Below are 141349 nucleotides of genomic sequence, written 5' to 3' on the forward strand. Positions count from 1 at the left end.
TACTATAAAGACACATGCACACATGTGTTTACTGTGGCACTATCCACAATAGCAAAGACTTGGAACCAGCCCAAATGTCCATCAGTGATAGACTGGATTAAGAAAATGTGGCACATATACACCATAGATTACTATGCAGCCATAAAAAAGGATGAGTTCATGTCCTTTGCAGGGACATGGATGAAGCTGGGAAACCATCATTCTCAGCAAAATAACACAAGAACAGAAAACCAAACACCGCATGTTCTCACTCATAGGTAGGAGTTGAACAGTAAGAACACATGGACACAGGGTGGGGTACATCACACACCAGGGCCTGTCCAGTGGTAGGGGGCAGGGGGAAGAATAGCATTAGGGGAAATAGCTAATGTAAATGATGAGTTGATGGGTGTAGCAAACCAATATGGCACATGTATACGTATGTAACAAACCTGTAAGTTGTGCACATGCACCCTAGAACTTAAAGTATAATAATAAAATATATATATATACATATCTTTTACTTCCCCCACAGTCAGTCTTGCCTAAGGTTTGTGTAGTTTTTCTCTTCAAATAACTGATTTTTAGTATTGTTAAGCCTAAGTTTTGTTTATTTTCATAATTCATTACTTAATTATTTCCTCCTTTCTGTGTTTACACAGGGCTTCTACATAAATATCAGTAGCAACTTTATTTGTAGCAGACAAAATGTGGAAACAATTCAAACACCCATCAACAAGTGAATGAACAACATATTATGGTATCACAATTTGTCATTGAAATACTACACATGTAAAAAAACTCTATTAATATACCCAACAATATAGCCATAACTCAAAAACATTATGCTATTTGCTAAGTGAAAATAAAGCTTTTATTGTATGATCCTATTCATATGAAATTTCAGAAAAGACAAACTAATCAAGAGTGACAAAAACACATCAATGATTTTCTGAAGCTGAGATGAGGATGGGGTCATTATTTAGTGGCAAAGGGTAAGAGAGTGATGAAAATATTCCATATCTGATGTATTAGTCTGTTTTCACACTACTGATAAAGACATACCTGAGACTGGGTAATTTACAAGGAAAAAGAGGCTTAATGGACTCACAGTTCCACAGGTGGGGAGGCCTAACAATCATGACACAAGGTGAAAGGCACATCTTACATGGTTGCAGACAAGAGAGAATAACAGAGCTTGTGCAGGGAAACTCCCCTTTATAAAACCATCAGACCTGGTGAGACTTATTCACTATCATGAGAATAGCACAGGAAAGACCTGCCCCCATGATTCAATTACCTCCCACCAGGTCCCTCCCATGACACAGGGGAATTGTGGGAGCTTCGATTCAAGGTGAGATTTGGGTGGGGACACAGCCAAACCATATCATCTGGGTTGTGGTGGTAGTTCCATAGGTACATACATTTTCAAAACTCATCAAACTGTACACTTAAAACTAGCGTATTTTATTATGTGTGAATTAAACCTTTATAAGCTTATTTTTAAAAACTATAATGAGATGCCTTTTCTAGCCCACTTGAATGGTTAATAGTAAAAAGACTGACAATACAAATGTTGAGAATGTGGAGCAGCATTCTCATACACTGCTGATGAGAGTGTAAAATGGTACATTCACTTTGGAAAACTCATTGGTGATTTCTAGTAAAGATAAATGCTTGCCTTTCTTCTTATCTAGAAGTATGAATCTAAGAGAAATGTAAACATATTTACAAAAAGACTTTTCCAAAAATGTCCATAGCTGCTCTTTCTCCCAGTAGTCAAAAATGGAAGACAACTCAAATGTTCATCAACAAATAAAAGAAGATAAATAAATTGTGGTGTATCATACCATAAAATAATATGCATCATTGAAACAATAATGAATTACTTGTACACACAAGCACATGGATGAATCTGTATATAATTCTATACCTGTGTGAATCTGCATTGGCAGTGTATAACTGGTCACATCTTTAGCAACTTTGAATACAAGCTCTCCATTTCTACCATCCTTCTTGGGTTTTGGTATTCATTGTCTTGTGAGTCCATTTTTTGTCTGGCTTGTAAAGTCATCCCGGAGTTTCCTCTTGTTTGGAAATCCCCATTTCCTATCCCCCAACCAGCTGGAAAAGTTTGGATACCATGATAATAACGTACATATAAATTGACTTAGGTGACGTCTGAGCCAGATATCAACAAGAAAATCCTTTCATCTCTTAGCCTTTGATGTATTCTTCCTTGACTTTATCTCTTGTCACCTTTTCTCACCTAGGAGGCTGAAAATAGTGAGTCACCCAAGCCAAGGGGATCAAAAAGTCTCCTCTACCTGCTTGTCAGAAGTAGCCCTGTCTGAAGCTGAGCAATCAGCCCAGCTCACCAAGTATTTGAGAGAAAAACTGGAATAGTACATACAACGTGTTTGCCTGGAGTTTTTCTCTGTATAGTTACATGTGATAGTCCAAGTGGCTAACCTTCAGAGATCCTGGGAGCTGGCAAAAGATCATCACAGTTGAACAAACAGCTGTCCTAGTCTCATGTTCATTATTACAATACAAACACTATGAGGACAAAAATGCCATGCCCCAAGCCCCTTAGAGTTGTCCGGCTCTCTTCCAAAGCACATTTTTTCTCTTGTCTACCGCAGAAGGCATTGGATTAGGCAATCTCTTGCCCATTCAAAAGCCCTATACTGACCCTTCTGAAGAGGATCAATGAACAAACCAGCATTAGACTACTCTTTATTTCAGGCTACATCAGAATGAGGCATCCATTGATAAATGGTTATGACCAATAGAAAGACTTGGAGAATCAATTAGTTGTCCAATTGATTATAATTTTCTTTGCACAAAATATGGATTCAATTTCTGGTATTGAAGACCAACTCAGTAGAAAGAAGCCTGAGAGGGTTATGTCAGATTTCCCTTTATTAGATCCTTTGCTCTCCACAGAAGCTTCAGATACATGCTGGAGAAAACCTTCAGTAAGCCATGAAGAGCCTTTGAACATCCATCCCTCCTGGTTGCAATATTCTGAGCAGATAAGACAGACAATTAACTTGGTACAGAGATACAGTTAGGGGCAGTAAGCCCGGCATGATTTTAGGCTCTTGGTGAAGGAGAAGGTAAAACAACTCAGCTTATACAAGACAGACAGCATGTTACAAGAACACACATAATCCCACTCACTACCCCATTGGGTATAGTCTTGTTCAGTCCTACATTTCCAGAAGGGAACAGCTCTGCTGTTTATACCTGTGGGAGGCATACTGAGGCCTAGTCTACCACAGGTATTAGATCTATATGTAGTTAGCAGGAAAGTGTCCATAAATTTGCAAATCCTTCAGGAATTCACCCTATGTTTACACCTAGAATTTAGAGCTGAGTTCAAAGCTGATGGATATAAGTTTAGCCCAAATTCAGCCGAACCTGAGATTACGGATCCTGCCATGATTTAAGGGTAAGAAAAAGAGAAGAGCAAAGATCAAGAGAACAAGACTGAGTTCAAGGAGTTCTGGAGCAACCTATCAAATTAACAGTATTTACTTAGCCCTGTGTGGCTCCACCCAATGCTTTGCGTTAAAGGATTCTTAAGTGTGAGACATGGACCCTGGACCACAGAAGGGACAAGACATGCACCCATGAGAAGATCAAGAAATCATGCTAGGCGGTGCATAATTCAGGACCAAGTTGTGTGTGATTGCTGGTGAATACATTAACAACAAATCAGCAAAGGGAGAGAGTCTGTGGCCTTCCTCCAGAGATCAGGGAAGCTTTAAAGGAGGGAGTGAGACTTAAGAAGCATTCTTAAAAAGGATTTGGATTAGCTGAGGAGAAGAAATGGAGAGAGGGAGACATTCTTGCTGTGGTTGGAAAAGGAACAAAAGCTTGGGAGGGAAGAGTGAGTGCAAAACGTTCATGTGACAAGAAGGAAGTAGAGAAAGGGTGAGACAAGGTTCATAAGATAAGAGCCAAACCATGGAGGGTCTTGTAAGCTGATGAGTTTGTTTGATTTAATGTGTTAAGAAATGCAACACTGTATTAATAAGTCTATCCATTCAGCTACTGACAGTGCAGGATCAGGTGAGGCAGGTAAGGTAAACAAAGTACTTGCCTCCAGTGCAAAATTTAAGGGAGCACCATAAAACTCAATAATCGAGATAAACAGTGTTTTAATGCAGCATTTAAAAGATAAAATTCATGTAGAAAATTCATAATTAATAAAACATCAAGATTGTAAAGAAAGACAGCATCAGTAACAGTGGCAAGCTAAGCCATATTAAAGCCTGAGAAAAAAGGAAAGCTAAGTAATACTAACTTTGTCCTCTTTTTGGAAACTCAAAACACATATTAGTATATTAGGGGCTTTGAAAAGTACTGCAAAAAGTTCTATTCAACTCTTTTCAGTGCTACATATCCCAAATGCATGTAACTGCACGTTTTTGCAAGGAAAATCTTTAGAATATTTTTCAGGACAAGCTAATATATTTTACTATTTTTTGACTGATAAAGAAACCAAGGCGTTGAGAGTCAGCAAGATCTTTCTAATTAGGAATAAATGAATGAATAATGTTGTGAGTGTATCCATTCTTTTCTTGTATGATTAAGTGTGGTATAAGGAATAGCTTTTAACCTTTAATTATTTTTTACAAACGTTAGGTAACTATAATTACAAATTAATCGAGAACTGTCTGAGAATATGATTGCATAAATTGTAAGGAATTGTGTTAAATCTGTGCTGACTTCAGGGTAAAAACAATACCCTTCACTATATGGGAAATAAGCATCTAAAAAACTGACCTTGCTGCCAACAGGAGTCATAAGATCTAGACAAAATACAAAAACAACTACACAAGACTCTGGAGACTGAACAAAAGCAGGCAGTTTTTGGAGGAGAGCTAAAGCCTGCAGCAAGGAACACCATGGAACACAATGAGTTTTCACTTTATGTGGCTTTCCTCTGAAGGTAATAACAAGAAGATGAATCAATAAGAAGCATAGAATCTGAACAACAGGAAAAAAGAACAGAGCCTCACTGATCTATGGAACAACTTCAAAAGATCTAGCATAGTGGAAATGTAGTCAGTAAAGGAAAGGAGAAAAATAATAGGACAGTAAACATATTTCAAGAAATCATAGCCAAAAATTTCCAAAATCTGGTTAATGACTTAAATTTACTGATTAAACTAGTTCCATGAATCTCAAACAGGATAAACTTGAAAAGAATCATGCCTAGGCACATCATAGTCAAACAGCTGAAAACCAGAGATAAAGAGAAAATTATGAAATCACCCCAAGAAAATGACCCACTATATTCAACAGTATTTGAATAATGATGGCTTCTCATCAGAAACCAAGGAAGCATACAGTAAAACAATAACTTTAAAGCATTGGTAGAAAAAAAAAAAAAAACCCTATTAACTAAGAATTTCATATTCTGCAAAAATGTCTTTTAAGAATGAAGCTGATATAAAGATATTTTCAAATAATGAAAAACTAAGGGTATTCATTGCCACCAGACTTGTACCACAAGAAATGTTATACTGAGTTTTTTAGGCTGAAGGGAAATGATACCGCAGGAAAATTCAGAAAAGAATAAACATAAGGATACTTATAAAAGACTATTTCTTCTCTCAATTTATTTATAATACAGATGACTGTTTAGAAACAAACTTTTAGCATTGCCTTATAGAATTTACAATGTATGCATATGTAATACATATAGTAACCATAATATAGAGCATGGTAGAGGCATAAATGAATAGACCTAAATAATTACAAGGATTATATATTTTCTATAAAGTGGTATAAAACTAACTTTAAATTACTAACTCTAAATTAACTCACACTATGAAAAAGCTAACCATAGTACATGAACTAGAAAGATTACACCAAGAAATATTCCTAAAAATCTAATATAGAACATTAAAATTGAATTCTAAAATACATACAAGTAATGCAAAAGAAAGAAGAAAGAGAACAGCAAGGGAAAAAATGGGTAAAGAGAACAACCAAATCAATAATACATTGGTAGGACTAAATCCAATCATGTCAGTAATTTCATTAAACGCTTCAGGCCAAAGATTATCAGAATGGATTATTTTAAAGGCAAGATTAAATTTATGTTGTCTATAAGAAACATGTTTTAAATATGAAGACATAGACTAAATATAAAGATGGACAGTAAATAGAAGAAAAAAGAAATACCATGTAAATAGCTTAAGAAGACTGAAATTGATATATTAAAATCAGATAAAACAGACTCTCAGATGAAGAGTAAAAAATACAGTATTATCAAAGATAAAGAGAGTGCTTCATAATGATAGCATTATCTATTGGGGCCTTTTTAGCTCAATTAACTGGTAAGCTTTAATAATCAAAAATGTGTATACATGTAAAAGTAGAAACTCGAAATACAAGAAGTGAAAATTGATACAACTAAGGCAAAAATAGACAATAGAAAAATTATAGTAGGAAAATGTAATACTCCTCTCTCAGGAATTGATAGAACAACTAGACAAAAGAAATCAACAAAATGTGATATCTCATTGTACTTTTGATTTGCAATTTCCTGGTGATTAGTGGTGGTGAGTATCTGTTCAGATATTTTTTGGCCACTTTTATGTCTTCTTTGGAAAAATGTTTATTTAAGTCCTCTGTGCATTATTTAATGGGGTTATTTGTTCTTTTGCTATTGAGGTATATGAGTTCCTTATATATTTTGGATATTAACTCCTTATTGGATACATAGCTTGTTAATATTTTCTTCCATTATATAAGTTGCCTTTTCATTTTGTCAAGTCCAAAAAATCATTTCTGTGACAGAAACAGAAAAACAATAGAGAAAAATCAATGAAACAAAAAGTTGGTCTTAGAAGAGATCAATAAAATTGATGACCCTGTAGCAAGACTGACCAAGGGAGAAAAAAGAAAACACAAAGACATTAAAAGAAAAATAAGAAGATATAACAGACAATTCTATGTCCAAAAATTTGATAATTTACATAATTAGTTCAATGTCTTGAAAGATATTAACTACCAGAACTCGCTGAAGAAGAAATAAATAACTCAGATAATACTACATTTATTTTAAATTGGATTTGCAATTAAAAACCTTCCAACAAAGAAAACTACAGGCCTAGATTATTTCACTGGTGAATTCTACAAAACATTCAAGGAAGAAATAATACTAATTGTATACCGTCTCTTCAAGAAAACAAGAGAGAGACAACTTCTTAACTAATTTTATGTGGTCAGCTTTACCTTAAAACTCAAACTAGACAAAGACATTACTAGAAAACAAAACTATAGACCAATATCCCTCATGAACATAAATGCAAAAATCCTCAATAAAATATTAGGAAATCAAATCCAGCAATAACTACATATGATAATATATCATAACCAATGGGGGTTTATACCAGGTTTGGTTTAACATCCAAAAATCAGTCAATGTAAGTCACGATATTAACAGACTAAAGAAGAAAAACCATATGATTATGTTAATAGATACCAAAAAAAATTTGGTAAAATTCAACATCTATTTATGATTTTTAAAAAACCTTTCAGGAATCTAAAAAAATAAAGAAACTTCCATACTGATAAGTGGCACAACAAACAAACAACTATAGCTATTAATGTTGTAAAGCTAAGTACTTTTCTCCTAAGCTTAGAAACAAGGTAATGATGCCCCCTATCACCACTCCTATTCAGTATTTTACAAAAACTCCAGCCAATGTAGTAAGATTATTTTAAAAGATGATTGAAAATAGACCATGCCTGGCCAAGCATAGCATCTTAATACTTACCTATATTAGATGGCCGAATAGGAACAGCTCCAGTCTCCGACTCCCAGTGCGAGTGACACAGAAGACAGGTGATTTCTGCATTTTCAACTGAGGTACTGGGTTCATCTCACTAGGGAGTGCCCGACAATCGGTGCTGGTCAGCTGCTGCAGCCCGACCAGCGAGAGCTGAAGCAAGGCGAGGCATCGCCTCACCTGGGAAGCACAAGGGGAAAGGGAATCCCTTTTCCTAGCCAGGGGAACTGAGACACACAACACCTGGAAAATCGGGTAACTCCCACCCCAATACTGTGCTTTAAGCAAACAGGCACACCAGGAGATCATATCCCACACCTGGCCGGGAGGGTCCCACGCCCACGGAGCCTCCCTCATTGCTAGCACAGCAGTCTCCAATCTACCGGCAAGGCAGCAGCGAGGCTGGGGGAGGGGCGCCCGCCATTGCTGAGGCTTAAGTAGGTAAACAAAGCCGCTGGGAAGCTCCAACTGGGTGGAGCTCACAGCAGCTCAAGGAAACCTGCCTGTCTCTGTAGACTCCACCTCTGGGGACAGGGCACAGTTTGCGTCTCTGCAGACGCAAACGACTCTGTCTGACAGCTTTGAAGAGAGCAGTGGATCTCCCAACACGGAGGTTGAGATCTGAGAAGGGACAGACTGCCTGCTCAAGTGGGTCCCTGACCCCTGAGTAGCCTAACTGGGAGACATCCCCCACTAGGGGCAGTCTGACACCCCACACCTCACAGGGTGGAGTACACCCCTGAGAGGAAGCCTCCAAAGCAAGAATCAGACAGGTACACTCCCTGTTCAGCAATATTCTATCTTCTGCAGCCTCTGCTGCTGACACCCAGGCAAACAGGGTCTGGAGTGGACCTCAAGCAATCTCCAACAGACCTGCAGCTGAGGGTCCTGACTGTTAGAAGGAAAACTATCAAACAGGAAGGACACCTACACCAAAACCCCATCAGTACGTCACCATCATCATCAAAGACCAGAGGCAGATAAAACCACAAAGATGGGGAAAAAGCAGGGCAGAAAAGCTGGAAATTCAAAAAATAAGAGCGCATCTCCCCCGGCAAAGGAGCGCAGCTCATCGCCAGCAACAGATCAAAGCTTGATGGAGAATGACTTTGACGAGATGAGAGAAGAAGGCTTCAGTCCATCAAACTTCTCAGAGCTAAAGGAGGAATTACGTACCCAGCGCAAAGAAACTAAAAATCTTGAAAAAAAAGTGGAAGAATTGATGGCTAGAGTAATTAATGCAGAGAAGGTCATAAACGAAATGAAAGAGATGAAAACCATGACACGAGAAATACATGACAAATGCACAAGCTTCAGTAACCGACTCGATCAACTGGAAGAAAGAGTATCAGCGATTGAGGATCAAATGAACGAAATGAAGTGAGAAGAGAAACCAAAAGAAAAAAGAAGAAAAAGAAATGAACAAAGACTGCAAGAAGTATGGGATTACGTAAAAAGACCAAATCTACGTCTGATTGGGGTACCTGAAAGTGAGGGGGAAAATGGAACCAAGTTGGAAAACACTCTTCAGGATATCATCCAGGAGAACTTCCCCAACCTAGTAGGGCAGGCCAACATTCAAATCCAGGAAATACAGAGAACGCCACAAAGATACTCCTCGAGAAGAGCAACTCCAAGACACATAATTGCCAGATTCACCAAAGTTGAAATGAAGGAAAAAATCTTAAGGGCAGCCAGAGAGAAAGGTCGGGTTACCCACAAAGGGAAGCCCATCAGACTAACAGCAGATCTCTCGGCAGAAACTCTACAAGCCAGAAGAGAGTGGGGGCCAATATTCAACATTCTTAAAGAAAAGAATTTTAAACCCAGAATTTCATATCCAGCCAAACTAAGTTTCATAAGTGAAGGAGAAATAAAATCCTTTACAGATAAGCAAATGCTTAGAGATTTTGTCACCACCAGGCCTGCCTTACAAGAGACCCTGAAGGAAGCACTAAACATGGAAAGGAACAACTGGTACCAGCCATTGCAAAAACATGCCAAAATGTAAAGACCATCTATGCTAGGAAGAAACTGCATCAACTAACGAGCAAAATAACCAGTTAATATCATAATGGCAGGATCAAGTTCACACATAACAATATTAACCTTAAATGTAAATGGACTAAATGGTCCAATTAAAAGACACAGACTGGCAAACTGGATAAAGAGTCAAGACCCATCAGTCTGCTATATTCAGGAGACCCATCTCACATGCAGAGACATACGTAGGCTCAAAATAAAGGGATGGAGGAAGATCTACCAAGCAAATGGAGAACAAAAAAAAGCAGGAGTTGCAATACTAGTCTCTGATAAAACAGACTTTAAACCATCAAAGATCAAAAGAGACAAAGAAGGCCATTACATAATGGTAAAGGGATCAATTCAACAGGAAGAGCTAACTATCCTAAATATATATGCACCCATTACAGGAGCACCCAGATTCATAAAGCAAGTCCTTAGAGACTTACAAAGAGACTTAGACTCCCATACAATAATAATGGGAGACTTCAACACTCCACTGTCAACATTAGACAGATCAACGAGACAGAAAGTTAACAAGGATATCCAGGAATTGAACTCATCTCTGCAGCAAGCAGACCTAATAGTCATCTATAGAACTCTCCACCCCAAATCAACAGAATATACATTCTTCTCAGCACCACATCGCACTTATTCCAAAATTGACCACATAATTGGAAGTAAAGCACTCCTCAGCAAATGTAAAAGAACAGAAATTATAACAAACTGTCTCTCAGACCACAGTGCAATCAAACTAGAACTCAGGACTAAGAAACTCAATCAAAACCGCTCAACTACATGGAAACTGAACAACCTGCTCCTGAATGACTACTGGGTACACAACGAAATGAAGGCAGAAATAAAGATGTTCTTGGAAACCAATGAGAACAAAGATACAACATACCAGAATCTCTGGGACACATTTAAAGCAGTGTGTAGAGGGAAATTTATAGCACTAAATGCCCACAAGAGAAAGCTGGAAAGATCTAAAAATGACACTCTAACATCACAATTAAAAGAACTAGAGAAGCAAGAGCAAACACATTCAAAAGCTAGCAGAAGGCAAGAAATAACTAAGATCAGAGCAGAACTGAAGGAGATAGAGACACAAAAAACCCTCCAAAAAATCAATGAATCCAGGAGTTGGTTTTTTGAAAAGATCAACAAAATTGACAGACTGCTAGCAAGACTAATAAAGAAGAAAAGAGAGAAGAATCAAATAGACGCAATAAAAACTGATAAAGGGGATATCACCACCGACCCCACAGAAATACAAACTACCATCAGAGAATACTATAAACACCTCTACGCAAATAAACTGGAAAATCTAGAAGAAATGGATAATTTCCTGGACACTTACACTCTTCCAAGACTAAACCAAGAAGAAGTTGAATCCCTGAATAGACCAATAGCAGGCTCTGAAATTGAGGCAATAATTAATAGCCTACCAACCAAAAAAAGTCCAGGACCAGATGGATTCACAGCTGAATTCTACCAGAGGTACAAGGAGGAGCTGGTACCATTCCTTCTGAAACTATTCCAATCAATAGAAAAAGAGGGAATCCTCCCTAACTCATTTTATGAGACCAACATCATCCTGATACCAAAGCCTGGCAGAGACACAACAAAATAAGAGAATTTTAGACCAATATCCCTGATGAACATCGATGCAAAAATCCTCAATAAAATACTGGCAAACTGGATTCAGCAGCACATCAAAAAGCTTCTCCACCATGATCAAGTGGGCTTCATCCCTGGGATGTAAGGCTGGTTCAACATTCGCAAATCAATAAACATAATCCAGCATATAAACAGAACCAAAGACAAGAACCACATGATTATCTCAATAGATGCAGAAAAGGCTTTTGACAAAATTCAACAGCCCTTCATGCTAAAAACGCTCAATAAATTCGGTATTGATGGAACGTACCTCAAAATAATAAGAGCTATTTATGACAAACCCACAGCCAATATCATACTGAATGGGCAAAAACTGGAAAAATTCCCTTTGAAAACTGGCACAAGACAGGGATGCCCTCTCTCACCACTCCTATTCAACATAGTGTTGGAAGTTCTGGCTAGGGCAATCAGGCAAGAGAAAGAAATCAAGGGTATTCAGTTAGGAAAAGAAGAAGTCAAATTGTCCCTCTTTGCAGATGACTTGATTGTATATTTAGAAAACCCCATTGTCTCAGCCCAAAATCTCCTTAAGCTGATAAGCAACTTCAGTAAAGTCTCAGGATACAAAATTAATGTGCAAAAATCACAAGCATTCTTATACACCAGTAACAGACAAACAGAGAGCCAAATCAGGAATGAACTTCCATTCACAATTGCTTCAAAGAGAATAAAATACCTAGGAATCCAACTTACAAGGGATGTGAAGGACCTCTTCAAGGAGAACTACAAACTGCTGCTCAGTGAAATAAAAGAGGACACAAACAAATGGAAGAACATACCATGCTCATGGATAGAAAGAATCAATATTGTGAAAATGGCCATACTGCCCAAGGTTATTTATAGATTCAATGCCATCCCCATCAAGCTACCAATGAGTTTCTTCACAGAATTGGAAAAAACTGCTTTAAAGTTCATATGGAACCAAAAAAGAGCCCGCATCTCCAAGACAATCCTAAGTCAAAAGAACAAAGCTGGAGGCATCACGCTACCTGACTTCAAACTATACTACAAGGCTACAGTAACCAAAACAGCATGGTACTGGTACCAAAACAGAGATATAGACCAATGGAACAGAACAGAGTCCTCAGAAATAATACCACACATCTACAGCCATCTGATCTTTGACAAACCTGAGAGAAACAAGAAATGGGGAAAGGAGTCCCTATTGAATAAATGGTGCTGGGAAAATTGGCTAGCCATAAGTAGAAAGCTGAAACTGGATCCTTTCCTTACTCCTTATACGAAAATTAATTCAAGATGGATTAGAGACTTAAATGTTAGACCTAATACCATAAAAACCCTAGAGGAAAATCTAGGTAGTACCATTCAGGACATAGGCATGGGCAAAGACTTCATGTCTAAAACACCAAAAGCAACAGCAGCAAAAGCCAAAATTGACAAATGGGACCTAATTAAACTAAAGAGCTTCTGCACAGCAAAAGAAACTACCATCAGAGTGAACAGGCAACCTACAGAATGGGAGAAAATTTTTGCAATCTACTCATCTGACAAAGGGCTCATATCCAGAACCTACAAAGAACTCAAACAAATTTACAAGAAAAAAACAAACAACCCCATCAAAAAGTGGGCAAAGGATATGAACAGACATTTCTCAAAAGAAGACATTCATACAGCCAACAGACACATGAAAAAATGCTCGTCATCACTGGCCATCAGAGAAATGCAAATCAAAACCACAATGAGATACCATCTCACACCAGTTAGAATGGCGATCATTAAAAAGTCAGGAAACAACAGGTGCTGGAGAGGATGTGGAGAAATAGGAACACTTTTACACTGTTGGTGGGATTGTAAACTAGTTCAACCATTATGGAAAACAGTATGGCGATTCCTCAAGGATCTAGAACTAGATGTACCATATGACCCAGCCATCCCATTACTGGGTATATACCCAAAGGATTATAAATCATGCTGCTATAAAGACACATGCACATGTATGTTTATTGCAGCACTATTCACAATAGCAAAGACTTGGAATCAACCCAAATGTCCATCAGTGACAGACTGGATTAAGAAAATGTGGCACATATACACCATGGAATACTATGCAGCCATAAAAAAGGATGAGTTTGTGTCCTTTGTAGGGACATGGATGCAGCTGGAAACCATCATTCTTAGCAAACTATCACAAGAACAGAAAACCAAACACCGCATGTTCTCACTCATAGGTGGGAACTGAACAATGAGATCACTTGGACTTGGGGAGGGGAACATCACACACCGAGGCCTATCATGGGGAGGGGGGAGGGGGGAGGGATTGCCTTGGGAGTTATACCTGATGTAAATGACGAGTTGATGGGTGCTGACGAGTTGATGGGTGCAGCACAGCAACATGGCACAAGTATACATATGTAACAAACCTGTACGTTATGTACATGTACCCTAGAACTTAAAGTATAATAATAATAAAAAATAAATAAATTTTTAAAAAATTAAAAAATAAAATAATAATAATTTAAAAAAAGATGATTGAAAATAAATAAAACTCCCTCTGAAAACATTATTTTTCCTCTAAAACATTCCAAAAATCTATTTTTAAAAAGTTCATAGAACTAATAAGTGAGTTTGTAGGAGTTGCAGGATACACAATCAAGGTACAAAACTCAATTGCATTTCTATTGGCTAGCACAGAATTCCAAAATATAGAGGTCAAAATTTACAAAACAGTGCCGCTTACAATAACATTCAAAAAATGAACTAGTTAGGTGTCAATCCTACAAAATATGTATAGAATCTGTATGCAGACAACTACAACACATTGATTAAAAAAAGAAAGATCTAAATAAATGGAGAGACATACAGTGTTCATGGAAGATTTAATCTTGATAAGATGTCACTTCTCCCCAGACTGAGCAATAGTTATAATGCAATATGAATCAAAATCTCAAAGGTCTATTTCATAGATAATAATGAGCTGAATCTAAAACTTACATGGAAAGACATAGGAACTAATACTGCCAGAACAGTCTTGAAAAAGAAAAAGTTGAATCACCCACACTACTTAATATCAAAACTCATAAGTTTAAAGTTATCAATATATTGTGCTATTGGTAAAAATATACACATATAGACCAGTCATATAAAATAAAAAATGCAGAAATAGATTCTACAAATATAGTCAACAGGTTTTTGGCAAATGTGCAAAAGCAAATCAATACAGGGGAGTTCCTCTTTTCAACAGATGATGCTGAAGCAATTGGATAGTCATCAGCAAAAATACAAGAACAAAAAGTTAACCTCAATCTGTATCTTACATCTTACACAAAAATTAACTCAAAATGCACCATAGAATAAAGTTTAAAAGTGTATCTATAAAGCATATAAAAGAAAACAAATAAGAAAATCTTTATAACCTTGGGTTAAACAGAGTTATTTAGCGATAGCACCAGAAGTATGATCCATAAAAGAAATAAATTAATAAATTAGACTCCATTTAAATTAAAATTTTTTACCTGTTAAAAACACTCTTACATGAATGAAAAGACAAGGCACAGGCTGGTAGAAAATATTTTCAGTAGATACATTTGACTGAACATTTGTATTCAAAATATGTAAATAGCTCTCAAAACTCAGCAGTAGGTTGAGCTCAGTGGCTCAGGCCCTTAATCTCAGCAGTTTGGGAGGCTGAGATGGGAGGATCTCTTGAGCCCAGTTTAAGACCAGCCTGAGCAACATAGTGAGACCCTTGTCTCTAAAAAAATGTTTAAAATTAGCCAGATGTGGTGGTGAACACCTGTAGTCCCAGCTACTCAAGAATGGGAGGATTTCTTGAGCCCAGGAGACTGAGGTTGCAGTGATCCATGATTGTGCCACTGCACTCCAGCCTGGGTGACAGAGTGAGACCCCGTCAAAACAAGCAAACACAAAATTTCAACAATAAGAAAACAACACAATTTTTTTTAAATGACGAAAGATCTAGACACTTCACTAATTAAGAAATATAGATGGCAGGGCCGGGCGCGGTGGCTCAAGCCTGTAATCCCAGCACTTTGGGAGGCCGAGGCGGGTGGATCACGAGGTCAGGAGATCGAGACTATCCTGGCTAACATGGTGAAACCCCGTCTCTACTAAAAATACAAAAAACTAGCCGGGCGTGGTGGCGGGCGCCTGTAGTCTTAGCTACTTGGGAGGCTGAGGCGGGAGAATGGCGTGAACCCGGGAGGCGGAGCTTGCAGTGAGCCGAGATCACGCCACTGCACTCCAGCCTGGGAGCACAGCGAGACTCCGTCTCAAAAAAAAAAAAAAAAAAAAAGAAATATAGATGGCAAATAAGCATATGAGAAGATGCCCAACATCATTACTCATTAAGGAAATGCAAATTTAAAACAAAAAATTACTGCTACATACCTATAAGAGTTGCTAAAGAAAACAGCAATATCAAGTGCTTGCGAATATGCAGGACAATGAGAACTCTCATACATTGTTGACTGAAATGGAAAATTATGCAGCTACTTTGGAAAAACATGTTGGTAGTTTCTTAGAAATATATGCATACTGTAATACAGCAATCTCACCGCTATGTATTTACCCAAGAAATTTATTTATTTATCCATGAAATGAATGTTTGCATAAAAACCTATAAACAAATATTTGTACAAGCTTTATTTATAATTGTGAAAATCTAGAAGCAACTCAAATATCCATCAGCATGTGGAAGAATAAATGAAATGTGGTATACTTTGGGATATTAAAAGTGATAGTACTTCGAAAAACAGGGAATAAACTACTGACACATTCAATTACATGAATTAATCTTAGAATTTTTATGGCGAGTGAAGGAATTCACATATAATAGAGTGCATTCTTAAGATTCCATTTAGGTAAAATGCAAACTAATACAAGAGGAAGTTGAAAAGTTTGTGAACACAACTGAATGAAAAGATAAAATAGAAAATATGAACTTTATTTCTCAACATAAGTTCCATCAAAGTCATGACACATTTGTATGTGATGGTATCAGACATTTAGTTCACCCTAAAGAACTGAAAGTCCTGGGAATTTAAACAATGTCAATGCTGTGTTTTGCTTTGTTTTAACACTGTTAGCTAAAGAAAAATGCGTATCCTTTACAGACTTTTAGATTAGGAAACAAAAAGAAGTCAGGAGCCAAATCAGAACTGTAAGCCTAACAATTCCGCATCAAAACTCTTGCAAAATTGTCCTTGTTGGATGAGAAGAATGAGCAGAAGCATTGTCGTGGTGAAGGACTCTCTGGTGAAGCTTTCCTGGGTGTTCCTCTGCCAAAGCTTTGGCTAACTGTCTCAAAACATTTTCATAATGAGCAGATGTTATCATTCTTTGACCCTCCAGAAAGTCAGCAAGAAAAATGTCTTGAGCATCCCCCAAAAAAACCATTGCCATGACCTTTGCTCTTGACTGGTCCAATTTTATTTTGACTGGACCATTTCCACCTGTTGGCTGCCATAATTTTGCTTTTCCTTTGTCTTTAGGATCATACTGGTAAAGCCATGTTTTATCTCCTGTTATAATTCTTCAAAGAAATGCTTCAGGATCTTGATCACATTGTTTAAAATGCCCATTGAAAGCTCTGCTCTTGGCTCCAGCTTATGTGGGCATCTTTCAGTCGGAATATGTAAGCTGAACCAATTGAGATGTCTATGGTGTTGGCTATTGTTCATGTTGTTAATCACTTGTTCTCTTCAATTAGAGTGGAAAAAGATTATTTTTTCCCAGACAAATTGATGTTGTAGTCTGTCACTGCAGGCTTCATCTTCAACATCATCTTGTCCCTTCTTAAAATGAGTTATCCATTTATAACTGTGGATTTCTTTGGGGCATTGCCTCCTTAAACATTTTGTGAAGCATCAGTGATTTCACCCTTCTTCCACCCAAGCTTCAGCATCAAATGGATGTTTGTTCTTGCTTCAATTTTAGCAGAATTCATGTTGCTGTGATAAGGGGTCTTTCAAATCAATGTCTTTCTTATTCTTCTTGGTGCCTCAAACTAGATCCTGTTCAGGTATGTTATAACTAGCTAGTACAAGTTTATTTTGGCGCAAAAAAATATTTTAAATCCATCACAGGTTTTCCATAATATGCATTTTCTATGAATTCTTTGAAGACTCCGCATATGTACCGAAGAAAAGAAAATCAGTGGTTGTCTATAACCATGGGTGAAGGGAAGAATGGACTGTGCTATGAAGAAGTTTTTGAGGGTAAGGAAATCTTCTGTATCTTGATTGTAGTGGTTGTGACATGGGTGTATACAACTGTCAAATTCATTGTATTGTATACTTGAAATAGATGCAGTTTATTGTAAATAAATAATTTCTTATCAAGTAGATTAAATAAAGATATTTCTACTATCATTTTTCTCTCTTATGACGTTTTTCTTTCTCCTAAAAGTGAATGAAACAGAAAATTTTTTCTGTCTAATGAAGTGATTTGCATAAGGAAGTCATTGATATATGACCCTTCTAGAGTTTCTGACCAGCTATTATAGTTTCATCTTTTTTCCCTCACCTGCTCCCTTGAATGTGAATAAAGTGTTTGAGCACTGACCCCACTTCTGTGGGCACTGTCCATCCCCCTACCCCAAAGAGCCAGCTCTCCACAAAGATGCTTCCTTGTGTTGCCAAGGTGATATGTTCACCACACTTGACTCCTAGAAGAGCTGTGGCCCAGAATTTGGAAGTTAGTGCTCCAGGAGATACAGTTTTCCTTTGATTTGAACTAAACTTCTTGAGTCCTGCATTTTTTTACTGACTCATATTCAGATGTTACTTGGCTCTGCCTCGGAGCTTAATGCAACTGAATTATTGATGCCTCAGAAAATTCTACACAGACCTGGATAGATTCCCATAAACCACATGAACCTACAGGCCAGGTTGGCCCAGGCAAACTGGCAAACCAGGAATTTTATATTCAATGCCTGGCATTTAGAGTTACAAATCTAGAAGCAGCCTTAGAGAGCCCAAGTCAAAACTCGGGCCTCTGTTCAACCTGAGCTTCCCCAGCAAGTCATCCTCCAGGCTCTCTGGAACACTCCAGTGATGAGAAGTTCACAATCAAGTGTGTTGTCTTCTTTGCAGTTAATTAAATATCTCTCCTCTGAAGTTTACTCCTTGTTACCTTCCTGGCCTCCCCAGTCTCTGGGGCACCCAGAGTTCAAACCTCAATCCCACTTGCTCATGTTCCCATCTGTGCACCTAAGCAGTCCCTACTACCAGAGGGCACCCCAAGTACCACTCAGCCCCTTCCCTCTGCAGGCTTCTCCCCTGCTTCTGTTTCCTCACCTTGTTCTCTGCCCTGGGACAAGGGATCAACCAAACCATTTAATCCTTGCCAAGACACATTTAGTTTAGAGCAATTTCAGGTCACCTGGTGCTTTAACTTACGTAAAAGTGGCTGTCTCCTAAAAAGAGTGCCAGGGTAGGAATTTTTGACCTCACCGGTGGCCAAAAAGGAAGACATTTGTGTCATAGGACTCTTTTAGACTTCTTTGAATCAAACTGCAAGGAGAGGTAGAAAGTTAGCCTTTTACAAGATATAAGCCAATGACCCTGTCCTCAGTGTTTAATGTGCCTAAGAAGCATCTGGCTTCTTAATTAAGATTCATGGACAATCCCTTCTGTATTAGTCTGTTCTCACACTGCTATAAAGAACTACCTGAGACTAGGTAATTTATGAGGAAAAGAGGTTTAATTGACTCACAGTTCCACAGGCTTAACAGGGAGCATGCCCAGAAAGCCTCAGGAAACTTACAATTATAGTGGAAGGTGAAAGGGAAGCAAGCACGTCTTACCATGGTGAAGCAAGAGAAAGAGTGAAGGGGGACATGCCACATGCCTTCAAACAAACAGATCTCATGAGAACTCACTCATTGTCATGAGAACAGCAAGGGGGAAATCCATCCCCATGATTCAATCACCTCCCATCAGGCCCATTTCCCGATGTGTGGGGATTACAATTCGACATGAGATTTGGTTGGGGACATAGAGCCAAACCATATCACCCTCTATGGGAGTTCCTCAAGAAAATGACACTGGTAATGAGAATTTTTGTCACAAGATTGTTTCCTAATGTAGTGGAATTATGTGTAGACTTTAAGTATAAAGCTGAAAATGCAACATAATCATAGGACAAGTTGAATTGAGGCACCAGAATGAGAGCTGAAATGTGGAATTGTGTGTGTGTGTGTGTGTGTGTGTGTGTGTGTGTGTGTGTGTTTAAAGGGTTAGTGTTTTACTTATGACTAAGCAGCCCAGCCTGAAGGCCTGGCCACACTTGACAAGTGGCCAACCTATCCTAAAAAGGAGCCAAATGACCGTCTGTCCAGGACTGCCTGAGGCATCAGAACATGCACCTCATCCAGTGGCCACTGCCAATCTTCCACCACACCTGCCAGGACCTGCTTGGACACTCTGCTCTATGCTTGGTTGGATGAGACCAGGCCCAGCCCCCTTGGAGACCCATACGATGATGCAAACACCACTACCTTCTCTGTCATGAACAGGAGTCACGTATTAATTACCTGGAATGTCAAGATCTATCCAGCCTTTAAAAACCCATTCAGCTTGACATTCTTTCTTTTATTCCTCGCAGGTCTCAGGATGATGGGAAGCAGCATTAAAGCTTGCACATGTTTTAGCCATGTTTAGGAGTCCTTTTCTCTCCAAGTACCCCCTTATTTAGAGAAAGCAAAATTTGCTTCTAGCTCTTCCCATAGTGTAAATATTTACTAAGCTCTCATTTTATGCCAGGCACCCATGCAAATACTGATGACACATGAGAGAACGAAGCGCACCAGTCCTTCCTCTCAGGGGGCTTATAGTCCAGTGGGGAAAGACAGAGAACGAACACATATACTAGGAACTATCTTGTGTGTTAGACGGTGGCAAGTGCTTTGAAAACCATTATAGGGATAAGGCAGAAAGTGTACCAAGGGTAGGAGCAGGGCTCTATGTTGAACAGGATGGGCAGGAAAGACCTTTCTTACAAGGTGGTATTTGAGCAGACACCAGAAGGAAGTGAGAGGTGAGCCACGGGAGTTTCTAAAAGAAGAGCATTCCAGGCAGAGGAGTGAGCATGTGCAAAGATCCTGGGGCTGTGGGGGTTTTCAGGATCTTCCAGGAAGTCAGCATGGTACTGGACAGTGGGCCACATGGAGAGCAACAGGAGATAAAGTCAGAGAGGTAATGGGGCCCAGGTTCTGTAGAGCTTTGTAGGCCACTGCGAAGACTTACTTTTTGGTCTGGGTGAGATGGGAGCCCAAATACTGTTTTCAAGGTGATGCGAAAAGGTTTACAAGTACTTGTAAAAGTGTCACTCTGACTGCTTGCTGTATTGAGAATACACTCTGGGGAAGCAAGTATGGAAGTGGGGAGATCAGTTGAGAAACTTTTATGACAATTCTGAGAGATAGTGGTGGCTCTGAAAAGGTGGGATAAAGTGTGGTGAGAACCTGACTAAATGTCAAAGTAGATCAGACAGAATAGGGGCACCCTGGCAATTCTGATGAAGGGGTCCAGAAACCATACTTTGAAAAGCACGACTGTAGGGCAACTGTTGGAGGGAAAGTTCATGGCTCTAGGTGCTCTGCTAGACTGTCTGGTGTTGAGGACTGAGCCTCCTCTGTGTTGTCACAGTCCTGAGCCTCCCAAGTTTGTGCATCAGTCTCATAGAGCACAGAAACAAAAGTAGTAACCCAGGAATCAGGCTCACAGCTCCAGCCCCTCTCTGCCCTGTGGCTGGACCCCTTTGAGCCACAACTGAAACAATGGGTATAAAAGTCCAGCCTTCATCCTGGAAGGTTTAATGTAAGTACCACTTCGAATGATGTATATGAGTGGTCTTAGATAAGGTCTGGACCTCGAATTAGTCCCATTAGCTGTGTGTGGTATTTCACCATAAATTCATTAATGTGAACCTTGAAGACCTTCCATTTTTATGCAAATATTCCTTCAGTGAAATGCACATATCCCCTGGACACAATCAGACCTTGTGCTGTCAACAGCTAACACAGTTTGGAGATTTTTTAACAGATCTTCTGGCATCATACCAGAAAGTAGGCCGGGAGGGACCACCGGGCTGCGCTCCGGTGCACACACGCGCCGAACGGGGCAACACCACGTGGGGAGAGGAAGGGCTTCCCCCACGACGCCGACAACGCCCGAGACACACCAGAAAGTATGATGCCAGAAGAAAGAGGATAATCATTTGTTCACATTAGATTTCACCCACTTCACAGTTTTCCAGATGAGGACTAACTCTCTTTCTCTTTATGCATTTCCTTAAGAAAACTCTCTCAATTTCTTTCTCTCTCTCTCTCTCTCTCCCCCCCCTCCCCTTTTTCCCCCACCCCTCCCTTATGGGACTCTAATTACACATATTTTTTTCTCTTTTTGTTTCAGTTCGGATAAATCTATTATCTATCTTCAAGTTTACTGATTTTTTACTGTATCCAGGCTGCCAAGCCCATTAATTCTTTATTTCTTGATATTGTGGGGAAATTTGTCAGCATTTCCCTTGGAATTTGTTTAGTTTTTATCTTTCTGCTGACATTCTTCATCTGCTCATGCATGTTGCCCACATTTTCCTCTAGATCCTTCTATATATTAATCATAATTAGTTTAATGTCCCCATCTGATAGTTCTAATATCTGGACCACTTCTTTGTCTCATTCTGTTGACTGCTTTATCTCTTCACAGTGGATTATCTCTTTTTGTTTTTTGCCTTGTTTTATGTATGTGTATGTGTGTTCATACTTTTTATTCAATGTCAAACATAAAGGAACAGTAGAGACCGAGGTAAATAGTATTTATACCCAGAATTAAGCTTGCCTTTTCTACCAGATCATAAGTTGGGAGTTGGGGGAACAGGCTAGATTTGGGGTTTGTTTTACTGAATTAACTTGTAACGCACCACACTCTTCAGATTCTTTCTACGATGAGCTGCTGCTGCCTTGTGCTTACTAGGAGGCCTGGAGGGCCAGAGGGGCCATTCCTTGTTTCTTGTCTACTCTCAGCTCTCAGCATGCCTGTGCCACATGGGTGGTTCTCTCTGTGTGCTCCCCAGCAGTAGAGACCAACTCACCCCAGTTTGCGGGGACCTTTTCCAGTTTAAGCATGGAAAGTCCTGTGTCCCAGGAAACCCCTCAGTCCAGGACAGAACAGGATGCTTGGTCAACTGAGTATCTGAGGCTCCCAGGGATTCTAAACACTCATGCTAGGCCCCACTCAACTATTGACAATTTGTCAAAATTTCCCTTCTTTTCTTCTTTGCTCTTGCTCATTATTGGGTGTGAGGTGTGTGCTGGACTTAGTATAGTTCCTAGTTTCTAGGTGCCCCTACTCCAGCCTCAGTCTTAGGTGAGTCCTAAGGGGCCAGGCCACTATGGTGGGAAATTCTCAGCATTCCTGCACCATATCCCACACTCTGCAGCCAAATGCTGGACTGTGGAGGAGACTTAGTCAGGAGGGACCCCTAGTGATGCAGACCTCTTCTTTGTAGCTCTACAGGCTTCTGTCCTGATTGGGTTTCCTGTCCTTTCCTTGAGGACAGACAGCTTCTGCGTCTACCCCACCATCAGCATCAGAGCATCAGTGTAACATTGCCTGAGACTGGAGCCATTTCCTGATGGCCTGCTAATGCTTGCTACTTGGCACAAGGCTCCTGGTGGGAGTTGGTGGATTTGCGGCCTGCTCCCCACCCACCCCCTTAGAGGAAACAGTTTTTGCTTCTACTCCTCTCTCAGTGACAATATAGCAGGAGATGGGGCAGTTTCCTGAATGCCCTCTTTTCTGCTTCTTTTATGCTTTATCCCCTCCCCTAGAGTCAGTGGACCTTTCCCTGGGTCTTAGAGAAGGAGGATTTCCTATCCCTCTCCCAGAGGCTTGCAGCTTTTGCTTTCTGTAACAGAAAGGCCTGGAAGAGGGTGGGTGATATAGTTTGGCTGTGTCCCCACCCAAATCTCAACTTGAATTGTATCTTTCAGAATTCCCACGTGTTGTGGGAGGGACATAATTGAATCACAGGGGCCAGTCTTTCCCGTGCTATTCTCATGATAATGAATAATTCTCATTTTTCTCTTGCCACTGCCATGTAAGAAATGCCTTTCACCTCCCACCATGATTCTGAGGCCTCCCCAGCCATGTATAACTGTAAGTCTAATTAAACCTCATTTTGTTCCCAGTTTCAGGTATGTCTTTATCAGCAGCATGAAAACAAACTAATACAGTAAATTGGTAGCAGTAGAGTGGAGCGTTGCTGAAAAGGTACCCAAAAATGTGGAAGTGACTTTGGAACTGGGTAACAGGCAGAGGTTGGAACAGTTTGGAGGGCTCAGAAGAAGACAGGAAAATGTGGGAAAGTTTGGAACCTCCTAGAAACTTGTTGAATGGCTTTGCCCAAAATGCTGATTGCAATATGGACAATAATGTCCAGGCTGGGGTGGTCTCAGATGGAGATGAGGAACTCGTTGGGAACTGGACTAAAGGTGACTCTTGTTATGTTTTAGCAAAGAGACTGGAGGCATTTTGCCCCTGCCCTGGAGATTTGTGGAACTTTGAACTTGAGAGGTGACTTGGGTATTATTAAAGGCATTCAGTTTTACAAAGGAAGCAAAGCATAAAAGTTTAGAAAATTTGTAGCCTGACAATGTGATAGAAAAGAAAAACCCATTTTCTGGGGAGATATTCAAGCCAGCTGCAGAAATTTTCATAAATAGCAAGGAGCCTAACGTTAATCTCCAAGAAAGACCATGGGGAAAATGTCTCCAGGCCATGTCACAGACCTTCATGACAGCTCCTCCCATCAGAGGCCTGGAAGCCCAGGAGGAAAAAGTGGCTTCATGGGCTGGGCCCAGGGTCCCCATACTGTGTGCAGCCTAGGGACTTGGTGCCCTATGTTCCAGTCGCTCCAGCCATGGCTGAAAGGCGCCAATGTACAGCTCAGGATGTGGCTTCAGAGGGTAAAAACTCCCAGCCTTGGCAGCTTCCATGTGATGTTGAGCCTGCAGCTGCACAGAAGCTAAGAACTGAGGTTTGGGAAGCTCTGCATAGGTTTCAGAAGATGTATGGAAACACCTGGATGCCCAGGCAAGTTTGCTGCAGGGGTGGGGCCCTCATGGAGAACGTCTGATAGGGCAGTGTGGAAGGGAAATGTGGGGTCAAAGCCCCACACAAAACCCCTAATGGGGCACTGCCTAGTGGAGCTGTGAGAAGAGGGCCACTGTTCTCCAGACCCCAGGATGGTAGATCCACCAACAGCTTGCACCATGTGCCTGGAAAAGCCACAGACACTCAACACCAGCTCGTGAAGGCAGCTGGGAGGAAGGCTGTATCCTGCAAAGCCACAGGGGTGGAGCTGCCCAAGACCATGGGAACCCACCTCTTGCATCATCGTTACCTGGATGCGAGACCTGGAGTCAATGAAGATCATTTTGGAGCTTTAAAATTTGACTGACATGCTGGATTCTGGACTTGCATGGGCCCTGTAACCCCTTTGTTTTGGCCAATTTCTCCCAGTTGGAATGGCTGTATTTACCCAATACCTGTACCCACACTGTATCTAGGAAGTAACTAGCTTTCTTCTGATTTTACAGGCACATAGGTAGAAGGGACTTGCTTTGTCTCAGATGAGTCTTTGGACTGTGGACTTTGGGTTAATGCTGAAATGAATTAACACTTTAGGGGACTGTTGGGAAGGTATGATTGGTTTTGAAATGTGAGGACATGAGATTTGGAGGGGCCAGGGGTAGAATGATATGGTTTGGCTGTGTCCCCACCTAAATCTCAACTCGAATTGTATCTCCCAGAATTCCCACATGTTGTGGGAGGGACCCAGGGGCAGGTAATTGAATCACGGGGGTTGATCTTTCCCATGCTATTCTCGTGATAGTGAATAAGTCTCACGAGACCTGATGGGTTTATCAGGGGTTTCCGCTTTTGCTTTTTCCTCATTTTTCTCTTGCCGCAGCCATGATTCTGAGGCCTCCTCAGCCATGTGGAACTGTAAGTTCAATTAAACCTCTTTTTATTCCCAGTTTCAGGTATGTCTTTATCAGCAGCGTGAAAACGAACTAATACAGTGGGCTTTTGTGACTATGCACCACCAAAGAAGGACCCTCTCGGGTCTCCTACCCTGTCCCCAATCCACCTCATAAGCTCCAGGTGGAGGTCTGGGTAAAAGACCCCACAAAAGACCCAGCAAAAGACCCAGCCAGCAGACTAAGGTGGCCAGGTCATCCTGGTTTGCCTAGGACTTTCCAGTTTGAGCACAGAAAGTCGTGTTTCCCGGGAAACTCCTCATCCTGGGGCAGATCTGGATGCTTGGTCAGCCAGGTGTCTGAGTCTCCCAGGGATTCTAAACTCACGCTAGGTTCCACTCAGCTATCGAGAATTCATTGAAATTTCTGTTGTTTTCTTCCTTCCCACTCTTACGGCCATTACCCTCTTCCTTCCATACTCTGCTGAAAGTCAAACCATTTGTGTGTTTCCTTTGAAATTCAGTTCTTCTGGTTGCTCTCCTATCTCGGTTCATTAAAGGGCTCAAAAGTTATAATTTTATAGACTATGTGGCTTTTTCTCATTTTTAGAGTAGGGATGGTTATCTGGTGGCTTTCTATATCCTAAGTGGAAAAAAAAAAACTCCTCATCCCCTTTGCTTCTAAAGAATTGAGCTGCGGCATTAGAATGTTGCCCTTGTGGAAAGACATTATAAGAAGCTGCACAAAGTGACCCCTGCATTTAGTGTAAAGATGCTCTCATGAACGTAGTTCCCCACATCACACAGCGTAGAAATGTATCATGAGTCTTAGTACCAGTAATAGTTGTGTTTCCCTGGTCGAGTTGTTTTCCTTTTATGAATGTTGTGGATTTAGCAACTAGTAATTTCCTTCTGTACTTTGAAGACTCAGGACCCAATTTATGTTTAGATTTAGCCACGGTACATGATCTTTCGGACAGCATTTTTGCATTTTAACTTTATCTCTGGCTTTATTTTATTTTATTACTCCTATTTTTACTTCCCCTCACTTATGTATCTGTTGAGAGCTTATCCTGTTATAAACCACCAGAAAGGATTATTTTAATGAAATAGTATCTGAAAGGCAACTTGTAACAAATGAGGGCATTAATGAATTGACAAAATTTAATTGATTTTACGGTAATGCTTTCTAGTCAACACTGTAAAAATGCATCTCTAGAAGGAAGGATCCTTTGGGGGAGTGCATCTGGAGTAAAGGAAAACAAAGGCCTTGAAAAGGGGAACCCTGGCCGTTGCTTATTCCTCTGGATGCTCCCATCTCCCCATTGGCCTCAGCCGACTTGGATGCTGCCACACACTCTAAGAGCAATTACTTCACCTCCTTCTCACAATGTCACTGCCACGCAGAACTAAAACTATCTTTACGAGGTGAGCAGACAGAAATACAATTATTTATGGTGAAGCACAGCCATATGGCTTGTGTTTTTTAAAAGTCAGCTTCTTCTCTTATGAAATGGAGCTCTAACAAGTGTTTATTCTCTCTCTCAGAGGGACGTCTTTTCCTGGGAGGATAAAGAAGGGATCAGGCTTGTGCAGCCTGGACACAGGAAAGGTAGGAAGCCCACTCTGTCAGTGGGAGGCCCCTCTCTCCCAAGGGCCTTCCAATGCCAACCCTCCCTTGGACCCTCCCTCATTACTCCCCTCCTTCCTCCACTTTCTCTGTTGTCCTCCTCCTCCCAGCCAGCTTGCCATGTCGGAAGGGATATTGGCTATCCCTCCAATAAAGAATCTAGATTGTGACTGCATTGAGCGAAATCAAACCCTCAACCCAAAAAAGACAAGACTAAAGAAACTAACACAGCTTGGTGCATACTTTAACCTTCTCCAATTATTTATTTTATTCATCCAAATCTCAAGCCAAGGTTGATGGGGAGAAATGAGGCACAATGCAAATAACACAGAACTTTTTAAGATCACAACTCCATGGACTTACACAAAGAATGAACAAATCTCTTACTTAGAAATTAAATCCACTCAATGGCTTATTAAATCACCCAAGAATTCACATTGCCACCTGGCTCGATGCCTCTTTCTTTCATCACAGGATAGTGTAGATGCTATAAAATAATCAGCACCCTTCTCTAGAAAGATTCACTTTACATTTGCCGTTACCCTCCTTGTTTTCCCTGGGTGGACCTCAGCTCACAGCTTATGAGAGAACCAAAAGGCCAAGCGGGAAAGGAAATGAATCTTCATGAATCTATTCCTTCATGTGCCAAGAGCTTGCTCCCCTGCTTCTTAGTGAGATTGCCATGAGGTAACCACAAAAATTCAAGAGAGCTATTATCAAACTTCAGGGTTGTAAAACCACGGATTTATTTATTTGTTCCTGAAAGGGTCTAAGCTGCCTAAATAGCTGTTTAATTGCGTATTTCTCATTAGAGCTCCATTTTCCTTTTAGAATACAGTGGACCCAGTGTTGTTCTTTATGAAAGTAAGCATTAGGGATAAAGGGGTTTATGACCTGAAACCTTTTTCCATGCTGAACACACATGTTGTCTTGACTACACCAATGAAGGAAAACTCTCTATTCTGTCAAATAGGTTTAGGAAAGGGCAGAGCCTGATGCTCCCACAGAGCGAGGGAAGCCTCACACACACAGGCATGGGACAATAGGTGTACAAACTGAATTGTGCAATAGCACTTAAGCTCTGGCTATTTTTCTCCTGCATGAGCTCTGCAGAAATCCAGATGGCAGCCCTAAAGGCTGTGCCTTAAGCAGAAAAAAACATACTTCTGACCCTCAAAGGGACAAAATGAGATGGCTGCTCTGACCAGCTGTGTACCAGCTGTGAGGAGGCCTTTGAACTCTGTGGGTCTCAATGTCACTACCTATCATATGAAGTGGTCGGAATAGCTGATGTCTGAGGTCTGCTTCAGCTCTTTAAGTCTAAATTCTGAAAAACAAGCAAAACCCAACATTTTCTTCAAGGTTGGCAGGAAAACGCCTCTTCCGTGAAAGCTTCAGCAAGACCAAGAGACAGTATCTTGTGAGCTAGGACACTGTTAGATTATTTTAGCCAAAAAACACTCCACGGAAACCTCAATTAACTATGATTTTGTTGCACTCTATTTTTAAAAGTGGGAAGAAATATGTTTAGAGATGAGCACAGATTCAGACCTTTACTGTATTTAATCCACATATATATCCTAGCCCTAAACAATGACAAACTGTCATTGAACACAACAGCCCTAGAACACTGAGAATACCTGAATTATCAAGGGAAGGTTTCAGCTTTCATAGAGTTCACGCTACCCTGCCCTATATTCAGATGAAGAAGTTCCACAATCATGCTAACTTGAAATGTCCACCATCAGGCGACAGGACTGGGGTCCCCCCAGTATGTTAATTACCTAATTAAGTCAAGGTTGGGCTAAATACTATTTTAGAAAGCGCCCTCTTGTGGCAAAAAATGAAATTGCCCAATGGCAGTTTTGTCCTGAGACTGAGTACTGCCATTTATTGTACACTTATTTCATCTCAAGGATCGGCCTGGATGTTTTACGTGGGTAGTAAAATAAAGGACTTAAACAAGGTGGTTTTCAATGTCATGGAGAGAACTGGAAGTCTTTTGTGTCTCAGAGCTCAAGCTACACCTGAAGATTTATTTCACCAAGTGTATTCATTCTCCCTGTGTATTCCTCAGCACCAAGAGTGGCGTCTATCCTCAGGACATTTTCCCGCACGTTTATTGTACTTCCTTGTAGTTCTGAATTGTGGCTGAGAGGCTCTATAAGTCATACTTCTTTATTTCCAGCACACAGCCCCTAATTTCATGAAGAGAGAAGAGAAGAAAGGAAACGACACTACAGACAGGGTGAATGGGAACGGGGGAAGGAGGGACAGAGAAGCACACCTCAATATCTTGTGAAAATCTCCAGAAGTCCCAGGATATTTTAATTCAAACAAAATTACTTAACATCCATGATTTTTAAGGTATTTAATGAACAACAAGAACATTTATTTATATGATTGCAATCTGTATTTTTCAGTAATCAACATCATCCTCAGACCTTCCAAGTTTCCTCTGTGACTTATATAGTGAGTTTCTGTACTTAATACCACTGGTGCTCATTTCTCAAAACAGTTTGCTAAATATTGACAATGCATTCCACAAACACAGGCCTGAGAAGACAAATATTTCCATATATTCCAATTACAAGCGTTCGGCCCCTTCCTTAGAGAGTCCATATCTCAGCACCCATGCCGGGGTGACCGCTTCACAAGAGTTTGCAAACTCAAATGCTTACTAGCTACGTAGTTCCAGTTCTGGTGTGGAAATGTGGGCTCTGAATGCTCAGATCCTCCAGCTTTTTAAATGAAATTAGAATGCCAGAGTTTTATGAAGGAATCTCCTAATTTTTACGTTTTTGAAACTTTGTAAAAAACAAAAAAAGTCTGAGGCAAACAAAACAGGTTTTCTGCCCAGATGTGCCCTTCTGTCTGCAACTTTCAGCCTCTGCCTGCAGCTCATGTGAGGGAGGCATTCAAGCTGCTCCTAGGAGACACCTTCTTGAACAGGTTCTGAGAACTACAATGAAGAAGTTCTAGGAAAGGAAAGTTGCTTGGGGCTTCTGCTGTACTTCACATCATTGTGGACATCTGGTGGAGGCAAGCAGCATGTAACCTCATCATTAATTCTCTTTGTTTTACACTTACTTTTTTTTTCTTTGGATATTGCCACCAGTTTCCAAGAACATGAAAGTTTGCAATGTCTATTGTAAAACTGTTCTCTATCCTCTTAGTAGCCATCCAGGATCATGCTGTTCTCTACTCTCCCAGCAGCCATCCAGGGTCATGCCTTTTTCTTTGTGGTTATTAAAACCTGGCCTTCAAGAATAGCCATACCAGTTTTCCGGGGATTGTGAAATCTTCTGGAAAACAGAGGCACTCATCAACTAAGACACTGCATACATTTGAAATGAGGTCAATGCATCAGTATCTTTTCAGCACTATGAGGAGAGGGCTCCTGTATTCAAGGTCTATCTAATAATTTCTCATCTTTCCTAATTAACCAAGGAAAAGGAAGACGTGACTGGGGTTTTCATTTGGGAGTGGGTTTGCTCTGGGTCTGTGTGGCTTCAGAGTTTAAATCTCTGCTACTCTGTATGTGAACAAAATGTATACCTTTAATAAGGTCTATAAGCACTGCCTTCAAGCCAAAAAATTCTTGATTACAGAGTTGTCCTACATTGACAGGGAGTGGGTATGAAGCCATGTGTACTTGGATTGCCCAGTGAAAGAAATAGGAGAAGTTTGTACTTTCTCAGAGCAATACCTAAGAAGCAACCGTTGCCATTTGGAAAAGTGGCTTTTTGAAGCTTCAATTGGAGATCAGGATAGGGGTCCCTGGAAGGGTAGGAGTAAACTCTAAGCAGGCACCACTCAGAATCCCCAGGCCAGCTGGCAGAACGCCAGGAGACCTACTATTATATATGCACATACATATATATATATGGAGGACTATTATATCATGGAAATTACAGTTTCAGCAGCTTGACAGTTTTCATCAGCGTTGTGGGAGCTTTGCTCCTTTTTAATTTGGTTTCTTTAAAAGATGAATGGAATAAGGGCTTTCCGAGATTTGGGGTAGTCCTCAAACATCTTGAGGTAGAACCTAAAAGACAAGAAAGGAATCATTGTACATATAATGGGGCAGTGGCTGACAGCTGAGGTTTGCTGTTAACAAATCTTTGTTACAAGTCAACCTACAGTTATCTCGAGTCTGACTATTTCGATAGTCATTTATGATTCTTATTTCTCCTTCCCACAGCCTATTTCTTGTAAATGTTGAAGCTTCTTTTGCTGGGAAATGAAAAGTAATAGGCAGAGGGTAGTGGTGATGGCTGTGCAACATTTTGAATGTACCTAATGCCACTGAATTTTACACTTAAAAATGGCTAAAGTGGTAAAATTTTTGTTATGTATATTCTACCAGAAAAAAAAAAAAAAATGTATCCGGAAGGAAGTACTTGTTTGGATTCAGCTGGGAAATACAGGGAACCAAAGACTATGGGCAAAGAGAACCAGCAATGTTCCCAGGAAAATGTCCTTTCATAAGGCCTGGGAATGCTAGCAAAATATCACCATGTATCATGAGTTGAATTCTGTCTTGTCCAAAGATATGTTAAAGTCCTAACTCCCAGTATCTGAAAGGGTAATTTTTTTTTTTTCTGGAACTAGGACCATTGCAGATAAAATTAATTAAGATGAGGTCATACTGGAGTAGGGTATGCCCTTAATCCAATATGACTGTGTCCTAAAAAGAAGAGGAGAAAAGACAAAGAGACAGAGACAGAGACACACAGGAGAGAAGGCCATGTGAAGACGGAGGCAGAGATCAGTGATGTAGCTATAAGCCACAGAACACCAAGTGTTGTCGGCCACCATTAGAAGCTAAAAAGAGGCAAGGAAGAATTCTTCCCTAGAGCCATCTTGGGGGCATGGCCCTGCCTACACCTCGATTTCAAACTTCTAGCCTCCAGAACTATGAAAGGACAAATCTGTGTTGTTTTAAGCCTCCCAGTTTGTGGTCATGTGTTGCAGCAGCCACAGGAGACAAATGCATCTTATAAGAATCCTTTCTCCTTAAGTTGCCAGGCTGTCCTCCTAACTAGTTGACACTGGCAGTCCTCAAGGCATAATCAAGATGATACACTCTGTTAAAGTACCTTAGTTTGAACTAGGGGGCAAATAATAAGTTACAAAAGGTGGCTAGTTTTCGGTACTGTGATTTGAGAAGGCTGGTGGGCTGCCTCCGCCAGTGCTGCCTCTGCTGTGAGTGCCTGGCTTTGTTTTATAGGAGCCTTCACAAAGTCCTGTTAGCCTATTAAAAACTATGCCTTCTGGCCCTTCTCTAGGAGGTATGACATCACAGAATGAGGCCTCAGTTTGGGTTTTATTGTTGCAGCAGCTGGAAACATCTGGTGGAATTATAGCCCCTCTCCTAACCAAGCACGGTAGAGTCCACGTTTCCCAGGGCCCTCCAAGTGCTGGGTGATGCCTTCTCTTCTCCCCTGCTTGCTCTGCCTCTGGTGGGCAGCAGACCCAGCCTGAAATGGTAAGAACTGTTATGACTCTCTTATGGGCTAGGAACCCTCTGCCACCTTTCCTCACAGAGTCTAGGAGGTGGTAGGAATAGGTCATGAGCTGTTGCTTCATTTCAGAACGTTGTCCTCGAACAATTCTACTCAGAAAAAAAGGAACTCATTCTTAGTTAAATCTTCAAAACTAGGCATTGAGTCATAATCCCAGGGTCCTGCTTCCAAGACCATTCATTCCCTGTTTGAGTATCCATAGTCTCCAGTAATTATAGGCTTTCTCTTTCCACAAAAGCCATTTTAGGGAAAGGCTCTGAAATTTACACTTGGTAATTTAAAGCCTGTTAACAACCTAATATATTACCTTTCACTTCCAGCCATACTTTTAGTTAATTCTTTTGTCCCCACTCCACCCTAGGTTAGTGAAGCTTTAGGCCAGACCTTCAGAGGGAGGGTTCCGAAACACCTGCAATTCCTGGCATTTCCCAGCAGATGGGGCAGTCCTAAGATTGCCCCATACATGCGATTTCTTGTCCTACCTTCCTCGGAAGCCAGGGTTGGCCTTGGTTATGATTTATAGAGGGTGGGTGTCAGGGAAGGAAGGCAGTACCAAAATAAACCCTGGCATTGCAGAGATTCCAGGGGAAATAATCCTTCTGGAGTTCCAGGGCTCTGTGATTACCTGAACTGTTAGCACCAAATCTTGTAGCTAAAAATAGCAGCCACATAGTCACCAAGATAGTACTTTTTCCCTGTGGCTCTCTAGCCTGCTGTGCCTCAGAACATCTGTGGAGGCCAGGCGCGGTGGCTTATGCCTGTAATCCCAGCACTTTGGGAGGCCGAGGCGGGCAGATCACTTGAGGTCAGGAGTTCAAGGCCAGCCTGGCCAACATGGTGAAACCCTGTCTCTACTAAAAACACAAAAAGTTAGCTGGGCATGGTGGTGGGCCTGTAGTCTCGGCTATTTGGGAGGCTGAGGTGGGAGAATCGCTTGAACCTGGGAGGTGGAGGCTGCAGTGAGGCAAGATCGCCCCATTGCACTTCAGCCTGGGAACAGAGTGAGACTCTGACTCAAAAATAAATAAATAAATAAATAAATAAATAACTATCTGTGGAGCTTTGGAAAGTGCTGGCCATGGTCCTACCTATGGCACACATTTCCAGAAATGTGGTGGGAGGGGATGAAATTGAAGCATGGAAATGGAAGCAGCTTCTTCTGCTTCTTGAGGCTTTTTCTAACCATCTCCAGGTAAGCCTGCCTGGTGGGCACAGAGCCTGGGTCAGCTAACTCATGTGGGTGCAAGGCACTTCTCGCTGGACAGCCTTCTTCAACAAGACAGGCACAGGACCTTCCCGGCCATCATCTCAGTTTACATGGACTTATGTTTGTTCTTAAAGAAAATTTTATTACTGCTACTCTCATCCAGCTAACTTCCAACTTCAATACAAGCCCAGTAAGTCAGAATATGCTAACCCAGATTATTGTATCAACCTTCCCTTAAAAAGATAAATATCTTCGGTTTCTAAATCTTCCTCTGCGGGTTAAAAGCCTGTTTGGAGAAGAAGAAAGCTACATGAATGCTGCCGCTTTTATTGAAAAGTTTACCTATGGTGGTGAAAAGCTCGCAGCCCAAGGAAACAAACTGAGAAAAATGCAAATGCAAGTGCTGGGAGGGACCAAGTGGCCAGCGCATAGCCGATCCATTCAATGATCTCACCAAGGAAATTGGCTCCAGAAACATACGTAAACAAGCCACCTGCATGCAGAAGAATCAGAAGGTCAATCATTGCAACTGAATCACTGTGACATTAAACTCATCTGTGTTGTTCCAAAATACACAAAGGCAGCAAGAACAAATGTGGGGCTGGAGACTCCCTCCATAGTCGTAGGAGTCTGGTGGAATCCTCTTGGGGAGAAGGGGAAACAAAGCAACAACTGCCGGTTGCCTGGAGAACATTCTGGAGTCACGAAGAGTGGCCTCAACTGCTTAACAGGCTCTCTCCAAATCTCTAACAACTGCTGGACCACTAGCTTTGGGTAGGACAAGGGAGAGGTGTAGGAGGTCTGGCTTTTGTTTCGTTCTATTAAGGAAGGTTTTGGGGCCACTTCTTACCTCCCCATTCCTTTCCTGGACACCCACACTTTCACATTCACAGTCGCAAAATGTGAAACTGCACACTACATTAAAATGATAAAAATCTGAACTTACGGGAGAAGGAATTTAGATTCTCTTATGGGATTTGCCCCTCCCCACCCTTCTGCAAAGCACTCTCCTCTGTTCATGTTTAAAGTAGAGAGTAGGAGCTGCAGGTATTTGTCCTGCTGGAGGCTGGTGAAGTCGGCTTCTTGAGTTTAAATGCTTCATTTTCTATCCAACCAGGTATTTCTTCTCTCAGGACTGTATCTAGAAATCCGCATATTTCTAATGATATTAAATATATCCACACTCAAATTTTATTACCCACATTAAACTGGGGATGTTCAAACCAAAACAATTTTGTTCTTTCTATAGTTATATAAAAATATTTTGTGTTTAAATCATTCTCTATTATAATTCAAAAGTTGGAAACTAATCTTGGCAACTGGTTTTTAAGCGCTTTCTCTGTTCTTCTTTATTTATCTAGTTATGGAGTGAATGTTTTTAAAATCAAAGCCCCTTAGAGTTGAATCTTTCTTGAAGATGAGATTGCATCAGTGGTTCCCAACCTGTGATTCTCTAGGACCTGGGAGGAACCAGAGATCTAATGCAAAGGGCCTATAAATTGTCTATGAATACAGTAAATGGCACATCCGAACCTACTAAATTATTTTTGTTTGATGTAGATACTGTTAGGATATTAACAACATTCAAATTCATTTGAATATGTTACTGAATTCATAGTAACTTTGACACCAATGACTATTAATGTGCACTAACATCATGTCATAATTGAGGAAATTTTTTGATGTAAATAAAGGGTTGTATTTACATCAAAAAGGGTAGAAGCCAAGGACTTACACAAATACCCATCTAAATCTATTGAAGGATGACTTGGACTGATTCACTCCCATCTGCATATATTTGTCCTTCTCATACCCTGGTTTCTTTGGAACAGTTCGGATTACAAACATGCTCACCTTTATCTCCAAAAATGCACTTGTGCTTGTAAGATCTCCCATCCTAAGTTTTTATTAAGTAAATATAGTTCTCTACACCTTTAAAAGTATATACAAGTGGCAGGAAATACACAAGTTCTAGCCTTAACTGCTCACAAGATAAGTCTAGATCAATTAGAGGGGACACATTTATTGGCCAAGCATTCAGCATCATTTGCAAACCTAGAAAGGATCAGTCCTCTGTACATGACAATCTTACCTGCCCTCTGTACATGACAATCTTACCTACTGCAATGAGGTTGTAGGTAGCTGATTCCAACCCTACTCAAAGCTCCCACTCTCTCCCACTTCCAGGTATTGTGGCCTCGCACCTTACTGAGGGCCCTGGTAGCTCTCTTGAGCTTCTGGGTTCAGGTCAGAAATGCAGACGTACTGTGATGGGACTGGGTATGCAGGGGAAGTCAAGAGCAAGCTGAGAAGTATTGTATCATCTGTGCCCTCACCGTCCCCTCTCCATCTGCTACCATCGCATCATCCCCGGAGCAGGCTCAAGGGAAGAGTGAGAGTCTGGGGGCAGGGGAGACATTACCTTGTGGAATCCTGTAGGTGATTTCTCCAGGCTTCCTGAGCTGGCGCAATATATAGTCACTATGGATGTTGACTCCCATTCCCAAAATAAATAAGAAGACACCTTGACAAAGAAGAGAGAAAGGAGAAATGTTTTAAAAAATGTGTCCAGATTTTGGTGCCTTTTTCACAAGCAAAGCTAAAATGAAAGGAAGGGCATTTAATTCCTAAAAATGAAGGGAAGGGCATTTAATTTCTAAATCTAAGAATGGTCCTAAGATACGGCAGCAAGTGGGGAGGGCAATGAGTCCTGGTCCTGAATGGGGAGCACTGGGTGGGCTGTTTCCTAGACTCAGGCTGAAAGTGCACAGTGGCACCACCGATGGAGACAGGTCGGAAAAGAGAGGACAGCAGGAGGCAGCACCATTGTCCAGTATTTAAATACATAAACAAATAAACGAACGGATCATAATAGTAAGCCTTTAGCTCATTCACAAAGAGTCAAATCGAGGTTGCATATCTCAACAGCCAATTCCAGCCCCTTTTCTTTTGCCATCTCCCACTATAGAGGCTGAATTGAGAAAGGTGGTCACACGAGCCAGTTCCACCAATAAGATGTAAAGTGAAGTCTTGGTGGGGGGACTTCCTTGGAAATCGTTTGCTTTTCTGATAAAAGGTGCAGGCAAGACCGGTGCCCCTACTTCCTCCTTCTTCCTGTCTTGATTGCCAGATGTAATGCCTTGAGCTACAGTCAACATCTTGCAACCATGAAGTGACTAACAAGAGGACCACAGGTAAACATGCTAAGAATAGGGGAGACAGAAAGTGCCTGAGTTATTAATGGTGTCGGTAAGCAACCACAGGAATGCAGAAGCCACCTACTTCGACACTTGTTGTTATGTAAGAACTATGAATTCTGAATTCTTCCAGTCACTATTATTTGGTTTTCTGAGCGCATTCCTGACTGAAACACCCACTCTCATAAAAATAATGTGAGCTAATTTGGAGGCATGGCCACTAACAAACTGACTTCCACCACTACCAGTTCACACACACACCCCCACACATACATATTCTGACATTAAAAGTAGCATACTACACACACTGTTCACATCTTTATTTGTTTTACTCAGCCACATATCCCAGAGGTGTCTCCACGTACACTATCCACTGGTACAGAAAGGGCCCTGTTCTGAGGTGAGGAGAGCCAGGATCGGGGATGCTAGTTCCTGCATCCCAAAGGGTATTACTATAGCCCAGAAACACTTACCGTCCCACATAAAGGCCCAACCCAACCTCTCAGCAAAGCACATTAGTGCTTTTCAAAATACGTCAGGCAAAAAGCAAGAATAGTTTAGTTAAAACAATCAGGTCTGTTCTCACCTTATCTGATACAATATAAAACAAGGATTTTCCACCTTGTCTAGTCAAACGATCATTGGCCTGGAAGAAAGGGTATCTGGGGAGGGATGGCAGGGGAGTGGGGAAGGAAGGGGGTTAGCACACACAGCAGTGTCTTCAACTATTTTAGATAGGGTGGTCAGGGAAAGTCCCTTTGAGGAGGTGCAAATTGGTGGTGAACTAAATAAAGTGAGGAATCAACCCCCATGAATACATGGGGGCAAAGCCTTCTAGGCCAAGCTTGTCCAGCCTGCAGCCCAGGACAGTTTTGGATGTGGCCCAACACAAATTCGTACACTTTCTTAAAACATTATGAAATTTCTTTTTAGCTCATCAGCTATCATTGGTGTTAGTGTATTATATGTGTAGCCCGAGGCAATTCTTCTTATTCCAATGTATCCCAGGGAAGCCAAAAGACTGGACACCCCTGCACTAGGCAGAGGGAACAGTCCTACACAAAAACACTGGGGCCGGACAAGCTTGACAGCTTGTGGCAAAGCAGGAAGGCCACTGGCACTGGAGCACAGAAAAGGAGGTGCAGCGAGCCTGGAAAAGAGGTTGGGAAATTGGAAACACCAAGAACATTTAGAATTTAAAGGCAGTGGGAAAGAATTTGTATTTTGAGAGTAAAGGAAATCTACTGGAGAGTTTTGCAATGGGAAACGGCATGATATGTGTTTAAACAATCTCTCTGGCTACCATATAGAGAAAAGACCAGGGTAGGGGTGAGGGAGGGGAAGATGGGATCATTAGCAGGTTATTGCAGTAGGGAGAGGCCATGGCGACGTAGACTGTGGGAAGGGTTGTTAACTGGGGAGTAGGTGAGAAGTGGCTAGATTCACTTACCCAAGCAAAACCGTATGTCTGTGTACCACCCATCAGGGTATTCAGCACAGTAAATCAGATAGTAGCTTTGAAGGAATCCATTTCCAGCGCAGAAGGCAATGCCTCTGAAAATGAGTACAGCTGGATAAGGCCTCCCTCGATTGAGCAGTGAGTACACAAATGTCCTGGGACACATGGGGAGGAAAGGTTAGGATTCACTGTTAAAAAAGAACATGGTCTCATCCCCACCTCTTTCTTAAGCTCACACCAGAAGGTACAAAGACCAGACTGCCATTTAGCCTTAACCCAATACAAATTATCTTCTCCAGGAGGATGTGTATCACAGGCCAAAATAATTCCATACCTGAAAAGTACAACCACTAAGAAATAATCAACAACACAGAATACATAAATAATTTGCATAATAAATAATGAATAACATGTACCATGTTGGTACATGTACCATCTTGTACATGTACCATGTACATAATTCCACAAAGTGAAATTACCATGACAAAATAACAATTTTAAATAAGCACAATAAATATCCTTAAAGAAATGTTTCCTTCAAAGCAGAAAAAAATACTCACTTGAAAAAGAACTAAATAAAAACAATTTGTCAAAAATTATAAAGCCTATTAGTGATAGAGTAAGAGCAAGATCTAGGTCTTCTGATAATCCCAGTTTTCTTTTTAATTAATTCCTTTCTAATTACTCCAGAATTGGCATTTTTAAAAAGAGGTACTGTCACTGTATGCGAATGAGTGACAGATTCAAAAAAGAGAATCCATAGTTAAGTAAGTTTGGGACCTATAACATCAGACAAGACCTAATATTTACTCATTGTGGGATTTCTTCAAGCCACGGCATGCTAAGGACATGATGACTCTCTGAGAAGGAACCCCTAGTTTGGCACATTCATCACAGAGCTGGAGCTCCACTCCAGAAAACACTTTCCTAAGCAGGGCAGATAATCCTATGTAGACAACTGGGTCCTGAAGCTTTGAAAACTGATATTTGATTCTGTAAATTTTATATTCATTTTTCTTTCTCTGTCTCTTACACACACACACTCACATATGCACGCACACACACATGCACAAATGCACACGCACACGCTCATGCTAGACAACCACACACATCTCCAGAGCATTCATCTGATCTTTTGCAGACAAGAAAGACCAGACAAGATCTGCAGATTCCACAGATAATCACAGTTGTATTTTGGATAGAAACACCTATCCTTCAAAGTCTGGGAGGTTTGTCTTAGGTCTCCTTCTCAAAAACAGGAAGTCTAAGAAATGCCCTGGGCTTCATGTCAGGGACGTGGGTCACCATTTTTTTGTACCTAGATCATATGTGAGCGTTGCCTCCTAAAATTGTTGTGAGGATGAAATTATCTAATTTGATGCTTCCTATGAAGAAGCATATTTTAAACTATGGAGTGACTGGCAAAAGTATGCAGACAGGTGTTGCACTATGTGTGAGTCAATTTATTTATTTTATTTTTTTTTGAGATAGAGTGTCATTCTGTTGCCCAGGCTGGAGTGCAGTGGGGTGATCTCGGCTCACTGCAACCTCCACCTCCAGGGTTCAAGCAATTCTCCTGTCTCAACCTCCCAAGCAGCTGGGACTACAGGCGCCCGCCACCACGCCCAGCTAATTTTTGTATTTTTAGTAGAGACAGAGTTTCACCATATTGGCCAGGCTGGTGTGGAACTCTTGACCTTGTGATCCACCTGCTTTGGCCTCCCAAAACAGTGGGATTACAAGCATGAGCCGCCGTGCCCAGCTGAGCCAAATTTTATAAACATAAAACATCAAGGTTGTATTGAAGACCTGCACTTTCCCCCTTGGCAACAGCAATTTCACATCTTTCCTCTTGGCTTGAACATCGACAATTCTGTTGGAACAGGGAGGCTGCTCAGGTGTTCCCAGAATGCTGAAACTCCTCACCTCTACCATCTGCTCTCCTGGCCAGTTAATGGACTATGAGGATCTTTAAGTGTTTGTATTAAAAAGTTGAAGGGGAAAGAAAGGTTAGCTTCCTGTGCTGTCTCCCTAGAAACTAAATGCTATCTGCTGTCTCCCTCTCCCCTTCACACCTGGACTCAGGTCTACTATGTCATCTGCAGAATGCCTCCCACCCCACCCAATCACAACAGTGCCTGCAATTCATGTCTTTCAGTAAATAATTACCTTCTCTGTTTCTCACCTCCTTCAAAACACAAATACACACAACAAGGCAAAGGAAAATGAGTCTCTAATACCAGAGTGTGCATAAGTGAATTAGATTAATGAGCTTTTCTTCCTTCCCCAGAGGGAAAAAGAACAGAGTGAAGATGTAGTGGGAGAGCGAGTGCTCCGTGGTTAACAAGGTCAGGCTTGAAGGACTTCACTATTTCATAACTCTGTGATCTTGTACAAACTCCTTCATCTGTAAACTAAGGTTAATTATTAACCTCATTGGATTATAAGGCTGGACTCATTGGACTACTATTTTATGAGAATCCTTGGATTCCTATAAAAATTAAATAAGATGATGCAGGAAAAAGTAACTGATACAGGATTGTTGCTATTTGTTTCTCCTTGCATTCACACTCCATGAGAGCTTTGGGAGCCTGAAGGTGACTTCTTAGAAGAAAAGGATCCTGAAAGGCTACAGAAAGGTATTAAAAAAAAAAAAGTTGTATTTTTGTAATACTTGTAGTAGAAGTATGTATTAATCAGGGCAGGCTCACTACTGTAACAAAAAAACTACGAAGTATCAAAAGATCAACATAATAAAAGTTCATTTCTTGCTCATGCCACAGTAAGATCCTATTCAAGTTTCTGCTCCACAGCCATTCAGGACCCAGGCCCTTCCAAGGAATCTACCGCATCTATCCAGCAGGCAAAGGAAGAGAGAGGACAAGGAGGATTGTGTAGAAGGTTTTCTTAATGACCATGCTTCAGGCTGGAAGTGGCATAAATTCCACCCTCATTCTTTTGGCCCCACCCAACTGCAAGGGAGGCTGGGAAATGTAGCTGATTGGGTTTCCCAGCAGCAAAAAGAAGGAGGTTTGGTGAACACAGGGTACAGACAGAAGGCTTTGGAGAGCTAGAAGTCCCGGAGAACAAATAAAGTTCATCTAATCTGAATAACTTTGCTATTGGAAAGCTGGAAGTAGTTCAAAGCTTGTTGCACTGTAGAAAAAGACAAAGACAATGACGAGAAGCGGGAGAGAGTCTATTAGCCCAAGAGACTGGCAGTTGGTGCTGTAGAGTTGTAGATGAGTTTCCCCTTCAGATCCCATGCTCCACCTATGACTGAGACTCAGTTTCCCTGGTTTGGGACCACATCACTTTAATTACCTCCTACACCTCTAATGTAAATTTTCATTCTTTTATGGTTTGTTCTTATAGAGAGACTGATAAGTACTCTGTAAATATAAAGTTTTCTATCATCGCTAAGTAAATATTCATTTGGGGGGATTCATTGGAAAGGGTTAACTGAAATTGCAAATCCAAATTAAACCAAAGAAAAAAGCTTTAAAATTACACATCTTGCATAGACCAACTCATATTTAACTAAGTCTTCTTCAAATATAAATGCTATTGCTAAGATTATCAAGCCAATTGAAGACTTTTCACTATATGAAATTTTAGACTCATTGTCAATCAAAATAAATTCAAACTCTATATATAAATACAAAGTTTCCATGTATATATTTAATTATTCTGTATAGTAATTACTCCTTTCTTGACCCTGTAACCTTGTTCATCTACTACTCCATTTTCCTGCTTTCCTTTATAGCAACTCCAGAGAGCTGCCTATGCTTGCCATCTCTGTCTTCTCCTCCACTTCTTTCCTCCTTCCCCCTCCTTCCATGGAAACAAATCATGGTGAGTCCACCAGAGACGATCACATTCCCAAACCCAAGAATCAATTTACAACTCTCTTCTTATTTGACAAATTAATCACTCCCTCTTTCTGGAAACACTTTCTTTACTCAGCTTCCAGCACACCACACTCTCTTGGTTCTTCTGCTTCACTGATCTTTTCTCATTTTCCTTTGCTTGTTTCTCCTCATCCTCCTGACCTCTAAATATGAGAGTGCCCCCAGAACTCAGGACTCTTTTTCTTCTTTATTTACAGTCTCTGTCTATGTGATCACATCTAGACATATCATTAAATATCATTCCTATAATCTGAATGCGTCCCTCAAAATTTGTGTGCTGGAAATTTAATCCCCAGTGCAACAGTGCTGAAAGGTGGGGCCTTTTAGGAGGTGTTTAGGTCACAAGGGCTCTGCCAACATGAATGGATTAATGCTGCTATAAATAGGACTGGAGGAAGTGGATTTGCTCATTTTTGCCCTTTCACCTTCTGCCTTCCTCCATGTGAGAATACACCAAGAACGCCCCCATCAGATGCTGGCACCTTGGTCTTGTACATCCCAGCCTCTAGAACTGTGTGAAATAGATTTCTGCTCTTTGTAAATTACCCAGTCTCAGGTATTCTGCTAAAGCAGCACAAAACGGACAAAAACAATCATCTATAGAACAGCAAGTCCCAAATTGATATCTCCAGACAGGATACCTGCAGTCCTTAAACTCAGACTCATATGGGCAACCTCCTACTATACCTCTAGTTTAATGAATATTTCAATTTTAACACAGTCAAACCCAAACCTCTGATTCCCCATTCTTCTCCAAACTCGCACTTCCCTCAGTCTTCCCCATCTCAGTAAATGCCAAGTGTATTCTTCCAATTGCTTAAGCCAAAGACCTTAGACCATCTTTGATCTCTCTCTCTCTCTCTCATACCCCACATAAAATCTGTTAGCAATTTCTGTCATCTTTATCTGCAAAATATTTTCAGAATCTGGCCACATCTCACCAACTCCACTATTCCATCTGAGTTTCATCTCTCATTAAACCTCTCCTGGGTATTTGTAAAAGCCTCCTCATTTGACCACCGCACTTACTCCACGGCAATCTGTTCTCCATACAGCAGACCAAGTAAAGCTGTAAACTGGATCATATTACTTCTCTCTGAAAACCTCCTTCGTGACTAAACAAGCCCAAATTCTTGACTGCCTTCAAGACCCTAGACAGTCTGATTCCCCAACTACATCTCTGCTCTCTTCTACCACTTTTATCTTTGTCCATCTTACTGCAGCCACTCTGCTCAAATGTTAGCTTCCCTGACCACCTTATGTAAAATAAATAACCTCCAATGGCTCCATCACTCACTAGCCTCATAAATCTACTTTACTTTTTCCAGTAGCACATTTTACTAACATATTCTACTTTCTGTGTTTATTGTCCACTTCTTTCCACAAGAATGTATGCACCATAAAGAGAGAAATGTTATCTATTTTGTTCATCACTATATGTGCGATGCCTTGAACAGTGCCTGGCACACAGTAGGCCTGGAATGAATTTTGAATGAAAGAAAGTCTATCATGTGCTATAAGTGGCACACATCATATGCATGCAGAACTTCAAATTTTATCTCATTGTATATGCATCATAACTTTTACTTCCAGGGGGTTGTGAAGTAGAGATGCTTTTCCACATTCCTCCTGCTACATATAACTGAGTCTCTGGACATTATTTAAAAAGCAAACATGAGAAGATTCTAAAAGTTGGTGAGAACAAGGCACATGGGCTAGAGACCTTAGGATTTGAAGAAAAACAAAGCAGTGTGTTCTTGGGTTTTCATTTTGCCTCATATATTCCAGATTTAGAGCTGATGAAGTTGGCAACCATAAAATGGAATAGTCACAGATCAAAAAGCCAAACAAAATCTTACTTTCTCTAGCTAAGGAATGAGAAAAAGGGAAAAACCAGAAAGACAAAAACTTTTAGAATATAGTTGCTCTGCTATAGCAAACACCACAGAAAAACTGGCTCACTCTCACCCCACTAGCAAAGTCTGATGCAAGTGCTTCCATCAGACTTCCTCCTGTACTTCCTGTACTTCCCCCTTACCAAGCTGTGATAGGCACTCTAACCCCTTGCCAGGCTGTGTCAGAAAAGGCTGGGTAGGGAGTCAGGAATTCCTACTGGGAAGTAACAAGTTCATCCCACTTCTGCACAGTGTTAATAAAGACCACGTGGGGAACCAAGACTTCTTAACTCCACATCCTCCTGCTGGCCTGGGTAGTATCAGAGAAGCCCTAGTGGAGAGCTGGAATATTCACCGTTTCCCAGTGACAACAAGGCCACCTTCCCTCCTCCACTGCATTCCATGGTGTCAGTGGAAACCAGTTGGGAGGTGAAAGGAAACATTCTTAACTCTCTCAGCCAAACAAGTATCAGTGGAGGACTAGCAGGGAGCCAAAACTCCCACCGCCACACAAAAGCAACAAGGAGCCTCTACATTCAGGTTTCAAAATGTCCAGGTTTCAACTGAAAATAACTTAACATACCAAGAACCAAGAAGGTCTCAAACTGAATTTTTAAAAATCAATAGATGCCAATGCACTGTGTTATGTAATTCTAAATGTACGAAGGAGAAATATTTAAGACAATTATACTATAAATAAGGAATAAAAAAGTGGCATTGAGGGAAGTATGTTTTCTGCACTCAAACTGGTAAAATGACAACACTTTTAAACTATGAAAAATTGTGCATGTATAATTTAACACCAAGAACAACCACTAAAAAACTATATGAAAGAGATTCTCTTGGCCGGGCGTGGTGGCTCAAGCCTGTAATCCCAGCACTTTGGGAGGCCGAGACGGGTGGATCACGAGGTCAGGAGATCGAGACCATCCCTGGCCTTTCTGGTGAAACCCCGTCTCTACTAAAAATACAAAAAAAACTATTCTGTTCCATTGGTCTATATCTCTGTTTGTTACCAGTACCGTACTGTTTTGGTTACTGTAGCCTTGTAGTATGGTTTGAAGTCAAGGTAGTGTGATGCCTCCAGCTTTGTTCTTTGACTTAGGTTGTGGAGATCTTGGGGCTCTTTTGGTTCATATGAACTTTAAAAGCAGTTTTTCCAATTCTGTGAAGAAACTCATTGGTAGCTTGAAACCTGAGAAAAACAAGGAAATGGGGATGGGATTCCTATTTAATAAATGGTGCTTTGGGAAGAATTGGCTAGCCATAAGAGAGTAGAAAGCTGAAACTGGATCCTTTCCTTACTCATATATGAAAATTAATTCAGGCCCGGGTCAGGTGGCTCAAAACAATCAGCACTGGGAGGCTGAGGCAGAGCGATCCACCGAGGTCAGGAGGTCCAGACCATCCACCAGCTGCTTTCTGGTGGCTCCCGTCTCTACTAAAAAATAAAAACTAGCAGGCGGATGGTGGGCACCTGTAGTCCAGCTACCGGGGAGGCTGAGGCAGGAAGAATGGCGTGAACCGGAGGGCTTGCAGTGAGGCGAGATCTGGCCACAGCACTCCAGCCTGAAGCTGACAGAAGAACCCTTCTCAAAAAAAAAAAAAAAAAAAGAAAATTAATTCAAGATGGATTAGAGACTTAAATGAACTTCATACCATAAAAAACCCTAGAGGGAAAACCTAGGTAGTACCATTCAGGTTATAGGCATGGGCAAAGAGACTTCATGTCTAAAACATACCAAAAGCAAGCAGTAAAATTGACAAATGGGATCTAATTAAACTAAAAGCTTCTGCACAGCAGAAACTGCATCAGAGTGAACAGGAGCCTTCACGAATGGGAGAAAATTTTTGCAATCTACTCATCTGACAGGCTCATATCCAGAACCTACACAAAGAACTCAAACAAATTTACAGAAAAAAAACAAACAATCCCATCAAAAGTGGGCAAAGGATATGAACAGACATTCTCAAAGAAGACATTCATACAGCCAACAGACACATGAAAAAAATGTTCCAGCATCACTGGCCATCAGAAATGCAATCAAAACACAATGAGATACATCTCACACACCAGTTAGAATGGCAATCATTAAAAGGTCAGAGCAACAGGTGCTGGAAGGGATGTGGAGAAATAGGGCACTTTTTACACTGTTGATGGGATTGTAAACTAAGTTCAACCATTATGGAAAACAGTATGGCGATTCCTCAAGGATCTAGAACTAAGATGTATACATATGACCCAACCATCCCATTACTGGGTATATGCAAAGGATTATAAATCATGCTGCTATAAAGGCATACACGTGTAATTCGATGCGGCACTATTCACAATAGCAAAGACGGAATCAACCCAAATGTTCATCAGTGACAGACTGGATTAGAAAATGTATACCATGGAATATGTAATATAAGGATGAGTTCATGTCCTTTGGGACATGAATGCAGCACAAAACCATACATCATTCTTAGCAAAACTATCACAAGAACAGAAAACCAAACACCCGCATGTTCTCACTCATAGGTGGGAACTGAACAATGAGATCACTTGGACTCGGGAAGGGACATCACACACTGGGGCTATTAGGGGAGGGGAGGGAGGGATTGCATAGGATTTTATACCTGATGTAAATAGCCAGGTTGATGGAGTTGCAACACAACAACATGGCACAAAATATACATATGTAACTCATGATGCGTATGCATATACCGAAGACAAAGTATAATAATAAAGACAAAAATAAAATAAAAATAGCCAAGAAGGCGAGGTGGTGAACACCTGTAGTCAGCTCGGAGGCAGGCGAATGGCGTGAACCCGGGAGGCGGAGCTTGCAGTGAGCCGAGATCCGGCCACGGAGCTCCAGCCTGGGTGACAGAGCGAGACTCCGTCTCAAAAAAAAAAAAAAAAAAAAAAGAGATTCTCTTGTATCAAATCTAAGGAGGAATCAAAATGAAATTCTAAACAATGTTCATATAATCACCAGGAAGCATAAAAAAAGAAAACAGACTTAGAAAAACAGAGAGAACAAACATAAAACAAAAAATAAAATTTCAGACTTAAGCATTAATACATTAATAATTACAATAAATGTAAATAATTCAAATCATTATAAAGACAATAGTTGGCTAAAGACAATTAAAAGACAAGAGTCGACTAAAATATAAACAAACAATAGGTTGATGACAAGAAACTCACTCAAATATAACAATATAGGCTGGGTAAAAGTAATAAAATGGGAAAAGACGTATCATAGAAACATTAAATAGAGGAAGGTAGGGAGAACATCCTGGAGAGCTGGAAGAGTAAGAAACATGAGGAATCTGTCTCCCTGACTAGGCAATAATTGCACTGACAGAGTATGTCTGATATAACTATTTTGGAAATCTGGAGTCTACCGAAGGCTTGCAACTTTCAGGGAAACATTTGGATGGCACATTGCAGTTAATTTTGATTTCAGCTCAGTCAATTTTAGCTCTTAGCACAGTAGCAGCTACCCATTTCCTATCCCCACACCTGTGGCAGGCAGCTGTGCATGTATTCCTGCAGCAGTTTGCACACAGCTTGAAGGAGCCAGGATAAGCAAAAAGGACCCTGTCCTCTAAATATCAGGCATATGTGCTTAGATTGATGATTACTGCTTCTGATCAGAGAGGTACAGACAAAGAGGTGGTGGGTCTTTGCTGTTACACTTTATTGCATTGTTGCAAACCCCTTTCCATCCAGCTGAAATGACTTCCAGGGATTTAAAGGGCTGGCACCCTATTTCCACTCCCTTTTTCATTTTTTCTTTTTCTCCTTTTGGGAACCAGATATTAAAAATAAGGACATTCACAAACAACTGAATATATGGGAAAAATTATAAAGTTAACACACATGACCACAGAAGGATGCAAGCTCAGAGAATATCAGTAAAGACTTTACGTTTACACCTCAGGCTGATCCTTGGCACAGAGACAGACTAAAGCAATTTTAATAAACAAACAAAACAATAACAAAAAACAAACAACCTTGAGGAAAAAGAAGAATCTGCATTCCAGAGTTATCACATTATTAAATTCAAATGCCCAAGTATCAACAAAAACAACAACAAAAAATCACAAGGCATTTGAAAAATGAGGAAAATATGGCCCATTCAAAGGAAAAAACAGTCAACAGAAACTGCCCCTGAAAAAGACCTAACAGCAGATCTACTCAAAAAAGACTTTAAAATAACTGTCTTGAAGATATTTTAAGAACTGAAAAACAGAGGGTGGAGCAAGATGGCCAAACAGAAGCCTTCAACAATGATCCCCACTGCAGGAAGACCAATTTAACAACTATCTACACACATAAAAAGCACTTTCATAAAAGCAGAAAATCAGGTAAGCAATCACAGTACTTGGTTTTAACTTCATATTGCTGAAAGAGGCACTGAAGAGGGTAAGAAACATAGTGTTGAATTGCCAGTGATGCCCCTCCCCTATCCTTCTGGCAGCAGCCACATAGCACAGAGAGAGAATCTGTAAACCTGGGGAAGGGAAAGTGCAGTGATTGTGGGGCTCTGCATTGAACTCAGTGCTGGCCTGTCACAGCGGAAAGTAAAACTGGGCTAAATTCAACCAATGCCAACACGCACAGGGAGCATACAGATCAGCCCTAGCCAGAGGAGAAGCACCATCCCAGCAGTTGGAACTTGAATTTTCACAAGACTTGCCACCATAGGCTAAAGTGCTCTGGGATCCTAAACAAACTTGAAAGGCAGTCTAGGCCACAAGGACTGCAATTCCTAGGCAAGTCCTAGTGCTGTGCTGGGCTTAGAGTCAGTGGACATGGGACACCAGCCAGGGTGGCTAAGGAAGTGTTTATGCCATTCCTCCTGCAACACCAGGCAGTACAGCTCACAAAAAGAAAACTTACTCCCATCATCTGCTTAAGGAGAGTAGAGTGAAGAGTAAAGAGGGCTTTATCTTCAATCTTGGAAGTGATCATTATGCCTGTATCAAAATACTTCATGTATCTCACGAATATATACACCTACTACATACCCACAAAAATAAAATTTAAAAGCCTAGGCAACATAGTGAGACCTCATCTCTATTAAATTTATTTATTTATATAATTATCCAGGCATAGATGGCATGCACCTGTAGTCCTAGCTGCTCAACAGGCTGAGGCAGAAGGATCACCTGAGCCAAGGAGGTTGAGGCTGCAGTGAGTTAAGTGAACCATGTACTATAGCCTGGATGACAGGGCAAGACCCTGTCTAAAAAATAAAAAAATAAATAAAACAAAACAAAATGTGGATAAAGTCAAGAAAATAATATATAAAACAAAATGACAATACAAATAAAGATTTTGAAAACCTAAAAAGAACATCTGGAGCTAAAAACTAAAATAACGGAAATGAAAAATTTACTAGAGGGCTTTGAGGGAAGATATGAGTAGGCAAAAGAAAGAATCAGAGAACTCAAAGATAAGGCAATGGAAATTACCAAGTCGGAGGAACAAAAAGAAGAAAAAATTGAAGAAAAGTGAGCAGAACCCGAGAGACCTGTGAGACATCATCAAGGGGCCCAACATACACATTGTGAGAGTCCCAGAAGAAGCAGAGAGAAAGAAAGGAGTAGAGAGAATATTGGAAGAAATAATGGTGGAAAAACTCTCAAATTTGAAAAAAGACATGAATATAAACCTCCAAGAAGCTCAATTAACTCGAAGTAAGCTGAATTCATAGAGACCCACATGGATATACATTATAATCAAACTTTCCAAATACAAAGGCAAAGAGAAAATCTTGAAAGCAGCAAAAGATAGAAATGATTTGTCACATACAAAGCATCTGCAATAAGATTATCTACAAATTTCTCATCAGAAACTTTACAGATCAGAAGGCAGTGGGCTGATATTTTCAAAGTGCTAATACAAAAAAAGAAACTGTCAAGCAAGAATACTATATCTGGCAAAACTTGAAAGTGAGGAGAAACTTAAGACATTTCCAGATAAACGAAAGCTGAGAGAGTTTGCTACCCTACATCCGCCATGCAAAAACTGCTAAATGGAGTCCTGCAGGTTAAAATGAAAGCATAATATAGAGTAACTAGAATCTATATAAAGAAATAAAAATATCAATGAAGGTAAATATAGGGACATTGTAAAAGGTGGTATTATTATAACAGTGTTTCTTGACTTTGTGTTCTCTACATGATTTAAGAAACTAATAATTTTTAAAAGTCTAAAAGTTAATATCACTGAAACTATGGTTTCTAACTCATTATTTTTTTCCATATAAGAGTTTAATGCAATTCAATTTACTTCTGTTTTGTGACACATGATATATAAAGTTGCAATTTTGTGACATTAACAATCAAAAGAGATGGGAAGGGAGCTGTTAAAGTAGCAGAGTTTTATGTTATTGAAGTTAAACTGGTTTAAAAGTTAGAATGTTATAAATTTAGGATGTTAAATGTAATTCCAAAGGTAATTGCAAATAAAATAGCTATAGAATATATACAAAAGGGAACAGGGACGGGGAGTTATAAGGTCTATAGAAAACAAACATAAAAGTTATAGAAGTAAATTCCTCCTTTTCACTAATAACATAAATGAAAATGTGTTAAACTCTTCAACCAATATAGATGAGCAGAATGGATTTTTCAAATGGTCCAAATATATACTGTCTACAAGAGACTCACTTTGGATCCAAAGACAAATAACTTGAAAGTGAAAAAATGGAAGATGACATTTCATGCAAATGGAAATGAAAAAAGAGCAGATGTGGCTGTACTAACAGACAAAATAGACTTTAAATTTTAAAAAAAAAGATTACAGGAAGAAAAAAGTACATTAATATTAAAAGGTTCAGTATAGCAAGAAGATAGAAAACTTACAAGCATTTATGCACCTAATGACAGACCATCAAAATAAAGACAGCAAAAACTTCAGAATTGAAGGAAAAAGAGACATTTCTGCAATAATAGTTAAAGAATTCAATACCACACTGTCAAAAATGAACAGAATAACTACACAGAGTATAAGTAATGACATAGAGGATTTAACACAATAAACCAACTAGATCTAACAGAAATATACAAAACAACTCTGACCACAACAGGATAAAGTTAGAAATCAATATCAAAAGTAAAACTGAAAAATCTATAAATATGTGAAAATTTTAAAACACATTCTTTGAAAAAAATCAATGGATCAAAGGAGAAAGCAAAGGGAAATTAGAAAATACTTAGATAGAAGACATTTGAAGATGGCCGAATAGGAACAGCTCCAGTCTCCAACTCCCAGCGCGAGCGACACAGAAGACCGGTGATTTCTGCATTTTCAACTGAGGTACTGGGTTCATCTCACTGGGGAGTGCCCGACGATCGGTGCTGGTCAGCTGCTGCAGCCCGACCAGCGAGAGCTGAAGCAGGGCGAGGCATCGCCTCACCTGGGAAGCGCAAGGGGGAAGGGAATCCCTTTTCCTAGCCAGGGGAACTGAGACACACAACACCTGGAAAATCGGGTAACTCCCACCCCAATATTGCGCTTTAAGCAAACAGGCACACCAGGAGATCATATCCCACACCTGGCCGGGAGGGTCCCACGCCCACGGAGCCTCCCTCATTGCTAGCACAGCAGTCTGTGATCTACCGGCAAGGCAGCAGCGAGGCTGGGGGAGGGGCGCCCGCCATTGCTGAGGCTTAAGTAGGTAAACAAAGCTGCTGGGAAGCTCCAACTGGGTGGAGCTCACAGCAGCTCAAGGAAACCTGCCTGTCTCTGTAGACTCCACCTCTGGGGACAGGGCACAGCTACACAACAACAACAACATCAACAACAAAAAAGCAGCAGAACCCTCTGCAGACGCAAACGACTCTGTCTGACAGCTTTGAGCGGATCTCTCCCAACACACAGAGGTTGAGATCTGAGAGGACAGACTGCACCTCCAAGTGGGTCCCTGACCCCTGGTGTTGCTTAACTGGGAGACATCCCCACTAGGGGCAGTCTGACACCCCCACCTCACAGGGTGGAGTACACCCCTGAGGAGGAAGCTTCCAAGCAAGAATCCAGACAGGTACACTCGCTGTTCAAAATATTCTATCTTCTGCAGCCTCTGCTGCTGATACCCAGGCAAACAGGGTCTGGGTGGACCTCAAGCAATCTCCCAACAGACCTACAGCTGTGAGGTCAGTGTTAGAAGGAAAACTATCAAACAGGAAGGACACCTACACCAAGAAACCCCATCCAGTACATCACCATCATCCAAGACCAGAGGCAAGATAAAACCAAGATAGAACAAGAGACAGAAAAGCTGGAAATTCAAAAAATAAAATTTTATCTCTGACAAGGGTATAGCTCATAAATAACAGATCAAAGCTGAATGAGAATGACTTTATTGTGAGATGAAGAAAGGCTAAGTCATCAAACTTCTCAGAGCTAAAGAGGAGGAGGTGCGGTACTTGAAGCATAAAGAAACTAAAATGCTTGAAAAAGTGGAAGTGTGGCTAGACTAATTAATGAAGGTCATAAAGCGAAATAGAAAGAGATGAAAGCATGACCACGAGAAATACATTGACAAATGCAAGCTTCAGTAACCGACTTCGATCAACTGGAAAGAATATCTTGATCGAGATCAAATCGATAGAAATAAAGGCGAGAGAAGAGAAACCAAAGAAAAAAGAAAGAATAAAAATGAACAAAGCCTGCAAGAAGTATGGGATTATATAAAAAGACAAATCTCGATCTGATTAGGGTGCCACAAAAGAAGTGAGAGGGAAAATGGAACCAAGTTAGGCTTACTCTTCAGGATTATCATCCAGGAGAACTACAACCCTAGTAGGGCAGGTATTCAAATCCAGGAAATACAGAGAAGCCCTGAATGCTCCTCGAGAAGAGCAACTCAAGACACATAGTACTTAGGTGCAAAAGTTGAAATGAAGGAAAAAATCTTAAGGCAGCCAGAGAAAGGTGGGTTACCCACGAGGAAGCCCATCAGACTCACAGCAGATCTCTGCGGCAGAAACTCCTGAAACCAGAAGAGAGTGGGGCCAATATTCAACATTCTTAAAAGAAAATTTAAACCAGAATTTCATATTAAACTAAGTTTCATAAGTGAAGGAGAAATAAAATCCTTTACAGGCAAGCAAATGTAGAGATTTTTGTCACCACTAGGCCTGCCTTACAAGAGACCCTGAAGGAGTATAAAACATGGAAGAACAACCCGGTACCAGCCATCAAAACAGGCCAAAATGTAAAAGACCATCGAGGCTAGGAAAGAAACTATATCAACTAATGAGCAAAATAACCAGTTAATATCATAATGGCAGGATCAAGTTCACACATAACAATCTTAACCTTAAATGTAAATGGACTAAATGCTCCGAATTAAGAGACACAAACTGGCAAACTGGATAAAGTCAAGACCCATCCAGTCTGTATTCAGGAGACCCATCTCCTGCCAGAGACATACATAGGCTCAAAATAAAGGGAGTGGAGGAAAGATTTACCAAGCAAATGGAGAACAAAAAAAGCGGGGGTTGCAATACTAGTCTCTGATAAAAACAGGCTTTAAACCATCAAAAATCAAAAGAGACAAAATTTCATTACATAATGGTAAAGGGATCAATTCAACGGGAGAGCTAACTATCCTAAATATATATGCACCCAATACAGGAGCACTTAGATTCATAAGCAAGTCCTTAGGGGCTTACAAAGAGACTTGGGCACCGCACAATATGTGGGAGACTTCAACACTCCACTGTCAACATTAGACAGATCCTTGAGACAGAAAGTTAACAAGGATATCAGGGTGAACTCATCTCTACCTTAAGCAGACCTAATGAACATCATGAACTCTCCACCCCAAATCAACAGAATATACATTCTTCTCAGCGCCACATCGTACTTATTCCCAAAATTGACCACGTAGTGAGTAAGCACTCCTCAGCAAATGTACAAGAACAGAAATTATTACAAACTGTCTCTCAGACCACAGTGCAATCAAAACTAGAACTCAGGACCCAGAAACTCAATCAAAGCACGCTCCTTCATGGAAACTGAACAACCTGCTCTGAATGACTACTGGGTACATAGCAGAAATGAAGGCAGAAATAAAGATGTTCTTGCTTTGAAACCAATGAGAACAAAAGATACAACATACCAGAATCTCCTGGGACACATTTAAAGCCCAGTGTGTGGGGAAATTTATAGCACTAAATGCCCACAAAATGAGGAAAGATCTAAAATTGACACTCCTAACATACATAATTAATTAGAAGCAAGAGCAAACACATTGGCTAGCAGAGAGGCTAAATATGCTAAGATCAGGAAACAGAACTGAAGGAGATAGAGACACAAACTCCAAAAATCCAATGAATCCAGGAGTTGGTTTTTGAAAAGATCAACTTTCAAAATTGACAGACCACTAAGGAACTAATAAAGAAAGAAAAGAGAAGAAATCCGTCGGCCATGATTAAAAATGATAAAGGGATATCACCACCGACCCACAAATACAAACTACCATCAGAGAATACTATAAAACACCTCTCACATAAATAAGCTGGAAAATCTAGAAGAAATGGATGTTCCTGGACACTTACACTCTTCAAGACTAAACCAGGAAAGAAGTTGAATCCCTGAATAGACCAATAGCAGGCTCTGAAATTGAGGCAATAGTGTAGCCACCAACCAAAAAGTCCAGGACAGATGGATTCAGCTATGAATTCTACCAGAGGTACAAAGGAGGTTGGTACCATTCCTTCTGAAACTGGCCAATCAATAGAAAAAGAGGAATCCTCTAACTCATTTATGAGGCCAACATCATCTGATACCAAAGCCTGGCAGAGATACAACAAAAAAGGAATTTTAGACCAATATCCTGATGAACATCACGATGCAAAATCCTCAATAAAATACTGTAAACCCAGTTCAGCAACACATCAAAAACACTTATCCACCATGATCCAAGTGGGCTTCATCCCTGGGATGCAAGGCTGGTTCAACGATAGCAAATCAATAAACATAATCCAGCATATAAACGAAGACCAAAGACAAGAACCATGGTTATCTCAATAGATGCAGAAAAGGCTTTTGACAAAATTCAACAGCGCTAAATGCTAAAACACTCAATAAATTAGGTATTGATGGAGCGTACCTCAAAATAATAAAAAAGAGCTATTATTATGACAAACCCGGCCGTATCATACTGAATGGGCAAAAACTGGAAAAATTCCCTTTGAAACTGGCACAAGACAGGGATGCCCTCTCTCACTCCTATTCCAGCATAGTGTTGGAAGTTCTGGCCAGGGCAATGGGCAAGAAATCAGGGGGTATTCAGTTAGGAAAAGAGTCAAATTGTCCCTGTTTGCAGATGACATGATTGTATATTTAAAGAAACCCATTGTCTCAGCCCAAAATCTCCTTAAGCTGATAAACAGCTTCAGCAAAGTCTCAGGATACAAAATTAATGTGCAAAAATCACAAGCATTCTTATACACCAATAACAGACAAACACAGAGCCAAAATCATGAATGAACTTCCATTCACAATTGCTTCAAAAGAGAATCAAATACCTAGAAGATCCAACTTACAAAGTGCTTAAAAGGACCTCTTCAAGGAGAACTACAAACCACTGCTCAGTGAAATAAAAAGAGGACACAAACAAATGGAAGAACATACCATGCTCATGGATAGGAAGAATCAATATGTGAAAATGGCCATACTGCCCAAGGTAATTTATAGATTCAATGCATCCCCATCAAGCTACCAATGAGTTTCTTCACAGAATTGGAAAAACTGCTTTAAAGTTCATGGAACCAAAAGAGCCCGCATCTCCAAGACAATCCTAAGTCAAAAGAACAAAGCTGGAGGCATCCAGCGCGGCAAACTATACTACAAGGCTACAGTAGCAAAACAGCATGGTACTACGGGTACCAAAACAGAGATATAGACCAATGGAGACAAGAACAGAGTCCTCAGAAATAACACCACACATCTACAGCCATCTGATCTTTGACAAAACCTGAGAGAAACAAGAAATGGGGAAAGGATTCCCTATTTAATAAATGGTGCTGAGGAGAAAATTGGCCTTCCTTAAGTAGAAAGCTGAAACTTCTGGATCCTTTCCTTACTCCTTATACGAAATTAATTCAAGATGGATTAGAGACTTAAATGTTAGACCTAATACCATAAAATCCTAGAGGAAAACCTAGGTAGTACCATTCAGGACATAGGCATGGGCAAGACTTCATGTCTAAAACACCAAAAGCTGCTTGGCAGCAAAGCTATAATTATTAAATGGGATCTCATTAAACTAAGAGCTTCTGCACAGCAAAGAAACTACCATCCAGAGTGAACAGGCAACCTACAGAATGGGAGAAAATTTTTGCAATCTACTCATCTGACAAAGGGCTAATATCCAGAACCTACAAAGAACTCAAACAGAATTTACAAGAAAAAAAAACAAACAACCCCCATCAAAAAATTGGGCAAGGATATGAACAGACATTTCTCAAAAGAAGACATTTCGTACAGCCAACAGACATATGAAAAAATGCTCATCATCACTGGCCATCAAAATGCAATAAAACTACAATGAGATACCATCTCACACCAGTTAGAATGGCGATCATTAAAAGTCCAGGAAAACAACAGTGCTGGAAGGATGTGGAGAAATAGGAGCGGCTTTTACACTGTTGGTGCAGAGTTATGTAAACTAGTTCAACCATTATGGAAAACAGTATGGCGATTCCTCAAAGGATCTAGAACTAGGTAACCATATGACCCAGCCATCCCATTACTGGGGATATACCCAAAGGATTATAAATTATGCTGCTATAAAGACACATGCACCGCGTATGTTTGTGCAGCACTATTCTAATAGCAAAGACTTGGGAATCAACCCAAATGTCCGTAAAGGCGACCCGGAACTGGATTAAGAAAATGTAGCACATATACCATGGAATACTATGCAGCCATAAAAAGGATGAGTTTCGTCCTTTGTATGTAGGGACATGGATGCAGCTGGGAAACCATCATTCTTAGCAAACTATCACAAGAACAGAAACCAAACATGTATTCTCCTCACTTAAGTTAGGAACTGGTGTAATGAATCATGGACTCAGGAAGGGGCATCTGCGAGGTGATGTTCGTGGGGGAGGGAGGGAGGGATTGCGTGGGAGTTATACCTGATGTAAATGGCCAGTTGATGGGTGCAGCAGAGACCAACGTAAGCACAAAGTATACATATGTAATACAAACCGTTATGCATGTACCCTACAACAAAAATTATAATAATAAAAAAAAAAAAAAAAAAAAAAAAAAAAAAGAAAATACTTAGATATGAATGACAATGAAAACACAACATGCCAAAACTTATAGGATGCAGCAAAAGTAGTGTTAAGCATGAAATCTGAAACTACAAATGATTATATTAAAAACAAGGAAGATCCCATATCAACCACTTAACTTTACAACTTAAGGAACTAGAAAAGAACAAGCTAAACCCAAAGCTAGCAGAAAGAAGGAAATAATTAAGATTAGAACAAATATCAAAGAAATAAATAGAAAAACAAGAGAAAACCCAATAGACTCAAATGCTCCTTCATTAAAAAAAAATTTTTTAATGACAATTCTACACCTAGATGGACTAAGAAAAATAGAGACAAGACTCAAATTACTAAAATCAGAAATAAAAGTGAGACATTACTACTTATTCTATAGGAATAAAAAGAATTCTAAGAGAACACTATGAACAACTGTACCCCCCAAAATTGGATAACCTACATGAAATGTTCAAATTCCTAGAAATACTAAGCCTACCAAGACTAAATCATGAAGAAATAGAAAATTTGAATAGACCTATAACTAGCAAGGAGATTACATCAGTAATCAAAAATCAAAATCTCACAATGAAAAAAAAAAAAAAAAGCCCTTGATCTGACAGTTTCACTGGTGAATTCGACCAATAGTAGAAATACTTCTACCATTTAAAGAACTAACCCCAATTGTTTTCAAACTTTTCCAAAAAAAGAAAAAATGAAGAGGAGAGAACACTTCCTGACTTATTCTATGAGGTCAGCATTATCCCAACATCAAATTTAGACACAGATACTACCAGAAAAAAATATATATATATACAGCAGTATTTTTTGTGAACATCAAAGCAATTTTTTAAACAAAATCCCAGCAAACCAAATTCAGCAGCATATAAACAGAATTATAGACCATGATCAAGTGAGACTTAATTCTGGAATGCAAGGATAAGTCAACATACAAAAATCAATCAATGCAATCCATAACATTGTCAGACTTAAGGAGGGTAAAACACAAGGTCAAATAATTGATGCAGAAAAAGCATTTGAAAAATTCACTCTTTCATGATAAAAGCACCCACCAAACTGAGAATGGAAGGAAACTTCCACAACATAATAAAAGTTGTATATTAAAAACCCAAAGCAAACATACTCAAAGATGAAAGCTCTTCTTTTAAGATCAAGAACAAGGCAAGGGTGCCGGCTTTTGCCACTTCTATTCAACATAGTACTAGAAGTTTTAGCCAGAGCAATGAGACAAGGAAAAGAAATCAAAGAGATACAAATCAGAAAGGAGGAACTAAAATTATCTCTGCTTACAGATGATATGGTCATGTGTCTAGAACACTCTAAAGAGTCCACATACATTTTTTAAAAAACTGTTAAATTAATAGATGAAGTAAACAAAGTAGCAGGATAGAGTTGACACAGAAAAATCAGTTGCATTTCTATACACTTACAATAAACAATGTGAAAAGGATATTAAGAAAGTCTCATTCACAATAGTATCAAAAGGAATAAAACACTTAGGAATTAACTAAAGACATGAAAGACTTGTACAGTAAAAAATTATAAAATATTGCTGAAAAAAGTTAAAGAAGAATATGAAAATGGAAAACATTCCATGTTCATGGACTGGAAGACAATATTTTTCAAATGTCCATACTACCAACACATTCTATTGACTCAATGCAATCCCTACCAAAATTCCAATGACGTTTCCTTTTTTGCAGAAATAAAAGTCCACTCTAAAATATATATGGAATCTCAGGAGACATCAAAAAGTCAAAACAATTTTGAAAAAGAATAAAAAATATTGAGGATTCACATTTCCTGATTTCAAATCTTACTACAAGCCATAGTAATGAAAGCAATATAGTACTGGCATATAGACAATGAAAGTCTATAAAGACAAAGACATGCAATCAACCTGGATGCCCATTAATGATGGACTGGACAAAGAAAATGTGTTACATATACATCTTGGAATACTATGCAGTCATAAAAAATTAAATTATGTCCTTTGCAGCAACATGGATGCAGCTAGACGCCTTTATCCTAAGCAAATTAATATAGGAACAGAAAACCAAATACTGCACATTCTCACTTATAAGTAGGAGCTAAACGTTGAATACACCTGAACCTAAAGACACAAATAACAAACACTGGGGACTAATAAAGTGGGAAGGGTGGAGGGGGCTGAGGGCTGAAAAACTACCAGTTGGCTACTATGCTCACTAACTGGGTGATGGGATCATTTGTACACCAAACCTCATAGTACAAAAGCATCATAATACTGTATCCGGCAGTGATTTCTTGGATATGTTACCAAAAGTGCAGGCAACAAAAGAAAAAACAGAAAAATTGGACTTCGTGAAGAATCTTTAAAATTGTGCATCAAAGACGCTATTAATAGAGGAAAAAGGCAACCCACAAAATATTTGCAAAGCATATATCTGATAAGAGATTGACATCCAGAATATATAAAGCTCTCCTAAAACTCAACAACAACAACAAAAACCAGATTCAAAATTGGGCAATGGACTTGAATAAATGTTTCTCCAAAGAAGCTATGCAAATGGCCCATAAGAACCTGAAAAGATGCTCAACATCACTAATCATTAGAGAAATTAAAATCAAAACTACAATGAGACACCATCTCAAACCAAACCAATTAAGATGGCTACTATTAAGTAAACAAAAAATAACAAGTCTTGGCAAAGATGTGGAGAAACTGCAACAATTGTGCCCCGATAGTAGAAACATAAAATGATGCAGCCACTGTGGAAAACAATATGGTGGTTCCTCAAAAATAAAAATAGAATTAGTACATGACACAGCAAATCTACTTCTGAATATGCATCCAAAAGAACTGAAAACAGGGTCTTGAAGCAGTATTTGTGCACACATTTATAGACGCATTATTCACAATATCTAAAATGTGGAAGCAACCAAGTGTCCATTGACAGATGAATGAATGGATAAGCAAAATGTGGTATATACTTACAATGGCTTTATAAAGGAAGAAAATTCTGTCACGTACTATAACATGGATGAACCCTGACAGCAATGTGCAAGTGAAATAAGCCAGTCACAAGAAGACAAATTCCACATGGTTCACTTATATAGGTAGTTAAAAGTAGTCAAAATCATAGAAACAGAAAGTGGTATGGTGGCTTCCAGGGGCTGGAAGTAGAGGGAATTATTATTATTATTATTATTATTATTATTATTATTATTGTTTGAGATAGAGTCTCACTCTGCCACCAAGGTTGGAGGGCAGTGGCACAATCTCGGCGCACTGCAACCCCTGCCTCCCAGGTTCAAGCGATTCTCCTGCCTCAGCCTCCCAAGTAGCTGGGACTACAAGTGCCCACCACCACGCCAGGATAATTTTTTGTATTTTTAGTAGAGACGGGGTTTCGCCGTATTAGCCAGGTTGGTCTCGATCTCCTGACCTCGTGATCCACCCACCTCAGCCTTCCAAAGTGCTGGGATTACAGGCGTGAATTATTTTCTTAATAGTTACAGAGTTTCAGTTTTATAAGATGAAGAGTCATGAGCTGAATAGAGAAGTGATGGTTGCACAACATTAAGAATGTATTTAATGTCACTCAAAATTGTTCAAATGTTGTTTTATTATGTGTATTTTACCACAGTAAAAAATAATAAATGTTAAAAGTAAAAATGAAGTAGGGTTACTATATTAATTTCAGATAAAGTAGACTCTGAGCAAATAAAATTACCAGAATTAGAGAGGTACATTATGTAATGATAAAATGGTAAGTTCACCATGAAGATATAGAAGTTTTAAATATGTGTGCATCAAGCAACAAAGTTGCAAATTACATGAAGCAAAACCAAAAGGAAAAATAAATTGATCCACTATTAAAACTGAAGTCTTCAACACTCATTTCTAAACAATAGATAGGAAAACTAGAAAACTAGAAAAACTAGAAAATCAGCAAGGATATAAAAGAACTCAACAAGATATAATCAACATTTCTATTACACAGCATCCAACAACAGCAGAATACACATTCTTTTCAAGGGGCCATGGGATATATACCACAGTAGACCACATCTTATATCATAAGGCAACCCTAGACAAATTTTTTAAAAGTAAAATTATATAGAATATGTTACCTGACCATAATAGAATCAAAACAGAGATCAGACATAAAAATAACAAGAAATTCTCCAAAATTTAGAAACTAAACAGCATAATTTTAAATAATTCATGGATCAAAGACAAAGTCTCAAGGTAAATTAAAAACTACATTCATCTTTGTTTTTTGTAACCACTTTATAAAATTAGGTAGTTTATTTCATAATTTTCATATTTTGTTATTATACTTTAAGTTCTATGGTACATGTGTACAACGTGTAGGTTTGTTACATATGTATACATGTGCCATGTTGATGTGCTGCACCCATTAACTCGTCATTTACATTAGGTATATCTCCTAACGCTATCCCTCCCTCCTCCCCATACCCCATGACAGGACCCAGTGTGTGATATTCCCCACCCTGTGTCCAAGTGTTCTCATTGTTCAATTCCCACCTACGAGTGAGAACATGCGGTGTTTGGTTTTCTGTCCTTGCGATAGTTTGCTCAGAATGATGGTTTCCAGCTGCATCCATGTCCTTACAAAGGACATGAACTCATCCTTTTTTATGGCTGCATAGTATTCCATGGTGTATCTGTGCCACATTTTCTTAATCCAGTCTATCATTGATGGACATTCGACTTGGTTCCAAGTCTTTGCTATTGTGAATAGTGTCACAATAAATATACGTGTGCATGTGTCTTTATAGCAGCATGATTTATAATCCTTTGGGTATATGCCCAGTACTAGGATGGCTGGGTCAAATGGTATTTCTAGTTCTAGATCCTTGAGGAATTGCCACACTGTCTTCCACAATGCTTGAACTAGTTTACAGTCCCACCAACAGTGTAAAAACGTTCCTATTTATCCACATCCTCTCCAGCACCTGTTGTTTCCTGACTTTTTAATGATTACCATTCTAACTGGTGTGAGATGGTATCTCACAGTGGTTTTGATTTGCATTTCTCTGATGACCAGTGATGATGAGCATTTTTTCATGTGTCTGTTGGCTGCATAAATGTCTTCTTTTGAGAAGTGTCTGTTCATATCCTTTGCCCACTTTTTGATGGGGTTGTTTGATTTTTTTTCTCGTAAATTTAAGTTCTTTGTAGATTCTGGATATTAGCCCTTTGTCAGGTGGGTAGACTGTAGAAATTTTCTCCCATTCTGTAGATTGCCTGTTCACTCTGATGGTAGTTTCTTTTGCTGTGCAGAAGTTCTTTAGTTTAATTAGATCCCATTTGTCAATTTTGGCTTTTGTTGCCATTGCTTTTGGTGTTTTAGACATGAAGTCCTTGCCCATGCCTATGGCCTGAATGGTATTCCCTAGGTTTTCTTCTGGGGTTTTTATGGTTTAAGTCTAACATTTAAGTCTTCATTCCATTTGAATTAATTTTTGTATAAGGTGTAAGGAAGGGATCCAGTTTCAGCTTTCTGCATATTGCTAGTCAGTTTTCCCAGCACCATTTATTAAATAGGGAATCTTTTCCCCATTTCTAATTTTTGTCAGGTTTGTCAAAGATCAGATGGCTGTAGATGTGTGGTATTAGTTCTGAGGGCTCTATTCTGTTCCATTGGTCTATATCTCTGTTTTGGTACCAGTACCATGCTGTTTTGGTTACTGTAGCCTTGTAGTACGGTTTGAAGTCACATAACGTGATGCCTCCAGCTTTGTTCTTTTGGCTTAGGATTGTCTTGGGAATGCAGGCTCTTTTTTGGTTCCATGTGAATTTTAAAGTAGTTTTTTCCAATTCTGTGAAGAAACTCATTGGTAGCTTGATGGGGATGGCATTGAATCTATAAATTACCTTGGGCAGTATGGCCATTTCACCATATTGATTCTTCCTATCCATGAGCATGGAATGTTCTTCCATTTGTTTGTGTCCTCTTTTATTTTGTTGAGCAGTGGTTTGTAGTCCTCCTTGAAGAGGTCTATTCACATCCCTTGTAAGTTGGATTCCTAGGTATTTTACTCTCTTTGTAGTCATCGTGAATAGGAGTTCACTCATGATTTGGCTCTCTGTTTGTCTGTTATTTGTGTATAAGAATGCTTGTGATTTTTGCACATTGATTTTGTATCATGAGACTTTGCTGAAGTTGCTTATCAGCTTAAGGAGATTTTGCACTGAGATGATGGGGTTTTCTAAATATACAATCATGTCATTGGCAAACAGGGACAATTTGACTTCCTCTTTTCCTAATTGAATACCCTTTATTTCTTTCTCTTGCCTGATTGCCCTGGCCAGAACTTCCAACACTATGTTGAATAGGAGTGGTGAGAGAGGGCATCCCTGTCTTGTGCCAGTTTTCAAAAGCAATGCTTCCAGTTTTTGCCCATTCAGTGTGATATTGGCTGTGGGTTTGTCATAAATAGCTCTTATTATTCTGAGATATGTCCCATCAATACCTAGTTTATTGAGAGTTTTTAGCATAAAGGGCTGTTGAATTTTGTCAAAGGCCTTTTCTGCATCCATTGAGATAATCATGTGATTTTTGTATTTGCTTCTGTTTATGTGATGGATTATGTTTATTGATTTGCATATGTTGAACCAGCCTTGCATCCCAGGGATGAAGCTGACTTGATAGTGGTAGATAAGCTTTTTGATGTGCTGCTGGATTTGGTTTGCCAGCACGTTATTGACGATTGCTGCGTCGATGTTCATCAGGGATATTGGTCTAAAATTCTCTTTTTTTGTTGTGTCTCTGCTAGGCTTTGGTATCAGGATGATGTTGGCCTCATAAAATGAATGAGGGAGGATTCCCTCTTTTTCTATTGATTGGAATAGTTTCAGAAGGAATGGTACCAGCTCCTCTTTGTGCCTCTGGTGGAATTTGGTTGTGAATCCATCTGGTCCTGGACTTTTTTTGGTTGGTAGGCTATTAATTACTGCCTCAATTTCAGAACCTGTTATTCGTCTATTCAGGGATTCAACTTCTTCCTGGTTTAGTCTTGGGAAGGTGTATGTGGCTGGGAATTTATCCATTTCTTCTAGATTTTCTAGTTTATTTGTGTAGAGGTGTTTATAGTATTCTCTGATGTTAGTCTGTATTCCTGTGGGATCAGTGGTGATATCCCCTTTATCATTTTTTATTGTGTCTATTTGATTCTTCTCTCTTTTCTTCTTATATATTTAGGATAGTTAGCTCTTCTTGTTAAATTGATCCCTTTACCATTATGTAATGGCCTTCTTTGTCTCTTTTGATCTTTTTTGGTTTAAAGTCTGTTTTATCAGAGACTAGGATTGCAACCCCTGCTTTTCTTTGTTTCCATTTGCTTAGTAGATCTTCCACCCTCCCTTTATTTTGAGCCTATGTGTGCCTCTGCATGTGAGATGGGTCTCCTGAATACAGCACACTGATGGGTCTTGACTCTTTATCCAATTTGCCAGTCTGTGTCTTTTAATGGGAGCATTTAGCCCATTTACGTTTAAGGCTAATATTGTTATGTGTGAATGTGATACTGTCATTATGATATTAGCTGGTTATTTTGCTCATTAATTGATGCAGTTTCTTCCTAGCATTGATGGTCTTTACAATTTGGCATGTTTTTGCAGTGGCTCATACTGGTTGTTCCTTTCCATGTTTAGTGCTTCCTTCAGGAGCTCTTGTAAGGCAGGCCTGGTGGTGACAAAATCTCTCAGCATTTGCTTGTCTCTAAAGGATTTTATTTCTCCTTCACTTATGAAACTTAGTTTGGCTGGATATGAAATTCTGGGTTGGAAATTCTTTTCTTTAAGAATGTTGAATATTGGCCCCCACTCTCTTCTGGCTTGTAGAGTTTCTGCCAAAAGATATGCTGTTAGTCTGATGGGCTTCCCTTTGTGGGTAACCTGACCTTTCTGTCTGGCTGCCCTTAACATTTTCTCCTTCATTTCAACTTTGGTGAATCTGACAATTATGTGTCTTGGAGTTGCTCTTCTCGAGGAGTATCTTTGTGGCGTTCTCTGTAGTTCCTGAATTTGAATGTTGGCCTGCCTTGCTAGGTTGGGGAAGTTCTCCTGGATAATATCCTGAAGAGTGTTTTCCAACTTGGTTCCATTCTCCCCGTCACTTTCAGGTACACCAATAAGACGTAGGTCTTTTCACATAATCCCATATTTTTTGGAGGCTTTGTTCATTTCTTTTTACTCTTTTTTCTCTAAACTTCTCTTCTTGCTTCATTTCATTCATTTGATCTTCAATCACTGATACCCTTTCTTCCACTTGATCAAATCGGCTATTGAAGCTTGTGCATGTGTCACAAAGTTCTTGTACTGTGATTTTCAGCTTCATCAGGTCATTTAAGGTCCTCTCTACACGATTTATTCTAGTTAGCCATTCATCTAACCTTTTCTCAAGGTTTTTAGCTTCTTTGCAATGGGTTCAAACATCCTCCATTAGCTCGGAAAAGTTTGTTATTAGCAGTCGTCTGAAGGATTCTCTCAACTCATCAAAGTCATTCTCTGTCCAGCTTTGTTCCATTGCTGGTAAGGAGCTGCATTCCTTTGGAGGAGAAGAGGCGCTCTGATTTTTAGAATTTTCAGCTTTTCTGCTCTAGTTTCTCCCCATCTTTGAGGTTTTATCTACCTTTGGTCTTTGATGATGGTGATGTACAGATGGGGTTTTGGTGTGGATGTCCTTTCTGTTTGTTAGTTTTCCTTCTAACAGTCAGGACCCTCAGCTGCAGGTCTGTTGGAGTTTGCTGGAGGTTCACTCCAGACCCTGTTTGCCTGGGTATCACCAGCGGAGTCTGCAGAACAGCAAATATTGCAGAACAGCAGATGTTGCTGCCTGATCCTTCCTCTGGAAGTTTCGTCTCAGAGGGGCACCCGGCTGTATGAGGTGCCAGTCAGCCCCTACTTGGAGGTGTCTCCCAGTTAGGCTACTCTGGGGTCAGGGATCCACTTGAGGAGGCAGTCTGTCCATTCTCAGATCTCAAACTCTGTGCTGGGAGAACCACTACTCCCTTCAAAGTTGTCAGACAGGGACGTTTAAGTCTGCAGAAGATTTTGCTGCCTTTTGTTCAGCTATGCCCTGCCCCCAGAGGTGGAGTCTACAGAGGCAGGCAGGCCTCCTTGAGCTGTGGTGGGCTCCACCTAGTTCGAGCTTCCTAGCTGCTTTGTTTACCTACTCAAGCATCAGCAATAGTGGATGCCCCTCCCCCAGCCTCGCTGCCACCTTGCAGTTCAATCTCAGACTGCTGTGCTAGCAGTGAGCGAGGGTCCGTGGGTGTGGGACCCTCCGAGCCAGGTGCAGGATATAATCTCCTGGTGTGTCATTTAATAAGGCATTGGAAAAGTGCAGTATTAGGGTGGGAGTGTCCTGATTTTCCAGATACCATCTGTCACGGCTTCCCTTTGCTAGGAAAGGGAATTCCCCGACCCCTAGCACTTCCCAGGTGAGGTGATGCCCTGCCCTGCTCCATGGGCTGCACCCACTGTCTGACAAGCCCTAGTGAGATGAACCCAGTACCTCAGTTGGAAATGTAGAAATCACCCATCTTCTGTGTCGCTCATGCTGGGAGCTGCAGACTGGAGCTGTTCCTATTCAGCCATCTTGGAACCTCTCTCTCAATTTGCATTTTTTACCTGGCTCTCTGGAAACATGTTGCTTTAAACATTCCTTCTATTACTCGAATGGTAGAAATTTCCAACATGTTTCAGGACCATGAAAAAAATGCAGGGACAGATGGTTTTTTGGTACCAATTAGACTGTGTTCAGGTAGGCTTATTCTGTTTATGTGCCCTGGTGATGAATGGTCCTGATAAGATGGCCTCTATCCTGCTCGTGTGTGTGTGTGTGTGTGTGTATGTTACTGCCAGGCCAGTGAAGAATTTAAAGCTCACAGAGATAAGGTAATGTGCACAAGGCCACACAGCCACAAAGGGGCAGCAGAGATGGAATTTAAATGTGGGTCTTCTGCTTCAAAATAACTCATTTATTTCCAGGTGGAAAGGGAAATTGTGACCAACATACACAATTAGAAAAAAAAAAAAAAAAGTCCCACATGCCCTTCAAGAAAACCAAGGTTTGGATTTCAGACATTTTAGTCCAAGGACCTAATTGCATCTACAGTGGTCATCTGTTGTATTTGCCACCCAATATTCATTATCCTTTCTGATGGTACCTACACTGGTTCTTCAGAACAGACCTACCTCCTTTCCCAATCCTAGCCCATGTATTAAGAGGGGTCATCTTCTCCAAGGTCCTCAGCCAAACAGAACGGGAGGGGATGCTATCACATTGGTTGTCTCAGGCATGAGCATTCAACCCAACAAATCTCGATAAGGTTTTGCTTACATTTATTTCTAGGACTGTTTATTTTCATGTGCCTTGAACCTGAGAGAATGTAGGTCTTAGATACTACAGCTGTCTTGCCAGTACCTAAGGACAGTCTTTCTGAAACTACAGCCAGCAAAAATAGAGCCAAGAGCTGGAGAAAGAAACTAGGTCCTGATATTATCTTTGGAACCACTGCAATCTGGACCTGAAGCTAGAATTTTCCAGTTATGAGAGTTAATAAATTAGAGTTTCACTTAAGCCTACTCAGATTGATTTTTCTATCACTTGGGACATAAAAATGCCCTGATAATGTAGCATCACCCTGTTCTCTTTTAAAATAAGCATCAGAATTTTCCGAATGTAAACCCAAAATTAGCATGGTCATGCAGCCTGTAGTCCTAGCTACTCGGGAGGCTAAGGCAGGAAGATCTATTGAGCCCAGGAGCTCAAGGCCAGCCTGGGCAATATAGTGAGACCCTATCTCTAAAACAAAAACAAAAACAGCCATCACTGGTAAGATTTTGGGTACACATTTAAGCACAAAATAGAGTTTCTCAAAAATTGTTCTCTTTGGAGCAAAACTACCAAGAGGCCTTTCCTTGTTGGAGCTCTCCATATGCCAGAGGCCATTGGGCCAACCAATCCTCTGAGCACTTGCTCCACTTCTGTGGGTCCTTGCTGAGAAGTAACCACAAACACTTACAATAAATAGTCACTTGTTTGTATATTTGGATAGTACCTGTTGTGTAAGTAATGGTTTTGGACATATTAGAGAATGGGATGTGCAGGCCAAATGTGAAGTCCACTAAACACAGAATGAGTTAGTGATGCATCCCATCCAAGCTTACCTTTTATTATGCCATCTTGTATAGTGGGTTGAATGGTAAGCCCCAAAAAGATATCTCTGTGTCCTAATTCCAGGAACTTATGAATAGTACCTTATGATAGCAAAAAAAAAAAAAGTGAATATTATCTTCTATGGCAAAAGATGTGATCACATTAAGAATCCCTAGAAAAGGAGCTCATCCTGTATAATCCATGTGGGCCCTAGATGCAATCACATGGATTCTTATACAAGAAAGACCAGGAGAAGAAAGACACACAGAGGAGGAAGTAATATGAAGATAGAGCAAACAGAGATGTGACCACAAGCCAAGGAATGCCAATAGTCACCAGAAGCTGAAAGAGAAAAGGAGCAGATTTTCCTTCAGAGCTTCTAGAGGAAGTGTGACCCTGCTGACACCTTTATTTCAGACTTCGGGCCTTCAGAATAGTAAGAGTAAGATTTATTTTGTTTTAAGCAGTCACAGGAAGTTAATATAACTTGTTGGAGTAATATTAGACCATTGAGATCAATTTCAGTTCAGACATCCAGTAAGGGAAATGTCAGCAAAGGACCACAGACAACTAATATTTATATATTGCTTACTATGCTCCAGGCAATGTTCTAAGTACTTTGCCCATATTAACTCATTTAATCTTTATAACAACCCTAGGAGATAGGTATTAGTATTCCTATTCTACAGAGAAGGAACCTGAGGCACAACGAGATTAAGTTAGCCCAAGGTCAGACAGTTACGAGATATCAGAGTTGGGATCCAGGTGGCACTGATTCCAGAGTTTCTGCTCTCTAGCATTATCCTCTATTGCAGTCAATGTCCACATCAGAGGATTACACCCCTGGTTGCACAAGCAAGTCACCTAAGTGGCTTTAGAAATATTAAAGGGGAGGAATCACCCTGAAGACAAATTAATCACCACCTTGGACACATGACTTTGAGCAGAAGTCATTTTTAAGAGTTCCCCCAGATGATTTTAATGTGCAGCCAGATTAAAAGCCAATGACATAATGACTGCCAGTGGCATATTTGATTAATTTGTTTAAATGTGCATTGCTTAGATGTTTTGGCTTTTCCAAAGTCTATGTCTACACAGAGAAATTGGACTGCAAAACCTAGTAAAAGGTTTAACTCAGTAAAACTGTAATTTTTTTTCTTATAATGGTCTGGTTGATCAATTTTTTTCAAGGGTTATACCATAGGAAAAACTCATTGTAAGGGCTACCTAGTAATCAACAAGTTGTTTTAATTTTGGTATTGAGGGAGTAGGAATGGAAAATGATAAAATGGAGATGGAGTAGGAATGGATGACAAACGGAAATTCATCCACATCCCCAGAACCCATTCTGGACAATTTCTGGTCAACTCTGGTCTGTGTATCTGTGACCTAGAAATCCAGAGTACAGCACCTTGGGGACGCTTGATTTTGGAATGCCCTAGAGCAAACTCAAAGGGCGTTATTGCTTCTAAAACAGGACCAACTTCCTTATATTCTCCTGAACAAAAAGGAACTCATCATAAAAGCAGCCTTCCAGAGCCTGCTCCAGGCCTGACACAGGTCAGTGCTACCTGACCTTCTGATACAGAATCTCAGGTTGAACGATCCTCTGATAGGGCTAGTGCTATCTCACTTTCAGATCAGCACTATGAAGCACTTTAGAAACTAGGCATTTACAGATTCAATGCCATCCCCATCAAGCTACCAATGAGTTTCTTCACAGAATTGGAAAAAACTGCTTTAAAGTTCATATGGAACCAAAAAAGACCCCGCATTGCCAAGACAATCCTAAGTCAAAAGAACAAAGCTGGAGGCATCACGCTACCTGACTTCAAACTATATTACAAGGCTACAGTAACCAAAACAGCATGGTACTGGTACCAAAACAGAGATATAGACCAGTGGAACAGAACAGAGCCCTCAGAAATAATACCATACATCTACAGCCATCTGATCTTTGACAAACCTGAGAAAAACAAGAAATGGGGAAAGGATTCCCTATTTAATAAATGATGCTGGGAAAATTGGCTAGCCATAAGTAGAAAGCTGAAACTGGATCCTTTCCTTACTCCTTACATGAAAATTCATTCAAGATGGATTAGAGACTTAAATGTTAGACCTAATACCATAAAAACCCTAGAAGAAAACCTAGGGAATACCATTCAGGACATAGGCATGGGCAAGGACTTCATGTCTAAAACACCAAAAGCAACGGCAACAAAAGCCAAAATTGACAAATGGGATCTCATTAAACTAAAGAGCTTCTGCACAGCAAAAGAAACTACCATCAGAGTGAACAGGCAACCTACAGAATGGGAGAAAATTTTTGCAATCTACTCATCTGACAAAGGGCTCATATCCAGAACCTACAAAGAACTCAAACAAATTTACAAGAAAAAAACAAACAACCCCATCAAAAAGTGGGCAAAGGATATGAACAGACATTTCTCAAAAGAAGACATGCATATAGCCAACAGACACATGAAAAAATGCTCATCATCACTGTCCATCAGAGAAATGCAAATCAAAACCACAATGAGATACCATCTCACACCAGTTAGAATGGCAATCATTAAAAAGTCAGGAAAGAACAGGTGCTGGAGAGGATGTGGAGAAATAGGAACACTTTTACACTGTTGGTGGGACTGTAAACTAGTTCAACCATTATGGAAAACAGTATGGCGATTCCTCAAGGATCTAGAACTAGAAGTACCATATGACCCAGCCATCCCATTACTGGGTATATACCCAAAGGATTATAAATCATGCTGCTATAAAGGCACATGCACACGTATGTTCATTGCAGCACTATTCACAATAGCAAAGACTTGGAATCAACCCAAATGTCCATCAGTGACAGACTGGATTAAGAAAATGTGGCACATATACACCATGGAATACTATGCAGCCATTAAAAGGGATGAGTTTGTGTCCTTTGTAAGGACATGGATGCAGCTGGAGACCATCATTCTCAGCAAACTATCACAAGAACAGAAAACCGAACACCACATGTTCTCACTCATAGGTGGAAACTGAACAATGAGATCACCTGGACTTGGGAAGGGGAACATCACACACTGGGGCCTATTATGGGGAGGGGGTAAGGGGGAGGGATTGCATTGGGAGTTATACCTGATGTAAATGACGAGTTGATGGGTGCTGACGAGTTGATGGGTGCTGACGAGTTGATGGATGCAGCACACCAACATGGCACAAGTATACATATGTAACAAACCTGCACGTTATGCACATGTATCATAGAACTTAAAGTATAATAATAAAAAAATAATAATTAAAAAAAACTAGGCTCTACAGAGTCTAAATCTGCCCATAATACTAATGGATTTTAAAGCTTTTTAGCCATGGACCACTTTCTTCAATGGAAATCTTACTTGGAAGGCCAGCAAACATAAAAATCAGGGGAGAGTTTATGTACTTGAAGAGAATCTGAACCCCTACTTGGCCAGACCTTTAGTGTAGGAAAATACAAAGAGCCTTTGCCAAGAGAGGGCCAAGTAAATATCAAGAACTACTCCAAAATTATAAATAATTCTAATAATAGAAGACCTATTTGGTTATTCCTTGACCTATCCTGCTCTGAAGTGTGCCTAGTGTTAATTTCCTAGGCTGCCGTAACAAATTTGCCATAGACTGGATAGCTTAAAACAATAGAAATGTATTGTCTCACAGTTTTGAAGGCTGGAAGTATGAGATCAAGGGGCTGGCAGAGTCATGCTTCCTCTAAAGGCTCTAGGGAGGAGTCCTTCCTTGAGTGTTCCTAGCTTCTGGCAATGGTTTGCAGTCCTTGGCATTCCTTGGTTGTCATTGCATCACTCCGATGTTTGCCTCTGTCTTCAGATGGCCATCTTCCCGGTGTTTCCCTGTGTTTGTGTCTTTCTCTCGTCTTATGAGGACACCAGTCACATTGGATTTAGAACCTACCTAATCCAGTATGGCCTCATCTTAACTAGTCATGGATGATAATGACATTTCAGTCAATGGCAGACTACATATATGATTATGGTCTCATTAGACTATTGTGCCCCAATTGCCTGCAGTATTCAGTACAGTAACATGCTGTACAGGTTTGTAGCCTAGGAACAATAGGATATATTATACAGTCTAGGTGTGTAGTAGACTATACCATCTAGGTTTGTGTGAGTACACTCTATGATGTTTGGACAATGATGAAATCACCTAACAAGACATTACTCAGAATGTATCCACAATGTTAAGCAATGTGTGTTATCGCAAAGAACCTATTTCCAAGTAAGGTCATAATCTAAGGTTCTAGAAAAAACATGAATTTAGGAGAGACACGTTTCAACCCAGTACACAGCTCCAGTCCTACCTCTGAACTTGTTTATATGGCTGGGCCCCACCACCATGGCCAGATCTCCCCCAGCAGTTACTCTGACACCAGATACCTGTGGCTTGGCTTTTTGGCTTCCATCAGCTTCTATTGCCTAAATGTTTGAGCACCCAGACTGGTCCCCGGGTTCCAAATGTTGCCACTCTGGCTTGACCTGCTGCCAGTCCAGAATGGAATGTTTTCTTGCATGTTTTCCTTTCTAGATTTCAATCAAGAAAAAATGAGCAAGCTGTCTGCAGAAAATCCTATGGTGTCTTTCCAGACAAAGAGAGACTTCCCTGGAAACCACTCTTTGACTCATTCAATACCCCTCTTTTTCTTAATGATGGCTAATATAAATTGTTTTTTAGAACGTGTTTCTTACTAAGTGATACCATATTTTAACTGAGTCATGCTAGAACCTACTATTATTCTTTAAAAAACCTCTTTATTCTTTGAATATTTTAACATACCTTTGCATAAAACAAAAAATGTTAATTTGTATTTCAATTTTATTTTAGTTATTCCCAAATTGCTCCAAAAAAAGAAAAAGAGGGGAGATTTAAGGCCATAAACATAGACATATAAAGTGATGCAAGATGGCCTAAAATTTAAAGAAAAAGGAGGCAAATGAAAATAAAGATATGAAAGTAAGGTTAATTGACTAATGAAGTTAGCACCTAGACTCTATGTCAAAAAGTCAGGTATGTTTGTCTATTGAATAGGACAAAAATTTAACTATGAACTTTCTAGTAACCAATACGTCAGTGCCCATAAGTAAAAGTAAACAAACCAGCGCGCGCACACACACACACACACACACACACACACACACACACACACACAAAGTCAAACAACACACCCCAACCACCAAACTCAGCTCTGAAGAGAAATCTCAAAGTTTCCTCTGGGAACTGTTAGGATTTAAGTAGAACAGAGTGGTTTGTGAAGGTACTTATAGAACTTCATCATCACTTTTTAAAAAATTGTACGTGCCTACAATATCTATGTACACACCAATCCCCTCCTTTTTTAAAAAAAGTCATTGACCACTGGGAATCAAGTATTTTAGGTAGGTGAGAGGACAGGTGCTCCAGGATATTCTATGACACGTGATTAATATATATGAACTCTTTCTGAAGACCTGGCCCTATATCCTCTAATGGGACATTCCATTCTTCTTTCCATCTTGTTGCTACTGATACTTAGAAATCTATCAAGCAAGCACTGCCTTTGATGTAAGCATCTAGATAGACTGTGGGGATGGGGAGAGAGCTCTGACCAATGAACCTGAAACCAAGATGCCTAAGGGTGTCTAGAGCTCCCATCTCCTGTCCATCTTCCCCTGATTTTCCTTCTATATCTCACAGTTCCCCTGAACTTCTCCAGCACTTTTGGTATCTCTATTTTACTATCCTGGGCAGTAGCACTGATTCTTAATAAGCCCATGTCATTTGAGAACAGGCACCTGATTTCAGGCTCCTGGTCTTTGGTGTAACTTGTTCAATGCTTTCCCCAATATATAGGCTCCTGGAAAACCTGCATCAGCACTCTCTCTTCTTTTTCCATCTTTTTTGCTGCACTTCCTTTCTCCTTTCCCAGCTTTTCTTCTTTTTACTGTTGTATCTCCTTTCAACCTCTTTTCCCATTTCCTTTTACTCCCCTTTCCCTGTTCTTTTATGCATCTACTCTTTTTCTTCATACCCTTGCCCTCTCTCTGAGTAGCTTCTCTATAATCCTATGGCCCTACAGAGCTTGTCACACATTACTTCAAGACTTTGTTACTCAGTCTCTCCACAAGAATGGCCTGCAGGAAGACAAGCAAAATAAACTGGATACCAAGTTTAGGGAGAAGATCAGAAGATATAGTATCCTAAGGGCTGCTGCAGAGAAAGGCAGCAACTCATCCAGTTTCCTGGATGGGTGCCCTCCCTAAAATATTACTCAAAGTCCCCAGAATGTTGTTTTATAAATTCTAGAATCAAACCTTCTACATACCTATCCCATCCCTAGAAAAGCAATAGAGAAATGCCTCCCTGGGGAAAGCAAAGTGATTCCCTCCACATCTAATCCCTTTTTCTAAAATGAAGGCTCAGCACCTTTCCAAGAGCTCAATAATAATGCAATGAGATTTGTAAAAGAGCACACCTGACTCCTCTCCAAGTGTGCCCTAACTGGGGAAACACACAGCCTCCAGTATTTACAGTGTGGATTAGCCCAGTTTTCAGGCTCCAAGACTCTATTAGCACAGCAATATTAACCTAATTACTTTCTCTAGTAAGAGAAATATTAAGGCTCATAGACATATAATGATATTTTCCTCAAACACCAGTGACTTAAGACTTCTTCCCATCTTACTCTGCCATGCTGGAAGACAGGGCAGCCACATCCCATTGTCAACCCCATGCAAATAAATGTTATCTGGTTTGAATTATCTAATGGTCCTAATCTGGCAGATCCATTTAAATCATGCAAAATCTTTGAGATGATTAGCTTGTGAAGATCTAAAATACAGCAGAAAACTTTTAAGTTCCCTGTTTATGTTTTTAAGTATTTATGGCATGTCCTGGTAATATTGGGAGACCTTGGAACTGTCCACTCAGTATCTTTCTTCCTGCCTCTACATTAAAGTAGATGTTCAATCGAAACATCTAATGAATTACCAAGGTTTTAAAAAACTTTGAGGATTCCCCTGAATGATAGAAAGAATAATGATCACTGGAGTGAAACCTCCTATAAGAGACATGCTACTGACCACTGGCTCTACTTTTAAAAAACATTTAATACCCCAGAAGATCAAAATCAAAGAGAATCAGATCAACTTCTTGGTCTGAGTAACTGAATCAACTTATTTGAATAACTAGTTTATCTTTTTCTATAAACTGATCCACTTGGGGTGGATTTTGGCATCGTGAAGCAACATTTGCTCAGCCACTCATGCTAACTGATCATTACCAAATCAGTAAAATATAAATGTTGACATGGGGTGGTTTTCAGCTTGAAGTACAAAGCTCAGCAAGCCTATGAAGGTAGGCTAAGGACATAACGGGCACTTTCACTTTTGGATTAATATATGCCATTTCTCTGAGCTATAATTTTGTCTCCTTTATTTCTCAAAGTTTGCAAAAAGAAAACTGTGGTTTTCTAATTTCAGTTGTTTAGCTTCTTGGTGCAGCCCAGGTTTACAGGTCTTTTTTTCCTTTTTAAAAAATTTTTATGTTTAATATTTGTGGGTACATAGTTAATATATATATTTATGTGGCACGTGAGATATTTTGATACAGGGATACAATGTGTAATTATCACATTAGGGTAAAATGGGGTATCTACCACCTCAAGTATTTATCCTTACTGTTACAAACAATCCAATTATACTATTTTAGTTATTTTTTAAATGTGTAATAAAGTATTATTGACTGTAGTCACCCTGTATCAAATACTAGAACTTATTCATTCAATCTAACCATATTAATGTACCCATTAACAATCCCAAATCTTCTGATGTTATTTGGAAGCAAACAGTTCTGTAAAGTTTTGCAGCAATGAAGCCTAGATATTGCCATCAATTTGAGAACTTTTAAAGAGTTTACACCTACATTTAAATATTGTCCTGATACAAAGATGGGAACAATACACACCAGGGATTCCAAAAGGGGAAAGGAGGGAGAGGGACAAGGGTTGAAAAACTACCCATTGGGTACTATGTTCACGACTTGGGTGATGGGATCATTAGAAGCCCAAACCTCAGCATCACACAATATACCCATGCAACAAACCTGCACACGTACCCCCCGAATTAAAATTTTAAAACAAATCAATAAATGTCCAGGGACTCAGTAGCCCTGATCAAAGGCAACATTCAAAGACTGATCCACCTCAGCATATCTCCCTCCTACATCTACCTCCATTCCATTGTTTATTTGGACCAAACAAAAAAAAAACAAAAGCACATTCTGAGGTTTCTGCAACAGAATTTGCCATGTGAAAGTTTCAAACCAATCATTCATAAGCATCTGTTGGTATCTCCCACTCTTTATCTCCTACTCTATAGTCCCACAGCCACCTTCCCAGCTGCAGCTATATGGAGCCACAGGACTAATGTAAAGGAAATCATCATTCTCCTATCCCACTTAGTCTTCTACAAACTTACAAACTTGTAAAATACTTCCCAAAGCATTACAAGTCAAGCCTGAAGATGGAAAGTTTGGGGAAAAAAAAACACATGACATTGAGTACAAGTGAAGGTCACTAAAACCAATAAATCAACCACTATTGCAAAATTTCAAATTAGCAAAGATAAATACTAAAATCCACTGGAGACACGTGTGCTTCCAGTCAAGGAGGAATAATAGGAGTTGGATTTCTCCTCCAGGCTAGAAAATAAAAGACAAGTTATATGAAATAATTATTTACAAAACACAGGATATTAGGCAATGAAAAACAGTGAGTGGCAAGAAAAAAAAAATGACTCACACCACTTCATAACTGACCCAGCTTCCTGGTTTGAGAAAACTTCCAGGCTGAGGTACAGGGAAGGGGATCCCAGGGAGAAGCTAAAAGACTTCCTGAGTTGAGGGAAAAAAACCCTGAGATTTCAAGAAATCAAGACATATAGAATTTTCAAGACAGAGTGCTGAAAAGGAGAGAGACACACAGAGACCTGCAGAGAATTTTCCTCAAGTATTAGCAGAGTGTTAATTAGTGCATTTGTGTGAGGAAAGAATTGCCCAAAAGAATTAAAGGGAACAGTATCCAGTTATCACACATGGCCCACAAATAGAGCCTGTACCCAAAAGCCAGATAGAAATGGTCATATGAGACATTGGGTAGAATACTCAAAAAGGCCTTACCTCAGAGGAGATGATTAGCCCTAGCACTAACACTTGATCTGAACAAATCAGATCAAGACCTGAAAGGATCAAATTGTTTCCAAGTAACTTAACTGCATCCCAGAACAAAGCTCAAGAATATTTATAGAAATACAAAAATATCCAACACCCAACAAGGTACGATTTCTGACCCTCCAATCAAAGATTGCCAGGCATGCAAAAAGGGGTGAAAACACTTCCTATAATAGGAAAAATAATCAATCAATCAAAACTGACACTGAAATGACACAGCTATTAGGTTAGCAATGATATTAAAACAGCTGTTATAATTGCATTCCATGTGTTCACAAAATTAAGTAGAGACGTGGAAGATAGAAAAAAAGTCCAAAATCCAAAATTCTAGAGATGTAAACTACAATCTCTGAGATAAAAATACCAGAGATGGGATTAGCAACAGATAACACATTGTAGAATGAAAGATTATGAACTTGAAGAATAGCAATAGAAATTACCCAAAGGAAGTACACAGAAAAAAAAGAATACACAAAAATGAAAAGAGCATCGGTGAGTTGTAGGACAGTTTAATACACGTATAGGTCTCATACATATTTTCCTGAATAAAAAAAAGGAGAAGTGGGGCAGGGGGTGGGGTGGGGGGAGTGAAGAATAGTGTATGAAAATCGTCCAATTTTGATGAAAGCCTTAAGCTCACAGATTCAAGTTTAAGGAACCCCAGAATAAGAAATATAAATACACCAAGGAATACAGTAACCAAACATCTCAAATCCAGTGATAAAATGAAAATGTTAAAAGTAGGCAAAGATAAGAAGACACATTAAATACAAAGGACAAGGATAAGGGCAAGAACTGGTTTCCTGTTGGAAACAATGCAAGCAAGATGGCAGTGAAACATCTTTAATGAAAGAAAGCAGCTGTCAATCTGGATTGGTATATCTTAGAATTTTATATCTTCGAAAACAAAGAAGAAATAAAAATACTTTTAGAAATACAAATTCTGATTTCAGGTAAAAGGAAAAAATGATACCACATAGAAATATAAATCAACCCTCAAAAATGAAGAGCATCAAATATGGCAGCCACATAAGTAAATATATGTTTTTTATTATTTTATTTAAAACTGTTTAAAAGATAATTGACTATTTAAACAAAAATAATAGTAATAAGTTGAGGCTTTTACAACATGTATATAAGTAAAACAACAATAACATAAGGGCAAGAGGGAAGAAATGGAAGCATATTATTTCAGATTTTTATACCATACTTGAAGTGGTATAATATCACCTTAAGGTAGACTGATAAATTTCAGATATATGCAATAAACCTTTAAGCAAATTAACAAAAGAGTTATAATGAATAAACTGACAGCAATATAAATTGAAATAACACTCAATCCAAAAGATGGAATATAAATAGGAAATAGGAATAAATAACAGAGACACAAATGGAAACAAATAGCAAGATGATAGACGTAATTCAAACTACATAAATAATCTCATTAAATATAAACATTCTAACATCCCAGTCAAAAATCAGAGATTGTCAGAACGGCAGGGGGCAGGGGAAGAAAAATTCAACAGTATGCCGCCTTTGAGACACACACATTAAATCTAAAGACAGAAACAGATTAAAAGTACAATGTTGGAATAAACATAGATACATATACCATGTTAACCCTAGCAAAAAGAAATCTGTAGTGGCTAACTTAATATCAGACAAAAGTAGATTTCAAAGCAAAATATTACCAAGAATAAAGAAGATTGTTTCATCATGATAAAAGGATCAGTTCATCAAGAGGACATACCAGTTCTAAGTCTCTATGCATGTAGTAATAGACCTTCAAAATACATGAAGCAAAAACTGATAGAACTGTAAGAAAAAAAGGCAAGTCTACAATTTTGATCAGGTATCTCAGTACTCTTCTCTCAATAATTGGTAGAATAGGTAGAGAGAAAATCATCAGGATATAGAAATTTGAAGCACACTAACAATCAAAATAACCTATGGACAATTTTAGAACACTCCTCCTCTTGGCAGTATACACGCTCTTTTCATATTTACACAAAACAATTATTATGATTGATAGACCCAATTCCGGGCCATAAAACAAGTTTTAAATTCAGTAAGTTTAAAAGGATGTATGTCATACAAAGTATCCTCTCTATCCACAGTGAAATTAAATTAGAAATGAATACATGTCTGGAGAATTCCTAAACATTTGGAAACTAAATAACACCCTTCTAAATAACCCTTAGATATGAGAATAAATCAAAAGAGAAATTAAAATATTTGAAATAAATGAAAATGGTAACAACATATTAGAATTTGTGAGGTGCTATAAAACAATATTGAGGATGAAATTCAAAGCAATAAGTGCCCATATTAGAAGAAAGAGAAAGTCTCCATTTATAACCTTGGCTTCCATCTTAAGAAAAATAGAAAAAGGACAGCAAAGCAAGCATAAGAAAAAACATAATAAAGATCAAAACAGAAAACAATTAAATGTAAAACAAAATAAATAGTGAAACTCAATAAAATAAAAATCTAGTTCTGAGATGATCAATACAATTTCTAAAGCTCTCGTCAAAAAGATCTGGAAAAAAAGTGAGAAAACATAAATTACCATGATTAAGGATGAAAGAGATGAGATCCTCTCAGATTCAAAATATTATAAGGATAATAGTTTGGACTTTGCCAGGTTACATGATTGCATGTTAAGGGATCTTCCACATCTTGCTACGAAGGAGAAATAGAAAGATGACAATTTCATAAGTGGGTGGTGTAATAGCAGCTCAGTGGGGGAGATCTCACACACGAAGGGTGACTTTTAAAATCCCTCAGAACAGTAACTACTTAAGGGGTGTCGTATCTCTGCTGAGATTTAATTGCATGGTCAGTTTGTAAAATACATCTTAAAATTTTGTAATACAGTATTATTTCTTCTATTAGCTATAATAGGAGTTAAATAATTAACTGTTTTAATAATACTACAAGAAAAAAATACAAACCTAAAGTATCAGCTATTTCAATCACTTTATATTCCAGTCATGGTCAGTTTCATTTGTACATATCAACATGGATTAATTTAGCGTGTACTCTTTATGTGCTACTCTTTAACTAAATGGCTTCATATATTTATTTCCATACACAGATATAGTCCATGCAACTAATATTTTTGGAGTACATATGGTAATTTAATCATATGGATTACAATCAATCCCCAATTGTAGAGCATTTAGGTAACTTCCAGTGTTTCACAGTTGTGAATAGTAACACTATAACTTTGTGTAGACTGATTTCTTCCTTTTGGATTATTTCCCTTGAGTAGAATTCCTGGCTCTCCTCCTACTCACCTCTCAAAAAACTGAAACAGTTTATCAGCACTTGTTGAACATTTCCAGATGAACTTCACAGAAACTTTGAACAATTCTAAGTGACACAGGGCCACATATACATACAATTTTTTCACAGGCCTACCTAGTTTTCTTATTTTTATTGAAGTAAATTACTACAGAGTCAACTGAACATATTTAAAAGGTACAATTTTGTGTACTTTGTGTCACCAGAGATTAGTTTGAATTTCATAGAATTTTATATAAACATAATCATAAAGCATGTACTCTTTCTAGTTTTTGGCTTCTACAAATAAAGCTACTACAAACATTTGTATACAAGTCTTTGTGTCAAGGGATCATTAGGGTGTCACTTCACCAGCTGGAAACCTCTGTGGCCTGCAGTGCCGTCTGCCTGAGTATTGCTCATGCCCACTGGGCTCAATCTGCCCACTTAGCCTGGCAGGCTGCACTTGGCTCTTGCTACCGGCCTGGATCCCACACCTGCCAAGGGTGAGCCAGGCACAGAACGATGAGGGGTGTGTGTGTGAGTGAGTGCAGGGTGCAGCCACTGCACACAGCTGGGCACACCGTTTGCTGTGGCAGGGCAAGCAGCTCCAGATGATAGCACAAGTGCCGGCTCCATGTGAGGCTGTGGTGGGACCAGATGTACCCCAAGTGGCTCCCACTGTTGGCACCCACATCTGGATGAGGGGAACATGGTAGTGCCTGGAAGCTTGGAGATGCCAGGAACCACGAGCCCCAAAGAGGGTGTCATAGCCCTGGCTCAGGGCATCCCTAGTTCTGGGCTCCCCAAAGGGCCCCAGCTCTTCTCTCCTTCTTTTTGCCTGCAATGTGATAAGCAGGGGAGCATGTTTCAGACCTGTTTGTGTTACAGCTCTTTCAGTCCCCACATTCAGCAAGTCCTGATTTCTTGTCCCGTGTCCAGGAACAATGAGGTATCTAGACAACTGGAGGATGAGCAAGGCAGAGAGGAGCTTCAGTGAGTGACAGAGCAGCTCTTGGGAGACCCAAAGTGGGCAGCTCCTTCCCACAGCTGGTAGTCTTGATGTCTGCCCAAGGCTGGATGAGTCCAGAGTTTTTACAGCCTCAGAAGGAAGTGTGTGCTGATTGGTCCATGGGCGACCATGAGCGGGTTCAGAAAAAGCACCATAAATTGTCACTCTGGGCCACTGACTCCATCCAGAATTGACAGCCCAGCACCCAGGCTTCAGGCCATCCCTGGCTTGAAGGTATTGTTTCACCCGAGACCTGCCCCTTTCCACCCAGGAGCCTGTCTACCTCCTGCCACAATCCACATGCCATCCATGGTGCCCAGTCTGTTAGTGCCAAGGGGTGCCTGCAGGCCTGCACCAAGCCACCCTCAGCCCCCACTTGCCCCTCCTCCCATCCTCATCAGCACCCAAAGTCTGGAGGGGGCCGAGGAGGCAGGGGGTTGGTGTGTCAATGCCGCCCTGAGCTTGCACAGGCCAGGCCGGGTTGCAACAGCACCTTGGCTCAGCCACAACTTTGCTCTGCCCAGAGCAGGTGCCTAGAGTGGGAAGAAGCCAAGGAGTGGGAGCAGGTACTTCTAAGCCTGCAGGGGCAGGGGTGCTTCCCAGGCCCCTGAGAGCACAGGGAAGCCTGGGTCCAGAGCCATGGCTGAGTGGCTGCAGCTGTGCCCAGGAGCACTGGGCTTCTGCTCCACCAACTTCATAGAGGATGGGGTTCACGCCTGTTCCTGGACCTGCCAGCCCCGCGGAGTGCGCGGCCCCACCCGCACCTCTTCCACTGCAGCCACTCCATTCAGGCTGCTGCTACCATCAGTTGTATGAACACATGCTTTTATTTTTCTTGGAAAAATAACCAGAAGCGCAATGGCTAGATTATATGATAGGCATATGTTTCACTTTTTAAGAAACTATCAAACCATTTTCCAAAGTGGTTTTCATTTTAACTTCCCATCAAAGGTATGAGAGTTCCGGTTCTTCCACATCCTCAAAAACACTTGGTATGGTCAGTATTTTTTAATTTAGCCATTCTATCAGACACATAGTCATACCCCATTGTGGTTTAATTTGCATTTCCCTAATCACTAACAATGAGCATCTTTTCACGTTCTTATTTGCCAGTCATATGTTTTCTTTGGCAAGGTATCTATTCATATAATTCTCCCATTTTTAAAGTTAAGGTGCAAAGGCAATTCATTGGAGAAAAAGTAGTATTTTCAACAAATGGTACTAAAACAATTGGCTGTCCGCATGCAAAAAAAAAAAAAAATTGATTCATACTTGGAACCCTACTTTAAAAATTAATTCAAAATGTGTCATAGACTTGAAATTCAAACCTAAAACTACACATCTTCTAGAAGGAAATATAAGAGAAAATCACTGTGACCTTAGATTAGGCAAAACTTTTTTAGATATGACATCAAAAGCCAAAGAAAAATGGAAAATTTAGACTTAATCAAAATTAAAAATGTCTGTTTTTCAAAACATAGTTAAGACAAATTATACCAGATGTGTAAAGAAGAGCTGGTACCATTCCTACTTAAACAACTCCAAAAAATTGAGGAAGAGGGACTCCTCCCCAACTCATTCTATGAGGCCAGCATCATCCTCATACCAAAATCTCACAGAGACACAACAGAAAAAGAAAACTTCAGGCCAATATCCCTGATGAACATCGAGGCAAAAATCCTCAATAAAACACTGGCAAACTGAATCTGGTAGGACATCAAAAAGCTAATCCACCACAATCAAGCAGGCTTTATCCCTGGGATACAAGGTTGAGTCAACATATGCAAATCAGTAAATGTGATTTACATAAACAGAACTAAAAACAAAAACTACACGATTGTCTTAATAGATGCAGAAAAAGCTTTCAATACAACTAAACACTTCATCATGTTAAAAACTCTCTACAAACGAGGCATTGAAGAAACATATTCAAAATAATAAGAGCCATCAGTGACAAACCCACAGCTAACATCATACTAAATAGGCAAAAGCTGGAAGCATTCCCCTTGAAAACCAGAACAAGATAAGGATACCCTCTCTCACCACTCCTTTTCAATGTAGTACTGGAAATCCTGGCCAGAGCAATCAGATAAGAGAAAGAAATAAAAGGCATCCAAACAGGAAGAGAAGAGGTTAAACTATCCCTGTTTGCAGATGATTTAATTCTATACCTGGAACACCCCATAGTCTCTTCCCAAAAGCTTCTTGGTCTGATAAACAAGTTCAATAAAGTTTCAGGACACAAAATCAATGTACAAAAATTACTAGCATTCCTATACACCAACAACATCCAAACTGACAGCCAAATCAAGAATATAATCCCATTCATGATTGCAGCAAAGAGAATAAAATACCTAGGAATACAACTAACCAGGGAGGTGAAAGAGCTCTACAATGAGAATGACAAAACACTGCTGAAAGAAATCAGAGATGACACAAAACAGAAAAACATTCCATGCTCATGGATAGAAAGAATCAATATTGTTAAAATGGCTATACTGCCAAAGCAATTTACAGATTAAATACTATTCGTATCAAACTACTGATGGCATTCTTCACAGAACTAGAAAAAAACTACTCTAAAATTCATATGAAATCAAAAAAGAGCTGGGATAGCCAGGCAATCCTAAGAAAAAAGAACAAAGCTGGAGGCATCACATTACCTGACTTCAAACTACACTACAAGGCTACAGTAATCAAAACAGCATGACACTGGTACAAAAACAGACATATAGACCAATGGAACAGGATAGAGAGCCCAGAAACAATGCTGCACACCTACAACCATCTGATATTTAACAAAGTTGACAAAAATAAGTAACAGGGAAAGGACTCCCTATTCAAAATGGTGCTGGGATAACTGGCTAGCCATATGCAGAAAATTGGAACTGGACTTCTACCTTATACCATATACAAAAATCAATGCAAGATGAATTAAAGACTTAAGTGCAAAACCTAAAACTATAAACACCCTAGAAGAAAACCTAGAAAATGCCATTCTGGACATAGGACCTGGCAAAGACTTCATGACAAAGACAGCAAAAGCAATTGCAACGAAGCCAAAAATTGACAAATAGGACCTAATTAAACTAAAGAGCTTCTGCAGAGGAAAAAAACTGCCAAGAGAGTAAACATGCAACTTACAGAATGGGAAAAAATCTCTGCAAACTGTGCATTTGACAAAGGTCTAATATCCAACATCTATAAGGAACGTAAACTAATTTACAAGCAAAAACCAAACAATCCAATTAAAAGTGGGCAAAGGACATCAACAGATACTTTTTAAAAGAAGATATATGTGGCCAACAAGGATATGAAAAACTGCTCTGCATTACTAATCATTAGAGAAATGCAAATCAAAACCACCATAAAATATCATCTCACATCAATCAGAATAGCTACTATTAAAAAGTCAAAAATAATAAATGCTGGCAAGGTTGTGGAGAAAAGGGAATGCCTATACCCTGCTAGGGGGAATTTCTCAAATAATTTAAAACAGACTCACCATTCAACTCAGCAATCCCATTATTGGGTATATCCCCAAAGGAATATATATTGTTCTACCATAAAGACACATGCATGTGTATGCTCATTGCAGCAGTATTCACAACAGCAAAGACATGAAATCAACCTAAATATCATCAATGGTGGGCTGGATAAAGAAAATGTGGTACATATATACCATGGAATATTATGCAGCCATGAAAAATAATGAGATCATGTCCTTCGCAGGCCATTATCCTCAGCAAACTAACACAGAAACAGAAAACCAACTGCATATCCTCACTTATAAATGGGAGCTAAACACCAAGTACATATGGATACTAAGGGAACAACAGAACTGGGGTCTACTTGAGGGTGGAGAATGGAAGGAGGGTGATGATTGAAAAAATACCTATCAGGTAGTATGCTTATTACTGGGGCGATAAAATAATCTGCACACCAAACTCCTGAGACATGTAGTTTACCTGTATAACAAAACTGCATATGTAAACTTGAACCTAAAAATAATTTTTTTAAACAAAAGACAGTTAAGAAAATAAAAAAAACAAGTCACAAACTGAGAGAAAATATTTGCTAAGTTTATACCTGGCAAAATACCTCTATCCAGAATACATAAACAACTTTTAAAACTCAATAATAAGAAAATACACAACCCAATACACTGGAACTTAGATTTGTTTATCACATAAGTAACTTTTGGCAAGTAAAGAGCATTGACTGACAGCATGAGACACAGAGTTAAGTTTTAAAAGATAGAAGTAAGATCATGTACTGCTGATACAAGAGAGCAGGCAGAGAGTCAAAAGAGAACCAGAGTTTGTACATGACAAAAAGATCTTGGGATGTTTCATGGTTAGAAAGAAAAAATATCGGCCGGGCGCGGTGGCTCAAGCCTGTAATCCCAGCACTTTGGGAGGCCGAGACGGGCGGATCACAAGGTCAGGAGATCGAGACCATCCTGGCTAACCCGGTGAAACCCCGTCTCTACTAAAAAATACAAAAAACTAGCCGGGCGAGGTGGCGGGCGCCTGTAGTCCCAGCTACTCTGGAGGCTGAGGCAGGAGAATGGCGTGAACCCGGGAGGCGGAGCTTGCAGTGAGCTGAGATCCGGCCACTGCACTCCAGCCTGGGCGACAGAGCAAGACTCCGTCTCAAAAAAAAAAAAAAAAAAAAAAAAAAAAAAGAAAGAAAAAATATCAAAAGCAAATTACCCTATTTTCTTCACAGTAACTTCTAGGATCAGCCTTAACAATATGGAGCAAATATTAAAAAACAAAATTGAAAGTGGCCCAGGGCCTAATTTAAGACTTGGGTAGTAGGACTGGATAATATGGCACAGTTACAGAAGATGTTTGGAATCTAAAAGTAGAGAGATATTCCAAGACTGAGTCTACAGAGTATAAGGCAAATTTAAGTCACAGATCACCAAATGGGCCCCTTTTCCCAACAGACATCACGTCCCCACCCAGAAATCTGGGAACAGGCCATTCTTCAAGGACCAGGTCAAGTCTCCCATCCTCACTCCCACTCACTCCACCAATGCTCTGCACTGCAAGCACTTGTAAAATAGCACTAATAACAGGGATTGCCTCAAGGATGAAATGAGATAGCCAATGTAAAGAACATAATATAATGCCTGGAACACCCAGAGCTCAATAAATATTGGTTTCCTTTCTCTCCCTTCTATAACCAAATGGAAGACAAATTGCACTGTTGGCCCTAGTTCAGGGTTTTTTAAAATTTAGAGCTCCTATGTTGAGCTGAGTCTCGTTAAAGGCTCCTGGGTTGAACACAGAAACTTTTTAAACAACTTGAGTGCAGACTTTGATGTCCCCGTTTGCCATACATGGCAGGGAGTCAACAGCAGAATGGGAGGTACACCAAGTTGCAGAAATAAGTTGCCAGGCTGTGGCAAAATTCAATAAGTAGACAACTTCTGTATTCCATCTAGTAACAAAAAATATTTATGCTCCCCCTCCAGCTGGCTGAGGGCCCCTCACAGAGCATCACTGCAAGTCTTTCCACTGTCCCTCACCCATTGCTCCTCAGGCAAGGAAACGTGAATTACCTGATGGGTCAATCTGGGAGCAGGACCTGCCAAAGGATGTGTACAGCTCAGCCCTTCTGCTGTCTTTTCAAAACAGGCACCACTGTGAGAGGCCTGTGGTTGCCTAGCCATGATCATAGCTAAGTATTTCTAAGGTACTGTGTTAGAAGGCCCACATAATCCAAAAATCAAAGCCACATTCCCCCAAACCAGCTTTACCAGTAATAAAAGGTGATAATGTGTCTCTAGTTACCTAATTCCTGGATCTCTCAGTTAGTTCTGAACTTGAATGGAGAAGAAGGGTGCCATTTTGAGGCCCCCTCAACACCTACCCACCTATCTGCCGTATGCCCCATGCACATTCAAACATAGACAGGCACTAGGGCCCTCTCAGATGAATTTTCAGTGGCCTGGCTGGGACCTGTGCTAACCAGGCCTCTTTCCCCTTCAGTTTACATTTTCCCACCTGCCTGATACTCTCACACTGACATTGCTGCCACCCAAGTTTCACAACAGAAAGAGTGAGAAGCACACAATGAAGGTTCTTTCCTGCCTTCTTCCTAGAGGGCAAGCACTAGGCATTGTACTCCTATGACTCCCATGAGACCTAGCACAGTTCTGAGCTTATAGAACTCTGATAAAGATCAGGAGACCTGGCTTCAAGCTTCACTCTGCCCTTTCTTGCCGTGTAACTTGGCACTTGTCACTTGGTCAATCTGAATCCTTGAATTCCAATCATAATTACTTACTTTGTTTGTTCTTTTTAAGACATTAAATTAGATTCTAAATGGGCAAAAAGTTGGTCCTTTCTTCAATGTGGTAAAAGTGAAATGGTCACGATCTCCAAAGCTGGTTTATATTTTTGGCAAACATAGCTATATATTTTTCAGATGTGCTTATGATGTCATTCCATTTAGAATGAAAATTCCAAGACTCCTACTATTTTCCCATAAAGGATCAAATAAAAAACTTGGAACCCAAGAATTCTCAGAAAACAATATTTACTACCAAGTCCCCACTTACATGTAGCAGAAATTTTCTAAAATATGCCCACTGCTTTGCTACAGAATTTAACCAAATTTTATTATAGAATTACCAGGGCACTGAATGTAAACCTATGCCATTCATAGTTTTCTTAAGAAGGGATTGGTAAACTATGGCCCATAGGCCAAATATGGCCCACTGCTTGTTTTTGTAAATAAAGCTTTATTGGAATACAACCACATTCATCTGTTTATATAATGTCTGTAGCTGCTTTCCTGCTATAGCAGTAGGGGTGAGTTGTTGCAATAGAGATTATGACCTGACTTTTTACAGAAAAAGTTTGCTGACTCTCGTTCTAAAAAAATCCTTCAGTTAATCTTAATTGATTCAAATTATGCCTCAGGAACATCCTTAACACATGATTAAGTGATCACAGGAATGTTGCTTATCTTGTTTGGGCTTTTTTTCCTTAATCTGTAAGAGGAGAGATTTGTCTATTGCTTCCAATGTAGCCATTACTTCTCATTCTGATTCTCAGCAAATGAGTAGTTGCCTTAGTGAGGTCTGATTACTTCTGAATAGTTGAGACATCTGCACCTCTCATGAAATAAGAGAAGCATCGGCAGGGGCTCATGAGGAGACTCAAGTTCCAACTCCTTGATTTGCCCCTAACTGACCCAACCTTTTGTGCTTTGCTTCTGTAAAATGAAGAGGCTGGGCAGGTGAGAACTACATTTCCTTAGAACAGATAATTGTGGTCCAGTGTGTGAAATGCCTCATGGAAAGCCACACTGGCTACTATGAAAGCCCAAGGAACAGCATCACAAACTGGATTTAGAGAGAAGAAAAGACTCAGACAAGGCTTCTTGGAGGAAATGATGCCTGACCTGAATCTTGAAGGATGAGGAGAAATTCCGCTGGAGAACAACTGACTAATAAAGCAAATAGGCATCTTATTGAAGCCATCATTTTATTTGGCTAATTTAAAAAAATGTGTCAGCATCTAAACCTCAGGGAATATCTCTCTGAATTCAAGCAGACTCTAATGTGTGCATTATACTCTGCTTCTAGATATATATCATGGAAGTTACACTGCCCTAAACCTTTTCACAATGTAGTCACTTTTTCTCTGGAAAAAAAAATGTTTATTTATCTCGTTCATTCAGTTATCAAGGTCCCATCAAAGTCTTGAAAAAGGCATCAGCCACCACATGCAGAAGTTGTGTGACCGACCACTGTATGGAACACCAAGACTTCTTGGCAAAGTGAAGATCAATCAGAGAGTTTAGACAAGGGGTCATTCCACAGCTGTAATCACAGTCAACAAGAGGTGAGATAACTCTTGACTTCAAATGACTTTGGCAGTGGGATTAGGCAACAGTGCTTAGGCAGCAGTCATTTTCATGTGGCTAAAGAATCCAAACAGCCACAACAATAGATTCGGAAGGGAGGAAAGTTATCTGAATTGACCTAACTATGCAATCTCAGCAATTATGATTCCCAAGTAATTGCTAGCTCTCCTACAATTCTATCTGTACTGTTGTTGTAAGTAGAGTTCATTCATGCATTCAACAAATTCTAGTGAGTACCAACTATGTACCAGCTCTTTGTATACAATGGGGATACAGCCATAAAAAAGTGAGACAAAAACCCTTGACCCTGTGGAATCTACATTCTTGAGTGCCATCCTTGTATTGAGAAAAGTGCAATGAGTTTTAACTTCTATTTGATGGGACATATTGCTGCTTTGAACAGTCCCCAATGGACATTTTGCAAAAGAGTCTGAGCCAAACTTGAGCCATCCTTCCTCCTTTTCTCTCCGTCTTTTTCTCTGTCTTAGCAACACACAAGACAAGATAAAACCAAGACAGCCTGAAGTTTGTTCCTTAATGCACCCTCAGTATCAAGCCAAATGACACCTTAAGCCTCAAAACAGACATGTATGATTATATCAAGACCCTAAAGAATGCTCATAACCTTTGAACCACTTCTGGGAATCCTGACTAAGAAAATAGACCTAACCTTTGAAAAGAATTTAGCTGCAAAAAATGTACATCACAGCTTCAATGAACCTAGCCTCACCCCAAGACAAATTAACTGTCCAACTAAAAATGAATATATAGGTAAATTATTATTTTTACAGTAGATGAAATAAGCAGATATTAAGAAATCTATGATAATGTGGGAAAATACTTACTATAAAATGTTAGGTAATTAAACAGAACAAAAAACCATATATTCAACATAACAAGCATGTATGAAAATTTAAGGAAAAAGATTTGATAGAAATTCTCTAAAACATTAATATTTAATATACTTAGATGTAATTATGAGTATTTTCTACTTTTGGTATTTTTCCATTTTTCATTAGAAAAAAACTGTTTTTATAATTTAAAAAAAATTTTAAGAATAATTTTAAGCATATAGTTTTTAAAAAGCAAGAATGAGGTCTCATTTATCCAACAAGTATAAAACAGTTTATTAACATACCTGAAGCGCCTGAGATCTGGATTCGTACTGCCTGGGTTTGAACTCTGATTCCTCATTATTGTGTGACCTTGGGCAAGTAAGTTATTTAACCTTTTCTTGCTCCAGTTTCCCACCTGCAAAATGGGTGTGCCTACCTAAATGGGTTGGTATGAGGATGAGTAAATTATTTACTCAGAGTGTTTGGCACAGAGTGTAACACCCTGTAAGCACTCAAATAATAATAGATCAAACACTCCAGTGGCCTCAAAGAAAAAATTCAAACAAGAGGAAAGACAAACTTCAGGTCCTGATGCCTCAGGGACAAGTAACTCAGAGTTGTACTTCCAGTGGGCAATTTTCCCTCAGGCAGAATGAATCTCCAAGTCCTTTACTAATACTTTAAAATTTCCTCTGAAGAAGGACAGTATGTAGATATTTATTTTATGCATAATTATTCCTTTGGGTTTTTTTTTTTTATGCACTGGTCATAATTTATTGTGCAAAGTGCCTTTTGATTTCAAAAACAAGCCTAAACGTTATGTTAATCGGATTGTCACAAAACACTAATCATTAAGATGAAATGACCTCATAAAATATTGCTTATGTTGCCAACATACGGTACTTAATTTGAAGATAAAAATAATTGTTGATAAAAATCACATTTCTCTGTCAAATGTCTGTTCAAAAATCAGTGAAATAAAGAACTAATATCTTATCTCCTGTATCCAACATCCTTCTTTCTGTGCAAATTAAACCATCTAAATCTGAGTAAAATAAAATCTGTGTAAAATAAAGAATCTTGTTCACAATAGGCTTTGAGTAAATATTTGTTGAAAGGATACAGTTTAGTTCTTATTACTTGACAACATTTGCCTTTTTAAAAGAGTGAGAATTCGGTTAAGATTGCATAAATATTAAATCTCGACCAATAAAGAAGATTCAGAGGATAAGAGGGAATTAAGAAAGACAGTTTGAAATTTGTCTCTGACACCTCTCGAAATGAGGCATCACTTTCTTTTTATGAGAGAGATTATGCCAGAGGCATTTTTATCCTAATTTCTAATCCAAACTTCCTAGATCTTTTGACCCTAGGAATCTTCTACTCAGAATAAGGCAGTGCTTCTTCGAGATTTTGATTTTGTTTGATAACCTTTCTCTGTTCATGGGCTCTGTTCTCTTCTTGCATGGAATATCCGACTACTCAAAATGGCTAAAAGGTCTTAAACTTCAGATTCACAGGCTCAGATTTGAATCTTAGCGGGCACCAGCTGTATTGTCTTTTTTCAGTCCCATAACCTTACTCAGCCTCAGTTTCTTTATAACGTGGACATAATAAATATCTCTCAGAAGGTTACAATAGAGTTAAGTGAGACCATAGATACTAAACGATTGGGCATGGTAGGCAATTTAACAATGTGTTCGTTCTTCCCTTTCCCTGTGAGACTTTACTGAGGCTGGACGGTCTTTCTCTGACATCCCTTGGTCTCTTTCCTGTCTTTCCTTCCCAGAGCAGAAGGCAAAGTTCTCCTGAACCCGGATTTTTTAAATCTAGAAGAACATTTTGCTCTAAGTTACCCACTCACAATTAAAGTCCCAGGGAAATTAGAAAGGCAGATGAATTGGTGGTGTGCTTGGTCGCTTTTGGGAGGGGCCTAAGAAGCCGGGACCCTCGCTTAAGTCAGTGGGATCTCACGATATTCTCTTCCCCATCTGTGAAGTCTGGATTTGGGCTCTACCCACCTTCCTCCTTAGACCTGCAAAGACTAAATCGATGAGAACCTCTGAGCTGAGTTTCCCTCGGGAGATGCCAAACGCGTAAGACTCTCCCAAGATCCCAGAACTGACCTGTCCCCACCCTGCAAGGAAAAGGTGAAGGAAGAAAGAGAAGCGGGACGGGGCGCGAGATGCCACAGGTAACCGCCGACTGCACGCAGTTGATTAAGGAACAGTCCCGTCCAATAGATCTGCCCAACCTGAGCTTTCCAGCTCGCCTCCCGCCCGCAGGACCTCTTTCTCTCGAGCAGCCAGAGGATTTGGAGAGGCTGAGAGCGGATGAGGTCCGGGGAGTGAAGGTGGCATCTGTCCCGCGGCCGCTTGTCAACTCTCTAGTGTCCAGGCCCCGGCCCCTGCCCCGGCCCCCGCCAGATGCGCCCCGCAGGCTGGCCTGGCGTTTCTCACAGCGCTGCGCACTGCCTCCTTGGCATTCCTCGGTGCGCGCCCCACGCTGTGCGCCTGGACGCCGGGAGCAGGGCAGTGCGCTGCACTGGGCGCCCGCAGGGGAAAAACGCTACCTGTGGAAGTAATGTACGCAGAAGAGGCCCAGAAGCACCGTCCCAGGTGGCCCCAAGAGGGAGAGGGGCTGCCGAGCGAGGATCCCCGCGGGCACCGCGAAGGAGGGCAGCTCCTGCAGGAACCAGGCTGCGCGGGCTGGCAGGCGGGTAGCCGCGGGCTTCAGGCTCTCCGTGTGCTTCCCGTAGCCGGAGGGCTTCGCGACGTACAAGACCAGTGCCCCAAGGGCGACCAAAGTGGCGCTGCCTGCCAGCACTGGGCTCTGCTGGCACTGAACCTGCATCGCGCCGTGTTCCTCGCCGGTGGCCGCTGCCCTAGCAGAAGAGAGCGCGGCCCCCGCAACCCCTTTATGGAGCGCCAGACGCCACCCCATGTCCGCCCCCTCGGCCTTGGCTCCCGCCCCTCCATCCTGCCTCCCACCTCGGCGCGGCCAGCCCTGGCGCGGCTTCGCAGCAATACCCCTTTCTCAGGGATGTAGCCGCGGGGGGTGGGAGGAGAACGAAGGCCTTCTTAGTTCCACAAGGTGTCTGCGCCCTCGCGCCCGCCCTCTCCACCGCTTCACATTCATCTCCCCCTTAGGCTGTCCTTCGATGACTTGTTCCTCAATCCTCAGCCTCTGATGCGGCAACTTCTGGAACTAAGACACTGGAAGAAAACCCCACGGGGACGATTCAGCTGGTGTGGTTCTTCCGCCCCAACACACACCCCCTGTGCCGTCCGTCGCCACGCAGCCCCATCCTCGAACACCCAAGCCAGGGTCTTTCCAAGTCCTCCCGTTCCTTATGCACCTTCACTCCCCTACAGCTCCCACCCAACAGCATATGATGTTCCTTGGACCCTGAACCATCCTGGCTCTCTAAGCGTCTGCCAGCCCCTCTGCTCTGGTCTGCTGTGGGGCGCCGCGCTCCTTAGCCACTCTCAGCATCAGTGCCAGCTCTGCCCCACCGCGCGCCCCCGGCAGGTACCAGTCTCTCCCGGCCCTAATTCCTCAGCGGTTTCTCTCTGCATCCCCGCACGCGTCCCTGAGCCGCCCGCCTGGGTCAGAGAGGAGCGTCCGCTGAGCTCGGGTGATCGTGCACAGATCGGGGCCAGAAGTTGAGATTCTGTCAGTCCTCCCCCGCCATCCCACTCCCGGTCCCCTAGAGTGGCCCAGACTCAGGCTAAAGTCTACGGCTTCTTTCCTGGGATGCCCTTTCCCAGCTCCTAAAGCCAACGAGCCGTGGCCCATAAGGTGGTGGCCTGGCGACTCTGCTTTTCTCTGAACTCCTGTCTAACCGTCATACACCCAGACGCCGTTCTTTTTCTCTTCCATTTCCCACCTTTATCTTATCCTCCAGCCCCGCCTTCTCCTACTTCTTCCGTTCTATGATTCAGCTTCCAGGCTTTCTTAGCTGCCTCCTCCTCTGTCTCCCATCCCTTCTTTTCTTCTCTCCCTTCTTTCTTCGACCTGGCTTTCTCCTTTAGGTCGACCACCTCTTCCCACCTGCTGTTTACCTCATTCTTCCATCTTCGTGTCCCATCTCCCTTGATTACTTTATCCCTGTTTTCTCCTCCGGTCCTTACTTGGGACTCCACCCTAGTCCTTCCCACTTTTCACTCTTCCCTTACTTTGGAGGTCTCTTCTCTTCCTTCTCCTTCAACTCAGGCCTCCCGGGAGTCCCATTCAATGTATCTCCATCCCCCTTCTGCTGCATCAGGCCGGCTGGTCCAATGACAGACACACTCCCTCATCTGCTCCAGTTTGGGGTGTCTCCTGATTCTTGGCACACATGGTATACGGTGATGCTTTAGCACTACAGGGCACCCTCTGCTTGCTGACCAAGAGTCGTTTATCATATTCCCATTGGGTTGTAATTAATGCTAATCATGCTTCAGTTTTTAATTGATCACCACTTAGGAATCACTCATACTGAGCGAAGCGTGTTTCATGGAATAACCAGGTGTTAGCCATCACAGCTGTTTCAAGCTTGTTTTGCACTGGCTTTAGAGTGCAAGTCCAGTCCCAGCTTCCTCAGGTACAATCTGCTTGTTGAAGACGCCCAAATCTAGATCTCCAGCAAAGATATGAGCTTTAGCTCTGCCTTTTCTCTCTTCTGTAAAACTCCACTTAAATATCTATCAGAGACCTCAAAACCAGCCCTACCCAAAACTAAACCCAGTTATTTTTCCCTCCACCCACTTGGACCCAAATTCTCCTTCTATATTCCTGAGTGTTACCTCTTCCCTGTCCTCAGTTGCCACAGCATCCCTAGGAAGCTGGCTCATAGACTCAGGAAACAATAGATTTCATGATACCATACAGCATTAAGAGAACAGGCAGTGTGATATTTCAAACCCAGCTCAATGGAATAATTTTTTTAAATGAAATGTTTTCTGTCTCAATTTCTTCCTCTCTTTTCTTCTAACTCTGCCCAATTTTTGTCCTCATGATCTTTTCTCCACTCTCATAACAATTAGCTTGATAAAACCAGTCATCTTCAGCTTATGCATCTGTGGGTTGGCTGTAGGTCAGAAATATGGGCTGGGCTTGACTTATCTTGACAGTTTTCACTCATTCATCTATGTAACAACTTAGAGTCCAGCCCCAGGCTGTGTTTGGATGGAGAAACTTAGCTGAGGCTGTTATCCTGGAATGAGTGAGCTAGATCCACCATGTCTATATAATGTTAATAACAAAAACACAAGAGTAGAAGAAACACACAAGGCCTCTTGAGGCTCAGGCCAAGAACAAGCACACCCTTACTTTCTATTTATTGTATTGGCCAAATCAAGTCATATGGTGGATTCTAGAGTCAGAGTAAGAGAGTATTTATAAAGTCACATGGTAAAGGGCAGGGATATAGGGGGAGGTAGAAAATTGGAACCAATAATGCAACTGTTCTGTATTACATGCAAGAAGAAAGTGCCCAAATTATAAATATACAGCTCAGTTGATTTGTACAAACTGAATACCCTCTTGCAAGCTGCACCTAGGTCAAGAAACAGATCATCAGCATACCAGGATCTGTGCTCCTGCCTCCTTACATCCTCCTTCTAGAAAAAAACAAACAAACAAAAAAAACAAAAAAACAAAACTACACTGACTTCTAATACCATAAATTAGTTTTGTCTGCTTTTGAATTTCATGTAAATGGAATCATACAGTACTTACTCTTTGTATGTATTTTAATGGTACCTGGGATTTATTTTAATCAGTGTGGTAACATATGCAGTCACAGAAATGACTATCACGAAGGAAAAGGTTTATATCGACAGATCCCTACAAACAGGAGTCACAGCACACCACCCAAGATCACATGGGGAAGCACCAGTGTTAGGAGGCAGCCGGAGTGAGGGGTCAAAGTGGGCAAGAGCCTTTACTATGGTTTCTGCAGGAAAGAGTGGGCATGACAATGTAACCAGGCTTAGGATTAGCTAGTTTGAATCTTTTAGCAGGCTCTGGGGTAGAGGGGCTGTCTTTAGTTTTCTGTTACCTGGACCTGGCTGATTAGGGCAGAAGAATAGTGACCCAGGGTGTAAAGTTCTGATAAAGGAAGTGGTTGGGGAATGTATGAGCCCTGAATTAGTTGGTTTGCATATGAAAAATGTGTTAGGGTCATTTACAATCTCCAGGAAACAGCTAGCTGGGAGATCCCAGAAGGTCATGGTTTAGTGGTAGAAATGATCTATAGAATATTATTAGAATTAGGTAGAATAAAAGCTATCTCCTTAACAAAACATAAAATCAATCCCCCAAAGGATCAAGATAACTCACAAGTAACCTAACACAGTCCAACACTGTTTAAAGGAAGTCAATTAAGTACAGACAAGTAAGAATATAGCCTTTACAATATCCAGCATTCCTAAAATTACTAGGCATGTTACATCAACTTTTGACAACAACTACTAGAGTTGAGCCAAACTTCAAAAGTTAAGGACATGGTCCTCCATGACACCGTCCTTACTTCAGACATCAGCTACAAGTTCAAGGTTATGTAAGCCACCTATACTTCTAAACAGTTGGCTACCGTATTTAGGAATCCCACTAACACTTCAAACTTGATAACTCACTAAAAAAAATTAAAGAACTCTGGAAAGCACTATACTATGACTACAGTTTTATTATAGCAAAAATACACAAATCAGAACTAGCCAAAAGAGGAGATGTATAGTACTATGGGAGGTAGAGCAAGATGGTGGAATAGAAGCCTCCACTGATTGTTCCCCCAACAAGGACTCCAATCTAACAACTATCTATGCAAGCAAAGCCCCTTCACAAGAACCAAAACTCAGGTGAGCACTTGCAGTACCTGCTTTTAACTTTGTGTGGCTGAAAGAGGCACTGAAAAGATTGTGGAAGGAGTCTTGAGTCACTGAAGGCACCGCTCCATCACACCCTGGCAGCTGTGGTGTGGTGCAAAGAGCATTTTCGTGCCCTGGGTGAGGGAGAACACATCCATCGTGAGGCATTAAACTCAGTGTTATCCTGTTACAGCAAAAAGGAAAGCCAGACAAAGTTCAGCTGATGCCCACACATAAAGGAAGCATTCGAACCAGTCCCAGCCAAAGGAGAATCACTAATTCCAGCAGTCAGAATTTCAGTTCCCATAAACCTCACCACTGAAGGCTGAAGTGCTCTGGGTCTCTAACTAAACTTGAAAGACAGTTTAGCCCAAAAGAACTGCAATTCTTAGACAAGTCCTAGTACTGAATTAGGGCCAGAGACAGTGGACTGGGGGGCACAAAATATACTGAGACACCAGCTGGGGCAGCCAAGGGAGTGCTGGCATCACCCCTCCCCAACCCCAGGCTGCACAACTCACAGCTCTAAAAGAGACCCCTTTCTGCTGCTTGAGGAGAGGAGAGGAAAGGGTTGGGGAGGACTCTGTCTTGCATCTTGGAAAGCAGCTCAGTCACAACAGATATGGCACCAGTCAGAATCATGAGGTCCCTGTTCCAGGCCCTAGCTTCCAGGTGACATTCCTAGAAACACCCTGGGCCAGAAAGGAAGCCACTGCTTTGAAGGGAAAGACCCGGTTGTGGCAGCATTCATCACCTGCTAGCTGAAAAGCCTTTTGGCTCTGAATAACCAGCAGTGATACCCAGATACTACATCAAGGGCCTTGGGTGAGCCTCTGAGACTAGCTGGCTTCAGGTACTGGCTCAGCTACAGGGAGGTAAAGCACCAAGCAAGCTCTTGGGGTCTTTGATTCCAATAGTTGACTCTTCGACAGCATTTCTAGACCTTTCCTAAGCCACAGGGAAGCCCACTGCCCCAAAGAGTGAGTCCTAGACCAGGCAGCATTCACCACAAGCTGACTTAATAGCCTTTCTGCCTTAAAGGAATACCAGTGATAATCCAGCAGTACTTCTTGTGGGCCATGGAGTGAGGCTCCTCTGCCTTTGGAAAGGGGAGGAAAGAGTGGGAAAGACTGTGTTTTGTGGTTTGAGTGCCAGCTCAGTGTTTTTATTTATTCATTTTATTATTATTATTATTATTATTATTATTATTATTATTATTATTTCAATAGGTTTTTGGGGAGCAGGTGGTGTTTGGTTACATGGATAAGTTCTTCAGTGGTGATTTCTGAGATTTTGGTGCACCCATCACCCAAGCAGTGTACACTGTACTGTATGTAGTCTTTTATCCCTTATTTCCCTACCACCCTTTCCCCTGAGACCCCCGAAGTTCAGTTTTAATGCAGTAGAATACCAGGTAGACTTCAGACGTTTTTTACTCTAGTCCCTGACTCCTAGACAACATCTCTGGACCCACTTGGGGCTTGGGGGAACTTGGCACCCTGAAGGGAAGGGCACAGACCTGGATAGCTTTTCCACCTGTTCACTGCAGAGCCCCAAGGCCTTGAGCAAACATAGGCAGTGACTAGGGAGTGGTTACAGCAGGCCTTGGGCAAGACCCAGTGTTGTGCTGGCTTTAAGTCTGACTGAGTACAGTCATGGGGGGGTGTCCTCAGGGGTGCTGGTTTCACTCCACTCCCAGCTTCAGGTGGCTCAGAACTGAGAGAGGGACTCTATTTGGGAGAAAGGAAAGAAAATCAGAGTCTCTGCCTGGTAATCCAGAGAATTCTCCCGGATCTTGTCCAGAACCATCAAAGCAGTACACCTACGAATCTGCAAGAACCACAGCATTACTGGGATTATGGTATCCTCTAAAGCAGATACATCATTGATCAAAATACTCCAGACTTTTCAAATATCTGAAAATCCACCCCAAGGAGGACAGGAGCAAAAAAAACAGACAGTGAAGACTACAATAAGTCCTAACACCAAAGAACATTTACAAGTATCAAGATAATCCAGGAAAACATGACTTCACCAAATGAACTAAGTAAGGCACCATGGACCAATACTGGAGAAACAAGATATATGACCATACAGACAGAGAATTCAAAATAGCTGCTTTGAGAAATCTCAAAGAAATTAAAGATAACACATATAAGAAATTCAGAATTCTATCAGATAAATTTAACAAAGAGATTAAAATACTTAAAAAGAATCAAACAGAAACCCCATCAAAAAAGTGGATGAAGGATATGAAAAGATACTTCTCAAAAGAAGACATTTATGCAGTCAAAAAACATATGAAAAAAAGCTCATCGGCCGGGCACAGTGGCTCACGCCTGTAATCCCAGTACTTTCGGAGGCCAAGGTGGGTGGATCACGAGGTCAGGAGATCGAGACCATCCTGGCTAACACGGTGAAATCCCATCTCTGCTAAAAAATACAAAAAATTAGCTGGGTGTGGTGGCAGGTGCCTGTAGTCCCAGCTACTCGGGAGGCTGAGGCAGGAGAATGTCATGAACCTGGGAGGTGGAGCTTGCAGTGAGCCGAGATCACACCACTGCACTCCAGCCTGGGCAACAGAGCAAGAACAAAGATGCAACATACCAGAATCTCTGGGACACATTTAAAGCAGTGTATAGAGGGAAATTTATAGCACTAAACACCCACAAGAGAAAGCTAGAAAGATCTAAAATTGACACTCTAACTTCACAATTAAAAGAACTAGAGAAGCAAGAGCAAACACATTCAAAAGCTAGCAGAAGGTAAGAAATAACCAAGATCAGAGCAGAACTGAAGGAGATAGAGACACAAAAAACCCTCCAAAAAATCAATGAATCCAGGAGTTGGTTTTTTGAAAAGATCAACAAAATTGACAGACCGCTAGCAAGACTAATAAAGAAGAAAAGAGAGAAGAATCAAATAGACGCAATAAAAAATGATAAAGGGGATATCACCACCGATCCTACAGAAATACAAACTACCATCAGAGAATACTATAAACACCTCTACGCAAATAAACTAGAAAATCTAGAAGAAATGGATAATTTCCTGGACACTTACACTCTCCCAAGACTAAACGAGGAAGAAGTTGAATCCCTGAATAGACCAATAGCAGGCTCTGAAATTGAGGCAATAATTAATAGCCTACCAACCAAAAAAAGTCCAGGACCAGATGGATTCACAGCTGAATTCTACCAGAGGTACAAGGAGGAGCTGGTACCATTCCTTCTGAAACTATTCCAATCAACAGAAAAAGAGGGAATCCTCCCTAATTCATTTTATGAAGCCAACATCATCCTGATACCAAAGCCTGGCAGAGACACAACAAAAAAAGAGAATTTTAGACCAATATCCTTGATGAACATCAATGCAAAAATCCTCAATAAAATACTGGCAAACTGAATCCAGCAGCACATCAAAAAGCTTCTCCACCATGATCAAGTGCGCTTCATCCCTGGGATGCAAGGCTGGTTCAACATACGCAAATCAATAAACGTAATCCATCACATAAACAGAACCAAAGACAAAAGCACATGATTATCTCAATAGATGCAGAAAAGGCTTTTGACAAAATTCAACGGCCCTTCATGCTAAAAACGCTCAATAAATTCGGTATTGATGGAACGTATCTCAAAATAAAAAGAGCTATTTATGACAAACCCACAGCCAATATCATACTGAATGGGCAAAAACTGGAAGCATTTCCTTTGAAAACTCACAAGACAGGGATGCCTTCTCTCACCACTCCTATTCAACATAGTGTTGGAAGTTCTGGCTAGGGCACTCAGGCAAGAGAAAGAAATCAAGGGTATTCATTTAGGAAAAGAAGAAGTCAAATTGTCCCTCTTTGCAGATGACATGATTGTATATTCAGAAAACCCCATCATCTTGGCCCAAGATCTCCTTAAGCTGATAAGCAACTTCAGCAAAGTCTCAGGATACAAAATTAATGTGCAAAAATCACAAGCATTCTTATATACCAGTAACAGACAAACAGAGAGCCAAACCATGAATGAACTTCCATTCACAATTGCTTCAAAGAGAATAAAATACCTAGGAATCCAGCTTACAAGGGATGTAAAGGACCTCTTCAAGGAGAACTACAAACTACTACTCAGTGAAATAAAAGAGGACACAAACAAATGGAAGAACATACCATGCTCATGGATAGGAAGAATCAATATCGTGAAAATGGCCATACTGCCCAAGGTAATTTATAGATTCAATGCCATCCCCATCAAGCTACCAATGAGTTTCTTCACAGAACTGGAAAAAAACTGCTTTAAAGTTCATATGGAACCAAAAAAGACCCCACATTGCCAAGACAATCCTAAGTCAAAAGAACAAAGCTGGAGGCATCACGCTACCTGACTTCAAACTATACTACAAGGCTACAGTAATCAAAACAGCTTGGTACTGGTACCAAAACAGAGATATAGACCAGTGGAACAGAACAGAGCCCTCAGAAATAATACCACACATCTACAACCATCTGATCTTTGACAAACCTGACAAAAACAAGAAATGGGGAAAGGATTCCCTATTTAATAAATGGTGCTGGGAAAATTAGCCATAAGTAGAAAGCTGAAACTGGATCCTTTCCTTACTCCTTATACAAAAATTAATTCAAGATGGATTAGAGACTTAAATGTTAGACCTAATACCATAGAAACCCTAGAAGAAAACCTAGGTAATACCATTCAGGACATAGGCATGGGCAAGGACTTCATGTCTAAAACACCAAAAGCAACGGCAACAAAAGCCAAAATTGACAAATGGGATCTTATTAAACTAAAGAGCTTCTGCACAGCAAAAGAAACTACCATCAGAGTGAACAGGCAACCTACAGAATGGGAGAAAATTTTTGCAATCTACTCATCTGACAAAGGGCTCATATCCAGAACCTACAAAGAACTCAAACAAATTTACAAGAAAAAAACAAACAGCCCCATCAAAAAGTGGGCAAAGGATATGGACAGACATTTCTCAAAAGAAGACATGCATACAGCCAACAGACACATGAAAAAATGCTCGTCATCACTGGCCATCAGAGAAATGCAAATCAAAACCACAGTGAGATACCATCTCACACCAGTTAGAATGGCAATCATTAAAAAGTCATGAAACAACAGGTGCTGGAGAGGATGTGGAGAAATAGGAACACTTTTACACTGTTGGTGGGACTGTAAACTAGTTCAACCATTATGGAAAACAGTATGGCAATTCCTCAAGGATCTAGAACTAGAAGTACCATATGACCCAGCCATCCCGTTACTGGGTATATAACCAAAGGATTATAAATCATGCTGCTATAAAGACATATGCCCACGTATGTTTATTGCGGCACTATTCACAATAGCAAAGACTTGGAATCAACCCAAATGTCCATCAGTGACAGACTGGATTAAGAAAATGTGGCACATATACACCATGGAATACTATGCAGCCATTAAAAAGGATGAGTTTGTGTCCTTTGTAGGGACATGGATGCAGCTGGAAACCATCATTCTCAGCAAACTATCACCAGAACAGAAAAACAAACACCGCATGTTCTCACTCATAGGTGGGAACTGAACATTGAGATCACTTGGACTTGGGAAGGGGAACATCACACATCGGGGCCTATTATGGGGAGGGGGGAGGGGGGAGATTGCACTGGGAGTTATACCTGATGTAAATAGAGAGTTGATGGGTGCTGACGAGTTGATGGGTGCAGCATACCAACATGGCACAAGTATACATATGTAACAAACCTGCACATTATGCACATGTACCCTAGAACTTAAAGTATAATAATAAAAAACAAATAAAAATAAACAAATAAAAATAAATAAATAAATAAAGCTCATCATCACTGGTCACTAGAGAAATGCACATCAGAACCACAGTGAGATACCATCTCATTGGTATCTCATCTCCAGTCAGAAAACAACAGATGCTGGCAAAGCTATGGAGAAATAGGAACGCTTTTACATTGTTGGTGGGAATGTTAATTAGTTCAACCATTGTGAAAGACAGTGTGGTGATTCCTCAAGGATCTAGAGCCAGAAATACCATTTGACCCAGCAATCCCATTACTGGGTATATACATAAAGGATCATAAATCATTCTACTATAAAGACACATGCACACGTTGTTTATGGCAGCACTATTTACAATAGCAAAGTCATGGAATCAACCCAAATGCCCATCAATGATAGACTGGATAAGGAAAATGTGGCACATATACACCATGGAATACTATGCAGCCATGAAAAAGAATGAGTTCATGTCCTTTGCAGGGACATGGATGAAGCTGTAAGCCATCATTCTCAGTAAATGAACACAGGAACAGAAAATCGAATGCCCCATGTTCTCACTCATAAGTGGGAGTTGAACAATGAGAACACATGGACACAGGGAGGGGAACATTATACAGCAGGACCTGTCAAGGGGTTGGGGGCAAGGGGAGGGAGAGCATTAGGACAAATTCCTAATGCATGTGGGGCTTGAAACCTAGATGACGGGTTGAAGGTGCAGCAAACCACCATGGCACATGTATACCTATGTAACATACCTGTACGTTCTGCACATGTATCCCAGAACTTAAAGTAAAATTTTAAAAAATTTTTTAAAGAATCAAACACAAATTCTGGAGCTAAAAATGCAATTGGCATACTGAAGAATGCATCAGAATCTTTTCATAGCAGAACTGATCAAGCAGAAGAATTAGTGAGCTTGAAGACAAGCTATTTGAAAATACACAGTCAGAGGAGACAAAAGAAAAAAGAATCGAAAAGAATGAAGCATGCCTACAGGATCTAGAAAATAGCCTCAAAAGGGCAAATCTAAGAGTTATTGCTCTAAAGAGGACATAGAGAAAGACAGAGGGGTGGAAAATTTATTCAAAGGGATAATAACAGAGAACTTCCCAAACCTAGAGAAAGATATCAATATTCAAGTACAAGAAGGTTATAGAACATTAAGCAGATGTAACCCAAAGAAGACTACCTCAGGCATTTAATAATTAAACTCCCAAAGATCAAGGGTAAAGAAACAATCATAAAACAAACAAGAGAAAAGAAACAAATAATGTACAATGGGGCTCCAATCCATCTTGCAGCAGTCTTCACAGTAGAAACCTTACCTTACAGGCCAGGAGAGAATGGCATGATATATTTAAAATGCTGAAGGAAAAAGACTTTTACCTTAGAACAATATATCTAGTGAAAATATTCTGCAAATATGGAGGAGAAAAATAAAGACTTCCCAAAACAAAAGGTGAGGAATTTCATCAGCATCAGACCTGTCCTACAAGAAATGCTAAAGGGAATACTTCAATCAAAAAGAAAAGGACATTAATGAGCAGTAAGTAATCACTTATTAAGTAATAATAAGTAATATGAAGATACAAAACAAACTGGTAATAGTAAGTACACAGAAAAACACTGAATATTATAACACTAACTGCAGTGTGTACACTACTCTTGTCCTAAGTAGAAAGACGAAACATCAAACCAATCAAAAATCATAACTATATCACAAAATTGGAAAATGGTGGATAGGAGACAGAACTAACATGTAGCTCCTGCTTGGATGGACAGAACAGTGTGTGGAGACTCGCATTGTGAGCTTTTGCTGCAAGAACCACCACAGGAACATACCAGGAAAACTGAAAGAATTCACAGACCCTTTGAAAGAAGCAGTTTTACTGTTGCAAACTCTGTGAGACAGCCAAAAAACTGTGAATTCCCAAAGTGTGAGCAGGGAAAATTTGCCTCTGAATACACATTCCCACTGAGGAATCTGAAAGTCCAGATCACAGGAGAAGGATTTAACCTTACCCAGAGCTGAAACAGATTTAGGATGCCGAGCAAAACATAAAAGTAGAAGCAGCAACGGGAAGAGCCCTATAGGCACTTCCACTGAGCTGCCCATGTCAAGAGAGCTTTTACAGTGCACAGACAGCCCCCAGTCCCCAGGCCCTCATCCAGCACAAGCTTTCCCATGGTGGAGCTCATTCCCAGCTGTTGGGATAATGAATTTACGTGAGCTGATAATGTAGACATGAATTCAGTCAGTGGCCAGGAGTGCAGAAGTTAATAAATACCTCTCTAGTGAGGGCAGGAAGGTGTGCTCTTACAGGGCCTCTTTCTCCCCTCTGCCCAGATGCCCCTGGGGACTCCACGGACACTTTGGCACCTTCCTTGGTCTCAGCCAGAGCACACCTCCATTGGGGAAAGACTCTCATCTGCCTCCCTAGGGAGGGCTGGGGGCCTTGTGCCCAGGCCTGGGGGAGCCCAGGGAAGCCTGAAGAGATCCTTCAGGAAGGGAAGGCAGCCAGCAGAATTAGGGAGGGGCCACAGGGTGAAGGAAGCTCCTAGCTGATCTTTGTTATAATTTTGGCTGAGCATGAAATTTCCTGAGCAGAATCGGGGTTGGGGGCAAATGGGAAGTGCACATACAATTGCAGAAGCTGCAGCTGAAGGTACAGGAAGGCAGGGAAGGGAGACCTGAGAGCCCTGCTTGCTTTCTCAGTGGGAAGGATTGTAGCCTGGGGAAAGATCTCAGCCCTGCTCAAAGGCTGCCTGGATATAAACTCAGTGCTGTTTGAGGGCAGGAGTCAGAGTGGCCTTGCTGGCTGCATGAGAGCTGAGTGAGGCCCATCACTGCCTGTTATCCCCTGCTTCTCTGGTGACATGTATAATGCAGTAGAGGCAGCCATAATCCCCCTGGGAACATAACACCATTGGCTTAAGAACTACCTCTCTGTCCTCCACAGTGGCTGCAGCAAGCCCTGCCCAAGGAGAGTCAGACCTGCCCAATCCTACCCCCACCTGATGGTTTTTCTCTACCCACCCTGGTAGCAGAAAGCAAAAGACATAAACTCTTGGGAGCTCTATGGCCCCGCCTATTACCTGAGAAACCCTAGTACTAATCCTGGGCAACATAGGGCAAGATTATATCCCCCTTCTACTACTGCAGCTGGTGGTCTTTTGAAAGCGCCACCTCCTGGATGGAGGCCATCCAACTCAAGCCATTACAGCCACCTGTAACAGAACAAACCTGATCCCAGGAAGGGGGAAACAACAGCTAATTCCACCACCTACAACAGCCTGGCTAACCAGAAGTCCTGAGTCTGTCCATATGACAACTTCACTGCTAGCATAACCAGCATTTGAAAAAACCAGTGCACTAAACAAAACTAATACCAAGGACTCCCACAGAGCCCAGTTCACTCCCCTGACACCTCCACCAGAGCAGACACTGGTATTCACAGCTGGGAGATTTGAAGCCGGATCACATCACAGGACTCTTTGTAGACATTCTTCAGCACCAGCCCAGAGCCCAGTAGTCCACTGGGTGGCTAGACCCAGAAAGGCAATTGCAATCACTCCAGTCCAGCTCTAAAGAAGCCCTATCCCTGGGGAATAGGGTAGAGTACTGCATCAAGGGATCACCTGTAGGACAAAACAATCTGAACAGCAGGCCTTGACTTCCAGATCTTTCCACTGACATAGACTACTCAAATGAGAAGGAACCAGATATGACAAAACAGGATTGCATAACACCCCCAAAAGATCACACTAGCTCTCCAGCAATGGATCCAAACCAAGAATAAATCTTTGAATTACCAGATAAAGAATTTAGAATGCTAATTATCCAGCTACTCAAGGAGGTACCAGAGAAAAGTGAAAAACAATTTAAAGAAATTTTCAAAAAAATACAAACTATGGATGAAAAATTATTCAGAGAAATACATATCATTAAAAAAAGACAATCACACTTCTTGAAATAAAAGACACACTTAAAGACATGCAAAATACACTGGAAAGGTTCAACAATAGACTCAAACAAGTAGAAAAAAGAACTTCAGAGCTCGAAGACAAGGCTTTTGAATTAACCCAATCTGACAGAAATAAAGGAAAAAAGAACTGAAACAATGAACAAAACCTCCAAGAAATTTTAGATTTGTTAAACAACCAAACATAAGAATAATTGGTGTTCTTTGTTCTTAAGGAAGACGAGAAATCTAAAAGTTTGGAAAATTTATTTGAGGGAGTAATTGAGGAAAACTTCCATAATCTTCCTAGAGATCTAGACATCTGAATACAAAAAGCTCAAATAATACCCAGGAAATTCATCCCAAAAAGGTAATCACCAAAGAACATAGCCACCAGGTTATCTAAAGTCAAGATGAAGGAAAGAATCTTAACTGTGAGGCAAAAATCATCAAGTAATCTATAAAGGGAAACCTGTCAGATTAACAGCAGATTTATCAGCAGAAACTTTGCAAGCCAGAGGAGATTGGGGTCCTACCTTTAGCCTCTTAAACAAAATAATTATCAGCCAAGAATTTTGAATCCAGTGAAACTAATCTTCATAAATGAAGGAGAGATAAAGCCTTTTCCAAACAAATGCTGAGAGAATTCGTCGCTACTAAGCCAGCACTAAAATAAATGCTAAAAGAAATTCTAAATATTGAAACAAAAACTCAAAATACACCAAAATAGAACCTCCTTAAAGCATAAATCTCACAGGACCTATAAAGTAATGACACAGTGAAAAATAAAAAGATATTCAGGCAATAACTAGCATGATGAACACAGAAGTACCTCATATATCAGTACTAACGTTGAAGGCAATGTGGTCTAAATGTTCCGCTTAAAAAATACGGAATAACAGAATGGATAAAAATCCACCAACCAAGTATCTGCTGTCCTTAAGAGACTCGCCATATGCAAACGGAAACCAAAAGTGAGCAGGATTAGCTATTCTTATATCAGACAAAACAGACTTTAAAGCAGTAACAGTTTAAAAAGACAAAGAGGGATGTTATATAATGACAAAAAGATTACTCCAACAGGAAAATATAACAATTCTAAATATATATACACCTAACACTGGAGTTCCCAAATTTATAAAACAATTACTACTAGAGCTAAGAAATGAAATAGATGGCAACAGAGTAATAGTGGGGAACTTCAATAGAATACTCCACTGACAGCATTAGACAGGTCATCAAGACAGAAAGTCAATAAAAAAACAGTGGACTTAAACTATACCCTATAACAAATTGACTTAACAGGTATTTACAAACATCCTATCCAACAAATGCAGAATATACATTCTTTTCATCAGAACATGGAATATTCTCCAAGATAGATCTTATGAGAGGCCACAAAACACGTCTCAATAAATGTAAGAGAATTGAAATTATAGCAAGTACTCTGTCATACCAAGTAGAATAAAATTGGAAATTCACTCCAAAAAGGAATGCTCAAAACTATACAAATACATGGAAATTCAGTAATCTGCTCCTGAATAATTTTTGAGTCAATAATGAAATCAAAATGGAAATTTTAAAAATTCCATGATCTGAAAGATAATAGTGACACAATCTATCAAAACCTCTGGGATACAGCAAAAGCAGTACTAAGAGGAAAGTTCATAGCCTTATATGCTTACATCGAAAGTCTGAAAGACCACAAATAGACAATCTAAGCTCACACCTCAAAAAACTAGAGAAAATAGAACAATCAAAACCTAAACCCAGCAGAAGAAAGTAAAAAGATCAGTGCAAAACTAAATAAAATTGAAACAAAAAAATCAATACAAAAGATAAATGAAACAAAAAGTTGGTTCTTTGAAAAGATAAACAAAATTGACAGACCATTAGCAAAATTAACCAAGAAAAGAAGAGAGAAGATCCAAGTAAGCTCAATTAGAAATGAAATGGCAGATATCACAATCGACACCAAAGAAATACAAAAGATCACTCAAGGCTACTATGAACACCTTTAGGTGCATAAACTAAAAAACTTAAGGGGATGGATAAATTCCTGGCAATATACAACCCTCTCAGACTAAACCAGAAAGAAACAGAAACTCCAAACAGACAAATAACAACTACTGAGATTGAAACAGTGAGAAAAAATTACCAAGAAAAAAAAAATCCAGGACAGATGGATTCACAGCTGAATTATGTCAGCATTCAAAGAAGAACTGGTGCCAATCTTACTGAAACGATTCCAAAAGGAAGAGAAAGAGAGAGTCCTCCCTACATCATTTTATGAAGCCAGTATTACCCTACCACCAAAACCAGGAAAGGACATAACAAATAAAGAAAACTACAAACTAATATTCCTGGTGAGCATAGATGCAAAAATCCTTACTAGCCAACAGAATCCAACAGCATATCAAAAAGATGACCCACCATAATCGAGTGGGTTTCATAGCAGGGATGCAGAGTTGGCTTAATATATGCAAGTCAATAAATGTGATGCACCACATAAACAAAATTATAAACAAAAATCATATTATCATCTCAAGAGAGGCAGAAAAAGCATTTGACAAAACCCAGCATCCCTTTATGATTAAAATCCTCAGCAAAATCAGCATAGAAGGGACATACCTTAAGGTAATAAAAGCCATATATGAAAACCCACAGCCAACAATATATTGATTGAGGAAGAGTTGAAAGCATTCTCCTGCCAGGTATGGTGGCTCACACCTGTAATCCAGGCATTTTGGGAGGCCAAGCAGTTTGAGACCAGCCTGACCAATATGGTGAAACCCCGTCTCTACTAAATTTACAAAAATTAGCTGGGCATGGTGGTGGGCACCTGTAGTCCCAGCTACTTGAGAGGCTGAGACAGGAGAATCACTTGAACCCAGGAGGTGGAGGTCGCAGTGAGCCAAGATCATGCCACTGCACTCCAGCCTGGGTGACACCATTTAAAAAAAAAAAAAAAAAAGCATTCCCCCTGCAAACTGGAACAGGACAAAGATGCCCACTTTTACCACTTCTATTTAACATAGTACCGGAAGTCTTAGCCAAAGCAATCAAACAAGAGAAAGAAAGAAAGGGTACCCAAACTGGCAAAGAGTAAGTCAAACTGTCACTGTTTGCTGATGATATAATCACACACCTAGAAAACCATAAAGACTCTCCCAGAAAGCTCCTAAAACTGGTAAATGAACACAGTAAAGTTTCAGGATACAAAATTAATGTCCACAAATCAGTAGCTCTGCTATACATCAACGGAGACCAAGCTAAGAATCAAATTAAGAACTTAATCCCTTTCAGAATAGCTGCAAAAAATAAAATAAAATACATAGAAATATACTGAACCAAGGAAGTGAAAGACCTCTACATGGAAAGCTATGAAATACTGCTGAAAGAGATCATAGATGACACAAACAAACGGAAACATAGCTCAAGCTCATGGATGGGTAGACTCAATATTGTGAAAGTGACCATCCTGCCAAAAGCAGTCTACAAATTCAATGAAATTCCCATCAAAACCATAATTTTTCACAGAATTTTTTAAAAATACCAAAATTAATATGGAACCAAAAAAAGGGCCCATGTAACCAAAGCAAGACTAAGCCAAAAGAACAAGTCTGGAGGCATCACATTCTGCAACTTCAAACTATACTACAATCATGGTACTGATTTAAAAACAGACACATAGACCAATGGAACAAAATAGAGAACTCAGAAATAAAGCCAAATACTTATAGCCAACTGATCTTTGACTAAAAAAACAGAAACAAAGTGAAGAAAGAATACCCTACTCAACAAATGGTGCTGGGATAATTGGCAAACCACATGTAGAAGAATGAAACTAGATCTGCATCTCTCACCTAATACAAATGCAACTGAAGATGGATCAAAAACTTAATTCAAAGATCTGAAACCGTAAAAATTCTAGAAGATAACATCAAAAAAACTCTTCTAGACATTGCCTTAGTCAAAGAGTTCATGAGTAAAAACCCAAAAACAAATGCAACAAAAACAAAGATATGGGACTTAAACTAAAAAGCTTCTGCATAGCAAAAGAAATAATCAGCAGAGTAAACAGACAATGCAAAGAGTGGGAGAAAATCTTCACAATCTATACATCCAACAAAGGACTAATATCCAGAATCTACGAGGAACTCAAACAAATCAACAAGAAAAAACAAATAATCTCATCAAAAAGTGGGCTAAGGACATGATTAGACAATTTTCAAAAGAAAATAAACAAACATATAAAACATATAAAAAATATGTTTTTGTATGTTTTTATATGCCAACAAACATATAAAAAATGCTCAACATCACTAATGATCAGGGAAATGCAAATCAAAACCACAATGCAATACCATCTTACCCCAGCAAGATTGGCCATAATTTAAAAATCAAAAAATAATAGATGTTGGCATGTATGTGATGAAAAGGGAACACTTGTACACTGCTGGTGGGAATGTAAACTAGTACAATCACTGTGGAAAGCAGTATGGAGATTCCTTAAAGAACTAAAAGTAGAACTATCACTTGATCCAGCAAACCCACTACTGGGTGTCTACCCAGAGGAAAATAAATTATTATAGCAAAAAGATACTTGCACACATGTTTATAACAGCACAATTCATAATTGCTAAAATATGAAACCAACCTAAATGCCCATCAACCAATGTATGGATAAAGAAAACGTGGTATATATACCATGGAATACTACTCCTCAATAAAAATGAATAAAATAATGGCATTCACAGCAACCTGGATGTAGTTGGATATCATTATTTAAGTGAAGTAACTCAGGAATGAAAAATCAAGCATTGTACATTCTCATTTATAAGTATGAGCTAAGCTATAAGAATGCAAAGGCATAAGAATGATATAATGGGCTCTGGGGACTCGGTAGGAAAGGTGCAAGGGGGTTGAGAAATAAAAGAGTACACATTGGGTGTAGCATACCCTGCTTGGATGATGAGTGCATCAAAATCTCAGAAATGACCGCTAAAGAACTTATCCATGTAATGAAACACCACCTGTTTCCCCAAAACTATAGAAATAATAATAATAACTACAACAACTTTTCAAGACATAGTACAATAAGATTAAAACAAAAAAAAAGTTTAAAAGAAGGGGGAAAAATAAGACAAAGAGCTTTTATTAGTTTAATTTTTTTGCTTTCTTGTTTGTTTCTTTAAGCAAACAATGTTATCAGCTTAAGATAATGGGTTATCAGGTAGTATTTGCAAGCCTCATGGTAACCTCAAACCAAAAAACTTACAATAGATAAACAAAAAATAAAAAACAAGAAACTAAATCATATCACTAGAGAAAATGACCTTTACTGAAGGAAGACAGGAAGGAAAGAAGAAAGAGAAGAACACAAAACAAACAGGAAACAAATAAAAATATTAAAGGTGTAAGTCCTTACTTATCAAGAATAACATTGAATATAAACTGAGTAAATTCTGCAATCAAAAGACATAAAGTGGCTGAATGGATGAAAAAACAAGATCCATTGATATGTTGCCTACAAGAAACACACTTCACCTATACAGACACAAATACATTGAAAATAAATGAATGGAAAAAGATATTCCATGCCAATGGAAACCAAAAAAGAGCAGAAGTAGCAATACTTATATCAGACAAAGATTTCAAGGCAAAAATTATGAGAGACAAAGACGGTCGCTATATAATGATAAAGGGGTCAATTCAACAAGAGGATATAATAATTGTAAATATATATGAACCCAACACTGGAACATCCAGATACATAAAGAAAATATTAGAGCAAAAGTGAGAGAGGTCCCAGAACAATAACAGCTGGAGACTTTAGCATTGAACATATCTTCCAGACAGAAAATCAACCAAGAAATGTCAGACTTAATCTACACTATAGACCAAATGGATCTAATATATGTTTATGGAACATATTATCCAATTGCACAGAATATACATTATTTTCCTCAGCACATGGATTATTCTCAAAATGGGCCATATGTTAGGTCACAAAACAAGTTTTAAAACGTTCAAAAAATGAAATAATATCAAGCATTTTCTCTGACCACAATGGAATAAAACTAGAAATCAGTAACAAGAAGAATTTTGGAAACTATGCAAATACATGGAAATTAAACAACATGCTTCTGAATGAACAGTAGGCCAATGAAAAATTAAGAAGGAAGCTGAAACATTTCTTTAAGCAAATGACAATGAAAATATAAAATACTGAAACCTATGGGATACAGCAAAAGCAGTGTATTAAGAGGAAAGTTTATAGCTATAAGTGCCTACATCAAAAAAGAGGAAAAACTTCAAATGAACAAACTAGAAAAGCAAGATCAAACCAAACCCAAAATTAGTATGAGAAAATAAATAATAAAAATCAGAGCTGAAATAAATACAATTGAAATGAAGAAAACAATGCAAAAGATTTTTTCTTTTTTAATTTTAAGTTCTGAGGTATATGAGCAGGTTTGTTACATAGGTAAACTCTTATCCTGGGGGTTTGTTGTACAGATATTTAATCACCCAGGTATTAAGCCTAGTACCCACTGGTTATTTTTCCTGATTCTCTCCTTCTTCCCTCCCTTTGCTTCAGGTAGGCCCCAGTGTCTGTTATTCCCCTCTATGTGTACATGTGTTCTCATCATTTAGCTCCCACTGATAAGCGAGAACATGCAGTATTTGGTTTTCTGTTCCTGCATTAGTTTGCTTAATATAGTGGCCTCCAGCTCCACCCATGTTCTTGCACAGGATATGATCTTGTTCCTTTTTATGGCTATACAGTATCACATGGAATATATGTACCACATTTTTTATCCAGTCTGCCATTGGTGGGCATTTAGGTTAATTCCATGTCTTTTCTATTGTAAATAGTGCTGCAATAAACATATAAGTGCACACATCTTTATGATAGAATTATTTATATTCCTTTGGGAATATATCTAGTAGTAATGAAATTGTCAGGTCAAATGGTAGTTTGGTTTCACCTCTTTGAGGAATCACCACACACTGCTTTCCACAAACATTGAACTAATTTACACACTCCCATCAGAATTGTAAAAGTGTTCTGTTTTCTCTGCAACATAACCAGCATCTGTTATTTTTTGACTTTTTAGTCATAGCAATTCTGACTAGTGTGAGATGGTATCTCATTGTTGTTTTGATTTGCATTTCTCTAATGATTGGGAATGTTGAGCTTTTTTTTATATGTTTGTGGGCCACATGTACCACCAAACTTTTAAAGAAAAACTAATACCGGTCCTACTCAAATAGTTTTGAAAAATAGAGACTAGAATACTTCCAAATACATTCTACGAGGCCAGTTTTACCCTGATAGCAAAACCAGACAAATATGAATCAAAGAAAGAATCTGCAAGCCAATAGCTTTAATGAATATTGATGCAAAAAATCTCAACAAAATACCAACAAGCCAAATAACAATACTTTAAAAATATCATTCATTATGACCAAGTGGGATTTCTTCCAGGGATGCAAACATGCCTAAACATATGCAATGTGATATATTATATCAACAGAATGAAGGACAAAAATGATATGATCATTTCAATTCATGCTAAAAAGGCATTTGATAAAACTCAATATCACAACTAAAAGAACTAGAGAACAAAGAGGAAGCAAACCCCAAAGCTAGCAGAAGACAAGAAATAACCAAGATGAGACCTGAACTGAAGGAGACAGAGACATGAAAAATCCTTCAAAAAGTCAATCAATCTAGGATCTGGCTTTTTGAAAAAAACAATAAAATAAATAAGTCACTAGCTAACCCAATAAAGAAAAGAGAGAGGATTCAAAGAAACACAATCAGAAATGATAAGGAGGATATTATCTCCTACCAAACAGAAGTAAAAACAACCATCAAAGAATACTATAAACACCTCTATGCACATAAACTAGAAAATCTAGAAGAAATGGAAAAAGTCATGGACACATACACCCTCCCAAGACTGAACCAGGAAGAAATTGAATCCCTGAATAGATCAAAAATGAGTTCTGAAACTGAAGCAGTAGTAAATAGCCTACCAACTAAAAAATGCCCAGGACCAGATGGAGGTACAAGGAAGACCTGGTACCATTTCTACTGAAACTGTTCCAAAAAATTGAAAAAGAGGGACTCCTCCCTACCTCATTCTATGAGGCCAACATCATTCTGATACCAAAACCTGGCAGAGATACAACAAAAAAAACTTCAGGCCAATATCCCTGCTGAACACTGATGCAAAACTCCTCCATAAAATACTGGCAAACTGAATCCAGCAGCACATCCAAAAGCTTATCCACCATAATCAAGTAGGCTTCATCCGCAGTTGCAAGGTGAGTTCAACATATGCAAATCAATCAATGTGATTCATCACATAAACAGAATGAAAGACAAAAAACACAATTTTTTCAATCAATGCAGAAAGAGCCTTCAATAAAATTCAGCATCCTTCATGTTAAAAACTCTCAATAAACTAGGTATTGAAGGAACATACCTCAAAATAATAAGAGCCAAATATGACAAATCCACAGCCAATATCATACTGAATGGGCAAAAACTGGAAGCATTCCCCTTGAAAAGCAACAAAAGAAAAGGATGCCCTCTGTCACCACTCCTATTCAACATAGTATTAGAAGTTCTGGCCAGGGTAATTGGACAAGGAAAAGAAATAAAGTGTATTCAAATAGGAAGAGAAGAACTCACTTAATCTTTGTTTGCAGATGACATGATTCTATATTTAGAAGACCCCATCATCTCAGCCCAAAAGCTTCTCAAGCCGATAAGCAACTTCAGCAAAGTTTCAGGATACAAAATTCAATGTGCAAAAATCACTAGCATTCCTACACAGCAATAACAGGCAAGCAGAGAGCCAAATCATGACTGAACTCCCATTCACCATTGCCTCAAAAAGAACAAAATCCCTAGAAATACTGCTAACAAAGGAAGTGAAGGATCAAGGAGAACTACCAACCACTGCTCAAAGAAATAAGAGAGGACACAAACAAATGGAAAAGCATTCCATGCTCATGGATAGGAAGAATCAATATTGTAAAAATGGTCATACTGCCCAAAGTAATTTATACATTCAATGCTATTCTCATTAAACTACCATTGCCATGTTTCACAGAATTCGAAAAAACTATTTAAAAATTCATGTGGAACAAGAAAAGAGCCTAAATAGCCAAGATAATTCGAAGCAAAAAGAACAAAGCTAGCGACATCATGCTACCCAACTTCAAACTACACTACAAGGCTACAGTAACCCAAACAACACAGTACTGGTGGAAGAACAAACACATGGAAAAATCTAACAGAATAGAGAACCCAGAAATAAGACCTCACACCTACAACGATCTGAACTTTGACAAACCTGACCAAAAAAAAAAAAAAAAGCAATGGGAAAAGGACTTCCTATTTAGTAAATGGTGTGCTGGAAGAACTGGCTAGCCAAATGCAGAAAATTGAAACTGGACCCCTTCCTTACATCAAAATTAACTCAAGATGGTACAAAAATTAACTCAAGATGAATTAAAGACTTAAATGTAAAACACCACACTATAAAAACTCTAGGAAAAAAACCTAGGAAATACCATTCAGGACATAGGCACAGGGAAGCATTTCATGGTGAAGCTGTCAAAACTAATTGCAACCAAAGCAAAAATTGACAAATGTAATCTAATTAAACTAAAGAGCTTTTGCACAGCAAAAGAAACTATCATCAAAGTAAACAGACAACCTATAGAATGGGAGAAAATTTTTTCAATCTATCCATCTGACAAAGGCCTAATATCCAGCATCTACAAGGAACTTAAGCAAATTTACAAAAAAATAAAAAATAAAAAGTGGGCAAAGGACATGAACAGACACTTCTCAAAAGAAGACATACATCCTGTCAACAAACACGTGGGAAAAAAGCTTAATATCACTGATCATTCGAGAAATGCAAATAAAAACCACGGGAGGTACCATCTCATGCCAGTCAGAATGGCTATTATTAAGAAGTCAAAAAACAACAGAGGTTCAGGAGAAAAAGGAATGTGTTTACACTGTTGGTGGGAGCGTAAATTGGTTCAACCATTGTGGAAGACAGTGTAGCAATTCCTCAGAGACCTAGAGGCAAAAATACCATTTGACCCAGCAATTCCATTACTGGATATATATCCAAAAGAATATAAATCATTCTTTTATAAAGATACATGCATGTGTATGTACATTGCAGCACTATTCACGATAGCAAAGACATAGAATCAACCTAAATGCTCATCATGTATAGACTGGATAAAGAAAATGTGGTACATATACACCATGGAATATTATGCAGTCATAAAAAGGAATGAGACCATGTCCCATGCAGGGGTATGGATGGAGCTGGAAACCATTATCCTCAGCAAACTAACACAGGAACAGAAAACCAAATGCCACATGTTCTCACTTATATGTGGGAACTGAATGATAAGAACACACAGACACATTTGAGGAAACAACACACACTGAGGCCTGTCAGAGGGTGTGGGGTGGAAAGAGAGAGAGCATCAGGAAAAATAGCTAATGGATTCTGGGCTTCATACCTAGGTGATGGGATGATCTGTGCAGCAAATCACCATGGCACACATTTATTTATGTAACAAACCTGCACATCCTGCACATATACCCCTGAACTTAAAATAAAATTGGAAATTTTAAAAAGTCAATGTTTCTTCATAATAAAATTGCTCAAAAACTGGGCATAGAAGGAACATGCCTCAACATAACAAAAGCTATATATGACAGACCCACAGCTAGTATCTAACTGAATGTGGAAAAACTGAAGTCTTTCCTCTAAGATCTGGAACTTGACTAGGGTACCCACTTTCACCACTGTTCTTCAACATAGTAATGCAAGTTCTAGCTAGAACAATCGGACAAAAGAAAGAAATACAGGGCCTCCAAATTGAAAAGGAAGAAGTCATTATTTTTGCTTGTAGATGATATGTTCTCATATTTAGAAAAATGTAAAAACTCCACACACAAAAATATTAGAACTCATAAGCAAATTCAGCTAAGTAGCAGAATACAAAATCAACTTACAAAATTCAGTAACATTTCTATATCCCAACAGTAAACAATCTGGAAAAGAAATAAAAAATGTAATCCCATTTATGATAGCCATGCATAAAATTAAACACTTAGGAACTAACTTAACCAAAGAAGTGAAAGATCTCTACAATAAAAACTACAAAACATTGATGAAAGAAGTTGAAGAAGACTCCAAAAAATGGAAAGATATTCCACGTTCAGGGATTAGAAGAATTGATATTGTTAAATTGCCCATACTACCCAAGGCAACCTACAGATTCAATGCAATTCCTATCAAAATACCAATGACATTCTTCACAGAAATTTTAAAAAATTCTAAAATGTATATGGATCCACAAAAGGCACAGAATAGCCAAAGCTATCCTAAGCAAAAAGAACAAACCTGAGGAATCACATTATCTGACTAAAAATTATACTACAGAGGTATAGTAACCAAAAAACAGCATGGTACTGGTATAAAAAGACACAGAGACCAATGGAGTGGAATAGAGAACCTAGAAACAAATCCCACACATCTACAGTGAATTGATTTTCAACACAAGTGCCGAGAACATACACTGGGAAAAATACAGTCTTTTCAATAAATGGTGTTGGGAAAACTCAATATCAATAGGCAGAAGAATAAAACTGGATCAGGACGGGCGCGGTGGCTCAAGCCTGTAATCCCAGCACTTTGGGAGGCCGAGACGGGCGGATCACAAGGTCAGGAGATCGAGACCATCCTGGCTAACACGGCGAAACCCCGTCTCTACTAAAAACACAAAAAATTAGCCGGGCGAGGTGGCGGCGCCTGTGGTCCCAGCTACTCAGGAGGCTGAGGCAGGAGAATGGCAGGAACCCGGGAGGCGGAGCTTGCAGTGAGCTGAGATCTGGCCACTGCACTCCAGCCTGGGCGACAGAGCGAGACTCCGTCTCAAAAAAAAAAAAAAAAAAAAAGAATAAAACTGGATCCCTATCGCTCGCCTTGTACAAAAATCAAATAAAAACAAGGACTTAATTCTAAGATGTCGAACAATAAAACTACTACAAGAAGACATTGGGGAAACTCTCTAGGACATTGGTCTGGGGAAAGATTTCTTGGGTAATACCCTCAAGCACAGCAAACCAAAGCAAAAATGGACAAATGGGATCACATAAAGTTAAAGAGCTTCTTCACAGTAAAGGAAACAATCAACAGAGTGAAGAGACAATCCATAGAATGGAAGAAAATATTTGCAAAGTGTTCATCTGTCAAGGTATTCACTACCAGAATACATAAGGAGCTCAAACAACTCTGTAGGAAAAAAAAAACTAATAACTCAATTAAAAATGAAAAAAATATCTGAATAGACATTTCTCCAAATAAAACATACAAATGGCAAACTGGCCTATGAAAAGGTACTCAACATCCTTAATCATTAGGGTAATACAAATGAAAACTACAATGATATATCATCTCATCCCAGTTAAAATGGCTTATATCCAAAAGACAGGCAATAACAAATGCTGGTGATGATATGGAGAAAAGGGAACACTTGTACATTGTTGGTGGAACTGAAAATTAATATAACCACTATGGTGAACAGTTTGGAGGATCAAAAAAAACCTAAACATTAAGCTACTATATGATCCAGCAATCCCACTGCTGGGTACATACCCAAAAGAAATGAAATATTTATATCAAAGAGATATCTGTACTCCTATGTTTGTTGTAGTACTGTTCATAATATCCAGGATTTGGAAGCAACCTAAATGTCCATCAATAGATGAATTAATAAAGAAAATGTGGGACATATACACAATGAAGTACTATTCAGTCATAAAAAATGAGATCTTGTCATTTGCAACAGGATGGATGGAACTGGAGGTTATTACGTTAAATAAAATAAACCAGACACAGAAAGACATACATCACATGTTCTCACTTATTTCTGAGATCTAAAAATCAAAACAATTGAACTCATGGAGATCAACAGTAGAAGGATGGTTACCAGAGGCTGGGAAGGGTAGTGGGTGGTGGAAAGGAGATAGGGATGGTTAATGGGTACAAAATGTAGAAAGAAAGAGTGAGACCTACTAATTGATAGCACAACAGGATGGCTATAGTCAATAACAATTTAATTGTACACTTTGAAATAACTAAAAGAGCATAATTGGATTGTTTGTAACAAAAGGCATAAATGCTTGAGGGGATGGACACCCCATTCTCCATGATATGATTATTATGCATTGAATGCCTATATCAAAACATCTCATGTACCCCTTAAATATATACACCTATAATGTACCCACAAAAATTAAAAATAGAAAGGAAGAGAGGTAGAGAGTGAAGTCTGGGGGAGTCTCAAATATGAAACTTCCTTGTTCTTTCCCCATGCAGTCGGTATGCACTACCTTCCCAGCATCTGAGTGTGACAATATACAGTATATTTGCAACCAGGAAGGCTCACTCAAGCTTCAGTGTCCAGCAATTTTAGTAAGGTTTTATTATGTAGGGATGATAAACTGAATCATTACCCATGTGATTGAACTCAGTCTCTAGCCACTTTCCCTTTGCAAAGGTCAGGCTGATACTGTGTTGCTCAAAGCCCCACCCCTCTAATCATCTCTATTCTGAGTCACATCATTGGCATAAACTATCAGCCCATATTAGCTTGCTAAGGCTGCTCTAACAAACTGTCACAAATTGGGTCGATTAAACAATAGAAATTTATTTTCTAACAGTTCTGGAGGTTAGAGGTCTGAAATCAATGTGTCAGCAGCACTGGTTCCTCTGAGGGTCGTGACAGATAATCTCTTCCATACCTCTCCTCTAATTGGTGATTTGCTGGTAATCTTTGGCATTCTTTGGCATGTAGAAGCATCATCCCAATCTCTGCCTTCATTTTCACATGGTCTTCTTCATGTTTGTGTGTGTGTGTGTGTCTGTGTATGTGTCCAAGTTTTCCCATTTCATAAGGATACAAGTCATACTGGATTAGGGACCCACCCTACTCCAGAGGAACACAATTCAGCCCACGAAAATAATTAACCTAAGTAAAGTGTAAAACAAAACATGCTTTCAATTCATTAATATCTCAACAGAGAAATGAGAAATCACAGCAGAGATGTAAAAACAATTTTTAAGATGGAAATTCTGGAACCAAAAAATATTTTTTGAAATAAAAAATTATGAATTAGACATAACAGTTGAATAAGAAAGAAGAGTGATAATTTAAAGATATGTCATTAGGAAAAGATAGAAAACAAACATAGCATCAGTTTTCTTATAGATGAAATCCAACAGTCAAATATATATGTAACAGTAATTACTAAAAGAATGTATTTCAACATAATACAGGTCATGTATGACAAGTCCACAGCTATCATACTCAATGCTGAAAGGTTAAAAAGCTTTTCTTCTAAGATCAGGAACAATACAAAGATGTCCACGCTTGCCACTGCTAATTAACATAGTACTGGAAGTCCTAGCCAAAACAATTAGACAAGAAAAAGAAATAAAAGGCATTCACACAGAAAAAGAAAAAGCAAAATTGTCTCTTTTTGCTGATGACGTGACCTTTTATGAGGAAAACCTCAAAGATTCCCCCAAAAACCTGTAAGAACTGATAAACAAATTCATTAAAGTTTCAGGTTACAAAATCAACATACAAAAGTCAGTAGTTTCCAGGCACGGTGGCTCATGCCTGTAATCCCAGCAATTTGGAAGGCCAAGGAGGCTGGATCACCTGAGGTCAGGAGTTCGAGACTAGTCTGACCAACATGGTGAAACCTCATCTCTACTAAATAATACAAAAATTAGCTGGGCATGGTGGTGAGCACCTGTAATCCCAGCTACTCCGGAGGCTGAGGCAGGAAAATCACTTGAACCCAGGAGGCAGAGGTTGCAGTGAGTCAAGATTGTGCCATTGCACTCTAGCCTGGGTGACTGAGCAAGACTCCATCTAAAAAAACATGAAATAAAATAAAATAAAATAAATAAAGTCAGTAGTCAGAATCAACTTCCAGACATACGCCTTCAGATGATTTTAGCCCCCAGCCTTTAAGCCACCCGGATGACATCAAAGAGAACAGAAGCCAGCTATCCATACTGAGTTCTACCAAAATTATAGATTCATGAGTAAAATAAATGTTGTCATTATTTTAAGCCAAAAAATTTGAGATAGTTTGTTATACAACCATACAGTGCTGTCAAAATAAAAAACAATTCTGTACCTCAAGACACCGTTAAGAAATTGAATTGATAATACACAGATTGGAAACAAATACTTACAATACAAATATCTTACAAAGGATATGTATCCATCATACATAAAGAATGCTTACAAATTAAAATTTTGAAAACCAACAGCCCTATAAAAATAGGCAAAAGACTTAAAAAGATACCTCACAAAGTAAGAGATACAAAATACCAATTAAGTACGGAAAGTGCTCAACATAATCCTGAAAGTGCAAATTAAAACCATAATTTCACACCTACTAGCAGAATTAAAATGACAATGCCAAATGAAGACAATATGCAGTAAAACCCTCATATTTTGGAGAACTGTTTGGCTATTTTTATACAGTTAAATAGACATCTATTCTAAGACCCAGAAATTTCACTACTTATTTACACAAGAAAAATGAAAGCCTATTTCCAAAAAAAGACTTGTAAGTGAATGTTCATAACATTTTTATTTATAATAGTAAAAAAACTGGAAACTACTCAACTATCTGAATATAGGAGAATAGAAAAACAAATTGGAGTATATCCATACAATGAAATACAACTTAACGGTATATATATATATATATATATATATATATATATATATATATATTTTTTTTTTTTTTTTTTTTTGAGACAGAGTTCGCGACAATTAGGGGAAGGAGTGTAGGTGGCGCTGAGCTGCTTCACTGCAAGCCCGCTTCCCAGGGAGCCACGCCATTCTCCTTCAGCCTCCCCTAGCTGGGACTACATGCCTGGCCACGCCTCGGGCTAATTTTTGCATTTTAGAGACGGATCTCTTCACCGCAGGTTAGCCAGGATGGTCTTGATCTCCTGACCTCGATCTGCCCGCCGCCTCCCAAAGTGCTGGGATTGCCAGGCGGAGCCACCGCCAACTGTGAACGTATATATTAAGAATAAATGGGCTGGCGTGGTGCTCACAATCCCAGCACTTGGGAGGCCAAGGCAGGTGGATCACTTGAGGCCAGAAGTTTTAGACCAGCCTGGCCAACATGGTGAAACCCTGACTCTACTAAAAATAAAAATAAAAATAAAAATAAATAGCCAGGTATGGCAGAACCTGCCTGTAGTCTCAGCTACATGGGAGGCTGAGGCATGAGAATCACTTGGACCCAGGAGGCAGAGCTTGCAGTGAGCTGAGATCATGCCACTGCATTCCAGCCTGGGTGACAGAGCAAGACTGCGTCTCAAAATAAGAAAAAAAAGAAAGAAAAAGAACAAACTATTGAGTCAAGCAACAACAACAACAAAAATGTCAGTAGTGTTTCCATACACTAACAGTGAACTATCCAAAGAATTTTTAAAATCCCAATTACAATAGCATCAAAAAATAAATAACATACTTAGGAGTAAAATTTAGCCATGGAGCTGAAAGATTTGTATACTTAAAATGATAAAACATTGATGAAAGAAACCGAAGATAGAAGTAAAAAGAAATATATTCCATGTTCATGGATTGGAAGAATTAATACTGTTAAAATGTATGCACTAACCAAAGTAATCTGCATATTTAATGCAATTTGCATTAGAATTCCATGTCATTTTTCACAGAAATAGAAAAAACAATCATAAAATTTATATGGAGTTACAAAAACCGTAAATGCCCAAAGCAATCTTGAGCAAAAAGAACAATGCTGGAAGGATCACACTGCCAGATTTCGAAATATATTACAAACCTATTGTAATCAAAACAGCATGCTATCGGAATTTAAAAAGGCACATCGACCAATGGAACAGGACAGAAAGCCCAGATATAAACTTAAATATTTGCAGTTAATTGATTTTCAACAAAGGTGCCAAGAACACACCATAGGGAAAGAATAGTCTCTTCAATAAATGGTGTAGAGAAACTGGATATCCACATGCAGAAGAATATTGTACCCTTATTTCATATCATATACAAAAATTAACTCAAAATGGATAAAAGACTGAAATGTAAGCCTTAAAACTGTAAAGCTACTGAAAGAAAACGGAAGGGTAAAACTTCATGACATTGAGCAGGGCAATGACTTCTTGGATAGGACTCCAAAAGTACATGAAACAGAAGCAAAAATATACAAACGGGATTGTATCAAACTAAAAAGCTTCTGCACAACAAAGGAAACAATTAACAGAATAAAGAGACAACCCACAGATTGGGAGAAAATATTTACAAATCATACATCTGATAAAGAACTAATATAAAAAACACATAAGAATCTCAAACAGGCCGGGCGCTGTGGCTCAAGCCTGTAATCCCAGCACTTTGGGAGGCCGAGACGGGCGGATCACGAGGTCAGGAGATCGAGACCATCCTGGCTAACACGGTGAAACCCCATCTCTACTAAAAAATACAAAAAAACTAGCCGGGCGAGGTGGCGGGCGCCTGTAGTCCCAGCTACTTGGGAGGCTGAGGCAGGAGAATGGCGTGAACCTGGGAGGCGGAGCTTGCAGTGAGCTGAGATCCGGCCACTGTACTCCAGCCTGGGTGACAGAGTGAGACTCCGTCTCAAAAAACCCAACTAAAGAATCTGAATGGGCATTTTTCAAAAGAAGAGATATGAATAACCAACAGATATATGAAAAATGCTCAATATCATTAGTCATCAGGGAAATGTAAATTAAAACCACAATGAAATATCATCTCACGTCTTTTAGAATGGTTATTACTCGAAAAGACAAATGATAGCAAATGTGGAGCAAATGATAGTTAAATGTGGAGAAATGTTGAATGTGGAGAAAATAAAACCCTTGTGCACTGTTGGTGAGAATGTAAATTAGTATAGCCATTTTGGAAAGTAGTATGGAAGTTCTTCAAAAAACTAAAAATAGAATACACATATGATCCAGTGATTCCATTTCTGGATATGTACCTGAATTAGTCTGTTCTCACTCTGCTAATAAAGACATACCCAAGACTGGGTAATCTATAAAGAAAAAGAGGCTTAATGGAGTCACAGTTCCACATGGCTGGGGAGGCCTCACAATCATGGTGGAGGGTGAAGGGGAAGCAAGACACGTCTTACATAGTGGCAGCCAAGAGGGAGCATGTGCAGGGGAACTCTCATTTATAAAACCATCAGATCTCATGACACTTATTCACTACCACAAGAAAAGTATAGGGTAATCCATCCCCATGATTCACTAATCTTCACCTGGCCCCACCCTTGACATGTGGAGATTATTACAATTCAAGATAAGATTTGGGTGAGAACACAGCCAAACCATATTATTCTGCAGCTGTCCCCTCTCAAATCTCATGTCCTCACGTTTTGAAACTAATCATGCCTTCCCAGCAGTTCCACAAAGTCATAATTCATTTCAGCATTAACTCAAAAGTCCACAGTCCAAAGCCTTATCTGAGACATGGCAAGTCCCTTCAGCCTGTGAGCCTGTAAAATCAAAAGCAAGTTAGTTACTTCATAGATACAGTGGGGACATAAGCATTGGATAAATACACTCATTCCAAAAGGGAGAAATTGTCCAAAACACAGGGACTACAGGTCCTATATGAGTCCAAAGTCCAGCGGGGCAATCAAATCTTAAAACTCCCAAATTATCTCCTTTGACTCCATTTGTCACATCTAGGTCATGCTGATGCAAGAGGTGGGCTCCTTTGGCATTGGGCAGCTCTGCCACTGTGGCTTTTCCAGGTACACAGGCAAGCTGTCAGTGGATCCACCATTCTGGGGTCTGTAGGACAGTGACCTTCTTCTCACAGCTCCACTAGGCAGTGCCCCAGTCAGGACTCTGTGTGGGGGCTTCAACCACATGTTTCCCTTCCACATTGCACTAGCAGAGATTCTCCATGAGAGCTCTGTCACTGCAGAAAACTTCTGCCTGGACATCCAGGCATTTCCATACATCCTCTGAAATCTAGGCAGAGGTTCCAAAACTTTAATTCTTGACTTCTGTGCACCTGCACCCCTAGCACCACGTAAGCCAATGATATGGTTTGGCTGTGTCCCCATTCCAATTTCATCTTTAATTGTAGCTCCCATACTCCCATGTGTTGTGGGAGGGACCCAGTGGGAGACAATTGAATCATGGGGGCAGTTTCCCTCATACTGTTTGCATAGCAGTGAATAAGTCTCATGAGGTCCAATGGTTTTATAAAGGGAAACACCCTTCACTTGGTTCCCATTCTCTCTTGCCTGCCACCATGTAAGACATGCCTTTCATCTTCTGCCATGATTGTGAGGTCTCACCAGCCATGTGGAACTGTGAGTCTATTAAATCTCTTTTTAAAAAAAGAATAATAAATTACCCAATCTCAAGTAAGCCTTTATTAGTAGCATGCGAACAGACTAACACAGTAAATTGGTACTGGTAGAGTGGGGTGCTGCTGTTAAGATACCCAAAAATGTGGAAGTGACTTTAGAACTGGGTAACAGAGGTTGCAGCAGGTTGGAGGGCTAAGAAGAAGACAGGAAAATGTGGGAAAGTTTGAAACTTCCCAGAGACTTTTTGAATGGCTTTGACCAAAATGCTGATAGTGATATGGACAATAAGGCCCAGGCTGAGGCGGTGTCAGATGGAGATAAGGAGCTAGTTGGGAACTGGAGTAAAGGTGACTCTTGCTATGTTTTAGCAGAGATTGGTGGCATTTTCCCCCTGCCCTGGAGATCTGTGGAACTTTGAACTTGAGGGAGATTATTTAGGGTATATGGCAGAAGAAATTTCTGAGCAGCAAAGAATTCAAGACATGACTTGGTGCTGTTAAAAGCATTCAGTTTTAAAAAGGGAAACAGCATACAATTTTGGAAAATTTCCAGCCTGGCAATGTGATAGAAAAGAAAACTCCATTTGCTGACAAGAAATTCAAGCCATCTTCAGAAATTCGCATAGGTAATGAGGAGCCAAATGTGAATCCCCAAGACAATGGGGAAAATGTCTCCAAAGCATGTCAAAGGTCTTCATGGCAGCATTTCCAATCAGAGGCCCAAAGGCCTAGGAGGAAAAAATGGTTTCATGGGCCAGGCCCAGGGCCACCCTGCTGTATGCAGCCTAGGGACTTGGTGCCCTGCATCCCAACTGCTCTAGCCATGGCCCATAGGGGCCAAGGTACAGCTCAGGCCATAGTTTCAGAGGGTTCAAGTACCAAGCCTTGGCAGCTTCCACATGTTGTTGAGCCTGCCAGTTCAAGTACCAAGCCTTGGCAGCTTCCACGTGTTGTTGAGCCTGCTAGGGCACAGAAGTCAATAATTTATGTTTGGGAACCTGCACCTAAATCTCAGAGAATGCATGGAAATGCCTGGATGTCCAGGCAGAAGTTTGCTGCAGGGGTGGGCACAGAAGCCAAGAATTTAGGTTTGGGAACCTGCACCTAGATCTCAGAGGATGCATGGAAATGCCTGGAGGTCCAAGCAGAAGTTTGCTACAGGGGTGGGGTATTCATGGAGAACCTCTGCTAGGGCAGTGTGAAAAGGGAATGCAGGACTGAAGCCCATACACAGAGTCCCAACTGGGGCACTGCCTAGTGGTGCTGTGAGAAGAGGGCCACCATCCTCCAGATCCCAGAATGGTAGATTTACTGACAGCTTGCAGCGTGCACCTGGAAAAGCCATAGACACTCAATGCCAGCCCATGAAAGCGGCCAGGAGGAGAGGTGTACCCTGCAAAGCCACAGGTGCAGAGCTACCCAAGGCCATAGGAGCCCACCTCTTGCATCAGCATGACCTGGATATGAGACATGGGGCCAAAGAAGATCATTTCGGAGCTTTAAGATATGACTGGCCCACTGAATTTTGGACTTGCATGGGGCCTGTAGCCCCCTTTGTTTTGGCCAATTTCTCCCATTTGGAATGGCTGTAGTTACCTAATGCCTGTACCCACACTGTATCTAGGAAGTAACCAATTTCCTTTTGATTTTACAGGCTCATAGAGGTGAAAGGGACTTGCCTTGCTTCAGATGAGACTTTGGACTGTGGACTGTGAGTTAATGCTGACATGAGTTAAGACTTTGGGGGGCTGTTGGGAAGGCTTGATTGGTTTTGAAATGTGAGTACATGAAAGTTGGAAGGGGCCAGGTACAAAATAAATATAGTTTGGCTGTGTCCTCACCCAAATCTTATCTTTAATCGTAGCTCCCATAATTCCTATGTGTTGTGGGAGGAACCTGGTGGGAGATAATTGAATCATGGGGTCAGTTTCCTTCATACTGTTCTTGTGGTAGTAAATAAGTCTCATGAGATCTGATGATGGTTTTATAAGGGGAAGCTCCTTTCCTTGGTTCCCATTCTCCCTTGCCTGCCACTATGTAAGGCATGCTTTACACCTTCCACCATAATTATGATGCTTCCCCAGCCACAAGGAACTGAGTCCATTAAACCTCTTTTTCTTTATAAATTACCCAATCTCAAGTATGTCTTTATCAGCAGCATGAAAATGGACTAATACAGCCACCAAGGCTTGGGACTTGCAACACCTGAAAGCCTGAGCTGTACGTTGACCCCTTATAGCCATGGCTGGAGCAACTGGGACACAGGCCACCAGGTCCTGAGGCAGCACACAGCAGGGGGCCCCTGGGTGCAGCCCTGGAAACCATTTTTTCCTCCTAGATCTCTGGGCTGGTGATGGGAGGAGCTGCCACAAAGGTCTCTGATATGCCCTGGAGACATTTCCCCCATTGTCTTGGAGATTAACATTTGGCTCCCCATTACTCACGCAAATTTCTGCTGCCTGCTTGAATTCTCCCCAGAAAATAAGGTTTTCTTTTCTATTGCATCATCAGGCTGCAAATTTTCCAAACTTTCCTGCTCTGCTTCCTCTTGAATACTTTACTGCTTAGAAATTTCTTCCCCGTGATGCCCTAAATCATCTCTCTCAAGATCAAAGTTCCACAGATCTCTCAGACAGGGGCAAAAGGCTGCCAGTCTCTTTGCTAAAACATAACAAGCATCACCTTTATTCCAGTTCCCAAAAAGCTCCTCATCTCCATCTGAGACCACCTTGGCCTGGGCCTTATTGTCCATATCATTATCAGCATTTTGGTCAAACACATTCAACAAGTCTCTGAGAAGTTCCAAACTTTCCCACATTTTCCTGTCTTCTTTTGAGCCCTCTAAACTATTTCAACCTCTGCCTGTCACCCAGTTCCAAAGTCACTTCCACATTTGTTGGGTATCTTAATAGCAGCACCCCACTCTACTGGTACCAATGTACTGTATTAGTCTGTTCTCATGATACTGATAAAGACATACCTGAGACTGGGTATTTTATAAGGGAAAGAGGATTAATTGACTCACAGTTTTACACGACTGGGGAGGCCTGACAATCATGGTAGAAGGTGAATGAGGAACAGAGTAAAGTCTTACATGGCAGCAGGCAAGAGAGCTTGTGCAGAGGAACTCCCATTTATAAAACTGTCAGATCTTGTGAGACTTATTCACTACCACAAGAACAGTATGGGGGAACTGCCCCCATGATTCAATTATCTCCACCTGGCCTTGCCTTGACACATGAGGATTAATACAATTCAAGGTGAGATTTGGGTGGGAACACAGTCAAACCATATCAGTATCCAAAGGAAATAAAATTGATATGTTGAAGAGTTATCTGCACTCCCATTTTCAGCATTATTCATAATAGCCAAGATATGGAATCAAACTAAGTTTCCATCAACACATGAATGGACAAAGAAATATGTTATATATACACAATGGAATATTATACAGCTTTTAAAAAGAAGGAAATTCTATCATTTGCAACAATATGGATGGTACTGGAAGACATTATTTTAAATAAAATAAACCAGACACAGAAAGACATATACCACATGATCTTACACATACGTGGAATCTAAAAAATTCAATCTCATAAAAACAGAGAGTAGAAGGGTGGTTACCTGAGGCTGAGGGTAAGAGGGAGAGAGGAAGAAAGGGAAGATGTTGATCAAAGGATACCAAGTTTTAGTTAGACTGGAAAAATAAATTTTAGTAAACTGCATAGTGACCACAGTTAGTTGATAATGTGTGGTATATTTCAAAATTGCTTACCTAGATTTTTAATGTTCTCACCAAAAAAAGAGATAAATATGTGAGTTCATGGATACATTAATTACCTTAATTGAACGTTTCTGTAATGTACACACAGATCAAAACATCACATTGTACCTGATAAATCTACACAATTATTAGTGAATTAATAATTTTCCCCTCAATATTTTTAAGTGTGCAAAGAATCTGAATAAACATTTTTCAAAGCATATATACAAATGGCCAATAAATACATGAAAACATGCCCAGCATCATTAGTCATTAAGGGAATGCAAATCAAAATCACATTTAGAAACCACTTCACAATTCTCAGGATGGCTATAATCAAAAAGACAGACAATAACAAATGTTAACAAGGATATAGGAAAATTAGAACTCTCATACATTGTTAGTGGGGATGTAAAATGGTATAGCCACTTTGGGAAACAACTTGGCAGTTCCTCAAAAAGTTTAGAGTTACCACATAACCCAGCAATTCTATTTCTAAGTATGTACCACATTTTCTTTATCCAGGCTATCATTGATGGGCATTTAGGTTGATTTCATATCTTTGCTATTGTGAATAGTGCCGTAATGAACATACACACACGTGTCTTTATAATAGAATGATTTATATGCCTTTAGGCATATACCCAGTAATGAAATTTCTAAATCAAATGGTGTTTCTGTCTTTAGGTCTTTGAAGAATTGCCACACTGTCTTCCACAATGACTGAACTAATTTACACTCCCACCAACAGTGTAAAATTGCTTTCTTTTCTCCACAACCTCACCAGCATCTCTTACTTTGTGACTTTTTAGTAACAGCCATTCAGAATGGTGTGAGGTAGTATCTCATAGTGGTTTTGATTTACATTTCTCTAATTATCAGTGATGAGTTTTTTCATGAGATTGTTGGCCACATGTATGTCTTTTTTTGAAAAGTATCTGTCCATGTCCTTTGCCCACTTTTTTATGGGGTTGTTCGTTTGTTTCTTATACATTTGTTTAAGTTCCTTGTACATGCTGGATATTAGACCTTTGTCAGATGTATAGTTCACAAAATATTTCTCCCATTCTTCAGGTTATCTGTTTATTCCGTTGAGAGTTCCTTTTGCTGTGCAGAAGCTCGTTAGTTTAATTAGATCTCATTTGTCAATTTTTGCTTTTGTTACAATTGCCCTTGGCATCTTTGTCATGAAATCTTCGTCAGTGCCTATGTCCTGAATGGTATCGCTTATGTTGTCTTCCAGGTTTTTATAGTTTTGGGTTTTTCATTTAAGTCTTTAATCTATCTTGAGATGCAGAAAAGGTTTTTGATAAAATTCAACATCCCTTCATGTTAAAAACTCTCAATAAACTAGATATTGAAGGAACATACCTCAAAATAATAGCCATCTATGACAAACCCACAGCAAACATCATACTGAAATGAGCAAAAGCTGGAAGCATTCCCCTTGAAAACTGGCATAAGACAAGGATGCCCTCTCTCACCATTCCTATTCAGCATAGTATTGGAATTTCTGGCCAGGGCAATCAGGCAGGAGAGAAATAAAGTACATTCAAATAGGAAGAGAGGAAGTCAAACTACCTTTGTTTGCAGATGACATTATTCTACATGTAGAAAACCCCATCATCTCGGCACAAAAGCTTCTTAACCTGATAAGCAACTTCGGCAAAGTCTCAGGATACAAAATCAACGTGCAAAAATCGCTAGCACTTATTTTTTTAATGTGATTTGCTTTATTGCGATATTTGCTTTATTGTGGTGGTCTGGAATTGAACCCACAATATCTCCAAGGTGCCTACATTAGTATACCTATGTTAGTAATGCCTACATTAGTGTATACTTAGTATAATTGGTCTTTGTATTAATATGCAAATAGTATTGACACTTAAATGCTCTGAAAAGGTCTCTGTAGAGAACTCTTTGAGAACTGCTATCTAGAGGAAAGGATGGGCTGCATATCCACTAGGTAATTTTACATGCATATTATATATATATTTATTTATTACTATAAAACTGCTTGTGAATCCATGATGGTCTCAAAATATAAAATTTAATTTAAAGAATCCATTATATTTACTGACCCTTAAAAATGATATATAAAAATTACATATGGGGGGACAGAGCAAGATGGCCGAATAGGAACAGCTCCAGTCTCCAACTCCCAGCGCGAGCAACACAGAAGACTGGTGATTTCTGCATTTTCAACTGAGGTACTGGGTTCATCTCACTAGGGAGTGCCGGACAATCAGTGCTGGTCAGCTGCTGCAGCCCGACCAGCGAGAGCTGAAGCAGGGCGAGGCATCGCCTCACCTGGAAAGCGCAAGGGGGAAGGGAATCCCTTTTCCTAGCCAGGGGAACTGAGACACACAACACCTGGAAAATCGGGTAACTCCCACCCCAATACTACGCTTCAAGCAAACGGGCACACCAGGAGATTATATCCCACACCTGGCCGGGAGGGTCCCACGCCCACGGAGCCTCCCTCATTGCTAGCACAGCAGTCTGCAATCTACTGGCAAGGCAGCAGCGAGGCTGGGGGAGGGGCGCCCGCCATTGCTAAGACTTAAGTAGGTAAACAAAGCCGCTGGGAAGCTCGAACTGGGTGGAGCTCACAGCAGCTCAAGGAAACCTGCCTGTCTCTGTAGACTCCACCTCTGGGGACAGGGCACAGTAAACAATAACAAACGCAGCAGAAACCTCTGCAGACGCAAACGACTCTGTCTGACAGCTTTGAAGAGAGCAGTGGATCTCCCAACACGGAGGTTGAGAGCTGAGAAGGGACAGACTGCCTGCCTCCGGAAGTGGGTCCCTTTGACCCCCGGAGTAGCCTCTTACCTGGGACACATCCCCAGCAGTGCAGTCTGACACCCCACACTCCTTCGCTTGGTGGCGGAGTACACCCTGAGAGGAAGTTTCCAAAAAGCAAGAATCAGACAGGAAAGCACTCGCCGTTCAGCAATATTCTATCTCTGCAGCCTCTGCCGCTGATACCCAGGCAAACAGGGTCTGAGTGGATCTCAAGCAATCTCCAGTGATTCAAGAAGCTGAGGGTAATATCCCCGACTGTTAGAAGGAAAACTATCAAACAGGAAGGACATCACACCAAATCCCCACTGTACGCCACCATCATCAAAGACCAGAGGCAGATAAAACTACAAAGATGGGGAAAAAGCAGGGCAGAAAAGCTGGAAAATCGAAAAACAGAGCTGCGATTCCTGCAAAGAGCGAGCTCATCGCCAGCAAGTAAATCTACGGATCAAAAGCTTCTCAATTTGAGAACGACTTCTAATGAGATGGAGAAGAAGGCTTCCAGTCCATCAAATCCTCTAGAACTAAAGGAGGTTCACGCACTCCAACGCAAAGAAACTAAAAATCTTGAAAAAAAAGTGGAAGAATTGATAGCTAGGAGCAATTAACGCAGAGGAAGGTCAAGTAAACGAATGGCAGATGTGGAACCATGACACAAGAAATACGCTTCAAATGCACAGGCTTCAGTAAACTAACCCGGACCAACTGGTAAGAAAGAGTATCAGCGATTGAGGATCAAATGAATGAAATGAAGTTTGGTGAAGAGAAACCAAAAAGAAAAAGAAGAAAAGAAACGAACAAAGCCTGCAAGAAGTATGCGATTATGTAAAGACCAAATCTACGCCTGATTGTGTGCCTGAAAGTGGGGAAATGGAACCGCTGAAAACACCTTCAGATATCATCCAGAGAATCCTCCCAACCCCCTAGTAGGCAGGCCACATTCAAATCCAGGAAATACAGAGGAATTTACAAAGATACTCCCCAGAGAAGAGTAAATCCCAAGAGCATTACAATTGCCAGATTCACCAAAGCAAAATGAAGGAAAAATCTGGCAGCCAGAGAGAGGTCGGCTACTCACAAAGGAAGCCCATCAGACTCACAGCAGATCTCTCTCGCAGAAACTCTGTATAAGCCAGAAGAGAGTGGGGCCAATATTCACAACATTCTAAAGAAAGAATTTTAAACCCAGAATCCTCATCCAGCCAAACTAAGCTCTTAAGTAAGGGAAGTATGTTACCAAAATCCTTTCATAAGGTGATCAAGCAAAATGCTTAGGGTGATTTTGTCACCAATTACAGGCCTGCCTTTTACAAGAGAGGACCTAAACAGCCACCAGCAGTCACCCAGCATCACCCAGGCCACGGGACTGCACGGAACCTGGTCGAGCAGCCAAATTTAAAGCCGCCATCGCAGGATCTAAGCCCACATACAGCGAACCTTAAAATGCAAATGGGATCGGAAATGGTCCAATTAAAGACACAGACTGGCAAACTGATAAAGAATCGACTCATCAGTCTCTGGTTGTATCTTCAGGCAGAGGACTCCATCTCACATGCAGAGACATACATAGGCCTTAAAATGCCTTCCAAAGGGATGGATGAAGATCACCGGGCTAAAATGGAGAACAAAAAAGTAGGTTAAATACTAGTCTCTGATAAAATAGACTTTAAACCATCAAAGGATCAAAAGATATTTTCAAAGAAGGCCATTATACTGGTAAAGGGACTGGAATCCAACAGGGAAGAGCTACTATCCTAAATATATATATATGCACCCAATAAGCAGGAGCACCTAGATTCATAAAGCAAGTCCATCAAGGTGAGACTAGACTTGGCTACAATAATAATGGGAGACTCTCTCAACAATCCCTGCACTGTCAACAATACTAGACAGATCAACTAGACAGAAAGTTAACAAGGATACCCAGGAAAATCTGAACTCCATCTCTGCAGCAGACCAACAGACATCTATAGAACTCTAATTCCCAAATCAACAGAATATACATTCTTCAGTACCACATCGCACTTACTCAAAATTGACCACATAATTAAGTAAAGCACTCCTCTCAGCAAAATGTACAAGAACAGAAATTATAAATAAACTGTCTCTCAGGACTACAGTGCAATCAAACTAGAACCTAGATCTAAGAAACTCAATCACAACCGGCCAACTACATGGAAACTGGAACAACCTGTTCCTGAATGACTACTGGGTACATAAATCTAAATGAAGGCAGAAATAAAAAGATGTTCTTTTAAAACCAAATGAGAACAAAGATACAACATACCAGAACTTGGGACATTTAAAGCAGTGTGTAGAGGAAAATTATAGCACTAACTGCCCACAAGAGGAAAGCAGGAAAGATCTAAAATTGACACTCTAACATCAGCAATTAAAAGAACTAGAGGATAAGAGCAAAATATCATATCTGGAAGCTAGCAGAAGGCAAGAGCTGTAACTAAGATCAGAGCAGACCGAAGTAGAGTGGAGACAAAAAAACCTTCAAAAAATATCAATGAATCCAGGAGTTGGTTTTTGAAAAGATCACAAAATTCAGATATGACCACAGTAAGACTAATAAAGAAGAAAAGAGAGAAGAATCAAATAGACGCAATAAAAACTGATAAAGGATATCACCAGTGACCCTACAGAAATACAAACTACCATCAGAGAATACTATAAACACCTCTACGCAAATAATAAACTGGAAAACGGAAAAATGGATAATTTCCTGACACTTACGCCTTCCTAAGACTAAACCAGGAAGAAGTTGAATCCTTAACACCAATAGCAGGCTCTGAAACTGAGGCAATAATTAATAGCCTACCAACGAAAAAAAAAGCCCAGGACTACATGGATCTACAGCTGAACTCTACCAGAGGTACAAGGAGGAGCTGGTACCATTCCTTCTGAAACTATTCCAATCAATAGAAAAGAGGAACCCTCCCTAACTATCTTATGAGGCTAACATCATCCTGATACTCAAAGCCTGCAGAGACACAAATAAAAAAGAGAACTTGCACCACCATCCCCATGAACATCGCATGCTAAAAACTTCTCACAAAATAATACTGCAAACCGGATTCAGCAGCACATCAAAAAGCTGCATCCACCATGATCAAGGGCTTCATCCCTGGGATGCAAGGTCTAACATCTTAAATCAATAAACATAATCCAGCATATAAACAGAACCAAAGACAAAACCACATGATTATCTCAATAGATGCCAGAAAAGGCTTTGACAAAATTCAACAGCCCTTCATGCTAAAACGCCACACAAATTCGGGCATTGATGGAACGTGACTCAAACAAGAGCCATTTATGATGTTCTACTATCATACTGGAATGGGCAAAACTTCGAAAATTCCCTTTGAAAACTGGCACAAGACAGGGATGTCTTCTCACTAATTCTATTCAAATATAGTTGGAAGTTCCATTAGGCAATTCAGGGCAAGAGAAAGAAATCAAGGGTATTCAGTTAGAAAAAGAAGAAGCCAAATTGTCCTCTTTGCAGATGACTTGGATTGTATATTTAGAAAACCCTACTGTCTCAGCCTCCCAAAATCTCCCAAGCCTGATAAGCAACTTGTGTAAAGTCTCAGGATACAAAATTAATGTGCAAAATCACAAGTATTCTTATACACCCAGTAACAGATAAAACAGAGAGCCAACCAGGAATGAACCCTATCTACACCGTCAAAGAGAATAAAAACAATTTTAGAATCCCAACCCCAAGGGATGTAAAAGAACCCCTTCAAGGAGAACTACAAAACCACTGCCCAGTGAAATAAAAGAGGACACAAACAAATGGAAGAAATATACTACGCTCATGGATAGGAAGAATCAATATCGCGGAAAATGGCCATACTGCCCAAGGCACTTATAGACCCAAAGCCATCCTAACTGGCTACTAAATATTCCACAGAACTGGAAAAACTGGGTTTCTAAAGTTCAGCATGGAACCAGAAAAGAGCCCGCATCTCCAAGTATAATCCTAAGTCAAAAGAATGTGCTGAGGGCCCTACCTGATTCCCCCAAACTTATACTACAAGGCTACAGAATCCAAAACAGCATGGTAATTGGTACCAAACAGAGATATATAGACTGCACGAAACATGAGTCCCCAGCAATTACCTACACATCTAGCCATCTGATCTTGGACAAACCTGAGAGAAAAATAAGAAATGGGGAAAGGATTCCCTATTTAATAAATGGTGCTGGGAAAATCTGGCTAGCTTTAAGTAAGTAGAAAAGCTTCTCGAAACTGATCCTTTCCTTACTCTTTATACTTTAGTGGCCCTAATTCCTAGATGGATTAGAGACTTAAAATGTTAGACCTACTACTCATAAAAAAATCCTAGAGGAAAAAACTCCAGGGTAGTACTCCATTCAGGACATAGGAATGGGCAAAGACTTCCATGCCTAAAACACTAAAAAGCAACGCGCAGCAAAGCCAAATTGACAAATGGGATCTAATTAACTAAAGAGCTCTGCACAGCAAAAGAAACTACCATCAGAGTGGGGAACAGGCGCAACTGCATAGAATGGGGAGAGAAAATTTTGCAATCTACTCCATCTGACAGTGGCCTATCCAGAACCTACAAAAGAACTCAAACAAATCTCTATAAGAAAAACAAACAACCCCATCAAAAAAGGGCAGATGATATGAACAGACATTTCTCAAAAGAAGACATCTATACAGCCAACAGACACATGAAAATGCTCATCATCACTGGCCATCAGAGAAATGCAAATCAAAAACTAATAATGAGATACCATCTCACACCAGTTAGGTTCTGCAATCATTAAAAAGTCAGGAAACAAATAGGTGCTGAGAGGATGTGAGAAATAGGAACACACTTTTACACTGCTGGTGGATTGTAAACTAGTTCAACCATTAAGGAAAACAGTATGGCAATTCTCAGGGATCTAGGAACTAGATGCATTACATGACCCAGCCATCCCATTACTGGGTATATACCTAAAGGATTATAAATCATGCTATAAAGACACACGCACATCGTATTTATTGTGGCACTATCTACACAGCAGCATCTGGGAATCAACCCAAATGTCCATCAGTGACAGATTGATTAAGAAAATGTAAGTACATATACACCATGGAATACTATGCAGCCATAGTAAGGATGAGTTTGTGTCCTTTGTAGGGACAGGATGCAGCTTTGAAACTACCATTCCCAGCAAAACTATCACAAAGAACACAAAACTAAACACCGCATGTTCCTACCTCATAGGTGGAACTGAACAATGAGACTGTGGACTGGAAGGGAAACACGCCACCAGAACACCATGGGAGGGAGGGGAGGGAATGCATTGGGAGTTGGTACCTGGAGTAAATGATGAGTTGATGGTGCTGGATGAAGTTGATGGGTGTAGTATTAATTAATATAATATAAATTATATATAATATATATAATTTTTAAGGGTCAGATAGTAAATATAATGGATTTTTTAAAATTAAATTTTCTATTTTGAGACCATTATGGATTCATATGTATTTTAAAAAGTATTAGAAAGAGATCCTGTGCATTCTTTGCCTGGTTTGCCTCAATAGTAACATCTTCCAAAACTACAGTACAATAGCACAACCATATTATTGACATTGATACAATCAAGATACAGAATAGTGTCATCACCACAAAGTTTCCTTGTTTTGCCTTCTCATAGTCACACCCACTTTACCCCTTTCCAATGCCCCTCATCTCCCATCTCTGACATCTGACACCCATAAATTATTAATCTGTTTCTATTTGTAAATTTTGTCATTTCAGTAAGATTATCTGAATGGCATCATGTGGTATGTAACCATTTGGGATTTTCAATCAGCATAATTCTCTGAGGATTCATCCATGTAGTATAAATATTTTGTTCATATTTATTGCTGAGTAGTATTCCATTACATGAATACCGCACAGTTTGTTTATTAATTCATCCTTTGAAAGGCAGTTCAGTCAGGTTTTGGTTATTACAAGTAAGCTGCTATGAAGATTAATTTATAGTTTTTTTGTGTGAATGTAAGTTGTCAGTTTTCTGGGATATATTTTTGTTTTGTTTTGTTTTGTTTTGTTTTGTTTTGCTTTGTTTAAAGACATGGTCTCACTCTGTCACCCAGACTAGAGTGCAGTGGCATGATCATAGCTCACTGCAACCTTGAATTCCTGGACTCAAGCCATCTGCCTGCCATAGCCTCTGATCTGGAGTAGCTAGAACCACAGGTATATACCACCATGCCTGGCTAATTTTTAAAAAATTATTTTTTGTAGAGGTGAGGTCTTGCTATGTTGGCCAAGCTGGTCTCAAACTCATGGCCTCAAGTGATTCTCCTACCCCCGCCTTCCAAAGAGTTGGAATTACAGGCATGAGCCACTGTGCCCTGCCAGGTATGTAATTTTTTAATTTTTTCTTCAACTTTTATTTTAAATCAGGGGTACATGTACAGGATATGCATGTTTGTTACCTAAGTAAACAAATGCCACGGTGGTTTGCTGCACAGATTATCCCATCACCTAGGTATTACACCCAGCATCCATTAGATATTCTTCCTGATGCTCTCCCTCCCCTCACTCCAAACTCTGACAAGCCCCAGTGCATGTTGTTTTCCCCCATGTGTTCTCATCATTCAGCTCCCACTTATAAGTGAGAACATGCAGTATTTGGTTTTCTGTTTCTGTGTTAGTTTGCTGAGGATAATGGCTTCCACCTCTGTCCATGTCCCTACACAGGACATGATCTCATTCCTCTTTCTGGCTGCATAGTATTCCATATTGTATATATGTTCCACATTTTCTTCATTCAATCTATAATTGATGGGCATTTAGGTTGATTCAATGCCTTTTCTACTGTAAATAGTGCTGCAAAAAGTTGTTGAGATACTTGAAGTTGGCAAGAGGTCAGGTGAATATGACGGAAGAAGTAAAAATTCGTAACCCAATTCATTCAACTTTTGAAGCATTGTTTGTGCAATGTGCAGTCGGGCATTGTCGTGGAGAAGAATTGGGCCCTTCCTATTGACCAATGTTGGCTGCAGGCATTGCAGTTTTTAGTGCATCTCATCAATTTGCTGAGCATACTTCTCAAATGTAATGGTTTTACCGGGATTCAGAAAGCTGTAGTAGATCAGACCAGCAGCAAAGCACCATACAGTGACCATGACCTTTTTTTGATATAAGTTTGGCTTTGGGAAGTGCTTTGGTACTTCTTCTCAGTCCAACCACTGAGCTGGTCATCACCAGTGCTCTAATAAAATCCACTTTTCATCACACATCACAAGTTGATTGAGAATGATTCCTGGTAGCGTAGAGTAAGAGAAGACGATGCTTCAAAACAATATTTTTGATTTTCACTTAGCTCATGAGGCACCCACTTATCAAGCTTTTTCACCTCCTTTTTCACCTGCTTCAAATGCCACATGAGTTCTTCAGCAACTTCTTGTGTAGTTGTAAGAGGATCAACTTCAATGATGGCTCTCAATTGGTCGTTGTCAACTTCTGATTGCTGGCCACTATGCTCCTCATATTCAAAGCTCCCCTCTCCTTTGCAAAACTTCTTGAACCACCACTTCACTGTACACTCATTAGCCATTCCTGGGCCAAA

At 39.9% G+C, this 141349-nt stretch overlaps 1 protein-coding gene across 1 annotated transcript; it reads right to left on the reverse strand.

The window, feature by feature from the left end:
- Window positions 1-29403: 29403 nt before the first annotated feature.
- On the reverse strand, window positions 29404-99053 carry SRD5A2 (steroid 5 alpha-reductase 2). The gene is made up of 5 exons (XM_003908476.5): window positions 93626-99053; window positions 38479-38642; window positions 36254-36355; window positions 34174-34324; window positions 29404-31144 (listed from the first exon to the last, which is right to left on the reverse strand). The coding sequence occupies exons 1-5, from the start codon at window positions 93994-93996 to the stop codon at window positions 31078-31080; spliced, it is 855 nt and encodes a 284-aa protein (XP_003908525.2). The 5' UTR covers window positions 93997-99053; the 3' UTR covers window positions 29404-31077.
- Between the last annotated feature and the right edge of the window lie 42296 nt (window positions 99054-141349).

This window comes from Papio anubis, chromosome 14 (genome assembly GCF_008728515.1).
Source record: "Papio anubis isolate 15944 chromosome 14, Panubis1.0, whole genome shotgun sequence".
Classification (NCBI taxonomy): Eukaryota; Metazoa; Chordata; class Mammalia; order Primates; family Cercopithecidae; genus Papio; species Papio anubis.

Coding starts and splice junctions, on each gene's coding strand:
- SRD5A2 (XM_003908476.5), bottom strand. CDS start 93,996: ATGGGGTGGCGTCTGGCGCTCCATAAAGGGGTTGCGGGGGCCGCGCTC. Junction 36,356..38,478: donor AGACATACGGTTTTGCTTGG/GTAAGTGAATCT, acceptor TTCTTTGTCAAG/GTGTCTTCTTATTTATTTTG. Junction 34,325..36,253: donor CACCTACAGGATTCCACAAG/GTAATGTCTCCC, acceptor TTCTGCATGCAG/GTGGCTTGTTTACGTATGTT.